The sequence below is a fragment of the Haliotis asinina genome, chromosome 14, assembly GCF_037392515.1.
Source record: "Haliotis asinina isolate JCU_RB_2024 chromosome 14, JCU_Hal_asi_v2, whole genome shotgun sequence".
NCBI lineage: Eukaryota > Metazoa > Mollusca > Gastropoda > Lepetellida > Haliotidae > Haliotis > Haliotis asinina.
Window position 1 is genome coordinate 41,641,347 of NC_090293.1, and position 116,666 is coordinate 41,758,012.

The 116,666-nt window shown below is 38.6% G+C and overlaps 2 protein-coding genes across 21 annotated transcripts; both read right to left on the reverse strand.

Moving 5' to 3' along the window:
• Positions 1-6,131: 6,131 nt before the first annotated feature.
• On the reverse strand, positions 6,132-111,180 carry LOC137260992 (uncharacterized). 20 transcript variants are annotated; one of them, XM_067798584.1, is made up of 10 exons: positions 111,076-111,180; positions 76,040-76,248; positions 56,707-57,750; positions 40,020-40,083; positions 25,305-25,365; positions 23,375-23,441; positions 21,181-22,944; positions 15,712-15,828; positions 11,058-11,227; positions 6,132-7,609 (listed from the first exon to the last, which is right to left on the reverse strand). In XM_067798584.1, the coding sequence occupies exons 2-10, from the start codon at positions 76,214-76,216 to the stop codon at positions 7,450-7,452; spliced, it is 3,624 nt and encodes a 1,207-aa protein (XP_067654685.1). In that variant the 5' UTR covers positions 76,217-76,248; positions 111,076-111,180; the 3' UTR covers positions 6,132-7,449. The 20 variants fall into 20 exon arrangements, with proteins under 20 accessions (XP_067654685.1, XP_067654686.1, XP_067654690.1 ...); XM_067798585.1 differs by lacking the exon at positions 111,076-111,180 and adding an exon at positions 95,199-95,332; XM_067798589.1 differs by lacking the exon at positions 111,076-111,180 and adding an exon at positions 95,195-95,284 and having other exon boundaries at positions 11,058-11,224; positions 15,787-15,828.
• Positions 43,347-50,376, reverse strand: LOC137260998 (uncharacterized). Its single transcript, XM_067798605.1, has 2 exons — positions 50,306-50,376; positions 43,347-47,066 (listed from the first exon to the last, which is right to left on the reverse strand). The coding sequence occupies exon 2, from the start codon at positions 46,278-46,280 to the stop codon at positions 43,425-43,427; it is 2,856 nt and encodes a 951-aa protein (XP_067654706.1). The 5' UTR covers positions 46,281-47,066; positions 50,306-50,376; the 3' UTR covers positions 43,347-43,424.
• Positions 111,181-116,666: the final 5,486 nt, after the last annotated feature.

Sequence of the window (116,666 nt, forward strand, 5' to 3'; positions counted from 1 at the left end):
GGGTATTTACAGCTTAGGATTCTTTCATTTCTCTCAGACGACGGATGGCACTTCTTATATTTTTCTGCACTTGGAGCAGAACCAGGTGCCTGCTGCTTTCCTCTTCATATCATTTCTTCAAAACTGGTATATATGGAGTGTTGTGAGATTTCCATCCTCTTGGCAGTTTTACGAAGAGAGGCACCATATCTTTGTACGCTGGGCCATCTTTTCGAGTCTGCAGTGGAAGAGCACAAATGTATTTTAAGAAATGTTTTTATTTCTTTGGAAGTCGGATAGAATAAGTATCTACGGATGACAACTTCTTTAATTCAGTTTGACCATTTTTGTATACTTGTGAACAGATCGATATTTGACAGTGTGATTAAAGAAACACTTCTTGTGTACTTCAAAGTTACCTATGCTGAACCGTACTTTTGAGGTAAAGCTGTTAACAGATAACACTCCATAAATATGTTTAGTTTGATCATTCAGCATGTTTTGGAACAACATGCTATTGACAAAGTGACTAAAGAAACATTGTACTTGTGTATTACTGAACTACCTGCACTGTACTAATGATGTAAAGTCTGTAAACATGTAATAGTTAATATACACGCTTAGTTTGACCATGTTACATACTTATGAACAGTATGATTCTTGACAATGTGATGTAGGGTACACTGTACTTGTGTATTATGAAGCTGTTTGTATTGACACTGTACTAGTGACTTAAAATCGGTAAACACAATTCTTGGAATTAAAACATGAGAAGAAAAAAAACTTCTTTAATTCAAGAGCACGACGTTTCGATACAGGTTCTTGTAACGGAGTAACGCCGTGCTCTTGAATTTGAAAAAATGTCATCTGTATAAAATGTTGCATGGATAGTTTCTTGTTTATTGCAATTAGAAATATGATTTACTGAATCATGTAATTCAGATTTTATTTATTTCAAATATGATATATATCTTGAATACACAGTGTCATATAGAAAACCGAAGCTGCTGTGGCTGATAGGGTTACATGGCTGACTTAGTGTGCTGACGAACAGGTGCCTGAATCCGCGGACGTGGGTTCGAATCCAGGAAGTGTAATTGCAACCATAACATATGTTACGATAGATGTTGTTCACATTTGTAGCTGTAGGTGAACTCACAGTTCATTGCAGTATTGTGATTATCTATGTAAATAAAACAATACAGATAACCTTTGATGTTAATACCTAAATATCTAATACTGCATCACGGTAACACTTATCTTGTTGTACAGTTCAGATGTATTTAACTAGATGTGTTTATAGACTGAATCTATTTTATATATTTCCTTTGGTTGCCTTCTTATTAGTTGTGAAATAAACGCTCGGCCTCACAATGTTTTTGCTTTCGGGTACGTAGTGCTGTTATATAATCAGTATCCTCTGATGTATATTCCAAAACATTACCTTCAACCAGATAGCACTATTTATTTACATACTTTCATCAGTGAAACTGGAAAAAAAGTATAAGCTATAGCTTGAGGATGGTTATCTACGCTACATGCCTCTGTGCAATGAGCAACACAAACACAACATGGAACACGATGAACATTGTGCTCTGTCAGATATTCAAACATATCACTTTACTTTACACACTGCTTGTTTTAACTGCCTATATATACGACTGACAGTCCTCTACGTGAATTCACAAGAAATAAACGATTAGACAACACCTCTTACTTCACGGTATCATCCTAAGACATGTTATTGTCGTGTGAACTGTGGTACAGTACAGGCAGACGGACCGGCACCTCAACAGATACAGATTGTGTACGAACAGTTTGGGTGGGCTTAAACTAAGCAACCATGTGCCCGAAACGTATACTCTGAGATAACACGCAGTACCAAACAAACCTCCGAGATGACAACATACCATCTTAACACAAGACAATGTGACCAGTGATTTGTGTTTTGTCAAGTATCTTCATTGTACGCAGATGTTAAAACGTGTAGATGCGTTGTAAGTGTGTAAACAAAATTCCTATTCTGTGAGACAATAACATATATTTTTAAAGGGGCACTGATGCGGAGCGAATTATGTTTCTCGCCAACGGTCTCATTACGAAACCAAACCGCAAATTGGTCAGCGCCCGCTCCTTCGACCGTGACGGACAAAGGAACTGGGCTCCTGTCCATATTAGCACAATTTCTTCGCCTAAACAGTCAGGAGGCCGGATGCCCATCATATGCCATTTGTTTAAAAATATCCATGGTATTCCTTGTCTGATCGTAACCAAATATCCCAGCAGTGTAGTTCTTTTCGGATGCTTGGGTGGTATAGTTACTGATCCAATTTGATCCTATTCCTGTGTTTTTAACCTCGATATTTAATCAAGTTAGATGAAAATATGATGTCTACAGGCACGTAGCAAGCCATTTGTTTCAGTATGGAAGATTGCAAAGCTTTACATATAGGTAGTTTTGAGTGTTGGTTCAGCTGTGATAGCAAATATCATACGTCAATTTTGGTAGCTATGGTAGCTACAATGGTTTATTATTTATGATAATAAAAACACACGGTTGATTTATTTGAATTCGAAAACAAAAAACGATGACTTTGCCTTTGGTAGAGAAATCTGAAAATTTTCTTACGCAAAAACCCCTTATTTCACCTATTTACCCAAGTACACAGCAAATGCCTGTGTGTATTCCTTCTGTAACGAAATTCCGTTGGTATCCTCAAAACAGTTTCGGCCCATAAGTGTTTTCAGGCTGCATGCGACACAGAGATTACATCTTCCTTGCTGTAACTCGCGTTTGAACCTACACGTGTTATTTGTCATCATTCTCTGAATGGTCAATTAATGAATTTATTACAGGTATAATTAGTAGTAACACCACTTCGGTTACTCAACAAAGGTTCCCATTTGGCATTTCTTCTGTCTGGAGTAAATACTCAACATTATAAATTAAGGTCTGTAATGGCAAATGTATTGTATGTTATGTAATATGTGCATGTAAGTGATGCAAGAGGGTTTATCAGCTGAGTTGCAAAAACAAACATCGATCAAAGGATTAACCGATAACACACTGATTGATTAATTACTTTTATCTCCTAGCGGATTTGTCAAAAGGCAGTGTGTGTAGATGACTACACCCTGTCGTAAAGAGTGAGTGCAAAAACAACATCCTCCCTTCAAAGAATTAACCACCCTTGCGCTGATTGATTGATTGTTCATTATTGCTTAACTAAATTACTTAGAATAGTGGACATCATACAGTTAGTTGCCAGGTGTGCTATCTTGGGAGACCAATGAGAGGTTTATCTGGTTTTCACTAACGAAGACGTGAAACGATGTGTTACTTTTTCGCAAACTAGACAGTTGTAAGACACGCGACACAGAGCAGGATTATTTACCAGCTGCAGATGAATGGAATACGATTTCTTTTACGTGGATATTGATGGATGCATTCCTGAACAAGGTAGTAGCCTGACATTGTTGCTATAAAATTAGTCTGTTTTACATTCATTATTTGCATTTTGTTTTAATTTATTTGTTGTAGCATTCAGCAGAATCTGTATGACAAAAAACACACACTAGATCGCGTATGTGTGTGAAATAGGATCCACATTGACAATGTATAAATGTTGCTGTTATGTTAGAAATTTACTATGAGTATAAGCAGATCGTGTGTTCTTTTATTAATTTTCAGAATCATACAAATACGACAATAAACTAATCAGGGTTATGAGACAAAATATAGAGACGTACATTGGCTTCGTTATTTTTCTGTCCTAATAGTTTTTTACCATTTCTACCACTGGCAGATGATTAACCTTCAAAGTGTTTCATTTGTTTTCCTAATACATTTGTAATGAAGTAAAAATGACTTCACCTAAGTTGATCTGTCTATAATTAAACTATCAGTTGCGCTTACGGAATGCGCTGCAGAGGTCACGAACCAGTCACGAATTGTGGGATATCATCCGGGTACTCACGGGAGAAAAACAATAACAAACGTTTACACCAGTCCACGGAAAATGCTCCGCATCAGTGCCCCTTTAACTCCCGAGTATCCGAATTATACCCTTACCGTATAGTATGCACGACGTCCTTACGCTGAATAAGTTACCTTTGATTTCTCGCAAGCAGGGAGTAAGGTTACATCACTCCCTACGCTGGACCATGTTTTTGTTTACTTGCTCATGTGTTGTTTTGTAAAGTTGCACAATAGTATGGCTGTATAGAGTGACAGCGCCATCTGGTTCGTGTAAGATGGGCCATGGGGAGTGATGTACGCCTTTCCATCGTCAGCAAGCAGATATTTTCAACACGTGCACAAACAGGGTCAGCTCGTAATAATTTGTGTCCACAGAATTAAGATTACATATGTTTGACAGGTATTTGTCGTTTTAGAAAACACAAAGTTATTTCCAGAGCGTAGAATGTCATTCTGATTTCCTGGAATGAGTGAAGTGAATCAGGTATACATTCTGAGTGAATGAAGCCCCAACCTGCCCGACTCAAGCGTTTGCTGTCGGATCATATTTTACGGGCGCTTCCTGAAATGCCCAACTTTAATGTTCTGTCATGTAAATATCGCTTTGATGGCAGTATTGTAGATTACGGAGATGACTCCTGTGCTATTTAATTCAAGCATGGTTTCTTCCAAATAAATCTGTTTTAACTACGTATGTAAATATGACAATAATTTAACGAAAAATACAGGCTGTTCATATTCACCTGTAAATATATTTGTTAATTCAAATGGTGCACAATTTTAAGTGAAACAAAGTCATCAAAGTTGGGGTAAATTCTTCTGCATTCCTCAAAATTGACAGTCCACGGTTCAGTCTTGAATAAGTTGTCAAAAGCTTGATAATACTAACAATCGACAATTCCCTGGTAAATGGAAACCAGTTACCTTGACAACACTATTTCCAGTGCTGAAAATTCGAAGCACATTTACATAATGAATGTTTCCAGGTCTTCATTGTAACCTGTGTTATCAGGAAAGCGGGATTGTTTATGTATGACTGGCCTTTAGTGCTCCATTTACAACATTCATACACATACACAAACCGGTTAAATATGGTACATCACCAGTCCTTGACAATCTGTATTGTATTCTGTCAATGAAAATGTACATGTAAATGTATTTTATATGGAATTTCAAATACAGATCTGTGCACAAACTCTTAAAAGTGGTCAAACACTAATGAAGTTGCAACAGTTTTAAAGTGACAGCCTACACAGATACCATAAAAGTTTGAACACTGACACAATACAGAACTGACCCTTTGTTTCATCCCCTGCATGTTGTGGTAGAGGGAGAGCAATAACATTACCAGCTGTGTGGTTTGTCAAGTGTTGAAGCCATGAATCTCCCTGGGTGCTCTTGCACAAACCAACTTCGTGCTAAGGTTGTCTTAAGTTTTGTGAATTACATTTACGTTAGAGCAGAGATATCTTTGAACGACAACACCCTGGTAATCAGTGCATAGGTGTTCAAACAGCTTCTCTGCCATTCTGAAACAAGCCACTAACCTTGGCCCTGAGGTTCAAGTTAGCCAATCACTTGACTTGAGTATGTACACTGTGCCTCTTGGCCACTACATGGCCTCAGCATACTGTTTTGACCCATCGGTCTTGCATAATCAGTATTACCTAGTGTGTTGTAATGTACTTTGGTTTGACCTTACTTGTGATTGACCCATTGACTGTCCACTCTTTAGGCAGACACATGCTCTACAGGTGCCACTGAGATGGTCAGCAATAAAGAAATTTAACTTGAAATCCTCACAGTGACACAAGTTTTTTACACCATTAAGTATTTCAACATAAGTGCTACTGATTATCTGGTTTTTCATAATCGATATATTTTTCCAGTCCAGTCTATTGTATACTTTTAAAGCTATTTGTCAAATTACTTATCTAAAATGTTCCCCAACTTCAATTAACTTTTGCAAGTTACATCTGCTTGTGTACCAACTGAATGTGTCACATAATCACACCACAGCACTGTCATTTAATGTTGGTCCCCACCAACTATATCAGCAAAAACTACCAATGACAGAGGCTTCCACATACAAAACTAGGTGTTTACACTACTGATCGACCAAATCTCAGCTCCCCTAGCTACTGCCAGTAGATGAAGAAACATAACAAGTGAATGCAAATTCGATTAGTTTTATTTTCAAAACTTGTTGAAGCTTACTGAAGAGAGATCTTAAATCATGCAATCGAGTATGAATAAATAGTCGTAGTTGTACGAAAAATTGAATATTACTAGCACTAAGTTTCGAAAATAAGCGTAACATGGTCTATTGTGCTCATAAGACATTGTACATAGCAGCTGAATCAAGGTCAATTATGCTCTCAGATTTGTTCAAGATGACAAGTATAAACACTGCAGGCTAAGTAGTCGACAATATACATCATACACAATGGTTTCTTTCCAATTTTTTCAAACTTCAAATTGAGCAAAATTGAAAATTGTTACATAGTTCATATAAATATCAAAGACAATACAAGTCAATTTAGAAATGTACATAGATATATCATGCGAAATGAGCAAGTACTAGGTGAAATAATACTAAAATATAATACTATTAATAAAATGAAAAATATGCTTGATTTAAAAAATCAGAACAATTACAAAATACACAGGAGCTAGTTAGCTACAGTAGGTAATTACAGCATACAGTGAAAGCCCTCTTACAAAACATCTCCTGGAAGTAATGCATGCAGATATTGCCTTGGTCATTGTTTATCAGAACACAAACCGTTAATATCAAGAACTTGTTTGCATATTTTTTTTAATATGTTTTTTTACCTAAGTATTTACACGAAGCATTTTCAATAAACATTAATCAAAAATTGTTTATGATAAAATGTCTTTGTTATGGTGAATATTATTTCTCAATGAGTACCAAATGGATGCATTTTTACACTTGAGGCTTCAGCTAGTCAAAGATAAATTGAAACCCCTCAAGTTGCTCTGGGACTGTGAGCCTATATTGCCTTTGCTTCCTTGAGCTGAATGTTTTTCGAAACATAGTATGTATTATGAACACATTTTGCTAGTCTCCACTACATTTCTGATAATCCTCATTCTGGAAGGGACAAGTCTACCCTTTCGCTTGTCAAACACTCAAACTCCTAATCACCTTATCTACGTCCTTATTAAAAGCTTTGAAGCACGATCAGCAAGAAGACAGCAGATTCTTTGAAGTGTTCACTGATCTCAAAATACAGTTCACCATTTCCATCCCATAATGCATTTTACTTCCCATGATACACTTCCCTCCCATGCATTTCCATCAATCTCACAATGCATTCTGGTCTCACAGGCGAGTCCTAATCCAATAATGCACTTGAGTTCATGCACGCTACTCTCGTTCACGATCCACAGAAAATAATAGTAGTTTGTACAAAATAAGTGTCCATTTGTATGGCTCAGAAGGTGAGAAGCTACAAAGTGTGTCTAGTCTAGCTCTGCTCTTGTTCACCATCTTTCACATCTGATTGCCACCTCTTTTTGTGTTGTTCTCGGCCAAAGCCCTCATCATAATTTCCTTTGCTCTTGAAAAGTTGCATCAAGTGGTTGGTACAGTATATGATACCATTATTGGCGGCAAACGTTTTTGGCCTGAAAATATACAAGACAAAATCAGAAAAGGTTCTCAAACATTTCCACAATTGATGAAATCAAAATTCAGCAATAACAGTTGACAGGTAATGAACTCAAAAGATTACTAAAGATATTAGTGCAGACAATATATCACAATCACTAATAGGAAATGACAAAATATTTGCTAATATTATCATAAGGTACAAAATGTACTTGTATTTTATATATATATACATTTCTTCTGCATATAAAAACTTGGAAGTATTATTGCCAATAACTGAGCATGCATTAATTGCTGGACTGATGATCTGCAAAAATCTGGCGGTCATAAATCCTTATATTGCCTGAAGTAGTAATAAAATCAAAGTTTATTAATCATTAAACCGTATAGGACCTCATGTATTTTATAGTTAAATGTCACTGAACAAGGAAGGAAGCAGCTGGATGAGTGATACAGTTAAGCCAATGTGTAGACTTCCAACATACAAGACTGCACAATACTTATGCTAGTATTATTTCCTTCCTCAAGTTTTGTTCTTAATAACAGTACCAGGACCTTCTATGAAAAGAGATACTGCATTAGCCAATGCTATAATACTTGGCTGAAAAATGCTGATGCTAAATTAATATTGAACAAAATTATTCAATACATATATAAGACAAATCAAAGATTATTACACTTTTCAGAATGAAGTTGGATTGTGCTGACACATGTTTTTATGTGATAATAATGACAAAACCATAGCACTGTTTATGTCCATGTGTTCTGCCACTGATTTGCCACCTGTGTAACTACACCGAGGCACCTATTGCATCGACAGCCATCACCTCAGAGTTGCCACACATAGCCCAGATATTTACCCTTCTCCCTGTGTTTTTCAAAATGCAGATATTTTAGAAATTTTACAGTCACTGAAACACTGCTATATGTATATTCCCTAATATGAAAGAACCCCATGTCAACTGAAACTGAAACAAAATTTCCCGAAGTTGGCAGTTGTATATTTGTATCCAAATGTGGCCCACATCTGTTATTGATGGCTGGCTGCCTGGCTTGTGTTGTAGAAATGTGATGTTCTCATTGACCAAACAACTGATTTACAGGGAGGGTTCATTAACCTAGATCTAGCCACGCAATTGCAGCACAGGATTAGACATTGGAGTCTTTATCTCTGTACACCGACACGTACAGGCAATAGATACAATTTTCATAAATTACTACCTCATGTCTATGCAAATATATTTATGCGATTAACATATCTGTATTTAGTTCAATCAATGTCCCATACTTGGCGCTATCACACTTGAACATACAAGAAGCCTGTAAATAATCAATAACTGACTTATATCAGCACAGTTAAATGTTATAACACTAACATTAACTATTTGGTGTAATTAACACCAATCATGCAAAATTAGTGAATTACTGTTGCCTGTTTCTATGGTTACAAACCTCTGAAAGCACTAATATGATGTCATGCTTTACAGTGTCATGCGGTAAAATGCACATTTATGCAAAAAAAAGCAGTAGAGTGAATTTCATAAAACATACTTTAAAATGCTATTTACAAACAATACATTCTATCGATAAATATCCTATTGAAAGGTATCAGATAATGATAAGTATGCATGATCTAATTTCTCTGAACCATTTCCCTTCCAACACTTTACCAAGTGTCTTCACTAAACAACCTTCAAATACCAATCTCATACCTGGCATGTGAAGCAGTTATTTCCATGTATAAGGAAAATGAATAAAATATAACATGACTGTTGTAAACAAAAATGTATTAATTATCAAGGTTGAGAGAACACAAAATATTGCCAAGATATGCACTAGTTCCCAGCTGACAATGATGATATGCATCAGTGATAAATAAGCTTAAGTCTGCAATCACAGAGGACACGTAATGTTTTGTTTGCCAAGGTATAAATCTCATTCTCATTAATAGTACTTTAGGCAGCTATGTTTTGGTTTCCACAGATACCTTTGTGGATGTTAGCGGCCCCAGTTCCTGCTCACTTAGTGCCTGTCCAGATATGTGCATCAGGTTGGCAGTCATCTGGTAGGGTACAGGGCACTAGGGTGTGTTACTACTGACTGACGACAACCACACAATGCACATACCATCATATAGGGACAAGTTATTACTCAAACAGGGAAATACTCTCAGAATTAAGTTTGAACCACAAAGTGTTTGTAGTACTCTGGTGTTCTTAAGTCTATCATAAACTATCCAGTAACAACAACCCTGACATTTGGGACTATCATATACTAATTGTATGTCATAATGATGTAGAAACAAATACAAAATGGCCCCTTCACAGAGTCGTAGTGTTTTGTTACTTTCTGAAAGCCCAAAGACCAACTTCACTTTCTCAAATTAGAAGGTATGAAATTCCACTACATCAAACTTTGTCACAAGTTGCCATTCTGCTTACATTAGATCTGTAGTAGTATTAAGAGGTCATGCACTTGTTATACACAAGAAGTTAAAATTGGCCACCACTACTGCAAAGATAACGTTTGTTTTGTTAATATGAACTTTCATTCCCTATTTTCTGTAAATACACTAAAAGCAAACACAATTTTTTTGTTCTGAACACAAACCATGAATAATCTTTTGTCCAATAACTTGGCAGACATGATAACTGTGAGAACCAATATTCTTACTGCATGCAGTAACTGATAATATTCAACTGGCTTAACACTACACACCAAATAACAATGGAATAGGACACCTAGATGTGAACTGTGATAGGAGAACAGATAAATGTTTATACTTGGTTTCTAAATTTGATATTACTTCTGTTGTTTTCTAAAACAATCACACCATGAGTATATGAATAGGGAAACTGCACACAGAGCAAGTTGACAGATTTGGGATATTGCTGTACCAACAGCCTGTATGATGGCATAGATGTGGATGGCAGTTCACACACACAGACAAGCAATCCATGGTAGTCAGCAGACGTACACAGCCAGACGCAAGGGACCCACATAAACACTCTGGCCATAGACACACTGACCACAGACGGATTGCTGACACAACGGCATGCTGGCCAGTCCATTACCCAACAATACAATAATCAGTTTTGAGTGCATATCTTGGCATAGTTTCTGTTCTCATGCATGAGGATATGGCATGTAGACAAACCCAAGTCTCTCACCTGCACCTGCTTGTCTCGTGTAGTGCTTGTCAGTGTCAAGCTCCTAATTTGTGTTGAATTATCATCATTTTTAAAACACCACTATTTGATTTAACACCTTATATGAAAGTTGCTTTCCAAATTAATAATAGTTGCTAAGTTCAAATTTGAATGAAATGTACTAAAGTTCTACTGCTGTGATCAAGCAGTATTGACATGATACTTGCACTTGACACTGAGAGACTAGATGAGCAGCACAGACCTGGCAGATTGGGTTTGAACTCACGCACAGTTGTAACCATTGTTGATTTCTTACGTTAACTTTGATTTGCAGTGTGTGCATCTAAAGCAGTTCTTGTGGTATATCACTTTGTTCATCTCAAATTTCTCCATTGCATATACAGTTTTCTGGCAAGCCCCGCATTTGTCCGCTGGCGTCGTTGGAATGAAAAATCCACCCTTTTTTTTCGGTGTTGCTGCCTCCTGCTAGATCAAATTAGTACAAACAACAACATGGGAATTAGTTAGAAAATTATGAATAACGCAAGCAGGCCGTCAAATCATTCCGACAACAAGAGCAACAGAACATAATTGTCAGCCATAATGCATATAACATCTACATACATGCAGTGCATGCTGGGATACTGGCATGCTTACATAGCTTCAAATATAAAAGAACAACGTTGTGACCTGTCAATCTTACTGGAAACAGTTATCTGTGTAAACAATACCTGCTTTACCTATCAACTTCTAATCAAGTGTCAATTATCTCTGACCTAGTGGGCGGAAAATGGCTCGCCCAATCATGTGACAGGATACTAGTCTATTTCGGGATGAGTGAGAAGGAAAGCTACACCTCATTACTGGCAGCCAGCTTCTCCAAGTAAATGCAGCCGTTGTACAGTGTTATGCATTATTATCAAGTTTTCTTGTTTTGTTTTTTTTCTATATTTTTTTTAAAGTGGAATGGGTTGGGTCAGATCTAATTGAAAAGACAAAATAACAGATCCTGGTGGCAATCAACTTGATATCTCCTGCCATCCCAAAGCTGACAAACTCAGCTAGTTAAACTTTAAAGAGTTACAGAATTTGGACTTTGTTTAACCTTCAGTCTGTTCCTGTGTGGTGATCAGATAGGTTCAGGCACACAGCTCTTCATGTGCAGGTAACATGGGCAGGGCTGGAATGTCAACCTGTCCCAGTGAAGACAGCTGTAAGTCTTGGGAGACACCATGTCAGGGGGTTCTGTAGGTTCTGGCAGAGTTGACAGGTAACTGCAGACCACTCCCACCTGTGAAACTCCTTCAGTCAGGCTTTCTTATTGACATGGATTACATCAAGAGGACTGTCTCAGCATGTGGGCGGGAGACACAGAATTACTCAATTATTTACACACCTAATCAGCCACAGATTACTGCTTTCATGCCTGGCATTGGCGATACAGGTGGTACAAACCAACACAAACACAACCACATTTCATTCAAGAAAATTCAAGTAGTTCCTTCCTGTACATGATTGTCAAGCCATTTCTCCATTCTAAGCAATCACAATATAGGCATGTAACTCAACATTTCACCTTTTACATAATAACCATATAAATAAAGAACATATATCATTGTCTAAGCAAGGAAAATTACAATTTAATAACAACTAAAAAATACATATTTATGAGAAAAATATATTATATATGTGTTATGAGTAATGATAAATGAGTAATGATTAGCGTAATATACATTATCAGGGACAGCAATGTTAGGCATTCTGGGCAACCAGCATATAGTCAGGTTTAGCCACTGGTCCAGTGAGAGGTAAATCTTGGCTTGGCCCTGAAATGCTACATTGTTCTCCCTGTTTGATGGCTATGTTGTAATAGTGTAATAGTGTCATGCTATTAGTACAATCACCCAGCTGCAGCTGGTCACTGTGACCACCACTACATCAGCTGGCGACATGCAACAACCTCACACACATGCAGCAACTATATGTGGAACAGTCAGTTCAGCAGTTTCCTGTTAGTGAATTTACCTCTACTATAGTTAGTTGTGATGAAGTAGTAACAAGTATCTATTAACATGACCAAGATTATCCCATCAGACTGTATTACTGGATTTTTGTGTAAACCAATAACTTATGAGATTACAATAGTATTTCGAACACAGGGTCTGAATGACCTTGGCAGATAAGGTCACATGATCCACTGACTTCAGAGAGGCAAAACTGAAACCTAATAATAATGGACATACAAAGGTCAACAAGCCAATCTGTTATCTATGCTGATAATTAAATCTTCCTTTTAACCACTGATGTAAATTTCAGCATGTTATCAAGATAAATGCAAGATGCAGTATTATTTATAGACATATGGGCTTCCTGATGTAACCAAATTTCCAAAGATGTATAGCTGGAACTCCTTTCTCCTCCTCCTCCTGAGAAGGCTGCTGGCCCTATCCCTGGTGCATGTATGACGTTAGTAATGTACCTCACAGACATGCAGGGCTTTTTGTTGTTGCTGCTTGTCTAAGCTGAGTTGTGATCCAACAGTCCACAATAGCAATGTTGACAACAAGACGAACAGACTCATGGACAAAGGACAACAACAGACAAGGTCACTGTATGACATGCATGAGTGATGACATCATTTCTTTTCTGTTTGGTCATAAGTTTTCTGTCATTGAATTCTGCCTAATTTGTAAGCATATTTAACAGTTACTTAATAACTGACATTCTTAGCCTTTAATAATCAAATTTTCTAAATAATTTACATCAGTTCTAAAGATATATAATTAAAATATCAGTAAATGAATACACTAACATTAAAAACGTTAAAGCACTAACTAGATACACATCACAATTATCACAAATTTGAAGAACTCTATTTGAATTCATAGTTACGAGATTTAAATGTCTTAAATTCTGAATACATCACACTCTCTGATGAAGTGACAATTATTCCTGAAATGTCAAGCCCATTTCATCCACAAAGGTCGCACAGGAAAGGACAATCAGAAAAAACTAAGTGGCATAGCCATCGTGTACAGTATCCGCCATGGGAGGAGTGACTCATACAGCGCTGAATGTGCAACCACCGCCAGTCCCTGACCATTGGCTGCAGTACACTTTTCCCGACCCCCAACGTAAGCCATCATTTCCCCTGCATGTTTGCAGATTACCAGTCAGGCAAATACCACATTGATTTTCCTTTCTCTATCCTCCAGATACGAGGACAACGTAGCATAGTTCCATAACACGTAATCAGCTTAATGCCACCATCATCCAGTAGAGTGGACCCTGAATAGATGTTCGAAACACACCATGATGTTTACCATGTTGTGCAGGATATAGGTTGTACTACCCAGTAACTCCGCCAGTACTCACTACAGCCCTAGTAGCAGTATTTACATACATCTATTGACCATGTGTGTGCTTCAGATTAGAATATCATTCCTACTGGTAGTTTTATTTCCTCTTGCTTATTGTGTGGCTGTGACTGGCGAATGTCACTCACAAAGGTGTCTGTTGGAGGCTTTAACTCTGTTTAGGACGACTTTTACAAGGTCACAACTGGCCATTCCTCTGGGGCAGGGTGTGTTACTTATTCCTGGTGAAAAAATCAGTCAGCCACGACAGTCATGGGATATAAATGTTTAGCTGAACAAAAGGGTTTGTAGTGTACAGGGATCGGATGATATCGACTGCCATTTCTTATGAAGCAAAAGGAATTTGATAACAATGCTGACACGCGCAAGTTGTTATGGTGATGTTATGCACTTAGTGATCTATTGTTTCACATTTCTTGCCTCTGCCACAGAGTGAGTCATGCAGAGCATTTCTGAATCAGACATATATGTTTCTCCTACCGTATTTACATACAGATTTAGATAGTCCTCATACAGGATATTGTGGCGGGACTTTAGATCGAACTGCATTTAAAAACTGTTCAGAGATCAGCATCGAAGGATAAAGGCTAACAAAACAACACCAAGTGTTTTTACATGGTACACTGAGGAAGTCACCGAAGCTCACATGGGTGGAAATTTACTGATAAACTCTTTTCCTGTGAGCTTGTACTATGCACTGCTTGGTACATCTGATAACATGTTCACACATTCACTTTCCCAGAAACACAACCTGTCACACTTGCTAGTTTGCTGAATAACAGGTTGAGGACACCCTTAACTTCCAGTTGAATTGTACTACCTGTAGTCTGACAAATGTAATTATATATATTGTTTTCATTTACTGTCTGCGAATAACTGCTGTGTCCTTATTAGTTGGTTTACACAGAACCTACTGAACAAGTGAATATTAGCTTGGATGTCAAGTATTTATTCTGGACAATGACAGAAACTATCAACAATATGTTTACACTGACTTGTGACAATGGGAATCCTGATGATACAACACACAAAGATCTGGCAATGTTTCAGGAAACAGTGTATGTAAGAATCTTAGTCATCTCTTCTTGAAGAGATGAACAACTCACTGTCGTCAGCCTCAGGTGGGTCTGCCATGAGTCAGACAGCGGTGTCAATGACAAACCATTCCAAACTACAGATCAAACAGAAAAGTGATGTCAGACTAAAACAAATTATTAGAACCCAAACCATAACAGGGCTTGAATTAGACTGAATAAACAGATGCCTTATTGCAACAGTTAATGGAGAAATAAACATGGTGAACCATATCACACGGATGTTGAAAAGAATGATGCAAACATGATTAGACTAACATCACTGAAAATGAAATAATATGGAAGACATTGTAAGACTTAATGAGTAGATCTGTGTTGATGGTAACATAGTGGCAAGTGTATTCATTTGTACAATTCAAGCCTAGTCATGCATCCTTGTTAATCTCTGGGTACAGCGGACACTGTCTGCTGTTGTTAGTAAAACTCTACCTAAAACACCTAAAGCAGACAACACAACAGAAACAGATGAAAGGGAGAGATAATATACGTCTACATGTACGTTTTCTTTTGCATCGTCAGGCACACCATTATCATACGTCATTGAGTCGGTATCGGAAGGGGAACTCAGACAAACCTGTGTCACTTCACTTTCAGGGGTTTGTCTATCGCCATCCTCCTAAAAGCAGATTGCAATTTCATTCAAGAATTTGGTCTTAATATATGGGAGAGACTTTGTCAGCTTGTCCAGAAACGACATAAAATATGTCTTCACTAATGACACAAATGGATGAGAATTTTGTGTATCTGACTCCTATCGAGTGCTGCAATTCCAAAAGGAATGTTGCCCTACATGTCATGGTGACCTGGCTGGAAACAGAGGCAGGGAGAAGTAGGGAGCAAGCACACATTCTAGGGGATTTCACTGAAGTTTAGACACCTTGACAGCTCAGACACCTTGACAGTTCATACACCTTGACAGTTCAGACACCTTGACAGTGAAACACACAGCCACTTGGGAACAACATCCACTACCTTAATGTAGTCCTTATAAAAAATCAGAAAGATAGTTTTGGTTAACTGTGTCTATAAGTCCAGTGTCACCTCTTCAACATAAATACAAAAGCATTATTTCCTTGATTTAGGATTTTCTGTATACAGGTTGATATACTCGTAAATTAATTAACAGTATTAGTGTCACCTATTTAAGAATATTTAAAAAACATATCAGAATGATATCTGGCCTTATCAAGAGAATTATCCAATGAGATGCATGTATGTCATATGAAGCAGGTTAGACTCATCTCATGACACAGTGACTGACACATGGTGAAACCAAGGATGAAAACCATGTCAGTCAGCAGTATAGGATGTTTCATAGACTACTAGGGTCGGTTTGTATATGTCGCTCAGACTGCGTCAGAAAGATAACTTTTCCATTGTCACATGGCAATCTGATGACAATCTAATCTGTGTATCAGATCAGTGTCAAAACAGGCCACATTCACAGCAAGTTCCACATACTATGCTTTAGCTCAAATAATATATAATATTACAAGATATTTAGTTCAATATTATCGTCTTCAATTCAGGTCACATGGTATATTTAATCCTGTATTCAGTCCTTCAGTTTAAATCACATGACATATTGAAAGTTGTTTCATTTAAATGACATAATGCACAGCAAATTATTTAGTCCCAGATTCTATCCTACAAATATAATCACATGACATATTGCAGTCTATTTAGTACCATGTTGTATCTGTCGATTAAAATCTCATGACATAAAGCAATATCAAATAACAGATTTATCATTTGTGACTTTGAAATTTCAAAAATATAAAAATGTAGCCGTAAGGATTTAAAAAGCCTTAAGGGCTGATTGATCTTCTTTTTCATCGATTAACATTAATCAAATTGGATTATAGCATTAACCCAAGGAAGTCATATTTTCACCTTAGGCCGTACCTTTTCCATATGCACTTGCGTCATGCAAGTAGCATGCATTTGTCACATTAACAAAATCTTTATAACTCCCAACAAGGCACCTTCAACATACCGCTAGAATCTGGGCTTCTGGGATGATATTACTGATAAGGTTTTTGCATTTAGTTTGACTTTGATTAGTTTGTAGAAAAGACCAGTGGTCACACGACTCATCAAATTACCTAGTGAACTCTCAGTAACCTCTGTTACTCAATACTGTTTCTGGCAGCTGAAAATGGTTGACATGCAGTTGAACTATTTTTTTCATATTTTACTTTAATCCAGTTAATAGTGGTCCTAATTAGGTGAGGGTTTGTTGTCTGGGGTTGGTATGAGCAAGCACCTGCTTCCAGTCAAGATTATTTCCTTCCTCTATGTCAGTGCTTGTCCTCTTATCAGTTATGCACAACAGGCATATCACCAGAAATGTACCCCAGATTGACACAATTCTGTTTGATATACTTGATAGTGTATTAAGCATCATTCTCTAGGATCTTTCAAATGTCACTTGAGAATATAAGAACACAAAACACAAAAAAATACCAATTATCATCACTTGCTATAGTCAACGTAGGGTAATGACTTTGCTTATGGAGTTTATTCTTTACTGACTGAGTGTTGGCAGGTTTTCTAATCGTCACATTGTAGTCAAGGAGCCATTTACCATCTCAAAATATTCTTTTGGAAAAAACAAGATTGTTTTCTTTAATTTTCAGCTCTGAATGAAGGCATTTGCAGCTTGACAACTGATCTGCTAAAGACATCATCTGCACAAAGAATGTTGGCCCAATTCCATGAACTGACTGTTTAAAACTTCAATAAAACTTGAGACACATCTTAGATCTTTATCTGGTACATGATAAGCTGTGGGAAATCCCCGCAAACACATACAGACTGGGATGAAAATCTGCATCTAAAATGTCAAGTTTACATTCAAGTCAAGACACTGGTACTGAACATACGCCCTCTTTTCATCACATGTGCAATCTGCCATTAGATCAAATTCCTTCACCTACAGGAGCCCATCCCATACCTTTTTTAACATGTAAGACTATAAAGACTAAGATGGTTCTTTGTCATATTTGAACAATTACCTCAGCAAGGTGATACTGGCATATCTGATGGTTTGCACCAGCTTAATTAGCAGGTATCAAGTGACTGCCTGAGTCTGTAGAATCACATGCTCAAATGTAGCCAGGTCACATGATGGGTGGTCAAGTTACACACCATTTGTACAAGAACACACTCCAATCGGTTGAGCCATAACATGACTTACTTTCAACATCTTCTACACAAATTATTGTTCCTGATTAATTGTTACTACTATTTATCATGAAAACAATTGTTTTATTCTATATTATCAATAAATCTAATACATTAAAATTTATGACTGGTGTATATTTGTTTTTATTGGGATTATAGAACTTGAACCCTATTAAAATATTGTGAACTATTTATATATTCCAATGACAAATATTTCAAACATTGAAACACATTTAGTGAGTTGACACTGGAAATACAAACAACTGTGATAAATAATACAAGCCATTCACAGCTTTTAGACTTAGAGGTAAGCTGCAACCAAGAAATGATTTGAAATGATTTCAGAGCCAGAGTGCTGTGATGTTTGAGTCACTAGGATTGTCATTGGTGCTACAACTGTATGAAATATATACCACATCCCCAAACCACTAGGCTGCCATTGCCAGCAGCAGGTGGCAGAAACGCAGCAGCTATCCTCCCTCCCTTCCCACAAAGGGAATTCCAGTCCAATACATCCTGTTCATCCATTGACTAACACACACACTATCAAGAACAACTGAGGCATGGCGAACATCAGTGAAATTCACAGATGCATTTAGCTCTGTCTGTAACAACTTGCTGTCTGCTAAGCCCTGAGAACGGAGGCCAATGGTGTTTGGAATATCATGGCTAATTCCCTAGTGCCAATCTCCAAATATGGTGAGTGGGAGAAGCACTCTAAACAAAGATGACAGCTCAACAAAAGAAAGTGGCAGCATGCAGTAGATGAATCATGGCCACCAAGATATACTAGTCCTAATGTGTCTGAACTTCAGTGATAATATCCTAGAAATCAGAACAAACTGGTTAGAAACAGTGTTTAGCAGTCTTGGTTAGGCCTACCTCCATCCTGTAGCTTGTCTCAAACTGAACTGGGCCAGTGTCAGTTTTGAAAACAGTGGCAAGCAGGCAGACTATTTATAGATCAATGGAGTCTGGAGATTTTTCCAGGGGAAGTAACTCTGATGTTGTAACCCTGATCTGGTGATTGCTTATCTGGTTATATTATGATAAATAGGCCAGACTTTTTTCTTTTAACATATAATGTCCAGAACAAATATACAGGGATTCAGGAAGGGAATATTATTCATATTATCAAATATATAAACCCACTAAAATTCTAAAAAACATTAGGCTGGGAATATTATTTGCATTATCAAGTATATAAACTTACTACAATTCAAAATAGAAATTCTAACCAAGACTGCAAACAATGTCTAAAATGAGAAAACCTGGTAAACTCACAGGACTCACAATTTTTATGCTGTTGCAATTTAAATTCAGAATGAACTTCCAAAAACAGGAAAATAAGGCTACTCTTTCATTTGATAACATGTTTATGGTATCTCAAAACTCTTCCCAACAACAACAAGAGAATTCACAAAAGGTCAGTAACCTGGATCAGTTCAGTAAAACTGAATTTGATGATTCCCCTGGTATAGAAACCACCTGTTGTTTTGGTTTGAATTAGATCCTCACCCAACCCTTCCCTAAAATATATAAATAAAATCACTATTACTAAATACTTATTCAGATTATCTGATTTGAACAGAATTTAGATATTTATGCTGTCAATACTTTCAACATCGTAATTCAATGAAACCCTATCTTAATGGAATTTAACAATGCAGTACGAAAGTGGGCAATGACAAAATATTCACCCCAAAAAACATTATAAACCGCCTCACACTTTGCAAACTGGCATTCAAATTAGGATGAATACATATTCTGTGAAATGAACTTTGAGTTGTTTGCAAGTGTCATGAGTATATAACTCCATCTGTTACCAAAGTGAGGGAACACACCCACACGCCAGCTGCAGGGTCACTATGGTAACAGATGTAGGAAGATTATCATCTAAATCTACACTGTAAAGGCAAATAATGAAATACTGAAATACACCAAATAATAGTATTCCATAGGAATAAAAATATTAAACAATTATTTCATGTTTTTCTGAGATGTAGAGAATATAGTTTGAGATGAATGTGCAGCTTGCTATAAGTGCTTGACTGGTAGCCTGGTACACACACATAATATCAACAGACGGGGACACAGATCACACACATGATCACATACCACACACAAGGCTTATAATGACAGAATGTTCAGATGATAATCAGTATCAAATCTCTACCTAAGTTCATAATATGACTGGACACACTGTATCCAACACAATAGCATTCACTCTTTCCAATCCTTGAGAGTGGTCCTTCGTGTGAAAGTGCTACACACCTTCCTTAAGATGCAACACACCAGATAGGTCATCACACCAGACAGGTCATCACACCCTTTCATCACCAGCTCATAATGAAATGAAAGACCAAAAATATTTGACAACAAAATCCACTTATTGCATTAAAGAAAACTTAGGAAAATGAGAGAGCCTCAGAAATTTCCTTGTACAGAATGGTACTTTCGGTACTTTGTAAGAAAAAGACACTGTAGACTGCTTTTGTAGATGATTTGGTTGTCAAATATGCTTAGTTTTCAAATTATTATGATAAAAAAAGTATAGTCAAAAGCTGAAACAAAATAATGTCAATCATATCCTTCCTTGTAGATCCACTGTCATGCATTGAACAACAAACTGTAAAAGTAACACATCAAAACTCCAACTAGCACAGCTCCATCAAGTCATGCAGCATTCCTGGCAGAGAAAAATAAATGCATTTAAAACACACAAAAAATGCACAAAAAATAATTCTAACTCCATAAAGACAACAATAAGGAATTTTCTTACCTTTCGAGAGATGGGCTTTGGTTGTTCTTTCACTGCTTCAGCTTGTATGTTCTTGAATTTGGCTACCATTTTCTTGGCAGCATTTTCTTTTGGCATACCCTCTGTCCAATCTGTCTGTGCTTCACTGACAACATCTGTGCGTACCACTGGCTGATTTTCAAACACGCCTGGCTCCACCTGTTGTTGGTACTGGCCTGGCAGGTCATTAGGACTGACGCTCTCAAACTGACCTGCCCCTGGGGAGAGCTGGCCTCGCAGTGCCTTCACACGCTCTTCCTCTCTGGGTGGGGTGAACTCCTTGGTCCTGATTCCAGAACCAGGGCTCTGTTTCCCACTCTGACTCTCAACTTGCTTCCAATGGGACACTAAGTTCCTTGCAGTACCACGTTCAGGAAGTTCTTCTCCATATTTTGCAGGATCGCTTTCCTTGGCAACATCACTTCGGACTTCAGGATTGTTCTCAGCAATGCCACTATCTATCTTTTGGTTGTAGTCGGGAATAAATTCTTGTGGCTGGTTCTCGAAAACACCAGTTTCAGATCGTGGTGGAGTAATGCCCCGACGGCTAGAGACTGCTACCTTGCTGTTTTCCTGTTCAATCTCCTTAAATCTTGAGACAAGATTCCTGGCGAAACCTTTTTCTGGAACTACCTCATCAACTTGGAAATTCTCACTAACGACATCAGGTGAGGTTTGGGGCTGACTCTCATACACACCACTTGAAATTCCCTCTCTGGGTGGTGTGATTTCCTTTACTCGGTTTGGGGTAGGTGGAGGGGACTTCATGGTATGTTCCATCTCACGGAACTTGGAAGCAACATTTCTCGCAAACCCTCTTTCAGGAATCGGTTCATCTAATATGTCTTCACTCCTCACAACATCAGATCGTTCAGCTGGCCTGTTCTCAAAGACCCCTGCCTCAGCCTTGCCCTCATATATCTCAACATGAGCTCTAGGCTCACTAACATATTCTCCTCTTGTGTTTCTGTCAGGAGTTATCTCCCTCTTGCCCTTTGCTGCAGAGGATGGTGAGCTCTCCATCTGCTTGAAGCGCTGAGCAATATTCTTAGCTGAACCTCTTTCTGGCAGAATATCTTCTACCTCTTGCCCAGATTTGACAACGCCCTCGTAGTCTTGTGGCTGGTTTTCGAAAATGCCTGCTTCAGCCTTTCCTTCGTACCTCTCAATGGTGGCTGTTGGCTCAGAGACAAATTCAACTTTCCCAGTGGCTCTGTCAGGAGTAATCTCCCTTTTCAAAGGTGAAGATCCAGTGTAACTGCCAGCTCCACTCTCCAACTGCTTGAACTTTGATGCAATATTTTTGGCAGTTCCTCTCTCAGGCAGTGGCTCATTTGTGCTGTCGACTGATCTGACAACGTTCAGATCAATTTGGGGCTGACTTTCAAAGATTCCTGCCTCAGCTTTACCTTCATACACTTGAATGTGACTTGCTGGCTGACTTTCGTATTCAACTTTTCCAGCTCCCTGACGTGGAGGGGTTATCTCCCTTTTGTAATTTTTTGGCTCATTTGCAATCTGTGTGAATCGGTTGAGAAGATTCTTTGCCATGCCAACCTCAGGAAGCTCTGCTCCAATATCTCGGTCACTTTCACGTGCGACATTCTCTAGACGGTCTGGTTGATTCTCATACACACCTTCTTCCTCCTCGTCCCAACTAATGTTCTGTGATGTTACCTTAGTTGTCTGCTGCGGTCCACCAGATTCAAAAGTGTTCCTCACTGAAGACATCTCAGTGAAATGGACCTGAAAGCGCACAAAAAGAATGTGAACTATTACTGTGTACATCAGGACTACAATCATACCAAGACTAGACTGCTTATGAACTTACACTCAATTTCTACAGGTCAAATGAACCAGTGTATGAAATAAGGCCCATCCGACCAACTGAGACAGGCTAGATTTCTCCTAAATTTACATTTACATTTACAACTAGCCAGTTTGATGGTCTGGTAAAAATGTTACATAACATGTTCCATACATCGGAGTAATTTTGTTTGGATTGTTCAGTCTGGTTAAATCCATTTGGGGCTGGTAACATTTTCAGTTACCAGTCCTGGGTTTTGGACTTACTTCATACACAGAGTGAACTGATGTTGACTTTCACAAAAGATCACAATAACCAAATAAACAAAGAGGTGTTTCAGCTGGTAAGACAACTAGCTGAAGTACTTACATCTTCTCGGTCTTGTGTTTCCCGAGCAACATTGGAACTGTAGCCATTCTGTTGGGCAGATCCACCGCTGAGAACACAGAAAAGACAGTTGTCAGAACAGTTGGACTGGGGGTCAGGCTTGTAAACATGGTTCATGGGTGTTACTGTTGCTCATTATGTCAGTCACTCAAGATTCAGTTATTTACAGACTGTTGTATTATAGTTCAAATACTGCTGAGTGATAAACAAACAAACAGAAGATGTCAGTAGTGCTCTGACAAGCAGCAGTTTCAGTGAAAGAATCTTGTTTTATGTTGCTTTTAGCAATATTCCAGCAATATCAAGGCTGGGGACACCAGAATTGGGCTTCACACATTGTACATATGTGGGAAATCGAACTCAACTCTTCAGTTTAACCACTGGGCTAGCCCACTGCTCTCAACACTTACAGCAGAATGGAGTCAATGACAGTCAATCAACACAGAGATGATGACAAGCAGCCACTGCACTAATATCCATGTTAGTCACCTCTTATGCAAAGTATGATGTACTGGAGTCCTATCCTGCCTTAGGAACACCATTTGGTCTTGTTCACTGATTATATTATGCTAATAGTTTCCAAGTCTATGTGCAAAATAACAGGTGCACTTGACTCACTGAGTCAAAGTTGCCACCAGGTCAGCACAGAAAGATAAACGGTTGATATCAGATATCAGGTCAGGGGTTAAAGTTATTGATCTAAATTAAAGACATAATTATTATTATTCTCATAAATATTATCTCCCTGATTTTAATTTCCTGGTAGATGTTTAATTACACATGGAAAGTTCTTTTTTACCTATCATAATTTGTCACTTTATGAGCTACTGCTTTAGGCCCCCCTAAGTAATGGAAGGAATTACGGCAAATTTGAAGGAATTGCATCTCAAATGTATATAAACGCTGTCCACTCGCGAAACAATTGCAGTGATATCGGCAGTTTAGCGGTAACAACAGAAACACAATGCCTCTATCGGAAACAGTGTTGGTAATACTCGAAACAGGATCGGCCATCTTCGGAGATTTCTTGGCTTGGTTAAGTGATTTGTCGGTCACATCCTGAAACTCACACATCAAAACAGGGCGTCACTGAAAGGAGCACCCGTCTCTGAGAGTTTTAGTTTTAGTTTCTACTGTTTTCATTTTCATAATTAGCCATCTTTGACCACCTGTGTTGAATGCATTTAGGTATGAGGTGTTATCACAGCTATAAATTAATTTTGTAGGAAAAGATTTTCACTGCAAAAGAGCGTCAAAAGTCATGCCACCAGAGGTTGTTTACGTCTGAACATTGGAAGCATCCAGCGTGCTCCTTCCAGTGACACCATGTTTTCATGTGTGAGTTTCAGGACGCAACCGACAAATGACGGAACTGAGCTGAGAAATCTCCGAAGATGGTCCATTGTATTTCAAGTATTATTGGCATTGTTTCCAGTAGGGGCGTTGTGTTTATGTTACTACCGATAAATTACTGATATCGCTGCAATTGTTTTGTGATTGGTCTGTGATTGTTTACATTTGAGATGCAATTCCTACAAATTTGCCGTAATTCCTTCAGTTACTTAGGGGGTCTGTGCTTCAGTCAATAGAAATGACAACAATATTATTAGTGATATCTGAAAGGTTATGTAAATATCTGAAGCCTTAAAATTGCCAGTGTTATTCAAAGATGCTCTTCTGGTGTGTTACGTATTCCTTGATATCCAAAAAATCATAATGACATGAACAATGTATGTGTTTAAAATCTTTATGTTCTCATAAAAATATCAAGAAGATTTTAAGTCTTTAAAAGTCCTCTGTCCTAGACTGAACCAGTGTCTACAATAGTTTTAGTTCATGAAACCTAGACAGGTGAGAGAGAGTGTGGTGGGCAGGGAGTGGGGAGGAGTGGCTCAAGACAAACAATACTCACCCCATAGACTGGACCGTCACCTCTCTGACCACCCTGGAGTCGCCTTGGTCACCAAATGAATCTGAAGCACAAACAAGACACTGACCATACGTCGTATTGACTCAGGCACGCTTCTCTAAACAAACTGACCCAAACATCTTTTGTCTTCAAATTTGTCCACAGGTGTTGCCAACAATCGGATTCACCGTTTCAGTCTGAAACAACTGGAAAATTTCGCATTCCAAAAGGAATATGAGGTGTGGAGTCAGGTGAACGTGTGATGACCAAACAACATTCAGATACAAGGTCAATAACCTTTAGAAACATCCAGTAATCCACTGACTTGGACAATCAATTTAACAACTGCAGTGTAAACAATAACATTATATCACTCTTGAAGTGAACAACTGGTTACTACATACACATTTCAAACCAAAAATGTGGCAGAAGTCAAGGAAGGATGCATACAACAATTATGACTTACAAAAACAAATTAACCAACAATTCATAACATACACAGGTGTGTATGCTGTCGCTGAAGCCACAGAACAGCTTCATGAGCTGAAAACACAGGTTGAAGCCTACTCTTTTCTCACCTCTGGCTTATCAACATATGAACTCAGCCTATAACAAGCATCTTCCTGTCAAAGAATCAAACTCACTAGCTTGTCCCACAACTTCTGCTGTTGAATGGCAGAACAGCTACATGCGCTGAAAACACAGGTTGAAGCCTACTTTTTTTCTCACCTCTGGCTTATCAACATATGAACTCTGCCTATAACAAGCATCTTCTTGTCAAAGAATCAAACTCACTAGCTTGTCCCACAACTTCAGCTGTTGAATGGCAGGAATTGTGAGTCAAGACATTCTCAGAAAGCAAACAATTTAAGGAGGTCACATTCTTGAGGGCATAAACCTGGGCAACTGGGTCACAATTTGTGAAAATCAATAATCCTTTCCTCAGCCCTTTCCCTACTGGCACTGAAAGGAAGGTCAATGCAGGAGGATTGTATGAGAGCTTCAGTGAGTATCACACATGGGCCTTTTGGGATTACATGAAGCACTGTAAAATCTTCTATAGGTGGCTGACCATAACAAAATGTTATTTCCTTAATACCACAGCAATGAAGGTGACCCACAGGTGATGTAGGACTTGAGGCCTTTTGTGAAGTCAGTGACTATGGTTTGTCTAAGCCTACAAACATGATATACCATGGAATCACAGTGGGACACACCTGTGTTTGACAGCAATGACCTTATGTCACAATGACATACAATCAGCAAATCACTGATGTCAAGCATCTGCAATCAATGACAGATGTTTTTACAACTAATTTGGGAGATACCAACAAGTTAAAACTAGTTTATATAATCTGAAACTATGACATCTCTCTTAAGAATCCACAAATAATCCCATGTAAACACTACTGCTCATTATCTTTATCTTTACAGTGATAAGTTTGGTAGAATGACAGCAGACATTGCTGTGGTTTTGATCTGGAGCTCTGACCTGTACATTCAACAGAACAGTGCTTTTGCCCTTAATTTTTGTTAGTACTTCAGAAGTGACACTGCTTCACACTTAAAAGACGCATATAACTATCTTACATTTTGAACAAGGCGTATTGTTCACACACACAAGCAATGCCTACTGAATTTGATAAAACAGCCTGAGGTACTGTTTGAATCAGTGGCTTCTATACAGCCATGGAGAACAAACACTCTAAAAATTCTATAATCAGCGAGAGGTAACCTTCACTAGGTGGACGAGGACATCATCTCCTGAAAACTTGCCACTCTAACAGAAGAAACAAATCTTATTCTATTCTTAGGGTGAGTGAGTGAATTAAGTTTTATGCTGCACCCAATTCCACACATCGTCACAATGTGTGAATCCCATTTCCAGTGTCCCCAGTGTGATATTGCTGGAATGTTGTTAAATGCAGCGTGAAACTAAAGTCACTCACTCTATTCTTAGTGTATTCTGATATGTATTATTCAGTTCTGGTGTTTATACAAAGACTTTTTGTTTTATTAGCTTAAGCAACTTGTATATCTATATACAAAACAATTTAATGGAAAAATACATATAAATATTTGGGTTTTTTTTTCACTTTTCTTTACTTTTACTTTATTGTTACATCTGCCCATGCTGGCGAGGTCCATGGTCTCTAGTGCATGGTGGGTTTCAGTACAGTATTGATCTCACAATTGTCTTTAAACTTTCATGCTTGAACACACATACACATCGATCAATATTTACTGGAAACAGTGCTGGCTAATTTCATGTCAGGTACGCTACTGAGATACAGAAATCAATTACCTGCCACCCCATTGGTGACCCCATCCCTGTGACCTCTGCCTGCTTCATGCTGGGAGTTATTGCTCACTTGTCGCATGTAACAGCTGTACCAAGATGTCAGATTCTTGGAGGCTAAACTGCCTTTATTCACTCTTGCCATAGCAGTAGGGGGCATACACGACAGTAAATATGCTCACAAATCACAGTTCGCTGCTGTCAACTGTATGTCAATAATACACGCACTACAACCAACACACCTTCCTGTCTCCAAATTCACTACTCAAACACTGACTGATCACAAGACTGCTTCCATGGTCATAGTATCCATCAAACTTTCTGTTTGTCCTTCATCAATTTCTAATGACCTTCAGTATTAAATCCCAGGCACGAAGAACTTTCAAACTCGCATTAAACTAATTCCACGAAATCTACAAGGCAGCAATCTGTCATTCTGTTGTATGTCAGTGCTGCACAGACAGAAAAGGAAATGTGCTGCACTATGAAAGGTGTACGAAATGTGACAGGTACTCCAGAGCACAATCCACAGGTACACTCTGTGACCATGGAACAGAGTCCAGCGCCTCTCTTAGTATCCAGTATTCCTGGTAAGTATTCCACGGAAGTAAGCTCTGATATGAAACAGTTTGGAGTTCACAATTTCCTGTTACTCCACTCCAACTGTCCCCAAACCTGCCGAACCTTTGACCTGGGGATGCGGACAGGTAAATCTGACATGCCCTGTCTAATTATGTGACATGAGTTAATTAGAACAATGAGGTTTCTATTTCTCCCCACAACAAATGTCAGTTGTCGGCAAACAGGGACAGGACAGTTCAACCATGACACAGCATGATTTTGTTACAACTTGGGAATACTGTGGCAGCTTCACTCTTGACAACACAGAAATCTAGTTTAGTGTGTAACAGTCTGATTGGCTTTCAGGTCCCAGGTTTGTCTTCCATTGGTCTGATATCTCTTTTAGGAAAGCATACATCAGCAGTCTTGAGTGACCATTCATGACCGTATCCTTATGGATTAGGTATGAAGATATCAGTATCAAATATTAATTGTCATACACTTACATATTATTAGGAATGTCTCAAAGGTTCTCTGGGTGAATAACTTCAGTGACAAAGAAACTAGAGGATAATGAATTATTATCCATGCTGAGTATGAACTTACAAGGATTGAGGCTTTATAATCCTGATCCCAACTCAAAAGCCCAACTAATGCCTAATAGAACTTCATATGGATAATGTCATGCAATATGCTTGTTTTAGAATGCTTAGGTACATGCAGTTACGAACAAGCTTCCACACTGGAGGGGTCTCCACACATGTTTCACAAGAAACTAAGTCTGTCATAATATCTTTCCCGAAATGTATTACTTACATAATGTTACAAAATACAAAATGTCTGACATGAATAACCCTGAGTAGCTGCATGACAAACACCTAGTTACAATTATTGTAATTTTAGACTAAATTTACTTTCAATCAATACATCATCTTGACTTAAAATATAGAAATAGTTGCTGAAATATGGACAAAATACTACTACAGTGTTTATGCTCCCAGCCACTTAATTGACATTGGTCATGTGTAAAATTTGTGGTCCCTTTGGGTTTTGTTTTGGACAATAAGTAGAGTTTACGGCCACTGATGTATCATAGCACATTTATATTGGGTCTTTGTGTGACTCAACTGATGTGCAAAGTTAACTTAAACTGAGACAAAACCAATCCCTTTGTAGGTGTTGATTATAACATGGCCGTCTCGCATGGAGACACATCATCAGCTAGCATCAACTGTTAGACAGTTGTGTTGTCAGATGCATATATATATTGATTGGTGCAATCTGAACAGGATATAGGTAGCCTTTTTATTAAACTTATGTGGGTCAGATGGTTGTGTGATTGAGGCCATTAGTCTTTTTTTCATGGTTGAATTTCAGAAATGTAAAACAATTGTTTGCATGTGTGGCTTCAGGTATTATGGATTATATGATGTGAATGTTCTTGCTAATATAACAAATAAAACATTCAGATATTACTCAAAAGAAACTGGGTAGGTTTCACACTAGGGTGTAGAGTAACTGTAGCAAATGTTTTGACGAAGTATCATCTTTGAAGGTATTTTTTTATTATTTAGAAATAGTTGCATTTAGCGACCCTGGATTATTTTGTACACTACTTTGTGATTATGACTGAAAACAGATGAGTTGGCAGAAATAGTAGGACATAAATCTGGCATGCAGCAAATTCACAAGATACTTAGACGGTAGTACAGAAAACTGTATATCGAGCATGAAAGTGAAAGTTTCCTTACAACTGATCATAAGATGTTTTGCCAAGAATGATACAAATAGTCTTAAATATTAAGGAAGAAAGAAATGTTGAGATGCATATATTAAGAACAATCCCTACCAGCTCCCTGGCAAATATCACTTGGCAAGGAGCATGACATTCTTCACCTCAGTGCTGAAGGGATGTCCCTGGAATAGCTTGTTACAGATTCCTCTGACATTATGTCACAAGTTGTGAGGGGAATATTATATGTCAGTTGGCAGTGTATAAGGAAAGTAGCATTACCCCTGAAATTTGGAGTATGTTACCACCAAAATAGGACAACTGTTCAACTTAGTGATTACATACATGAATTAGTCTGTATAATTGGTGTAATAATCTCCACAAACACATGAGATTGTAAACGCAGACTTCACAACTGACTCATTCCACGGTGATGTTTAGAGTTGCATGGTGACATTGACCTTCTCATAAACATTGCCAATATTATTCAATAAATCTAAACATAGAAAACCTGGTCAGCAAACAGTTAATCTTTCTAAACACATGTACCATGATTGATTCTGAGATTTTTCTCTTGTACACACCTCAAATTTATTGGCATACTATTTGCACTAGAACAGAAGTATTGAACGGGAGTTACTTCCCTTGGAATCATGGTAATGCTAACTAGCCATGTCAGTTTGTTTGCATGGAGCACATAGTGCTGTTCCTGACATAAATACATAGATAGCCCCTCCTGGCCCCATGCATGTGCACCTGCTGAAGACTGCATGACCTCGCTCAGTTTCTTGTACAAACAGATGGAGGTGATGCAGGAGGCCCGAGGACCTAATTACACCGAAAGTGGTTTAACATTTGTGGAAAAAGTAATCATTGAGCAAATATCCATTAAAATCTCAAGGAAGTCTTCTTTAAACAAACCGACAAATCCATGCAACTGACATTTGTATTTTGAATACTAATTCATTTCATCCTTTTCATTAATATTATAACCCATAGAAATATATAAGTATGTCATATATGCACCGTTCATAAGTGAAATTTTTATCGAATTAAGAAATGATTTAAGATTTCCGTTACATAACACTGACCCTAAACGTTGTGCTTAGGTAATATTGCTTCATGTATGAAAGCCTAAGATATAATAAGCTCTTAAAGTGCTGTTTACAGTGCTTCAATTACATAGCCTAATCTTGCCGGGACAAACATGGTAACTACCAAGAACATGGATGTAATGAAGTGTGTAATCCAACAAACCTGTCCGACTCCCTGTGTCAGCTCTGGTTGCAGTGAGCGTCTCCCTCACCTTGTTCCGCAGTCAAATGTTTGCACTTGTCAGAATCATGTGAAATGTCTACTTGTCAATAAAACACAGTGGCCAGGTATTAAAGAATCTACTTACAGGTGATGTGAGAGAAGCGTATATATAAGTGGTAACTTCTCCCAGGTTGTTGCTGTGGCAGAATCACTTATGTCTCTACTGTCTGACTCTGGCCCAGGAAGTCTCAACTCTATGTTAATATTTTGAATTCCGTGTAAATGAACACTTTCTACATCCACATAATGACACCTTGATTTTTGTACACAGCCCTGTCCAAGGATCTGGGGCATGCCTAAAATCACTTGGGAATGTTGTTTTTTTCCCAGAGAAATCCATTCACAGTTAGCCTCATGGACGTGCTGTGTTTGAAATAACACAGGACAGGTATTTGAATTCAGTTGTCTGCATTTTAAATGGGAACTGCAAAATTTTGTGAAGAGATAACATATATTTAGTCCTTCTTAAAAAGTTCATATATCACATTCATGTTGTCTTAAGTGTTTATTTTGTGTTTAAGAGAAACATTTTCAAAATCACAGGCAATATTGTATTCAATTTTTGACCTTGATGCTTGTGAGAAGAACAATTTACTAACAATGATCTCCCTAACAACAGGTAATATATTGATCTCATAAAAAATATATATTGGTATCAGAGAAGTTCTCTTCATGTTAGGGTGCTAGTGGCTAGGGTGTGAGTTTACCCTGAGTACATTTCATGTGCACCAGCTGTGAGATGTAGCACCCTCAGTGTGGACAAACCTTGGTGGTATTTGTACATCTATAGCAACAGTATTCAACTCTCACTAGGTGCAGTGTTCAAACAGCACTTTCAAGGTGCCCTGTCCAGTGTATACACTATGTACATATACGTTACACTTTTTCTCTCAAGGTTATAGATAATGCAATACATCCCATTGCTACATAATACAATATATCCCAGTGCCAGATAATACAATATATCCCAGTGCTAGATATTTTAATATATCCCAGTGCCAGATAACATATTGATATATCCTACTACCAGATAATGTAATATATTTCCGAGAGATAATGCAATATATGCCTTTGCCAGATAATGTAACTGTCACACAGCTAGATACTGGCTGTCACACTACTGATTCTGAAAATCATGTCAACATGTGACCATCTACACGACCAGCAGGTTGGACACTTACAGCCTGACATTTTCTATCAGTACTGATTTATCCACAGTCTAGCACACAAACCATACAAAGATGTCTCAGATGTTTCCCATGACTGATGTCACACTGGGGAATTCCAACTGACTTCAGTATTGGCAACACACAGATCACTAACTGTATTCAAACTGTGTTTGAAAGAAAAGGCTTGTTGTCATCCATTTGAACACATCTGATAACTAACAGTTCAATATTTCAATTTACCTTGTACCTTTGAAGCAAATAAAGAGCCAATGACGAATATGTCTTGATACATGTCAAACTATTTCTCAGTTTCAGCTATATAGCAGTATGAATTCTTATTGTGTAAACAATAGACCACAAACTGTTATTGTGTTAACTGTTGACGCCAACATGAGCTTTTGAAGTGTATTCCTGTACACACCAGGGTGGCTCACTGTTAACTATGACCCAATACTTATATCGACATTAAGTCACTTCTATGCTGATATTTACATGATATATTTTCAGATCTGCACTGAAAATGTCTAAATATAGCATTATCAATATAGTTTCAAAGCATGAACGAGAAATCAATCCACTGACCAGCTGACACAAAGCATATTACATAACCATCCATCTTCATCAGCCATTTTAATGCACATTAACTACATACATATATCCTGCATAGTTTGGAAATGTACAAAGACGCAACTATAATCAGTTTACCTGATCTCACTCTGAAATAAACATGGTGCATGATTAATCACAAGAAATATTACTGCCCTAATCTACACGCTAATGGCGCATTATACATGACGGCCTTTCAAGTTTACCAACCTTGCAATAATCGTGAAATACCAGGCTTAAACTTGAGCTAATCTCATCAGTCACTGGTAAGTGAAAAGCGCTAAATCATTAGAAGTGTCAAGTTCACAAGTCAATACAGCCTGCACGCCCTGTTGCAGTCAAGGTGTAATTGGACAGTTTATGTAATATCCAACCTGTTGGCGCTTGTTGTACTTTGAAGTTTACAAGGTGCTCACAGATAAAATTTCAAACAGATAAATTTTGATAAGATAAAAACTATGTTTGTCTCATGTTTAAGCTGACTGGGGTATTTCTGACTCAGGGTTGTGTATTCATGGGAAACTAATTTGTTCTTTCACAGAAGGTTTTGTTTCTCAGGGTCCTCCTTGTCCAAGGTGCAAATCAATTTGTTTGAGAAAAGACAACTCTTCAGTAGCGAAGATAACCAAACATTCCAATTCTTCCAGACATTTCAAAACTACTACAAGGCATTCTTCAGCACATTTGGAAAGAGAATTCCAGTAGAAAACCTCAATCCTGAGTACTGTGTTCACTTAGTCAAGAATTAAGTTAACCCAGACAAAACCTAAAAAAATGGCAGAAACTGAAAAAAGGCATTTCATCCTCACACACTTAAACATGAAACAAAAATAACAGATGTATTACTGATTTATATTCCTTAAAAATTTCATGAGAGAATGCATATGTTAACAATGAAGGACTAGGTTTTGGAATAAACGCATCTCAGAGTACATATATCAAAGTGAATATTGGGTAATTCAATTTGTCAACAGATAGAATTTCAATGGAATATAGTTCCCAACATGACATATGCAACAAAGGACTGTAATCCACACAAACAACTGTACACACCTGCTCCCAAATCCACAAAGCATTCCCAGTGCAACAATATTTGTAACCTGTTATGAATTAAATAGTTATTGCATATATAACCCTACGATCACTTTGTAGAACGAGACCTTGATATCAGCATATGGGGACCAAGTCTCTTTCTGAGACATTCTCATTAGAAAATAATAACATCCTTATCTCAGCAGTGTCTAACTCATGGTTCCTTTATACATCTATTTTAATTACCACAAACAAGATTTCACATTAGGGACAATATGCTTGAGTAATTATGTATCCATCCAAGGTATAACCTCTATTATATCGTATATCACAAGTAGTGCCACTGTACACACACAGCTACCTGTTAATTGCTGGCGACAGCAGGCCCTTATGTGTCTATAATTAGATTTGGCACATTTCATCATTGAATGCAGCATATGATTGTATCATGTGAATTAACTGGTTTTACCACTAGCAGCTCCCACCTTGACAAAATCAATATAATTGTCAACACATGTGTGTGCTTTATCATGTATGTGCCAAAATACAGTGTTTGTCAAAGTTTATGTTCTCAGCTGCATGCAGGAACTGTTGTTGATAGATGTATCACTGACTAAGAACAAAGCTCACCTCGAAAATATCGTATCTGTCTTGTGACAACATCCATGTTGATTCAATCCTAGTACACTCCGCAAGTAAGAAAGGCACAAGCTTGACACATGCATATATACAGATGATCTGTTAGTACGGCAATATACGACCTGTGCTATTTCTATACTCAGGCTGACTTTTCAATACAGTTTATGCCTGGACAATTCAACTCTTTTATACTGCAGAGTTGGGTCGGGAGGTTGGAGCTGTCAACCACCGTATGTATTGCCTCGCTATAAAACACAATCAGCAGTCCTCATACTATTGGCGTGCAGTACACTGCCCCCTTATAAGGCAGATCATAGATACAATTGTATAAGTACCTCAAAGACGCTTTCAAATCAGACCTAAACAATTAATGGTCACAGACAGATATGCAGGTTATTAATAGGTTTGGAATCAAGCTGGCAGCGACATAGTGTTCTGACATCTCAAGTGACGTGAGTACAATCCAACTTCCTTGTTGTAAAATATATAGATTGTTAGCATGGTAGGTACAGGAAGATGGGAGGTAGGGTGATGGCAGGTAGGGTGAGGGTAGGTAGGGTGAGGGGAAGGGGGGTGAGGTAGTGGGTATTAGTTTGGAGGTAGGGTGGGGTGTCTGGGTGGGTGTGGATGCCAAGACAGACACTGTAGGATAGTAGAAGGAACTGAAGGGTGGATAGATAAGACGGGATGATGGGAAGGAAACAACGTGGGTAGAAGGGGTGTGAACATAGGTTAAACAGATCAAAAGGTGAGTATATACCAGTAGGGGGTGGACGTGTGGAAGAGGGTGTTGAATGCTTGAGTTGTTCTATTGATGGAGGAAGCCAATGGTGAATGTTCCAAATGTCAAAGTAAAATTGATATGAAGTGTTATTGTTAGTCTCCGCATCTGACAACAGGGCAAAAATTCTCATCTAAACGTTTATCAAAACCAAATGATTAGAGCTAAAGCACATAAATAAATAAATTCTTTGCAACAGCCAAAATTCTGTGTGGGGTAATACACGAATGAAGATGAATCAAGTTACATTTTGGCACATGCTGTTTCTGCCTTGTGAGATTACCAAATACGCCCTAGCAAGAATGCTGCGGCTGCTACTGTTGTTGCTGCTGCTGCAGCCATGATGGTAGCCCAATTACACAAGATACCTCGACCTGCTAGCAACCATGCCTAACACTTCACAGATAGCTATCAAACAGGCAATGGACCAAACATTATATATAGCCAAGAGAGATTCATCGTTATGAAATGGATGGAATCTAACTTTGGAAAATACACTGGAGCAAACTGTGTCTGTATTGAAGGTCACATGTTGATATTTGTTAAAGGGGACACATACACTATAAAACAACCTTTTTTCTCCCATGAAACAAAACACATTTTTAGAATTAGGTAATATCAAATTAGCATGTATGTGTTGAAATATTCTGCAATGATGAGATCTTTGTTTCCCAATCAATCTAAACAAGCAGAGTTACCACCCTTAGATTCTTACGTAATTGATGTCAATTTACTTGTCTCTGCCAAAGCAAAACATAGTGAAACAATTTCTTTTCTTTTTTTAAATTCTAGATCAAATTGTTACATGATACATAAAAGATCCAGATGAACTTAGGCAGTATATTGTACTAGTGAATATCTGGTTTTTAGAGTTGAACATGCACTGGGCGCACAAACATTCACATACACACATCAGTATTCACACCTTTGTAGTATAATGACTATTATAAGGCCAAGCAGATACAAACAGGATTTAGTTTTCAGATCAGATACTGTTTAACACTATTTACAACACCTAAATACTCCAAGAATGAAGAAGAAACATCATACATTTCAATGAAGTCATCATATGACAAGAACTCCTTATTGCCATCAACAATGTCAAAGACTTGGGAGATTCCCCCATGATGCCACTGTTTTAAAAAAATAGTCTTTTTGTTAATTCTGATGTGTGGGTTCTGAAACAAAGGTTCAGTCAGGACACTACTAATAGTTTCTGGTTTGAGTTTCTATTCTAAATCTACAAAAGATTGAAAGGAAAATCTCCAGAACATATTATTGATACGTGACGACTTACTTTCAAAGTAGGATGCCCCAAATTCACCCAGCTTAGTCAGAGAAGGATAGATGGTTTCAAAGAGTAGATACCATTTAGCACAATTTGCATTTCCTGATCCAAGTGGTTTTCAGAAATTTCACATAGAAGAATATGTTGACCATACCTAAACCACCTTGCTTAGCTGGCTGACAGACATTTAACCTTTTAACCTTATCCCTTTTGCCACCCCACAGAAATCTAAAGAGCATGTCATTCAGAGTGAATAGGAACTCTTGAGATGGATCAGGAAGAGACAGCAGCAAATAGTTCAGTTTGGAAATCAGGAATGATTTTATAATTGCTATTCTGCCATTTGAAGTGACGGTTCCTTTACTCTTGTAGTGTAATTCCATTGTATCATTTAGCTTTGTGCTGAATTTAATGCCAAGAATTTGGAACTCTACAGGATTCCAACAAGTAGGCCCATCAGACATAAATCTTCGTGAACTACCCTGCCAGTCATCAATTTTATGTTCTCCTGTTAAGCAGGTATGCAATGAACTAGTCAATGAAACTCCTAGATCATGGTGAGACATTGAGTGATGGTAGTACCATGGATGGCATTAAGTGATGATGGCACCATGGATGACACCAAGTGATGGTGGTACCATGGAAGATGGTGATACCATGGATAACATCAAGTGATGATGGTACCTAAGGAAGACATTAAGTGATGGTGGTACAATGGATGACATCAAGTGATGGTGGTACAATGGATGACATCAAGTGATGGTGGTACCATGGATAACATCAAGCAAAGGTGGTACTACCATGGATGACATCAAGTGATGGTGGTACCATGGATGATATTAAGTAATGGTGACACCATGGTAGACATCAAGTGATGGTGGTACCATGTATGACATCAAGTGATGGTGGTACCCCCAAAATACATCAAAAGATGGTGGTACCACACAAGGCATCAAGTGATGGTGGTACCCATGGCTACCAGTACTAATGTTCAGCAAGGTCAGCAGCTACAGTGACTGTACTGTAGAGATCTTGGCAGTTATTACCACTCTACACCATTGCTACATAGTAGCATCTAGAACATCTGGAAATCTCTCCAATATAATTACTCCCTTGTTTTTCCTGCCAGCATGATTTCAGTTGCAGTACATGTCTATTTTCTTCCAATCTAAACTGAATAATATGCATCAGGTGAGTTGGAGAAATAAATCTGAACATTCATCACATAACCCAGCAGTTCTATTCCTGTACAAGAAATCAAAAGATGCCAATGCTAAATAGTCAACAGCCTTTCTACATGTGGGAAGATACGATGTACAGCTGTACAGACTGACCTGTAAACGACTATATACATCACGTATCATGGCAACACGTCTAGACCAACTGGCCCTGAATAAGAACTTATAACATCACCAAGTGGTTGAGCTGTAAATTCTCATATGTTTTGTAATATGGAGAAACGATGAGAAGGGTTACTCTGTCTCGACTGAGAGCAGAATGTGTTCCCTTTGTATAGTACTGTATGGATAAAGCCAAACTTGTGATACCCCATTGCCAATGATTCATTCTGAATCTATAATTGTCTGATGTCATTACTGTGTGTGAGAGAAAAGTCAGTTGAAAATTCAAATAAGGAATACACACTATACACTCATAATGGGTAAGGTAAAATAGTGACCTCAGCATTCACCACACATTTCATCGTAAGTAAACAGACCTTATAAATATCAGACTGCATTCGTGGTGAATAGTCAGTTTCAAATTCTTAACCAAGAGAAAAAAGAAATTATTTCAATACTGATTTCTTGATTCAGCAGTAGAGGGCAATCTTCACTACATCCCTATGAAAAGTCACCTTCACTTTCGTACTCGTAGCAAGCAACAGCATGAACCTTAAGACTAATACTAATTATGTGGTGTCTGTTAGTTAGAGATATCATAGCTCTTTACAAGCACTGGTAATAGACACTCACTATATGATCAGCTGAGCATAAAGCAGTGGCACAATGCCAGGTAGAGAGAGGTATGTGATCAGGAGGGGAGGGGTAATGATGCTAACATGAGTGATGGAGCTACTGTTTTCACAGCAGTGGCAGTGCTGGGAACAGATACGCTGGAAACTCCAAATGATCAACTGACTTTTTATTGTTTCTTGGCAGGCAGAGTACGTGTTATAGCCAGTAGTACAGCCTTATTTGCCAGAATATTCACTTCCCTGGCTTGTAGTGAGTGATGATTTATGCCGCTTGTAGCAATATGCAAGCAACATCACAGTAGGGGAACCTAATAACCTTCACACATATGTGAAGGTATCTATGTGTTCAACTGAACCGGGCCTTCAGTTTGGCAAGCGAATGCTTTAACCACTTGGCTACCAAACCTCTTTCCCCAAACCCAACTTTCCTTTACTCTTACAAATTAGTAGATTCACATACATTTCATCACTGTCTGAATTGTAGACATTGCTCATCTTATCTTAAAAAAATTACGAAAGTAATTGTACTTTCGATTGAAGAACTAAATCTTGTTCTCTGAAATCAAACAGAAACCCAAATCATTCTCAACCTCATTTCAATTCATGAAACCAAAAAACTAGGCTTTTGTTGTTGAATAAAGGTCTTGAAACATGTTCTCGTAATGACACATATAAATAACACCAGGTTTTGAATGTAAGCAGTCTTTATCCCGAATGCTCTATCAAGAGCCTGGGAGCACCTGTCAACTACCTGCTGATCTACCTTGTTCTCACACACCCTTTGGGAACATTGAATGTCAATCAAGCAATTCTTCTGACTTTTTACCTCTTCGTGACTCACCTCAGTGGACAAAAACATGTCAAACATGCCATTGAGAAAGATACATCATTCATAGGCACACACTCATACACAGAAAGAATGGATCTCATTCCATCTATTGCAAACTTATTTGACAGATTTAAGATGAAATGTCACAGCCAAGAGATATATGGGATGGAGGTAACACAACAAGGGAGTTAACTCCTTGTATAGGCTGACATCAATTTTGTTTAAGGTAATGCCATAGTTTTGCACAGGATACTGGGAAGCAATGCTTTTCTGAATTTCCTTTTTATGTTGGATACTGGTATCTTAAGGTGAAGGTATACAAGGTGTATCATAATAATAGGAAGTTCAGTTTCATGAGTTGATTATGATATTACAAATCGTCCCTAAACTAAACTAAAACACATATGAAACATAACTGTTTGCAATTATTGTGTTATTGCTTTTCTTCTTTGTTTTTCAGCCAAAATGAGAAATCGACAACTCAACTTACCCGAGTATCTCTTCTCATCCCTGGATCTGGATATGACACGGCCATCTTGAGTAATTTGTTCTTCCTGTGAAAATTGATAAGAAACTGTCATTTTGCTTCCTGTACTCCAACGTTTGGCCATTGTGATATGATAGCCAACCTATGTAATGATGACTGACTCTATAACTGACACTGGACAGTAAGGGTGGAAGGTAACTTGGCTGGTGAAACCAGGAACTGCCAGAATCTATGGGGTGGAGACAGACACGGAAGTCAGTCCGTGGATCTAAAACTTGGATATCTGGGGGAAATGGCAGAAGTCGTCACCGAAGAAAAAACTGGAAATCTTGTGATTGGGAAGAGTACCACTTGTTGTGAGTGGTGTCAGCTTACAGCAGCCAATATACCTATGGTGGAAATACAGAGTGGGTGTACCATTCGGCCTCTCTCTCACACAAACACACAGCCTCAATATACTGCCAAAATGGTAAACATGCATCTGTAAACAAAGTCACAAAGGCTCAACTCCCCTGAGGACTTGGAGCAGGTTTCAGATGAGGGTAGTGCGTGTACAACGTACACTGCAATGAAATGTACACAGTGTTGACCCTGTCGCTGGGGTGTTATACTGGGGCAGCATGTTGGTATCAACAAGCTCAAGGAACACATAGTTGCAGCATTGCCAAGGTGGATCCTATACATGGAGATGCTATTTGGGCTTCCTTAGTGAATTTCTACATGCCCCGTTGTTAATGTGTATAGGCGGGTACCACTCTCTCACACTGCATGTGCTAAGCCTATGTTCGAGTGCAACCCTCCCTTCAATTATCACCGTCTTCCTACTGTGTGTTTTACCTGCACAAAGTAAACATTGTCTCAGGTAAGTCTACTTTGATTCACTTTTTACAATTTCTAATTACACTACAGGTGAGTTTTAAAGTTCAAACATGACTGAAATGAGCACGAGCTAGGAACGACTGTGGTGTGTGCTTCATCAGTTGTCTAGGCAATACCCAAACCATTACATCCAGTGTCATTTACGTTGCTGTTCAAACTGACATTTGACAACTGACAAACTTCAAATAGTTAGACACTTTCTTAAACATATTGAAACTATTTTTTCCATCAAAATGTCTTCAAACTAAAATCAAGAAAATGTTAACATTTACATGCCTCATTAATAGTTTCTGATTCATAATTATTTTTTTATGGATTGTTAAATAATGTTAGCTAAGTAGCATGCTCAAACACTCTTATCATTAATCTAATTTTCAATGCATAATTTAGAAACAAAACAAACATAAAACACAAAACACATAGCAAAGCAGCATATAATAACTTCTGACAAAACCACACAGCTTATGGTGAAAATGTTACTATGGCAACAAAGCAGACAATGTTACAGACAGAGGCAGACATCCACATGCAGAAATATACATGTACACATCAGATTTCTGCAAGCATCCAAATCTTCTGTCATTTTCTTTGCAAACAACATGCCTTTATCTGATATTTTGTTTACACTACCTTACTCAGTAGAACAATACAACTAAAACCTCTACAAAATAATGTTAGCAGTGGATTTAGATTTTGCTCTTCATATGGCCACCATTACATAGCTCAAACATTGCAAACATCCATTTTGAAAATGCATATTGAGCAAAAAAATTGAACACAAATCTTTAAAAGATGTATCTACCAACATAATATGTTCAAGACATAAAAGTTAATCACTTTTCACATTAATTTTATGCAAATCTTTCTATTTCAGTGTCAGATGAATATGGAGAGAAAGTCTAAAATATTAAATATCAAATTTACACATGAGCATGGGTACATGTATGATAAAGGGAAATAATCAGGCCATATGTGCAATATGTGCCATATCTCCCTTTCAAGCCACCTCAACAAATAAGATAATTATTGATAATTTGATATGAAATATTATAATGATCTCATTCTGACATTACAACTTTCTCTATGGACTACTGCTATGTATATTTGTATTAAGAACCCAACACATTTAGTTAATATTGGTAAGATACAAGTATTATATTAATAGTAGTATACAACCATTGAACACTTGCTGAGGGATTACACAAAATACACACTAAGTACATATTGAAGGGTGGGACTAATCTGATGATTTGATAGCCATACTTACAGGAAATGTATGAGCAGATGTTGATGTTCACTACATTCTTACATGATATACAACATAATAGTTTTTGCTTTGTAAGAAAAAAATAAATTATTTTTTCACAAAAATCTTGTTTGATAATTCAGAATCTGTGAAAAAGGTTTTTAATCAATGGTGAAATCATAAATGTGAAAATCCACGTATGAACATTATTCCAAATGAAAATCACTTCTGATAATGTGCGAATAGAATTAACTCTTCTATCGAGGGATGAAAACAATGAAGTGAAATAGAATGTACCTATGACAAAAGAGTGTGACACAGAAATAAATACTGTTTATTGATGTAAATAATGACTATAAATGAATTGTGGTAGACAATACATTGTTTCATATAATATGCATCTGATCAACTATTACCCAGTTGCTTAGGAAGAGACATCCTGGCTTTGAGTCAGATGCAAAGTTTCACAGTCAAAGGGAGACAACTGAGTTTTACAGTGCCTTGGAAGAATGGAAACCAGAAGGAGATTTTGAAAACACTTGGCTGTGGTATTAAACTCAAAATCATTAGTTACACTATCTAACAATCACTATCTAAATGAATCTGTAAAACCAATCAGTTAATACAAAATACATTTTTCAGCTGATGGAAGCAAACAGAATATTTTTCAGAACTGGAACATCTGAACTGCCTTGAAATCTCCTAGAAAGCAATGGATAATAATATTCAGATGCATTACATACTATTACCCGTGTCGAGTGATAACTCTGTACAGTATCTGATTGGTTCAATCGCAGTGAAGTCGTTGAAGTATATTCTGGAGGATTTGGGCTCAAGGGAGAGAGAGAAATAAACGACCTGGATCTGTAGGTCACCTGGGAGTAACACTTAACCATTAATACAGTCCAAAGATTGCACATACAACATGCTTTGGAACTAACCTTCATCTAAGAAGCTACACCTGTCTACTACTATCGATGATGATGATGACGATGATGATGATTGGAAAGACTTTTGCCTGTATTTCCTCCTAAATTAAATTCTAGTCAAATCATATCACCTGAATATATTTATTCCTCATTTGATAACAATGAGTTTTAACACGTTTCTTCAGTTGTACTGTAACATTCAGAAAGACGTCTAAAAATGCCACTCGAAGCAATGTTTCCTCACTGTTAAAATTTAAGGGGGATACAGGTGGAATTCTTACCATTAAATCTATTTACAGATGAGATCCTAAAGTAACACAGGTTTTGAAAAATAATGCTGAAAACAAAACATATTTAAATATTTTTATCACAAGATTGTGGAAATACTAAAATTCCTTGCTTTGAACCGTGAGATAGAATTACCTTAGTCCTTGGGCTCTTTTCTTCCATTGACTGTTTCTCAAACAAGCTTTTTATTGCTTGGACCGACTTGCGGCGATTCCTGAGATCATTCAAGCTTGGGTCATGGAAATCTGATGAATTGTCCTGTACATGCGCTATAAGATTTGGCACTGACAATGAAAATTTAGAAATGTTTGTCTTCAAGTTTCTGTGGGAAACCTGTTTTGGTGTGACTGTTTGAGACCGATGCTCACTGGATCCAGCCAGTACACTATCATCACTAGCCTTCCTGCCAAAGCTGGCCACTCTCTCATGCACAGAAGTTTCCAGGTGAATATTATCCAAAGATGTCTCCTGGTTTGGATGAAAGTCTTTAGCATCACAGATTGTGTGGTCTCCCTGTTTGGCTGGAGTTGAGGAGGACAGGGCCACTGGAGTCTCTGTTCCAGAAGATAGTAGATCAAGTCTAACATCAGGGTCATATTTGAGTGCTTCCTTGTCCAAAAGTCGATCACTGATTGTGTTCTCCACTCCATTGCTTATCATGGAATCTAAATTTAGTTCTTTGTCCTCACTGTCTGTCTTTGGTTTTTCTCCATCTTCTGAGCACCTGCCATCAGAACCATCAGTTTCACATGGTTCTTCATGCAGCAAAGTCACATCCTTTCCTTCTGTCTTTGGTATTTCCCCATCATCTGGGCAACTGTCGGCATGTTGTTTATCAGTTTCCTTTCGTATTTCATGAATCACACCCTTTCCTTCTGCATCACCAGGGCAAGGTATGTGACCACCTTCAGTGTGCTGGGAGTTTCTGTCCCTGACGAACACTGGAGTCTTTCTGTCAGTTCTATCAGCATCAGCTGGAGCTTGTCCTGAGTTCATGTCATCATGGCCCGTGTGCTCCTCTCTGTCCCTAGGGAGATCTTTGTCTTCATCATCCTGTTGTTCAGTAATACTGACTGGTGTATCTGTCATGGACACAGTTTCAGCAACTGATTGTGATAATGTGTCATTTAGTGCACCAACACCTTCTTCAGTGGGTACTGTAGACACATCTGTGAAATCATACAAGTTGTCTACTACACTGACAGTGTTGCTACTATCTGGTATTGCATCTGAGTGAGGTATGACAGTTGTAGAAGGTTCTGGAATGTCGATGGATATTGATGTAGCAGTCTGTCTGATGACAAATGTAGTTGCACTGTCTACTATACGACTGGTTCTAGAAGAGACAGTTTCTTCATGATTGTCTAATACAGTCAGTCCTGATGTATTCTGGTGCATCACTTCAGCAGCTTCAGCTGGAAGCCCTTTGTCAGTATCCTTGCCCTGCTCTGTAACAACACCAGCATCCCCAACACTACATAACCGCATGTCCATGTCTGACTTATCCACATGTGTCTTAGTCTGGGTCACTATGCCACCTTCCATACTCTCATACTGACTGTGTGTGTTTTCAGAGGTATTATTGGTCTCCACTCTCTCGAAATGACTGGAATCTAGCTGTCTATGCTCCTGTACATCTGTCACAATACGATTGTCAAGTCTAGAAGCTGTTTCCTCATCTTCTATGGACTCATCAGATGCATGTATTATCCCATCATCCATGTCACTCTTGTGTGCAACCTCATCTTCTTCTACTCCACCGGGGACACAATCTGTAGCCACACTCTTCTGTGCAACACTGTCATATCCTACTCCATCAGTGGGACTCTCTACAACCGAGTCACTCTTGTGTGTAACCTCATCCTCTTCTGCTCTACCACTGGCACTCTCTATAACCAAGTCACTCTTCTGTGCAACACTTCCACAATCTATTCCACTGGTGGCACTTTCCACAATCAGGTCACTCTTGTATGCAACACTGCCGTCTTCACTGGTGACACTCTCTATAATCGAGCAATCCTTGTGGGCAACCTCATTGTCTTCTACTCCACTTGTGGAAACATCAGCAGCCACAACCAGCGAGTCATAGTGACTGGACTCACTCCTACTGGAGACACTGAGATCATCCTGAACATCATCCAAGAGACTCCAAGATACATCCTGCCCACTTGGACTGTCCATAACAATGGCAGAGTCCTTGGTCACATCAGTTTCATCGTCAGTCTTAATACTGTTGTTTGCCAAAGACACCTCAAGTGTTGATCCTAGGCCAGTGTCATCACGCTCCCCATCATCAGCTCTGCATAAACCTCCATGTGCATCAACTGTTACCACATTGCTCTCTTTCACAGAATCCTGTAACTTAGTAATTTCCCCTGAGTATATCTGACTGTCATTCCTCGAATCCTGCTCCAAATCTGTATCCACTACACCAGGATCCACACCCGGAGGGACAATTTGTTTCTCACTAACATCACTGTTTTCTGGTGATACAACCTTTATGTATTTGTATTCAGAATGTTCTTCATCATTTAAGCTTTTGTCGTGCTCTGAGACTACAATATGTTTCCTTTTTGCACTCTCACTGTTTTCTAACAGTGCTGTTTTCACGCTATTCTCTTCACTGTCACAAATCTGCCAGTCAACATCACTGACAACTTGTTTCTGTTCACCGTATCTGTCAGAGTCTTCACAAAAGCTGTCTTGTGACAGGGTCTTCTCTTCCGAGTCTCTGTCACTTGACGTCATGGGATCCTCAGCATTCCTCATGGTTTGGCCGAAGTCATCATCGTGACAACCCACCAGGACCACTGGTTTCATGTCCTCCTGCCACTGATGTTCAACCCGCCGGGCCACGCCAATCTCCACTGTCACCTTACATCTAGTATTCGCCATTTCAGATTTGCCATCAAGAGCAGGCATCTTCTGAATGTAAGCCAGGTAGACCAGGAGCTGGTGTATATCTCACTTGGTCAAATGTTGAACTATCACTGAATGTCTCATGTAGTATGTGTGTCACTATCAGCTGATGCTGGCCCTGGTTGGACTGGACTGACCAGCTAGTACATGCCTCGAAGGGAATGTCACCTTACATCACACTTATGTCATCTGCTTACAAACAGGGATATACACGCTCCACTTGTCATGGCCTCATCAGTGCAAACTTATGTCAGGTAATGAAATTGTAGACAAGTTTGGTCTATTAAATGAAAACAAAACGAAAGGTAGAACAATTTCTGGGGTATGTTGATGAACAGGATGTTCAGGACGAACACATATCAGACAAACTTCAGCTACTGGTCTCAAATGATATCCCATCACCTCTGCCAAGTCACTGTGATACAGACCCACAGAGGAATACTAATATTTTCCTGTATTCCTTGAATTTTTATTAATGCAAGTCTATTTCTGTTTGGCAGATGTCCATCACAGGATACCACAATTGGGCAGCAGGACACAGCTCTTTGCCAGCTATAGAATAGGTAGGTAGTTCTTCTCATTCGCCTCTTCTTCCTCTGCATGAAAAAGCTGACAGGAGTGGACAGGTCAATACAAACTTCATCAATAAGATCAGTGTGTACCTCCACACGGGAGAATGGTTCACAATGTATGTTGTGTCAGTAATGGTACAACTCCAATATGTATCTCACATCAATAAGTCCTCTTCATATAAACACTCCACATATTTCCCAGCTGTTCCAAGTCACCCTGCAATAGAATGGCCATTGTAGACAATTACAAGACATTAACGTACCCACCCTGAACTGTTGTTTACTGCCGCACAGTCTGTACAGCTAAGACTACATGTCGACCTAGATCCAGCTACCATCACTGTTTATTGGTGGGACATTAAGACCTTAGACCCTAAATAATACAGGTGAAAAGTTATTTACCTTCCATAATGTCCCCTAAACTGAAATTTACATTCAGTGTACAAGTAAGTTTATATACAGCAAATGTCAATCAATATAAGCAGTGAGAAATGTGACCTATATCGCATGGCAGACCTGAATTGAAAGTCACTTTCAATACAGAATTTGAATGAGAAAGAAAGCCTCCATCACCAGTTAGCAGAGGCTAAGTCTGTCCAACAAACTTCCCGGTCTATACACCAGAGGATATATAATAAATCCCAACCATACATGAAAGAAACTGGCTGTGACACCAGCTTGAAATCAACTGTCAGTTCAAACATGCACAGAGAAGATTAAGATCTCAGGGGCTAATGCTGAACTTCCTCATTAACGAAATATCTTCACTGATTGTTAGGTGTAGAATCCAAACTTGAACTTTCAACCAAGAAAGTCATTTTGTTTTATCTTCTCCATATACGGAACAACAAAATTTATGTAAAGTTATTCAGACTTGTACCTTTACATATTTTTAGTCAAATCAATATTTAAAAGCATGTCAAGAAATACTTCATTTCAGATTTACTGACAGGGAAATAGCTTCTCTAAATTCAAATCTATGCCTGAAATCTCCTTTTGTATAGGTATAACCTTGGTCGAATCACTCTATGTCTAAAATAACATTGATGAAGCATTCTATTTTGACTCACTTCCTCAACAAAACATTTTCACCAATTGTCAGCGACACATCCAAGTCACCAATAAACCTTGTACTCTGTATGTTGAAACAGCCCTGCTATCTTTATCAGTACAAAGTAGTAACAGATCTAAGCCATCCACTTCTTCATATCAACCCAGTCCCTTGTTGTCACTAGCATGTAGCTAAAGATCCATATCACCCTCATACCATCAGTGGTGTAACCAATCTACTTGTCAACAGACATGTACATATCAACTTCACTCTCACCAAAGGCGAAGGCTGTGAGCTAGCTGTGGGATGACACTATTTGTTTACTTTTTAACACTGTGCAAACGTTGTCTGTGAGGAGACAAAAATTTACAACCCATCAACAGCAGCATCAAACTAGCACTAACGTCAACAAAGTCAGAAACGTACAATGTCAATGTCAAATGACTTTTCTTGAAATGTGCTCCAAGAAATCAAACCATTATTTGAATACAACAAATTTAAGAAAATAGAAACATACTTCTGATCCCTGTTTAGATAAGACAGTGATGGCCTCAAAGAGACACACAAACAAAAACAAATGTAAATATTGTTATAAAATACTTTGACAGTAAACATACTCTTAATATTCAACAAGCCAGTCTGAACTTCAAATGTTAGAAACTTTCAAATCAAGAAAGCTGCAAAAGAAATAAGATACAACTACCTGACTACATGAAGGACAACCTTTTCAGTTCTTTGTTATGCCATCTGTTGGAATATTACACAGCAATACACAACATCCATCCTCTTCAAACTCTCCAAACCCATTACTGACGCATGTACTTTTATAAATAGCACCTGGACTCACTTAATAGGTACACAAAAAGATTAGTTCTGAATTCACACACTGATGGTTTATCCTCTTACTGAAGAAAAGCCTAAGTTCTTCACATCATATTACATCACATGATGTCCTGTCCAAGCTACAATCATATTACAAGGCAACACAATGAGTAATACCTTTCTTATCCTCTGACAGCAATGCCCCTAACAAACCACACATGATTGCAGGTATTGTCAATGCATGACCAGTGAAGCAAAACACTGCAGCTTGGCCCTTTGTTCAAACACAAATGCAGAAATATTTCTTGAGTGAGAAATGAAATTAAGCTTGGCTTTTGTAGATTCTCAAATTTCACAAGAGAATGGGGTTGGAATTTTGGAAATATCTCAGTCCATTAATAGGTCTATACTCTGCAATAGTCTTCTACATATCAGGAATGTCTGTCACCATGCTGGTTAGAGTTACCTCCCTTTGCTCCTTACTGAGTCACTGTGCTCTGGGGTAAATGTGTTTGCATTACTGTTCACCCATCCAGAACATGACCTTAAATAGCAATAACACACCAAGTAACCCTCTCAATGGGTTAGGAATGCATATATTCATTACTCATAAGGGTATTATCCTATTGGAGATAATAACTAGTTACTGAGGTTTTTAATACTACTACTACACAAAATGTAAATCTTTATCCCCAGGTAACACCTGTAAATTATGTTTTCTTAAATTATTACAGAAACAATTTTAATGCTTTATCTGAGAAATTCAAAACTAATGTTAGTCTCTTTGAAATGACAGAGTTTATTAGAAGTCACTGATATATATTTCACCTGTATACAATGGCATGATTAAATATTCACAAGTTTTGAGCACATTTAATAAAATTCACCTGATGATACAAAGGTGAACAGCTAACAGTAGCCAAGAAGATACCAAGAGTGGTGATACATGCCATACCAAGTGAGAGAAACTAATAAACATTTACTGAAATCTTTCAGGACGTCATGCTCCAAAACTCAAATTGTACTTTGAACCACAATATAACAAGTACCCTTTCATGTCACTGCTCATTGTCCAACATTGGCTAGATAGGACAGACTTCTTGTTAAACAGGCTTTCCTGAACACCATATATTGTCTCTTCTCAAATCCATTACCACACATTTGATTATATCCATGCTGGTCTTGTCACTGGTCCCTACTAGCTTTGCCATCACAAATTCTAGCTACAGACCATGGATGTGATGTAATCTCAAAACAGTGTGTTAAACTCATCACCTACTTAAATAAAAACATCATGGTTAGCTGCTCTGTCTCCAATCACACTCCAAACTGTTTGTCGCTTGTTGTTTTTATCGTCTGTTTGTTAAAGGATTTGGAAATGCTTGAAAAGCTTTCATACCATCCTGACTTTAGTTTATAACCCTGTTTTAAACTTTGTTCAAATACATTCATTTATTCAGCCTAAAATATTCCCATGTCGCAGTTCAGGTCAAAATACATTTCTAAAATTACATCTTAAAAGAATTTACACATGTAATTACCAGAAAAAAGATAGAACTGCTCTTAAGAAGTTCAATATTTACCTTTGTGCAACAGCACCACCTGAAAGGGGGTGTGGCAGTAGCTGCTATCAGTCACATGACAATTCTCTGACCACTCGACTGAAGGTGTTTAGCAAATGTTAAGCAATTGTAATCGCTTCTTATCAACATTATTATCAGTATATACATTGTACATTGTCCACAGGTCTCATTACATTCTACCATGACAGAAAGATACACCACAAAAATTGCACTCATGAACTACACAAAGTTATTTATCAGAATATATGCCACTTTGATCCTGATTAGTATCTGTTGGTTTGATTTCCAAAATGTCAATATTTCTCATATAGTTTTTGATGTGTTTATTGTATGCTATGTATTTAAAATCAATATTTCGGGAACAGATTTTATCTCAATAACCGGGTAACAATCACACTCTGAAAAGTCAAACAAAAATATATTACCAGAAAACTGTACAAAGACGAGGCATTTGACTCATGACAGACATCCAAGCTTTAGAAAGAAAAAAATATGATGATGATTAACCCTCTGATGGAGGAGACTGCAGAGTATCTCCTAGTCTAGACACTGTCTCCAACTACAGATGATTTCCTGAATAAATTGAAGCCAAAATCATCAGAATACAAATTCCAAATTAATCTGTGCAAACATGTCTGTTCTTTGCAAGGAGCCAATCAGGTAAGCCTTGGCAGTGTGTTCTTTGTTCCATTGTCTGAGTCTGCATTGTTCAGCCTAGCACAACCCTAGGACTGCCACTCTCAGGGGTAATAGAAAATGATCTAATGTATGATCTCTGTTTTCAATGCACTGTCATTAAGTTATTTTTTTTCTAGCAGGTCATCGTAACATTTTGAAGTAAAGCTTGGCTAATTATTTTGTAACAGAAAAGGAAGCAACTGAAAAAGAAATAATGATTCACATTTGCCAGTACAAGTAAAATACTGTGAATTATGAAACTATTGCAAAAACAGTGATCGGTCATTGTTTGCATCAATAAAGAGATTCATTTATAGTGGACACACCTCAGTATGTGTCAGGTAATATGAACAATGTTGCTCAGATTTAGAGTGTGTGACATTGTACTCTCATGGCTGGGAATGCTGCTCATGATATAAACCATTGGTTCAGTGACTCTCTCTATCTGCACACATGCCCTGACAACACTAAGCATTGGGAGTCATCCCTGACATGACTAAACACCTGCTGTGGTTAACAGCATGAGGACCAAGGACACTGTTGTCTCCCTTCAGGTACATGAAGACTATACATTGTTACATTAAATCAGCAATCTGTACTTCAGTTCAGCACACTGCCACTAAACAGATGTCTAGACATGAAATTTGGTCAACTTGATCTCCACAACTATCAGATTGATTCATTCTCCCCTTGGCTGCACTTCTTGCTTGGAAATTGTTCAAACTCCCGAAAAGGTCAATTGGTCTGGGTCCAACAAACAGGAAGCTCAACTGGCTGAAGGCTGAACTCACGGCAACAAACTAACAACAGTCATTCCAATAAGGTATCCATGCAGTACAACTGCACAAAAGTCTCACACATCAATGTAGACTTGTGATAGCTGTATTGCTTAGAACATTTCATATCATCACAAGTTCAGTAGCAGAAATTCACCATGCCCATTCATGAATGTTTGAAGGATTGATCATCCCATAAAGTGACTCTGGAACATTACGGTACTGTTCAGTGTCACCTTGTCCTGAGAGACTACAGCAGTTTGTGAAAGAACCCAACACACTACTGGGGACATCAATAGACATGGTGCTCCAAATTATTTATCCCCTTTCCTTCATTGGGTGTTCTGTGGTCGGCACACAACTGCAGGAGACTAACAGAGTCAGTGTGGTCAATCAATGGCCTTCAGTGATTGGAATCTCCTCATCAGCTACTTCTGTGCCGTGATCAAGGACCCTCATACTTGATCCATGGCTTGAGGAAGGAGTGAATGCTGACATGTCCAACAATCTAGGAGAATGGCAACATTCCATCCTTTCTGCAGCAATGTGGGGTTGGTGAACCAATGGTTGAGACCAAATGGATCTCATGACATAAAAACACAAACTGTCTAAGTTATCCATTGTAAATACTAGTTCCCCATCTGTCGGCAGTGGACCTACTCTTCCTATGATGCTCATGAAGTTAAAACTCTCTCATGTTATTTAAGCATATACTTTCACAATGAAGAAATTTATGGTTTATTTCAAAAATTCATAACTAACATGACAAGTGGCTGATACTCTGCCATCAAGCATCAATTCCACCCACTCAAGAGGACTACAGCATCAAGTATCAATCCACAGTTACAGAATACCAGATACCGCACTCCTACCCTAACGCAATCCCTAAATCTTACCCTAACCCTAAATCAAACCCTTACCCTAATGCAGACCCTAAACCTTACCCTAACCTTAACCAAACATAAACTTGCTTGCTTTCAAAAGTGTCTGGTATTCTTTACTCTTGCCATCAATCCACCCTGGGTAAATAACAACTGGAACACTTACTGACCTGGTCCACTGCTGATCCTACAGCTTGGCCACCATCTGCTTGTCAGAGTGAATCAATATACACCTGTCTATCAATCCAGCTTCAACTCTGGGGACTGGTCAGTGGGGGATGTACTAGGGTCACTAGAGGATACAGTGGTGAGAAGTAGCACACCGCTGGTCCTCCATCAGATTATGTGTTCAGCTTATAGTCCAAGATTCCCTGTTCAGTGTACAGTAACCACATACACTAACTTACAGCATTCACTGCTAAAGTGCTTGACAACAACATCTAGCGACAACTATGCTGTATTCTGTCATACTAAATTACCATGACAATCTAGGAATTTCTTGTCATGTCATCAAACTAAACAGTGACTCATTTCCAGCACAATGGCATCAGTAACACAGTACAGAGAGGAGGAAACAGCTCTTTAATGTTGAATCAATGCTATTATCATGCTCAAATATGATTGATATAGAAAAGCAATGCGATTGACATTCATCACTTGAGTGACAACTAAATCCACAATTGTCAACCTCAGCCTAATGTACTTTCACTGCCAGTCCCATCTTTGCCAGGCAACAACCCACACTTGGCCACGTAGTTTATCTCATGTTTACACAATGCCACATCCAAACAAAACCCTAATCCTATAAAAACTCAGGACAATAACTTCATGTGCCTACTGCTGGTGACTACTGGTGAATATAGAGATCTGGGAGTTCCCACAATGAAATGGTAATTATTGACTGTCGGGCAACACAATAAAATCTATAGCGGTACTGCCAGTTACTGCCCGATGTGCAGCTGGACATCAATAATGAAACAATGGAAAAATAACACCTTGATTCAGAAGTCACTAGCACCTGGGGAGATGAGGTAGGTCAAGGTCACAGGTCAGTACAACAAGTATATGTCACAGGTCTAACACTTATTATTCCAAGATGGCTCTATAGAACATAAATCAAACTGCCACAGTTTGTGCTAGCTTGTCACTATCAAGATGAAACTTATGTGAAATCTGCAGGAAATCCTTCTTCATTACATCTAACAACCAAACAGGGGTACATCAAATTTCAGGAGACCATCCATACCAATCACTTTCAAAGCTTCCATAAATGCACTGAGGGTCACTCGTTGGGGAATATAGGGTATTACTGAACTAATTAATTAATACCTGATGTGTCACACCAGTCTTTGTTGTAAAAGGTATTGTTATTTACTGCTGGGACTGGTTTACCATCTGAACACTGATACCAAAACATATTGGAGTGGATTTAGGAAATCTAGGTTCTCAAAGTGAACAAAAAACATGACAGAAACTGACCAAGGTTATCACATACATAGTCTGTAAAGAAGGTGATCCACATCCTGTACCATGCCTATCCACATTTATGCTATAAAATGTTGATGTACCACACATAGACAACACGTCAAGAAATTGTACAACCCTTAAATTAAACAACAAACATGATTGTAGAAACACCATACAGGGACATACGTATGGACTAGAGGACACTGGAACTGAACTCAAACCAATTTACAGGAACCAGTATCTCCAGAAGGCCTACCTGTAGAGAATCTCCACAGACACATTTTCAGTATATATATGGTAACATCTCCCCTTCATGTACCCCTCCCTGGGTTACATCAACAGATGTGACCATCTTAAGCCTTCACACTAGAATTCTCATTCTGTCTCTCACGCAATGGCCAAATGAGGTTTCAGTTGATCAGTTTAGTTCCGTGTAAGTGTTAGAGTACTTTTTCACCCAACAGGCAGTATTGGAGGAGCCAGCCAAAACCAACAAAGGCTGAATGTGTCAATATGAAGAGAATTGATCCCAAGGAATGTATTGCTGCCAGTAGCTGTTGCAACATGAAGCCATGATGCAGGTGTGCAGGGGGTGTGGGCAACAAGCTGTCCATGTCACTGACCCAAGTAACTATCTCCGAACCACTGGAGTCATTATTTCCACAATGAACATTGGCTGACTTGGTCTATGTCTGAAGAAGTGCCATAAAATCTTCATGTCAGTTTAACCAATATTTGAAACACTCCTTCATCATGTATTCAGTTGCACTCTTATCCCATAACAAATTGTTTGGAATTTAGACTTGAGGTGACTGATCTTTGTAGTAATCATTATGCTCCAAGAAACACAGTGAGAGTGAAACAATATAGTGCCCTAAGGTTTAACACTTAAATCATTGAATACTCTTAGTGGAACAACAGTGATTCCTTCTTTTTATATATTTCATATTTTGGAGAATTCTCTGGTTATTAAAGGTTTTCCTTTGTAATGAATAGCAAATAAATACCCATGATAATAACATCTTACTATCATAAGAAGTCTATCTTACTATCATCTTACTATCCATCTATCTGAAAATCCCTGTATCTGTCTAAGGCCATGAGGTGATACAAAAAATACATCACATGTACATGATACAATGTTATTAAACATGTTATTGATCTACAACTTGATGTACAACTTTATCATGCATTATTGATGCCTGCCTACTTCAATGTTCAGTGTTGTCCGAGTATTACGACCAGCGTCTACCGATACAATATTGATGAGCTACATGGCACTGGGTCATGTCACAATACTGACCAGGGCCCTCCTCTTGGTCACAGATCACATTCTTGAAAACACCAGACCAATTTAATCTGCCTGTTTATAAAAAATGCAACTGAATTTACAAATGTATTCACATTTTGGAAGCAGAGGATATAATTCTTTTCCAAAAATTCATTCTTTTTATATAAAAGATGGTAGTTTGCAAACTGCATTTATATTTCACAACAATTAATATTTTCCAGTTTTTTTCTTCCTGAATTCTGGTAACTGGGAAGATAAATATGTAGACCATGTAACGAAACTGATCTGGCATTTCCAGGACAGAACACATGTTTGAAAAGTGTTTACAGTAGAGTTGCAATACAACAATATCATTAATGATGTACACAAAGAATAGAGCAATATATACATGCTGGTTGCCATCTTTTAGCATACATGTAGCCTGTACGGCCAAACTAACTATAGCTTGTTAAAAAGTGTGTAATATTGAAAGAACCATATACATATACAACAGGTGAACTCATAAAATGTCTGAAATGGAACATTGTTAGAAGCAACATCACCATGAAAATCATCATCATCATCATCATCATCATCATCATCATCATCATCATCATCATCATTCCAATATAAAAAGAAGTACTTGTCCTTAAGTTTTAAACAGGAAACAGGTTAAACATACAGACAATTTCAATCAAGCAAAGGTATTGTATCATGGATCATGCTCCATTACACAGCATGCCTATTATAATCATAATGAGTTGCAACAGTATTACACTGATATCATTGGTAGAAACACAGACTAGTAATTTCACATTGACCATCAACACTAAGCATTCCATGCATGTGGCAGTTCAGCATTGACCGGATATTCCATGACCACTGGCCAAGGCTGACCGGTCCTGAGAATTCAACTTTAACTAAATCAGCCAAAAGCACTTTGTTCAGATCAAAACACAACCGTTACGTTTGTAGATCATTACCAAATCTTGGTACCGAGCACCAAGCTCTCCATCTATCATCAATACTGCAAGCTTCTCTATAACAGTTCTCTTGCTTAGATAGAAATCATACAAAATTTAGTTTGGTGCTCAAAATTACAACTTTCTTATTGACTGATAATCTTGGACTGAGTTTAACAAAGTATTGAACTTGTGATCCTGAGAATTTTGTAAAACTGAACTTGACTGAATTTGTTCTTTCACATCTGCTGCATTGATGATACATGGCATCTGAGAAGTGTAAACCTGTGCCTCTGCAGTTCAAAAACCATTGACAATAACTCAATAACAATAAGAAATGACATAGAAAACTTCATAGTAAACTTACCTCCTGTTTTGGTTCTGGCTCTGGGGTAGGTTCCCGAATTGGTTCTGGAGATGGTTTCCGAATTGGTTCTGGAGATGGTTCCCGAATTGGTTCTGGTGAAGGTTCCCGAATTGGTTCTGGTGAAGGTTCCCGAATTGGCTCCGGTGAAGGTTCCCGAACTGGTTCTGGGGTGGGTTCCCGGACTGGTTCTGGGGTGGGTTCCCGGACTGGTTCTGGAGAAGGTTGTCTGACAAGCTCTGGGGAAGGTTCTCTCATAATGTCTGGAGATGGTTCTCTCATGATATCAGGAGAAGAATCTCTGACTGGAGAGGGTTCCCTTGGTGCTTCTTCAGTATATGATTCCTCTGGCACAATCACATCTGAAACAATTTGTGTATTTTCATAATCATCAATTAAATTATCCACTTGGTCACTTGGACGATTCATCTCCTCATATGCTTGGTCATCTTGTACATTCTGCTCATCCGAAATGATCTCCGTTGATTCGAACTCACCAATCAGTTCCCCTGAAGGTTCATTCACAATGAACTCTTCCTGTTTTGAAGTACTGTTGGAGACATCAATGTAGTGTTGCTCGCTTGTCGTGCTGGTTTCCATGAGGAAATCCTGTCCATCAATGTTTTGAGTTGTGGCAGTTCCAGTGACCTGCTCATCAAATCCACTATTTCCATTGGACATGAGGTCATACAGGGGATTTGAACTTGCTGATTCTGATGTGGTGATGGTAGTTTCCACTTGTAGGTCACCATTATTTGAGAATTCGTACAGAGGGTTAGAGGGAGCACATTCTTCATCAGCGTTTTCAAACTGCTGACTGGAAGACTTCACCACCGTTGTTTCTGTGGTTTGATTCTCTAACTCATACAGTGGGTTTGACGCAGGTTCCTCGGTGGTTAAGTCATACAGGGGGTTTGACGAGGACATGTTTTGTGAAGAATCTGCTATTTCTGTGGAAGATTCTAGGGCTGTGTCGTTAGAGGTACTCACTTCAAAAGACAGCTCAAAAGGCTCAGATGTACCATTCTGTTTGGTTCCGTTTGAAATCTGAAATCAAAAGAACATTTTACAGATCACAAAAATGTTTAGTTTCTTTAAACATTATGACAGGTCAGAAACGTTTTCAGACTGTTCAGAATGAGCAGTACCAGTCTACTTGCCCTGCACAACGTGAGGACAATTCAGAATGTGAGAGGCCTACTTGTCTGTTTCCTGGGGAACAGTCTGGCTGGATGTATTATCAGATACTTTTACTACAATAAACTATCCAGAACACAACAAATGAATGACCTTGATGACCTGCTACAGTTTTATGTAATAATCAACAGCCTAGAGTCAATATCAATCCACTACTCAATATACAATCCAAACTAAACCACTCCCTTGTTGTTTTTACACCAAACAGCACCATCTATAGCATCAATATCACTGTTCAAGAAATGACTCTGTTATGGCACCATAGTTCATAGGACATTCTTCTAGAATGTAAAGCTCTGTGTTCGTTGCTTTTTCAAATGTTACTTGTACCTATGATATGGAATAAGGTGGTATATAGTATCATGGCAAATAAATCCTCTCCCCTACATAAAGATCAATGTACACACGATGTTATGGAAATCTTTTCTGGAATATTTTTCCTCAAAGTTAAATTAAAGACCATTAAGCATCACAGATGTCTCCAAGGTTCAAAACCATCTTCAGTAACCCATGCTTGTTATAAGAAATGACTAGCAAGATTGGGTGGTCAGGCTCGCTGACTTGGTTCACACATGTCTTCATATCCCAATTGTGTAGATCAGTGCTCATGTTGTTGACCACCGGATTGTGTGGTTATTTACAGACCATCGCTATACAGCTGGAATATTACTGGATACAGCATAAAACAAAACTCACTCACTCATAGTTATCTCCCTTGTTCCTGTCATTGATCTCGGGTGAGTGGGTGGAGTGGGGAGGGGTGGGTGGTGCTTGCATGCGCATTTGTGCACTTGTGTACAAACGTAAAATTTACATGAGGACATGAATTTGGGGGGGGTCCTTTAAATTTGAACTTGGGTCACTGTGACATGTGTTGATCTAGAACATGTTATCCCCCTACGGGGAAGTATGAAGTTTTGAATAAGGTTACACATGGCATGGACCCAGTCTGGTCATCTACAGTGAGACAATGCTCGTTCACACTGAGGTGCCGTGCGGATATGGAATTTCGTCTATTCACTGGCATGATTGGGAACATCATGCAATATCATCTCGCCTCATATTTGTGTTGATGAATCATAACCTAGATATGTATTAGACAGTTTAATGTTTCTGTGAACAGTAGAACCTGCTGTCGTGTAAAGGAGCTATGATTATTCCACTTGATACTCAACAGAAAACCTCCAACAGAAATGTATTGAATTCATGGTAAATGTTGCAAAGCTGGTTTGAATAAATTCATTTCTCATCAAAATATTTTAAGAATATTTTCTATTCCTAATATTCCAGCACAGAAGTGAATAGTTAGAAATGAAGTTGGGTATATTTCTGTCTATTTTGTAACTACATGTAACTGCTGTTTATGATGCCGTCAATACTTTGCAGAATCAATATCTGAACGTAACTGAGTGTGGGTCAGACAAACCAATGATTTATAGCATCGTCATCATTTAACCTCTGAATCTTAATTACTTACCTGTTACAAGAAACACAGGTTACATCACCTGCTGCAGCATCAGGGCACCAGGGGCACAATACAAAACCATCACTATCATGTTCAACCTCAACCTTAGTATTCCTCATACAAAAGTAAGAATTCTTGAAAAAATCTCACAAGCCACATTACCATTAATGCATGACATGATATAATCAGTAGTCCTACAAATACCCTTGAAACAGATCAGACATTCACTAAGAGTCCATCTTTGACCAACATTACTCAGATGTCATGAATGAACTCAATATGAATACCCCAATCCTCCAACCATTCAAGCTGTTCAGTGGAAACCTCACCCAGGAAATGTGTCTATTGCTAAGAAACATCCTACTTGAGAACCCTCTTTATCCCTGCTGTCTGTTGATGAAAAACATACTTCCTAATGTTGAGTGTTTTCATGTCCACTGAACTCTGAAAGTTATCTGTGAATCCACACACACTGATAAAGATCTGATGTTAGACATCAGCCAACACACACAAAGTACATTCATCTACAGCACCCCAAAGCCTTCACTGTATTCTGTATACCAGTACATACAGCCTAGGTGGACAACACGGTGGAGTGAAGCTTAACACTTACAAGCACAGTTTCAGTACGCTCTTAGTCCCTGAATATGTGCAATTTTGATAGTAACAAACAAACCAATTTACATTCAAAAGGAGCCTCTTGTGACATGGGAGATTTAGAACCTGATGAAATAGACTTGCTTCATTTAGGGCTTGAACATAGTAGAGAGGGCTAGGCAGTGGGGACAGTAATGTGGTTCAGGGACTGTGAGACAGACTAGCTCCACCTCCACTACCTATTCTATGTATTCCCTGAGACCTGCCCTCCTCACTCTTACCCAGTTAACAGTCGGCCTCTGCATCACGGTATATCAAGCTGTTCATTATTAGCCATCTACAGATCAGTAAACAGTAAACATGGAGCTCTCCCTCTGGTCTCTCCTCTTGTAGTCCCTGAGGCCCCCGCCCCACCCTTTTCTCCCATGCCACTGTCCCCCATCCACCTACCTATGCCAGTTCAGACAGGGTGCTTGCTGTTCCACCTTCTCTACCCTTGCCACTGTCCCCATCCACCTATCTATACCAGTGTCAGACAGGGAGCTTGCTGTTCCACCTTCTCTACTGTCCTCATCCACCTACCTACGCCAGTGTCAGACAGGGAGAATACTGTTCCACCTTATAAGATGGTGGCAATATTCCTCCATAAGTATACTTACATCATGGTACAAACAACCCTTTGAAACCAGGCCAAAAGGCATATTAATTAAAACCATTGTGAACACTTACCATGTCAGATTCCAGCCAAATTGGGCAAGTGTATTTTGATTAATGTTTGACCTAGCCAGCATATATTGTGCTACTTTATTACTGCCCAAACTATTTGCCTACATTACATCCACAACTGTTATTGAGATGACAGACCGGTGAGGTAGCCTAGTGGTCAAAGCAATCACTTGTCACACTAAAAACCTGGGTTCAATTCGCCACATGGGTACAATGTGTGAAGCCCAGTTCTGGTGTGCACTGACGTGATACTGCTGGATTAAGCAGCATAAAACCTAACTCACTCACTATTCAGATGTATGTAGTGAGTGTGATTTACAAAAGGCATTAACTGGCACATGAAAAACTGAGAGCTTATTGCTGTAATCAATGACTGAATTGAAAGATACATGTTAACGACTTATGTTTGCATGGAGAAACATGATTCTGCATAATTCTATTGATCACATTTTTTCTGAGCTTGTCCTCGCTATGAGACAGTTTGCAGGTGAATGTGTGAGTATGTGCCATGTGACAGTTTAGAGATGTCACGAGTGACTTTTTTGGGTGCACGTGTGTACCATGTGACAACATATCCTACAAAACATAACTACGTGCTGAATGTTGTTCATAGGCTGGATTTATAACATTTTCATTAACTAACAGTTAAATCCAGTGTTCGTCCTGGCTGTGTAAATCCAGCCCAACCTGTGCAGACTACATTGATTCACTGTTCAAGGTGAAGCTATACATCCACACACACGATAAGGTCATACCCTGCAGAAAGCTGAACCACAACATGGAACCTAAAAAAGCTTCACACGTCTATTAATACACGTTCTAATACAGTTCAAGAGCTTCTAAATCCAGACTGAAGCTGAACGCCAGCCATGTTACCGTGCCCTGTCTATTCTCTGTAATGGAGGGCTTTGGCACACTGTCAGTATTTTAAGGGAGCCTTGTTTGGCAGACCAACCCTACTGTACACACCAGTACTGCAGGATATCTGGGAATATTTAAACTGGTGAATTGACTACACGTCCTTTTGTGTCTGTCAGTCACCAAAAACATGTGTTATCTTTGCCCCTGACCCTGGCGTGGCAGTCACACTCTGTGACAGGTGGGTTTGGGGGGAGGTGTCTGTTTAAAACAAATATACCTGGGAACCAGTCACACTGCTTCACTGTTATGAAATGTACATATCCCTGCAAGGTCAAAATGTACATGTGTTGATTTCAGCTGTCACAATCTTGTGTCAACTGGTAGGCACATGTTGCAGATGGAACACCACACCATGCCCTTAGACTCAGACCTGTCATCTATCAAAAATGGTACAATCTAACTGTCATCACTCACTGGACCAAAGGTTATACTGCAAAACCAGTAGATAAAACGTGTGTATACTAACAAAGCGAAAATGGATCAGACCAAGGATTAAAGAAACGAAGTTTGAATTCCATGGATCAAAAGTTGTCTGCTTACTTCAGTCTCTACCTCTTCTTGTGACATGAACCATGTACACATCTAAATCATACATCAACCTCTAGTGTCTGGATTTTTACAGAAACAAATAAAACCCTTTTAAATAGAAAAGTAGCCCCAGTGAGATGGGAAATTCAGAACCTGGGGGGATCTAGACTTGCTTTAATTAGAGCTGCAGCATTGAAGGGAGGGCTAGGCAGTAAGGAAAATAATGTGGTTTAGAGACAGTGAGACACACTACATTGCAGGAAGGGCTAGGCAGCAGGGAAAATAATGTGGTTTAGAGAAAGTGAGACACACTACATTGCTGGGACGGCTAGGCATCAGGGAAATAATGTGGTTTAGAGACTGTGAGATAAATATAGACTGTAGAAAAGGTAAACCATCCTCCTTATCTTGGACATTGCACCTAATGTCAATCACTGGCTTGTCTGGCCTAGACCAGATTACTTAGAGACTGCCCTCGAATAGCAGGAATATGTAGCAGAAAAACATCATGCCTTTTACTAACATTCAGTCCACACTGCAACTTTTCCATCACCTGTCTCAGCTCTGACTGTCAGCATCATATGCAACCACATCTGAGGTACAATATTACTATATACAATAAGAACTAGGGTTCTGAGGGAGCAGCTACAGATAAATGTTGTTAGGAAGAAGGTCTCTGATGATGGTGCTTAGTCCTCAGTGGTTAACAACACTCTCTCATATCTTGTCATACATATTCGGATGCAGTTATGACATTCCTGATTTTAATCTCTTTGCTCCAAAACTAAACCCTCACTATCACAGAAAAACTGAGCATACTTTGTAAAATCATAAACCGGGTAATGTAAAACTTTATCATCTGTCCTATACACCAGGGGCCCGTTTCACAAAACTCTCGTAAGCCTAAGGTCTCGTAACTTTTCTCGTAGCAATGGCACCTCCTATACTGAAACATAGAAAGCAGGAATGCTACGAGGAAAGTTACGAGATCTTAGGCTTACGAGAGTTTTGTGAAACGGGCCCCTGGAGCTGGGTAACATAAATGATGGTATGTCATATAAACAACTTCAAACAAGTCCTGGGTGATAACTAACTACATGAATTTGTACAGTGCATTGTCTCTTCTCTAAGTATGCATTTTTTTAACATAGTTTAGAGAATATTGTAACTGTTTTACATAGAATGTTCTCGCAATGAAATTCTTCTATCTTGTACATTATATATTGTGTAATGTATATGATATATTGTATGCTGTATCTGTCTTTAATGCCTAGCCAAGCAGCAGTAACAAAAACACACTTGTTTATCACTTCACAGTCCTTGAGCTACAACATGTAGGAAGGGAGGACTTTGTCTAACCGACCAGGAAGAAAATTATCCTGGAACGTTCACTGACAAGGTCACTCACACAGCAACTACAATACATGACATTTTACTTATACTGACTCCCACGACAGCAGTAAAATTAGCCAGCCTGACTCCTGCAAGTGTCTAGTGCAGAGATGAATCCCTCATAAAAGCCCATGTACCCCCTAGTGTTCCCATTTAGAAGATGCTATCAGACTGAACAAATGATATCAGACTGGACCGATGATATTAGACTGGACCGATGATATCAAACTGGACCGATGACTGATGACAGTAAACTGGAAATATGAGACTGTATCGCTGACCAATGATATCAGACTGGGCTGATGACAGCAAACTGGACCAATTACAGATAGTGGGAGTGAAAACAACAACTGTATCTGGCCTTTAGAAACAACAATTCAATCACTGTTAAAATGTCAACCCAGCTTCTGTTCATTATGACATTTCCCACAAACCACAGCCTTGATAGACTTGTGGTCAAATGTTACACGAGTCCCAAGAGGTTGGTTTCACTAACATCAGCTCAGACAACAACACATCTACATTATAGTGTGCTAAAGTGGAACAAACAGAAATTTGATCTACACAAACAATTTCACAAACTTGTGTAAACTAGTTTCATGCTCAGACCTTCCAGCAAGGTCTTGTTTTGGTCTGTGAGAACACTTGTACATGCATTGACCCACTTTCTCTGATACTCCTAGAAACAGATTACCATCTCCAAGTTTTGCCACAAACCATCACTAAGATTGTCAGTATGTGTGGAACAAAAGACCAGAGTTCTATGAATTGATTTTGATTTGTCTCTAAAGTTAATTCAACCTGGCAACATGTTGGAGAGTATGTACTTTGCAAATTTCTCCTTTCACAAAAATGATGTTGAGCAAAATATACATGAGTTAACTGAAACATGAATGAAATGACACTTACAATGAGGTTGCTCCTCTGTTTACTCCTGTGTCAGCTGATTACTGCTCCACAAGTAATCCACAAGTGTTGCATGGACAGTGAGCATAGGATAAGGTCTTGTATCTCCTGGCCACACCTCCTATCTACCACCCTACACAAGAACAGGCTTCCGTTTCAACCACATCCCCCAAACTTACGACCTCCTCATTATAAGGCCTCTCACTGTTCACCGCACCCAAATTGTTGTCATTCAAGTATAGGTTATGTCATGTGTTGCACTGTCATTAACACCAGCTCACATTCATCTCAAGTGCAATTTACAGGTATTAAATGATCCTGCACAGGGGTGAAACCACCTCTTTATAACACTGACAGAAGGAATCCTGTCTCTGTTTCTGATTCAGTGCACCTAAAGTATTTCTTCCGTGAAGCGTGTAGGTCAAATTGTTAGTACTTGTTAAAGAGGGTCCCCCTCATCTCAAATCCTTTGTACCTATAAACCTCATTGGAATTTGTTATTTTGACAGCCAGCAGAAATTGTTTGGTCAGAAGTTGAACCAGACTTCTCAACTCTGACACTGGGAAATATGTGTTGCCCAAATTCCATGTTATCGCTGCCTGTATGAGATGGGAAACTGCAGATGAAGGACTGCACTTAAATTCACATTCCAGAAATGTATCAAATTTCAGAAATAATCCGAGGTGCAGACCACTAGTAAATACACAGGGACCATTATCACCAGCTGAAAATAACTAAAAGCGCACTTTCTACTTTCAAGAACAAACAACATGCTCATATGAAAACCTACAATTATTAACAGATAATTTGTCAGTCAAAGGATGTTTTTATTACATAAACATCTCTGAAAGATTTGGCATAGTTCATATTTGTAAGAAATATTTCACAACATCTGATATATTGTAATACTGTGGTGTTGCTGCATTGGCCAGCCAACCATGTGCGGCAACATGCAGCAAGTGGTCTCTGTTACGTGTAAATGTCAAGTGTTAGGAACTTGATATCACTATAGTGATCCCTAGCTGTTTTCACATAGACCCAGCCCACAAACAAAAGACTTCAGTCAGCAACATTGCTGCAGATCAAACCATACTGCTATCTTCTCTGGCGTGTAATAGATCAAATCCATTGATGTGGTGACTATAAACATGCTGCAGTTGATCTATCTTATTATGTTGTAAATGTACTGAGAAAAAAATCAACCATTTGCCTTGATGAAAACACAGAAAAAACAGCCAGAATCAGTTAACATAAAAAAATGTTTCAATATAATTTTTACATGTATGAACAAATCATTCACATTACACAGGCAAACAAGTTTGTGTTTGATAATATTCAGTCAAATGGAAATGGTTAAACTGTATCACTGTCACTGTTGTAATCAATATGTCATAGCTATTGACACGAGTCAAATTCATGCTAATTTCATATTTTTGTTAAACTGACCATAAAAATTCAATAACTTACACTTGTTCCACATTGATCTGTGTTTTTTCAGTGATGAAAAATGCTATTGACATCTAAATTGAATAACTGTTACATGGTTGTATACAGAGCAGGACATATTATCTACTATGAGTCCTGATAGGTAATTGTATACTGGTGGTATAATATCATCCTGTGTATTATGAATATACACGCATCTACACACCCCTGTGTTGTTGAAAACTGATACACTGTGAGCTGACATAATCAACTTTATAACTTAAGTATACACCCTTGCTCAATGGCTGTTCTGAATGCTAAGCACATGGATGTATAATAATTCTATCTTTCAAAGAGGCAAGTCCACATAAGCAGACTGAAAGATGCTAATCTGGTAATTATATTTTTTTTAGAAAATTCAATTAAATAATAGGACACATGTATTCTCATTACTCTTGATGCACGCTCAAAGTGCAGGTACAGAGAAAGAGTTAATGGTTGGTCTTGAGACATCTGAAAGATAATTAATTGGCACCTTAGAGACCTGTGCAAGGCTACTAAACACAATCAAGAAGGTGACAGAAGGTGAGGTGGAAGGTGTGATCAGTCTTAAAACTTGAAGTCTTGGTAGATATACAACATATGAACAGGTCCATGTTGTACCACATACTTGTGTTGTAATACATTCATGGGTTTATTGTCATCATGACAGAATGAGTCACACATCTCAGTCCCCATCTAATGCCTACAGAATTCTGCATTCAGCCACCCTGACAAGTCACAGACACAACAATACCAGTGGTTGCTGATTACAGGTTGGCTGAACTCTGTACAACAGATAAGTACTTACATACACCAGGAGACCGTGAGTGACCCAAAATATAACCCTGAGGGGACGTTTATTTCAGGGTGAAATCACATGGACATCCATTCATCTACCCGTATTTCCGGTACAGGGTATCTGCCTCAATAGCTTTCCCTGTCTGCACACACTAGGTATTGACGAGATAGTGATTATCTGTTGTTGAGTGAAATTAGCAACGGGAACGTCAGGTTGCAATGAACATACCTGTTTTAACCTGTCTACTGAATACAGATAGGCTTCTATCAGCCTAACCAGAACAGCCTCATACAAGCCTCTACCTACTCCATGTACAAAGGGGCGTCTTATTCACAGCATCAAAGCGATGATTCACGTGTTGTGTTAGAGCATGCCTGTCAACTATGGTTAAAGCATGTGGGTCAGCCACGATACAGTACCAACAGTGCTTGTCTGAAACTAATCCTACATCAGTAAATAAAACGTAAAACATACAACTACTATCAATAAAAGTAAAGTTAGCAGACAAAACACTGTTTATATATGGTGACATTTTGTAGTTACACACAATGTCACAAAAAATATTCAAGGATAAAATAACGCAATACATAATCAAGAACAAAGTGAAATAAATGAAAATATTCTAACCCCAAAATATCTATTCATTTCCGCCAACCTGGGGACGACTTACAGAGTAATTAATGAAAATACTTCACCTTGATACTTCTTCAGCTAACCTTTGACCCAAATCACATACATCAAAACACTTAAAGTAATCATCAATCAATCTCACCTGTCTCAACACGAAACACCTGAATCCTCACCTGACAAACATCAAGGTACAACCTATAGTCGGAAGCTTGCAACTTCAGTGTGAGTAGAAGGAGTCAAGCTTGATATTAAAGTGTTTCTTCGGTTATGAATTTGCATGTAACCAGTAATTTAATACCCTGATACCAGCAACCTACATCCTCTAATAATCAGAAATCAATCAAGATATTCCCAATATTGATTGATCCTACAACCCATGAGCCTGAAATAGACATGCATGCATGTCAATCAGGGTAAAGTCAAGAGCTGGCCGTTGAAGTATGTTGTAGATAAATCAAACAAGCTTTGCTGTAGACAAGTACCTCCGTAGGTGTGTATTCAGCCTTTGTGTGGGAGCTTTATCTGAATATTGTATAACATGGGTGGGGCTTCACCTTACTCTTCAATATTTAATGCTATCTGCTGATGAATCTCATGACTTGGCTCTCAAGAATGTTGTGTCCCTTTGGTCACAGGAAGGAAAGGATGCAAACAAGTATTTAGGCAGTATTTGTAATATCTGCAACATAATATATAATCATTTTACATTTTTCTTATTTCTGTTCATATTTCATAGTTGATGTATGAGGTGATGTTATTGGGTTTGAACTGAGTGGAGATAAATACACATATTAAAACCTTTGCCCTTCCATGACACTGACTGCTCCTCAAAGTGCAGATGAGACAAAGTTGCAATTATACAACAACACACAAATAACAGCTCAGGATCTAGTTTTACTCTTGGAAAATCTAAACAACAAACCTCAGAATATTCTTATAGTAACTTTGTGCATATCTTAACTTCATTCCAGTGCAAGGTCACAAGCCATTACAGATTTGAATAGTACCCTGTCACCACCATATTTAGTGTCCCCTGCTGCTAAAAGCAGCATAAAAGCATACAAACTTACACACTTTTCACTTTTTTAATTAATCCTATTCACGGATGTTGTCTTTAGTAACGTACAGCAGGCAGGGTTTCTATACTAGCTGGGACAGTAATAATGGCGTTTTACTCTCAAACTCATTACTGAAGTAAAAAGTCTTGAAAAGCTTTTAAAGAGGAAATGCTCATAGTGAGGTAAGTTTGGCAAAGTAGACAGACCGTCATACTACAACACAATTCCCATAGTCACCTGAGTGGTTTCTATATCAGGTAGACGCACGTGTTCACACTCAGACTACTTCAAACTCAAGACAGGGCCATGACAAGACTGCTCCACAGAAATCTGGCTCAACACTTCTCCACATGTTCAATGAAACTGCACTCTGCATATGCCCACTTCCTGTTCTGTGAATCTAGTCAGTACCAGCCATCAACATGTACTGCAACAAGTAATGACACTGGTTTGGTCAAGTAGTGTCTTGTGATATTCATAATTATTAATGTGATGTCAGCGGCTGCCTTCTTAACACACAGAGGGGACAATGGCTAACAATGGCTGTATCTACTTGCAATGTTAAAGACTGACTTACCCAATCCACACCTTCCAGTCATGAACACACCTGTACGTCCCCACACAGTATCCAAGCTAAAGCTCAGGTAACCAGTTCCGATATATCCTACTGAAATCTCCACAACTTTAGTTCCCGTTTTCAATGTAAGGTCTGATATCTGTGCGAAGACTGGTTGGCTCTCAACACCTTGCCTATTTCAGGCTGATTAATTGCAGGTAATACACTCACACAGCAGTGGGTTAAAGACAGGAGGTGGTGCTTGTATACCCAGGTCACAACTCAGGTAGGTATGGCTCATACATTTCAGCTCATCAAATGTCAATTTCAGGTCATCAAATGTCAATGTTATGTCTCATGAGTATGTGGTCTGTAAGACTTGTGATTTATTTCAAAATAATACAGTTCTGCTTCACTGAGCCTTGCCAAGTTGTACAACAGGAAGACATTTTTATGGTGTACAAGTGACCTTGCTATGTGACATATGGTGCATTTCTGTGACTCAACAGTTTCCTGTATCTGATGACAAACATTAAATACACCTGTTTCACCAACTACCTGAGAGATACTCGGGTCCTTGAAGCACATAAGCACTTTTACATGAGTATCACAGGCAGTGTATACAGCATCAGTACATGACTCTCACAGAAGACATAAATATGAACTTTTACGTTTATGAGATTTAAGTTTTTCAAAACTTGCATTTCTTTTGTGTTCGTTATATAATAGACTATACAAAGGTTACATTTGTGTGTCTTTAAGAGGTATTTACGTTTCAAGATGAAAGGATGACAATAACATGAAGACATAAATCTCTTATATCTGTTTCTAACAACATTTCTTGGGTACCTATTGCCCTTTCATTGGTGATGAAAATTCTTACAAATGATAAACAGTTACCTTTCAAAGTTTCAAGTCTGACTGTACTTTTAGCAAATACTAAAGTGGTGCTATGATAGTTTCCTGAGAACTAAAACTTAAGCACATCCCTGATGTCAATGGAGTCATTGTTTATGTTCACACGCAGCCCAAGTTCTCAAGCAGCAAGCAACTATGAATTTAAAAACAACAGATAAGGTTAAGAGTGAACACAAATCTTAAAATGGAGGAATAATCATTTTATAAGAATATAACACCTTCTCCAATAGCCAATTCATTATTGTCTGTTTTGAAACAGTTAACTTTTTTGTTGGCATGTCTGACTTGAAGGGTTCAACAAACATGCACTCTTTGAGTACATAGTTATCTTGTTTTTGCAATACCTTACATTCTCACAGACTCTTCCTGAAAGTCAAGCCAAACATTGACAAACCATTGTATAAATGGCCTCTAATGCAGTGTATAAATAAACCAGATTATCATATTCTACTCCATTACATCACTATTTGCAATACAACTATGTCATATTTACTACTCTGGAGAATCCAATATTTGACTGTTGAATTCTGTTGAACGTGCCTCTCAAACTGGCTCAACACAAACAAGGCAGAACGTTCACTGACTTACACAAATAAAACATATTTCACCTACATATATGTACTGTTTCCCTTCTCACAGATTACATAAAAATAAATTACTTTAAAGCATAAAGCTAAATATAAGAACACTGTTATCTGATGAAAGTATTTCCAAAACCTTGTTAAATACTGCATTACCTTTAATTCTAACAAATCTAATATTAATAACCAAATCTAATCTAATATTTACGATTCAATCCATTTTACATCTAATACTCAGATGAATTTGGTTATCAAAATCATAGATGTTTTTGGCCTGATGATATAGAATGCTGTGTCTTGTTTACTTTCACCTGTGATGATTTGCACTTCAACACTATGCAGGTTACAGTAAGTATTTCAATGTACGGACACTCGGCCATATGCAATCTTGATTACTTACATAAATGCCTATAATGTTATTCTTTATATATATATATCAACATTTCTTGCACCCTTATTCTTAAGTTCCAAGCATAGTCAGTCACCTTTAAACAAGATGGACAAAGGGAGATAACCCACTTCAGACCTCCCTCAGTCAAGAAATTTATTATCAACACATCAACAAGATAGCCTTGCCTGCAGCCATCTTTCACTGAGCCTGTCATCGGGAGGATCGGGGCTCCCCCCCCTGCTGTAGATGGGTAACTTGAAGAGCTGCACATGTCATAATGAGTCATCATGATAATGAAAATAATTCCACGAATGCTCATCCTGCTTGGAGATCGTGATGTCATTCAGACATTTTAATATGCCAGGATGAGTCTGTTGTTCAAGAATTGTCATCTAATTATTTTTCACAGTTGAATTATTAAATTTACGCTGCAAGATAATTGAATTTTCCTCAAATCATATAAATATTGGCAGCAGAACTTATGTTTTTGAGAGAAGGTCTTAAGCATTATCATTTAATGAACTTCACAAAATATGTATAGGACTTTGTGGAAAGTGTCAGAGTCTTGTAAGGTGCATGTGTTTATGAAAATGTTATTGATATTTTCAGTCAATTTTAAGTCAGTTTTGTTTATGTTATTCAACAATGTTGATTGGAAAATTGCTGTTCGCTCTCAGCTCCATGAGAAGTATACAGCCAAAGACTTGGTACCTCCTCCTTACAGGGCTGGCAGGTGAACTATTCCTTATAATGGATGAAACAGGGAATTACGCACAAAACATCATTTCTGTATTGGAATGTGTTTTGTGAAACATGCACAGCAATGAGTCATGACCAAGCTGATTTTGAAACTACATTTATAACAGGCATGTTTGTAAGAAACTGATGGATATAACAAACTTGTGTTTGTGTCCTGGCCCCTTGTAATGTATTTTAGTCAAAGCGCATATGGCAAACTATGGTCATAATAAAAAAGAATTTGTGGTCCCTTGAGTTAAAGCTGTGGTTAGTTGTAATGTTGCTTGCATTTTGTCAGCAGTGATGCCATCAGTGTGACAACATAGCATCATTACCTTACGCTAGACTGGCAACTACTCTCTGAAATAAAAATATTTTACTGGAAAAAAGTTCATTGTAAAAAACTAAAAATATAATGAAAAGGAGCCCTGAGACTTTCTTCATTTTCAAAAATCTAGATTTGCTACATTTTCTAGATTTGCGTGGACTTTCTTGAAGATATTTGCATCAGGGTTGGTACAACAGACTTCCCTCACACCTCAAGTTTCAATTATTTTCATGAGAGACATATTTTGCAAAACTTGCAATGCATACCAACATTTTGCAGTGTAGATCCACAATATCTTCGGTGTGGTGAAACAGAGCTCGTTGAACTTAAAAAGTTGTGTGACACTGGTATGACAAAAACACTCCTGTTCCAAGGCCTTCATTCCACCACTCCCACCCCGAGAACATGACCATATTCTCCCAATGACTCACTCTCTAGAAATGTGAACCACTTACGTTACACAGGACACTCAGCTGACTGCTGCCTCTGGTTACATGTAACTCAAGTGCTGTGGACAGCAGCGGCAACAACTCGGCAACAACTCTCAATGGAATTCCATAAATAATCTTGAAACCTACATTCCCCTGTCTAGCCCTGCTCTATCTAGACATGCCTTTATTGCAGCCATTCAGAAGTCCTTCAAGGTCATCTAACACTATGGTTTCTGGAACTATTGTGATGAAATCAGTAATGCAAACATCAGCCATCCTGAGAGGTTGACTTATATCAATAATGACTATACACTATTGTAATATTATCATCTAGGGCATGAATGAATGAATGAATCTTTGGTGATGCGGTTATAGAGATGCACAGTTCTATTTAATTCTTGGACGAAAACATATATATGTGAATGATTGCAATGAAACATGCACTGACAGGGTCCACCTGCACCCTCTTGTAGAGGTCCAAATGTGGGGATGAATTTGAAACATTATTCATCAGCTATCACCCTATGTTGTACAACTGGTCTGAACGTCTCTCCTACATACACTGATCTGCATCGAGTAGAACACCTGTCATATGATGCTCTTTTCACTTCATCAGTGATCTACATTCTACAAATAGTTATCACTGTCTCATAGGTGTCAACCTAAAATGTGTCCAAGAAGTGACAATCATTAAGTCCCAGGGTCCAAGGGCCACAGGTTCCAGTGGGGTCCAGGGTGAGGTTCTGGTGGTAGTGGGGTGTGTATGTGTGCATGAGCATGTGCATGGGAAGGAAAGGATGGGGGAGAAACCCCTGCTGGAAACTGTGACTAATCATTTCAGCTCCAAGCAATCAGAAACAGTTGTTCTTCATGTCGTTAACATCTTATAACATATATAGAAAGAACTTTTATGAAAAAAGGTGACATTTAGTATACTGGCTGTGGGAACTGGGAATGTGATTTTCATTAAATGATGGTGGACTCATGTCAGAAACATGAGAGTTGACAGGTTTGCTGTCTATGACATGGTGGCACCAGCCTGTGACAGTTGACAGGTTTGCCAAGTATGACATGGTGGCACCAGTCTGTGACAGTTGACAGGGTTGCTGTCTATGACATGACAGCACTAGTCTGTGACAGTTGACAGGTTTGCCATGTATGACATGGTGGCACCAGTCTGTGACAGTTGACAGGGTTGCTGTCTATGACATGACAGCACTAGTCTGTGACAGTTGACAGGTTTGCCATGTATGACATGGTGGCACCAGTCTGTGACAGTTGACAGGTTTGCTGTCTATGACATGACGGGGCTAGTCTGTGACAGTTGACAGGTTTGCTGTCTATGACATGGTGGTACCAGTCTGTGACAGTTGACAAGTTTGCCAAGTATGACATGGTGGCACCAGTCTGTGACAGTTGACAGGTTTGCTGTCTATGACATGGTGGCACCAGTCTGTGACAGTTGACAGGTTTGCTGTCTATGACATGGTGGCACCAGTCTGTGACAGTTGACAGGTCTGCCAAGTATGACATGGTGGCACCAGTCTGTGACAGTTGACAGGTTTGCCAAGTATGACATGGTGGCACCAGTCTGTGACAGTTGACAGGGTTGCTGTCTATGACATGACAGCACTAGTCTGTGACAGTTGACAGGTTTGCCATGTATGACATGGTGGCACCAGTCTGTGACAGTTGACAGGTTTGCTGTCTATGACATGGTGGTACCAGTCTGTGACAGTTGACAGGTTTGCCAAGTATGACATGGTGGCACCAGTCTGTTACAGTTGACAGGGTTGCTGTCTATGACATGACGGGGCTAGTCTGTGACAGTTGACAGGTTTGCTGTCTATGACATGGTGGCACCAGTCTGTGACAGTTGACAGGTTTGCCAAGTATGACATGGTGGCACCAGTCTGTGACAGTTGACAGGTTTGCTGTCTGACATGACAGCACTAGTCTGTGACAGTTGACAGGTTTGCCATGTATGACATGGTGGCACCAATCGGTGACAGTTGACATATTTGCTAAATATGAAATAACAGCACCAGTCTGTGACAGTTGACAGGTTTGCTAAATATGACAGTCTGTGACAATCCCTTCAAAGTGCCAGACTGGTCGGTCAGTTAACAGGGGGATCAGCATCACTGAGACGAAATATACCGCAAGAGACAGTCATATCAACACAACAAGGCTGCAGTGATGCTGTACCTGAATCTCTGTAGCTAGTGGGATCAAAATACCTCAGCCCAATATTTGCCAGGTATTTGTTTATTCAGTCAGCATGAGTAATAATATGGTCACATTATTTGGAAACTTGACAAATATTATGAATATAAATAAATGTGATAAGAGGCCCTTCTCCTCCTCCATGTTGACTGAGCATGTGCACACGAAGCACCTTCTCTGCACAGTGCCTTCAATATAGCAGTGTCTTTGTATTCGACTAGTTCCAGTGGCAGGCACCTTTCACCCACTCGTCTTTCACTAAATATAACTCAACATACTGAAAAATAGCTTGGATCAATTCTTAATTTACTATGATTAATGATGATTTCTTTTTTATATCAATAAGAACTGCAAAAGTAGCATGGTTTTCATAAACTGTCCACACAATTTGCATAATTTGTCAAATTCCTGCCTACATTCAGTGTCATTTCTCACTTTTGATTGGCCATGTATTTCAGCTTGCAAACCCTGAACAAATACATCTGGCCAACTAATAAGCTAAACGTGTCATAACACTATGGTATTACACTTGAAGAAATGCTTGTCACGAGTGCCAGATTTGTCTACTCGGTTGGGACAAAATGCAATTCTAAGAGAGGATGGTACCCCCATATAACTGGAATATAGCTGAGTGAGGCATTAAACAACAATCAAACAAAATGATCACACTTTTTCAGTGCCACAGTATAACTGATGACAGAACAGTCTGATAAATGATGTATATTTTCAAACCAAAGCAAGGACTTTTATTGTAGAATAACAACAGTCTAACCTAAAAGTCGAGTCTGCAGTAAACAAATCTGAAAGTATGAACCCCTACTCACACCATCACGCCCGGCCATCCATTTCATGATGGCACCTTAAGGGGTACTGGGGTGGCTTGTAAAAATGAAAGATGTAGGTTTGATTTTCCATGAGTACAATGTTTAAAACCTATTTCTGGTGTCATGTGCTGTGATTTTTCTGGAATCTTGCTTAAACATAACAATCTTGTAAACCAAACTCACTCAATTACAATGGCATCTTAATGTAACAGCTTCAACTGTAGTGAGCAAGTGAGTATAGTTTTTATGCCACACTGAGAGAATAATTCTACCTATATGGGGGCAGTCTGTAAATAATCAAGTCTGGACCAGACAATCCAGTGATCAATAGAATGAGCATCAATCTACGCAATTGAGGACTTATGACATGTGTCAACAGAGTCAGTGATCTTGACCACCTGATTTTATTAGTCGTCTCTTACGACAAGCATCTTACTGAAGATCACTACTCTAACATGGACCTTCACACCTACATGGGTGGCACCTATAAGGGGGACATAGTTCACTGCATGTAACCCAACAACTGTAAATACTATGGAGGTAACTGTGTGATTTTTCTTGTTCCTGAGAATCAACTGTATCCGTGGACCCATGATTAAGTTAAAAAGACAATATTGACATAACTGGATGCAGACACTAAATATTAGCTTACTAACCTCAGTGTCAGCTGTAAAATCAACCAGTAAATTTCCATCCACTGCTCCCTTGCTTTCAATAGTTGGGCTAGGCCCGAAAGGGTCAAACTCATCTGCAGCCCCAGAGCCCTGGGTTGTTCCATTTGTCTCAGAGGGGGTAGACTCCCCAAAATCTAACAGCGAGTCAAACTGAGACATTCTTTCTGCACTGATATCTTCACCTTTTGTATCTGAAATAAAGGAGAATATTTTCATTAAACACAACACACAGGAACCCTTTAATACCTGTCAGAGATGTCCACCCTCAGCGATTAACAATGTCTTGGGACAAAAACTGCATTGTGTTTTGTATTATGAAATCCCATTCAAAACATGATGAATATTCATTCGGTATGACCATGCATTCAGCTGGGTCTATCAACAAGCTTCACCAAGACAGACACACACACAATCACTGGCCATCCTCACCAGAGGACACAGTCACACACAGCGACCCTTTTATAACATGGCATTATGTGGCTATGCTACCAGTCAGAAAAAGTGTGTTAATAATTTCACCCCAGTGTCAGCAGCAAAATATGTTAAGTTTCATTTTTGTCCAATATCAATCTCGCAATTTTAAAAATACAGTGGCAAGAACATTTTTTGGGTCCAGAGTGCTGTAATATTGAAATAATCTCAATCACACCAAAAGTAATTTAACATATTTTTTCTGCCAGTTTGAAAGTTTGCCAATTCCAATTCCAATATACTGCTATATTTTGGCAATCCCTCCACAGAAACGAACAGACTGCACAATTAGCATTAGTATAAGGTCACGTTGACCATGTGGCTGGCTGGGCACTGCAACTGCAGGTTCTCCCTATGCCACTCTGACTCTCAAAAAGAGACCACATATCAAGAATGCTACTCAGCGATTGGAATTTCTTAGAATAAAACTTCGCAGATGAAACATAGAACATTGTATATGCTGCTGAACAAGTCACAAACTAGTCTGTCATACAAACCCTGAAGCAAATATATCCAAGAAAGCCCAAGCATGTTTTGAAGTCTAGATTTCTGAAAATGAAGAACGTCTCAGGGTTCCTTTTTATTAACATGTTAATTTTTCTACTATGAGTTTTTTTCTATAAAATATGTTCATTTCAGGGATTAGTGGTTAGTCTAGTCACAAACATATATTCTCTCGTTGCTTACATCATTGTAGTGATTTCATGGTACATTCAGCAGCATTGTCCTAACCACAGTGTTTACTCATAGACAGACAACAGACTTCAAACATAGTCTGTAAAATCTACACAATGACACTTTCAGACAGCAATATTTAATTCCAGGAAGCAATTTTTTCACATTTATAGATTGAATTGATTGAGTATTACACATTATAACTGACACTTAAACAGACGCCTAATCTGTCAAATATTTGTCAGCTTAAACCCACTAAGATGACAACCAGTGAAGATCAGTGAAGGGTTAGAATTGATTTTCAGTAACGCATGTTTGTCATAAGAGGTGACTAACAGGATCGAGTGGTCAGGCTCACTGAGACCTCATGTCCCATTTGAGTAGATTGATGCTTATGCTATTGATCATTGAACTGTCTCGTCTAGATTTGATTATTTACAGATCGCCACCATATAGCTGGAATATTGCTGAGTGTGGCATAAAACTAACTCACTCACTCTAAGATGACAACATGGGAAATTGAGACAGTTGCAGGAATGAATTTCATACTACAGACAATAGCTATAGTGATTCATATTTTGTGATGTGCACCAGAACACACAGCATTATATTGTTGTTTTTTTTATTGAATTAGATTATGAAATTGAACATAAAAACATACCCTCTGGGTTTTCAAAAACTTGATATTTTGGAGGATGTTGCTTTGAACACAACAGCTGAAGCAAGCGACAAATTATGTTAAGGAAATGGGTCGCAATAGAACTTCTCTTTGATCACAGAAAGCAGTTAGAATTTCATTACTTCAGTTGGACTTGTTAATGGTTCTCACACTTGAAAACCTTTCAAACAAGATCAAAATATTTTCAAAAAAGCAGTATGCTGGTATTTTTCCAAAAGGGTTATGATACTTATTCATCAATCTTTCATGTTGAGGAATTCCAGTATATTGGTAATATCACTAAACTGATGACGAGCTACATGACACAGAACTGTGGCTACAAGAAATACCTTCATAACTGTGCACACCTCTGATCACTTTGGGACAAATTGCATGTTTATATACTACAGATAGACAAATAAAAAAACCCAAATTATATCTAACCTGGAACACATGCACATATACATATATACATATACAGCATGAAATATAAATAGACTTTCTAGTACAGTCATTATATAATTGCATTGCAATAAAGTTTTCATCAGAATCAAACCCCAGTTCCAAAACCACACTTATGTTGACATTTCTGTTAGATTTTCTGTTTGACATAGTGCAATATTTGTAAAGTTACAATTCTAATGTACCACTACAACACTACACTACATATCAAATAATAACACATACTTCTCATTCACTGTTTATCCACTGTTTGTATTGTTAATGAAACGAGCAAGAACAGACAACTACAGAGAGTTTTACTTTCACTATGTAAAATGTTTCACTCAAAATATTTGACAAAATACCAATTGAATAGGTGTATGAGAATACCTTTAGAGGATGATGACTTTCAAGTGAAATGCACAGACTTTCCAGCTGATCCACCCCTCTCATTAGGCTAGTGTAATGTACACCTGCATCTGTGTTCTGTGTCACGGGCAGTGTGTCATGTACATATAGAGACAGTTACTTACAGAGACAGTTAAAGAGGTCATCACGTATGTATGTACTCACGCATGTACATATCACAGCTAATGAAATCAACAACAGAGGCGTTATTGGCAAAAATTGCATTATGTGAACACAAAGACAAATCTCAGTCATCACACATGTAATTTGTTGGATATCATTGAGATATTTACCTGAAAAAGAAATCTATATCATGTTAGGAACATGTCTCAGTTTGATATATGACAGAATGAGGGCAGTACCTACCAAAAGATACATGAGAAAGTTGACCAGTAGCCATGTCTGCTGTAGTGAAGTGGTCAGTGAGATATCAACACCCCTCGTTAACCTGTCGTCATTCACATATAGGTCAGTGACATGTCACTGGTACAACACTGTTCCTGTCCTGTCTCAGTCACACACCAGGTAAAGGGCTAGGTCTCTCTGTCTCAGTAATAACTCGTGACAATAGAGCAGCACGGAATAAACATTCACTCCCCCTTAATGTACAGTAATTCTCATAAAATATAGTCCATAGTTAAAAATGATTGATTTTCAGCATCTAAAGAAACAAAGACTATTTCATTCATAGTTCTTGGAAATAAAATTCTTTGGAGTACATTTTAGAACTTTAACCCAGACAGGATGAATTTGTCACAGCAAATGAAAATTATTCCAATGGTGACACTATATTCTTGGTGAAGCCAAGTACACTCTCACAAGTCTATAGATGGATTTCTTCCCCTGTCCCCACACTGCAACAATACAGGGTTGTATAAGTATATTATATACATTTTGACTTATACACGGACCAGCACACATAACCCTGCTGGACCTTGCCACAATCACATCAAGTTTACTTATGCAACAATACTAACCTCGGTGAAAACCATCCAATGTCCTTGCACACGCTATACATCCACCCTAACCAATTGACAGAGCAACATTTTGGAGACTCTTTGCTCCAAGGAATAAAGTGAAATCAATATATAGACGAGAAAGCCTAATACAGTCTCAAGTTTACACAAGTGTCACTGAATGCAACAGACATGTGCGTGCTCAATTTGACATCAACATGCCTGTGACCTACATTACTTTGACCAAGGCAATCCATATAAGAGACATCCATAAAGACTCCTGCTATGCCTAGTTACAATACCTGCTTTAATAAATATTTATTGATTTGTTTGTTTACAAGAATGATTTTTACCATTTTGTTTCTTTTAATGTCCATAAAAATACACAAAACAGAATTTTGCTGATTCAAGTTATTTGTATATTGTAATATTGTTGGGGAAAGGACTGGTATGGAAAATATTACTGAAACATTAATATTTTTATAGCTATTTCCGAAGACCTTCCTGAGATTAAAAAGCAACTAATTTTTGGTTATTAAACATGTATGTGTTTCAGGAGACATCCTTACCAGGCCAAAGCTATACAGATGTGGATGTATGTGGCTAAGCAATGTCCACATCCAACTCATTATACTTACAAATCTACATTTACACAAACATTTATGGCTGGAGTTGTTTTCCAGACATCCTTGTATGTCAGTTGAATATGGCCACATCTTGTCTTGTCTCAGAGCCAGGAAATAGGGTAAGGAATTATCAAAAATAGATTCTAGTTAGTGTACATGCCATAGTTATTGATCTGCTTGTGTAAGCAGTTCTGCAGTATTTGGACAGTATTAAGAATGATACATCTCACGTTAATACCAAGCTCAACTCGCCTTTTGAACCATCCTCTACTGACTACCAAGTGGCACTACCTGGTTCTGCTAGCAACACAGGACATTACCCAGCTCTGCTCTCCCCATAGAACACCACCAGTCCTTGCTAACCCCCATAGAACACCACCTGACCTTGCTAACCCCCATAGAACACCACCTGACCTTGCTGACCCCCATAGAACACCACATGGCCTTGCTTACCTCCACAGAACACCACCTGTCCTTGCTTACCCCCATAGAACACCGCCTGGCCTTGCTTACCCCCATAGATTACCACCTGACCTTGCTTACCCCCATAGAACACCACCTGAACTTGCTAACCCCCATAGAACACCACCTGACCTTGCTTACCCCCATAGAACACCACCTCTCCTTGCTTACCCCCAATAGGACACCGCCTGACCTTGCTAACCCCCATAGAACACCACCTGACCTTGCTAACCCCCATAGAACACCACCTGACCTTGCTAACCCCCATAGAACACCACTAGTTTTATGCCATCCCTCATCTCAGAAGTAATTTTTTAGAAAGCATTTGAAAACAGACGAATCAACACCTCTAACATTCTCATTGATTGGAAAAAATGAGCATGCTTCATACATAGAGCTTGCTAGAGCTACACCCAAAACAGTAACAGATGACTATTTGGTTAAAGTAACCCACACCACTAGGGTTACTGACAACACGCCTGCTTTGATAACCAGAGTCTTGAAGTCACTTCTGTTATCACAGTTATCCCTTCAGAAATCACATACAAGTCTAAAATATGTGGCAAGTCTCCAAATGAAGAAAGTATGAGGACTACTTTTCAATACAATTTATGATAATATTCATGAATAGTTTTCAGAAACTGATGTTAGTCTAACAGCCATACTAAGATTCCATATAATGGTCTTGTACCTTCCCAGATTTAGTAAAGTAAAATACTTTGTGGTGACTACTGATCTTGTAAGAATGATCAGTGCTAACACTACAGTGTTAGTAAATGTGGTATGTAATTTGCATCTGATATGCTGACGTCACAGATTGTTCATACTTCATGTTCATCATCTTGACCTTCACCTTTCTGCTGGTGTAGTTAGCTTACTCATTAGGGATACTACGTTGTGGGGATAACAGTCATGAAAATGGCCGGTAATAAATTGTATGAGCTCATAAGAACATAAGAACCTGTTCAATGGCTTAAAATATCAATTTCCTTTCCTTCCCATTTTCTGCACCATTTCATGATACACTCAGCTGTCAAGTACCTTTTTGGCTAAAGTGTTCCCCATTTGGAGGAGAGGCAAATACCTAAGTGTGTGACGAATCCTCATGGACGGTGGAAGATTCCAGGTATTGCTCTGACTTATCAAGGCAGGATGGACTAGTGTTTGGGAGAGTCTTGGCTCCTGAATATGTCCATGCCATTCGGCCCACCTCAGGACCTCCTTCTCATTATTGAAACATGTTCCATGAAACAGTGACATTTTCAGTTACAGTTCCCTATTGATGAAACGTTCATAGAACTATGGCATGCATAACTATAGAGTTACGACAAGGAGTCATGTTACAAACACTTCCTGGATCAAAGCCCTGGTTCTTAAAACTGAGGTATCTTGTCATTATTATTTGATATATATTTAAAGTCTTAATAAAGTCACTGAAAGCTGTCATCTGCAATGTTGAAAGTATAACAGAGAGGACATAAAATTGCAGCAAAATGGATTTTTTTGTACATAATTTATACATTCACCAAAGTGTTAGAAAATGCAATATCATTTTTGTATGTCTTTTCACAAGTGCGAGTCAATTCAGTCGCAATAACGATAGTGGATAATGGACAGTTATAGACTGACCTACACTTAGAGTGCAAGCTTCTTTGTGTCGCCTTAAAGAAGATCCAGGAAGTGGGTGAAGCTCTGGAAAAAGGATATGGTAGTCATGATCTCGGGTGAAACAGGTTCGGCTAAACATGAGTAGGTAGGCTACTGTAAACCAATTAATCTGAGATGAAGCACAAACTAACAGATGGAATGGACAAGTCAACCCTGCCCCAGAGATAACATCCATCCCCTACAGACAATTACTTCTCACAATCTCCCTGCTAATACACTGTCCAACATGATACAGTGGTTGTATTTGTGAAACCAAAATACCCCACAAAATGTCATTTGATTTAGTCTGCTGGCAACTGACTCCAAATTTGAGGATGATAGACTTGCAGTTGCCATGGTTACATAAGCAAATTGGATTACTGCTGCAGCATGCAGGGCTGACACCAGGTGGCCAGCACTTGATGGACTCCTCACAGGGAATGGAGTGTGGAGTTTACATCAAGCTCCCTCCTCAGCAGGATCACCTTCGATCAATATGTCCAATAAAACAGTGAAAGTCTTCCACGCTAAAGCAGCTTCAAGAACTTGACACGACAGTCCTGACGATAAGTATGTACATGACATGCAACAGGAAGATATGCATCATTTACATCATACAGATTGTTGGAAGAAATATCCCCATGACATAAACGTTTCAATCACAAATCAATCTATCTTCATCTTGTTAGATGCATAAATCATACTTAATCGCATCTTCTCAAATCTTTCAAATTTCTTATGCAATACTCCAGTCATTATTGTAAATTGAATGATCTAGGACTTACCATATGTTATTGCCCTAATTTGTCTTAATCCTGTAACTGAAATACATTTTGTAAAAACAAAACTTGACTCTAACTATGAAATATATGAAGTAGTTTCAATGGTGAATAGACAGATACAATTTCTGTAGACAGGAGACAATCCATCAGATCCACATCTGTTCAGACTACTAGAACCAATCAGAATCACTGATACAAATGTCTAGTTTACAACCATAGTCTGCAATAAAATAGCCATTCTCCATCATGCTGACATCAATGTGTTCTAAACAAACACCATCTCACTTGCCAGCATCCCCAACAAAGTGAATATGACTCACACAGATACTACCATTCATCATTATTCAGGACGGATCTAATGCCACTGTCATGCTCAAATAGTAAACTGGTATTTTGATTCTCTTTCTGGCAAACAAACCACCACAGCAATTTGATTGCCCTGTATGTCCTGTAAGACAAAGAGTTTAATCATTTGTTTTGGGGGGTTTCCCCAATAATAAGTAATGTGCCCTATTGATATCACTGTTTATTACCCCTGGGGTTAGTTTTAACTAAGTTATTGCTTATCACATGAGAAAATATCCTTTCAAATGACCAGCAAATTGTTTACATCTGCATATCATTGCTGATATCATTCAGTTCTTATTGTAAATATTAAAGTTGGAATCCTGACACACCATATGAGTTGATGGTTGTTTACATTATTCAACAACTGATGGTGATCTGATCAGCTAATTTTCCAGTGGGTGGTTCATAAGGATTAAGGTAAATTTGGTAGTAGAGATGTGTTCCATGCTGATTTTCCAAAAACTTGTAGATGACTTTATGTACTAACTTTGTTCTTGTTCAGGAAGCATAATAATGTAAACATTCATTTAGTAAAGTCAGTATGCCGCACACGCTTGTACAACGATGTTTATATATCTGCTCCTGTCAATAATTACCTATGTGCCAATACACTATGGTTATCAGAGATGTGGAAGCAACTGTTTCATGATGTTGCCACCTTAAACTTATCTATTTTATACATGGTAACACTTCCCACTTACATTTGTTTGTGTAAATTAAGAAAACAGAATACGTTTTCAAACATTTTACAATCAACAAGAGATTCAAAAAAAGAGATTTCTTGTGCTGCCTACCCTAATATATGAAGAACCAGTTTAATCAATTTTTTTTAAATGAGGCAAAATGTTAGTTTTTGGAAAGTGATTGTTACAGACAACAAGAACAAGTAACAGAATAGTTACAGACAACAACAGAAATACATATTACCAAGTATTGGTCCTATCCTTAATCCTGGCCCAAAGAATGTCGTATTGTACAAGGAGTTGAACAGAGGTACATAATCTGGAGTGGCGTTGTCTATGTCCGTGTGTTGTTGAGTTGTGTGTTGTCTTGTTATAGATGAGAAACCAGGGTGTGAGAGGAGCTTCCATTCATCATGGTTTTACACCACGTGAGTCAGACACGGAAGCAGCAGTAACCTCTCTACCATGTGGGTAATGGTGGGTAACAGGGAAATTGATACTCAGTAATATGAAATTGACATAATGATATACTTGATTGGCTGGTGTGTGCTAGTCCAGGACTGTTTGCACAGATATAGTACACAGAGATTGTTGTTGAGCTGTCAGTCATGGTTAACCTGAGGGTTGTACTGACTGAAACTGACATTTGTCAGTTGCATAACATAATTACCGCACATCATGCCACTAACTAGAGGTAATCACAGCAGGAGCATGATGAGTGTAAAGATAAAAGATGTCTTATTCCACGAATGTTCCATGTAGAAACAATGACAATATTCTAAAAACTGCGCAAGGCCTGACCAATCTTATTTCTTGTTTTATGGATCAGTCAGTTGTATTTTTTCAAGAATAAGGAAAAGATAAAATGTCCACCCTCCAAAAAGAAGATTCTTTGTTTTTATTGGCAAAAAATGTAAACTTGGTCTGATGTGACCTACACAAGACAAATACTCTGAAATAAGCAAGAGTCACAATACAGATACTAATCCAAATGTGTATAAAGACATAGAACAATCAAAAGATCTTCCACATTTATTTGAAGATGTACATATGATAGCAAATTATTTCTATTCTATCTGGTACATTACTTGTAAACAAGCGGCTAAATGTTTCTGTGGTGGTAAGGCTTTGAAAGCAACTACTTTGAGAGGAAAAGGAATTATATAAATCAGCCAGATACTGGTACTCAGAAGACATAGTAGGGTGGCAAATGATATCAAAACTGGACCTGCATATTTATATTGTATCGAAATTATCACTTAAACTATTAATGTTATCTTAGAGACTTGTGCTAGTCTGCAACAGATATTACTGCCCATGTTATGTTAACCAAGAAATTTGTTCATATGGATTAGTACTGGGATGTTCTAGTCCCTCACTCTCCTCTAGTATCCTACAGAGAGTATTTCTTTAACTGTGAAAAAGAACAGTTAGAAATTTCAAGTCCAATTTAGCCGGAATTGTTCTCTGTTAACTCTGGCTTGAGTCAGTGTAGACAACAAACACTCCAGTATTCTGAATCAGCTTGCAGGAATGTGAAATAGCCAAACTTTTAATTATCCTGACAACCAATACTTCTGCAGGTCTGGATTTAGACCTTCTTATCCAAACTGTCAATGCTTTCTGCCATCAAGAATCCCTATCAAGACTACAGGAATGCTGGTACATTTATACATGTTCAAGCTGTGGTGCTGAAGACCTGCATCTGGTTGGTGGTGAAGAGATGCAGTTCTCCTACCAGGTACTTAATAACACTCAGTATTGGAGATAAGCTCCTGTTAAACATTTATATCATCTTTAAGTTTATGAACATATGTTGTTTGCAGCATTTCAGTTGAAATGGTTTACGAGAGTCTTCAAACAATGATGTCAAGTGTTATCTAACAGCCATTACAGGCAACTGAAGCTGTGCATAAATTATACCAATTTCTTGTGTATAGACTCAATTAGGACATGGAAATGTACTTAAGCCCCATGCACATTTAATCTTTGCACAGTGTAACACATCTCCAATTGTGGTGCACCAAAGTTCGTGGATTCAGATGAAAGTGTTGTTTTCTGTGCACTAGGAAATGAGGGAGTTGAGGTTGAAGGGAGGACACTGAGCAATCAATGTCAATGTGCTCTGATTGCACCAGCAGCAGCAGCGACTTGGGCAGTGATGGGGTCGGCTGGTGGAAGGTCAAAATTACATCACCAGTTGGAAGTAGCAGCAGCAAAATGGAGTAGCTATGCCAATGGCTGGTTGACGGACTGCTGGACAACCAGAATTGATTTATAGTACAGCTTTTTGGACAAAGTGGGATGCACATTCTTGAGAATGTGGGGATGCACACTTAATTTTTACAAGAGATTCAATGGTCATTTAAGGTACTTTCAGGACAAATGCAGGGGTTGTGGGCGGGGGGTTTGTGGGTGTGTACCCCTCCATCCCCTTCTGCCTATGTAATATATTGAAGAACAGCTAATATCAAGCTCAGTGATGCTCAGTGGCCGCACCGAAGACAATCATGCTCAAAATGAAGACATCTTTACCCAGTTTACCCAGCTGTGAGGCATCTGAAGGATAACAGTCATATGACCATATTATCCCACCAGGTACCCATTCACTGCTGGGTGAACAAAGGCAATTATGAACAAACTGTTAAAAGGTTCTAAAGTCGTAAAAACTCTCAGGAGTCAGAATGCCAAACACAGTGAGACCTGACTTACATCACATGTGGCAGTAGCTGCAGCAAGGTGGGACAGTGATAGGATCAGCTGGCTGACAGGAGCTGATAGATATGATAGAATTTTTTTTCTATGAGATCTCAGATAGGAAAACTGACTGTGTGACATGTTAAATAGAAAAAAGATCATTAGCTGAGATATGAAACAGTAACATTTTCAGAGTGAAGGAAAAAACCTTGTGATCAAGTTTTGGAGATTAGGTTAGTAAGTGAAATTTCATGAAATGACTGAAGTATATTGATATTTGTTACACACATGATGCAAAATGGCTAACCCTATTAGTCATTTTACCAAATGTTTAGTCATCTGACTGTAATGGGCTCTACCGGGCGCGATTACCTGCGTGCTTGTGTGTGTGCGTGCCTGCGTGCATGTTAGGAGATGGTGATAGATAATGCGTGGGAGAGCAGAGTGATACCAATAAGGATGGTCTCACATTCCAAAGCGTGGAAGTTAATAAGACAAGGAATGTGGGCTTGTTAAGAGATGAAATAACATTTTGGCCTAATTATAAATCTGAAAATGACTATGCTGGTGAATAATTTCACTAGGAAATGATTTGGTGTCGTAAGATGAAGGAGTCAGTCTAAAATGTTCATATATTCCCATATGACTGTTCCAATGAGACACTTGTGGTCATATTTATATAATATCACTATCTTGAAAAAAGAGAGCTGCAGCTTTCTTCCAATTCTGTCAACAGTCCGCTCAAGTTTACAACCAGCTCCTGTCCTTCAATCTCCCCTGTCCACCACCCGTACATATCCACAATCTGCTCATGTCGCAAATCAACCTTGTCCACAACCCACTCCTATCCACAATCTGCTTGTCAACAATCTCCCCTGTCCACAATCTTCCCTGCACACAAACAGCTCCTGTCCACAACCAGCTCCTGTCACCTATCAGTTCCTGTCCCCAGTCATCCCTGTCCACAATCTGCTTCTGTCACAAATCAGCTCCAGTCCACAAGCCAGCTCCTGTCACCAATCATACCTGTCCACACAACCAGCTCAATCAGCCTCCTGTCCTAGCCTATGGTCACACAGCCAGGTGCATCACTGCCTAGCACTACTCAGCCACATATTATAAACAGTTTCCAGATGCTCACAATAAATCCAAGCCTTCTCAACTGATTAAATTAAGAGTTGTCCACAGATAAAAGCACTGCAGCTGTGTCAGCATTCCATTTCTGAGTAATAACTTGTATTTATCTGGTCATCTTCTGTTTGCTCATCTGTACAATGCCTTTCCACATAACTGTATGCTAGCAGAAAGAAGTTCTGTGAAACAGCTCTTAAACAATTCATATATATTGTTTATCAGCAGCTTAGACATATAGACTTTCTTTAGACATGTTACAAAACATTCTTACTTCAGTTTTGGAACTTAATCTCCCCAGATATCCAGTCTCATCAAGACACAGCAAAAGGAAATATATTCTGTTGAGGACTGGTTCAATTTGGTACCAAATCATTTGGAATCATGTGTTTCTGGCACAAATATGTAAATTAGTAAAGATACCAATTGATATGGTTGCTCCTGTGACTATTTCCATCAAACACATATCTTCAAATCATTCATTGTAGACCGAAGAATATTATCCATCTGTCTCAGTATGTTTGCAAAAAAATAATTGAGAGCTGGATTGTTTCAAATGTGCTTAATGTTGATGATTTAAGGAGACGTAATTGCTGCCTGACTCAGAGAGGTGCAGTCATCTTGGCTGACATCCTGCATTCTTTATATGTGATATAGAATGAAAGTCTGTATCCTCTAACCAGTGCATTGCTGCTGCATGGAACTGACTACTGCAACAAAACTGCTCATCTTGAAATATATACATCACCTATTTAGACACAGATCTCAGATGATCACAAAAGAATATGAATGTTGTTCATTAGAAGGAATATTTCAAGAGTACTGTAGTTTTAGAATGGACAAAGATGTCTATTAAATGTACACTCATCACTTAGCATGTGAGTCTGTGTGTTGTATGGTTGGGGGTGGGGGGTGGGTTGGGGTTGTAGGGTAGATTTTCCATTAAAATTAATCCACGATGATGCATGATTTTGTGCATGCATCAAATATCACATATGATGTATATTTACAAATCCTAGTAAATCCTCTCTTGGTTTACCCCAGATTAGCCTGGATACAGGTCTCAAAGACTAGGCCAGATGTTGTTATCATCAGAATCAGTTTGTTCTGTCACAGTCTAAGAACTGTTCCCAGGCTCAGAAGTGCTGGCTCCACTTCCCAGATGGAGATCCATCCCCCGTAACATGACACCAGCATGATTTAGTTGTGGATGACTAGCATGAAAACATTCAATATGAACATACGGCAAGTCATTCAAGAGTTGAGGCTGTTGCTTGACTAACTCGCCGTGTCATAACAATAAAATTCATGAACATGCTGACAATACTTCCCTATTTCGAAACTGCAGCAAAATGTATTGAGACTGAATATCATCTAATATAGAACCTCAGAAAATTGGATTCACAGGGTAGAAAATAATTAATTTGGTTTAAAAAAGATTGTTTTTGTTTGAAACCTAAACTAACCTATTTGACACGGTTACAACCAGAGATATATTAATGCATGGTCTCTGTTACATCTGACTATTTTCACATACCCCATGCCTTTGAATTAGGTCAGCTCAGATGTGAGATTGTGTTTCAGGATGTGCATGACAACAGTTTCATATGACCTGAAACACATGGTCACCATGACCATGACAGGACGATACAGCTCTTATATCATATTTGCATTTATGAATCTATATGCATGTGATTTCTTATCTTATTTCCCCTTCAGATAACCGTAACTGGATACACTTCCTGCTTAAAACATCACAAGGGTCAACTGCAACACATCACATCTTTCAGCAAATTAACAGATAAAATTCATTCAAAGTAGGACTGGGACGGGTCCAAATTTTATGCCCAGGTAACCCACCCCTAGTAACCAGATATCCGTTATGTTAATTCCAGACATCAAATTTACAAGAAATGGCAATATACTCTTCAGCTCAGAGGCCACAAATCAAGTGTCCAAAATAATAAATTTACAAGGAGACAATTCAGTTACAGACAAACACATTCCATCTGTCTAAACACTTTTCAGGCATCACTCATTTACATGTTTAGTACTTAAATACTAAACACATTAAGAACATTTGGCAACTGAAACACCAATGGGTAACGTGAATATGTCAACCATCTTGCAGGGCAACACTGACTGCTGCTGGTACAGCATGACAGAAACAGTTCCCACAATGTCTGTCATTGATTTGTGTGTTTCTATTGTATCAGCTCTCTTTATTAAGAACTCAGTCAAATGGTTTATGCTCTCTAATGTGTGGCGATACAGGTTGTTTATCAGGTGTGAGTGGCCCCACAATTGTATCAGAAAGCATGAAAAGGTGTTGTATGCTAATACAAAATACTTGACAATACCATGGATTTCTCTCAGTGATTTGATGTACAAATGTGTCTACATTATTCACTGGGCTGTGTTCACACTTGAAAAATGTTTCAAGTTCCTGTTGTGTTTTGAGCCATTAGCTGTAACATTTTGTTACAGGCATGTCGCTGGTAAATGGATGAACTGTTCACTGCAGTCAGTTGGGTATTTTTTTAAATATGAACTGTACACCAGGAAGATATCATCCCCAACAGTCACTGGGCCAGAAACATGGCTGCAAGAATGTTGTCACGGGGAGAGACCCTGCTATTGTTTATCTTTGTGGATGTTTTCATGCTATCTGTCAGTTGGATGGTCCTGGTGGAGTGCTAAACAACACCATTAGCATACTGGAGTCATTTATTCATGTCAAAACATATCTCCACATAACTACATCATGGTTAAACAGAGATAGCATTCATACTACTAGTGGTGTGGGATTGCCTGAGACAATAACCTCTTCAACACCCTGCTCCCAGGTGGGTGTGGTCACATGTCATAGGTGGGTGGATGGGAAATTCTGTTATGAGAGATATACAATATTTTTGTACAGAGACAGCACTGCCATGCAGTGTGTACAGTATTTCTTTAAAAGGATGGTATTGCCATGTGTGTTGTATGCAGTATTTCTGTACAGGTAGAGTGTTGTCGTGTGATGTCTACAGTATTTCTGTACAGGGACATTGTTGTCATGTGACGTCTACTGTATTTCTGTACAGGGACATTGCTGTCATGTGATGTCTACTGGATTTCTGTACAGGGACAGTGTTGTCATGTGACGCCTGGATTTCTGTACAGGGACAGTGTTGTCATGTGACGCCTGGATTTCTGTACAGGGACAGTGTTGTCATGTGACGCCTGGATTTCTGTACAGGGACAGTATGACCATGTGTAGACTAACACTTAGTCTCTAAATATATACATTGTATAAGTTTGATAGTAACTAACAAACCCATATAAATTGAAAAGGAACCCCATGAAACCAGAGAATCAGAACCTGATGATGTCTAGACTTGCTTCATTTAAAGCTTTAGCACTCCATAGAGGGCCTGGCAGGAGAGAAAATGTGGTTCAGGGACTGTAAGACAGACTAGGCCATGTGGTGTGGAGTATATCTGTACAAGGACAGTGCTGTCAGGATGTGAAACAATGAAAAACCATTGCGGAATGGCTCCAAACAAAAAGAGGCATTAATATTTTTTTCTTTGAAAGAGAACATAATGTTCATGATGAAGTTGATTACAAACTCAAATTTTGGTGAGGTTGTTATGAACTTAGCTTTATGGGACATATGGATCGGTTATTAAATGTTTTACCATTTGTGTTTAGAAGCAGACCATGCGTGTCTCTTATGTGTGATGTACGACCCAGGGGACAGCCCAAGCCAGGCTCAGGGTGATGTCATAATGACAAAACATGGCAGACACACTCAGCACACCAGACAACACCAATGTCAAGGTCACATTCAAAATGAGACAGCATTCCCTGTGGAGTTAATTACTGGCTATACTGTTTTGGGGACAATCAACATGAGTGAGGGAAGGAGGTTGGAGAGGTGTGTGTGTGTGTGTGGGGGGGGGGGGGGGGGGGGGGGGGCTGGTTCTGACGGTAGGGGGGTGGAGCCTTGGAGGAAACAGAAACACTGTGACAATGCCTGCATAGACTAACAACTCATTTTAACTCACTGAACATATTTCACAGGAAAAATAGTTCATACTAATAAAAAAAAGATCAAGCCAGTGGTACATAACATGATCTTGAAGAGAAACAACTGTCACTTGTTCTCACTTTGGCATGACTGATAATACAAAACTAAAATCTGATTCATGCTGTTGAACTCTAGACAGTCAACTTTGGATCATATTCCACAGACAATGTGAGTGTAACTGTAACACCACAGTTCTAGCTTTGCTGTAGACAAATACTTAGTATCAGAAGAATGTATATATTTCATTAGACTAACAACTAGTCTGAAATATTTTACTGACAAAAAAGTTCCTTGTAAAAATAAAATAATGTAATGAAATGGAGACCCGAGACTTTCTTCATTTCCTGAAGCAAGGAAATCTAGACTTGCCACATTTTCTAGACTTGTGTGGGTTTTCTTGGATATATATTTACTTCAGGGTCGGTACGACAGACTAATATTTCATAGAAACCAAAAACTCCTCTCAAACTGAAAAAGAGACCCAACAAAGTGGGGGATTCAGAATATAACACTGAGGAAAAGTCTAGATTTGCTTGATTTAGGGCCTTCGCATTAAGGCACCATTCATTAAAAGTCCTGCTTGCAGGACACAAATAACTGATTTTTCTCAATTCCAGTTGTAAAAGATCTTTTTTTCAAAATACTGAACCATGTTTATCTTATTCAAAGATGTTGGAAATCCCAGTGCGATTTGAATGATGAGGAGACATAGCAACCAGAGACAGGTGTAACTAGGCAACAGAGTTGACAGAGAGCTCCCATTGACCAAGCACATCTGACAGATATGATAACACGATCAACTACAAATAATTTCAATATTCTCAAGGACGTTGACGAAACCAGTAGTCAGGACACAACATGGCCTCATAGTAGACTAACACTTTGTTTGTGAATATATGTATAATTTTGATTGTAAAAAATGAATACATTTCAGTTGAAAAGGGGACCCAGGAAGACCAGAGATTCAGAACATGGAGAAACGTAGACCTGCTTTATTTAGGGCTTGAGCACTGTAGGAGGGCTAGACAGTAGGGGAAATAATACGGTTCAGGATCTGTGAGACAAATAAGGCTTTAAAGATACACCACCCGTTTCTAACCAATATTATTTTGGCCTTTCATGCCAGTAAACATAATAAACAGACATGATGATAATCGGGCACTGGAACATGACAACTGGACAACAACCCTTACACTAGTTCACCTCTTATTAATCTAACTGAGTTGGACTACAGAGATATGTATTCTACAAAAAAATGAACTGACATTAGTTAAAGTTGACTTGAGTTTTAGTGATGACATACAGCCAGCCATGACAGCATATATCAGTGACACGCACGTTTACCATGTAACTCTTCCATCCAGCCTTTCCCTGATGCCATCTTATCTGTGAATCTAATACCAACTTCCTGGCAATTGTCACCTACTTAGCCTGTTACTGCACATACGCTGCACATCACTGATGAGTCTTCCTCCCTGGGGGCACAGACATCATGCTGGTGCGCTGTAATCTCACATATACCCTTACAGATGAACAAATTAACTTCTTCAGTGATTATGTAATGATATCAAGTTTGTTTGAGATATCTTCTGTGATATCAGTCAGTGGGCCATACTGACACAGACACACTTTCCCCAGTCACCATGGTGGTAGTTGTGAACAGAATTGATTCTTATTCACATTAATATCCTTACATTTTCATATCGTATAATCAGGGATTTGAATTGTCACATCTTGTCCAATATGTTACTGGCCAGTGATATGGTCATAATTCTGGGTGAACATATATCTTACACTGTTTGAGCTAGAGACTGTTTGTTTCAGGTCTTGGGTTCACTATTATCTAAACATGCTCAAGAATACTTGCAGTATTACTCCAACTTCTAACTTGATGATTTTCAGTTTCATTCTAAGGAGAAGCAGTGCAAGAGTCATCCATGAGCCATGTCTGTCTGAACACAACATTACATCTTGATAACTATTCATGAAGTCTAATGCTGACAATTTGCAGGATTCCCAGTTTTATCACTTAACACAATTTTACATTCACAGGAACGCTGTGCATGTCTAAGGTTGATCTTTCAACAAACAAAACAACGAGAAAAATCAATCTTCACTATGACTGTTGCTCCAAGCTTCAGCATTTATTGCCACCATTGTGTGATTGCTGTTTGCTGCCCTCATCTGCTGTATATGATACAAAAAGATATGTCACCTGAATAGGTCTGTCTCATGCGCCTTGCATCCTGCTGGGAGTGAGGGGTAATATAATATTTAGCGTCAGTGCCTCTGGGCCCAGGACCTGGCTGCACAATTATTGATTGTGAACTACGAAACAAACTGAACAAAGATAAGCGAAACTCATGATTACAAGAAATACAGGAACAGTCAGTGTTCTCTCATAGTTGTCTATCTTACATTTATAAGACAGACATTCTTAATTCCCATCTTATTCAAGACTTCAACTGTTACAAAATCCTATAAAACAATTACCATTCCATTTTTCAAAATTTTGGATAGTAAGTTTGTGGTAAGTGGAGAAATGTTTTCTAGAAACAGCAGAATAGTGCCTCTGTGGTGCAGAGAAATAGTCATAATATTTATGACTAAAATGGCTGTACTGGAACCCTAGTTTATGTTAAACAACACTGATGACATTTAAACCATTCACTGAATAAACAGAGACCATATTCGGTATATGGTCTCTGGAATAAACAACACTATCACTAACCAACAAAGAGAATATAGCGTACAAATAATATTCTATAAAAAAATTGACAACATACAAAAAAATAATAAAATACCAAATCGCATGTCCCATCACACAAATAGTGCAACAGATCACAAAGTCAAAGCCCAAACAAAAAACAGGAGCAGCATCGTGCCCACACAATAATACTCCAACTTCCTGATACAGCAACATGGTCGTAGCACATCTCCCACACCCGGCTATTTTCACAAACGTTGGTGAATCAGTACACTTCCATGTGCTGATGCCAGAACCTAAATGAACACAACTAAATCAACAACATGATTCTGGCTGGTATCCAGAAGCTGGTCCAGCAAAGAGTACCTACCTACCAGTGTTCTGCCTAGGTCCAACACACAGCTACTCCACAGACAGGCACAGGGAATTTGGAGAAGCAAGACTGGTCTGGGTCAAATGCAAGGCTCTAAGCGATTTGCTTTGGGGGGGATTTCATTTCAATAAGTGTGTGGAGTATCAGAGGGCTTACTTCATTTCACAACTGATAAGACAAGTTAACCCCACAAGCCACAATGAAATATGGGATTTGAGAAATCTAAACAATGCAAGGAATTTGTTTTAGTCCAAACAAAGAATACTGAGGTTATTAATGGAAGATAATAATGCAAATTGCTGGTTTTGGATAGGTGATTAAGTCTGTCTATCACTGATAGTTAGTTATTAATAACACAAAATGGATTGCTCATGTTTGAGGAAAGACTAGCCTTTCCTCCCTACCATGTTAATGAGCATGCTCCAAGCAGCTACTGAAAGGCAGGCCAATCCCATGACATAAAAGCAGCTATGTTTCGGTCTAGCCCACCCCTTTGGACGGAAGGTGATGCAGCATGCCAAAAATGGTAAGGCATCTTGAAAATACAGCATTGGTGGCAGTGACTCATAGGTTACCGTGGTGATGGGGGGAACTTCCAGTCTGGATGTCCAAGACAAAGGGGATTTCCTTTGGGAGTGGTTCAACAGATTCATTCATATGAGGACAGGGAGATGTTGCATTGTCTGTGATGCCTAATTTGCATACAACCCATCTGCCTGCCTGTTGGTATCATGTAGGGAGACTCTCCACTGCAGTGGGGGTCGTTATGAGGGATGGGTCTCAGCTGAATGGGGTGGGAGAAGCAGGAAGGGACAGGTCTAACAATTATTTTCTTCTTAGCTATTCATGTTTCTACAACTGAGGGACTAATCTGTGTCCTCCTTACTTACAAATGATTTTATAGTCTCTAAAGGTAGTCTAGGTATTAACGGGAAAGAACATTTGTTGGTATGTGTGTTTTCTTTCTGAAATCAGAGACAATGAAATAATAATCTCTGCTAAAACTGATCAAGTATAATCAGATTCATAACATTCCTTGAATTTCTAAAAATACAGACTTAATCATACTGTGAAATATATAAAAGGCTTCTCCAATGATAAACAAACAATTCTTAATTACACACTTTGTTACAAAATGAAAAGATTCCCATGACCCTGTAACTTCCCCATCATGTTGATGTAAGAGTCAGTTTTTAAATCTGGTTGTCACAGAAACAAAAATATTACTTTTCAATTTCTCTCTTCGACCAATGCAGAATTTTTAACCCCCCAAAATAGATACATACATTTTGAAATACTGTTTTCGGTTTAGATTTTCATACAATGTACTGCAAATTAAAAAATATTTTTACCATAAAATTAGAATGATATGTTTGTGTTAAAATAATGATGCTGTCAGAATTAATAACAAGCAGGTATCATGTCAGACTACTTTTTTTCATCTCTGAAGAGTACTGATGAGAACAGACAGCTACATTTCAACCGAAAAAGGAGACAAAAGTGAACCTGTGGAAAATCTAGACTTGCTTCATTTACTACTCAAACCGGTGCGGGGTGAGCTTATAGAGAAGTGATATGGTCCAGGGACTGTGAGACAGACTAGTTTCATCTGTCAATGAAGTTGTTTTTTTTCATTTTGGGCTCTATTAGTCATCAATTGCTTTGTTTGGTTCTAAGGATATTTTTAAAATTATTCACAGCAAAGACTGCTCAAACAGTATTTGAAAAACCATAATGAATGGTTGTTATGAAAATCTAATTAATGAAGAAACAGCTAAAACTACCTTTGGGTAATAAAATTCATCACATAATACTGAGTGATCAGAAAAAGGTTGGTTTACAGTTCATGAATAGTAACTGAATAACAAAATCAATATCTTTTGAAATCTTTTTAACATGTTCATATAATTATAAATCAAGATTGAGAATATATTCTTTCTTACCAACTTCCACCTGAAGTGTACATATCATATCTGCTTCAGTAGGTTGTTCAGCTGTCATTTAGTGACTAAAAACGTTAAATAAATGTACCCCAACAGAAATTCCATGCTGTCAACATAATCCAACTTCCCAAATTAGACAGATACTTTAGACATAACCTACTGTGTACCAAAGTTTCAACCACAAATCTGATGCCTAAATATATATTAATAAATGATACCACCAAGATGAAAAGAGGCCATGGAATGCTTACCAAATTCTCCCCTAGGCAAGAGACATGTATATTTGGCCAAATGTAAAACTTTCTCAACATTACTGAAACTTGAGATGCTAAAGTTCAGCTGCTAAAATAAACGTGGAACTACAATGTATATTCATAAGCTCAGCTAGCAATAGAATGTTTACTGAATTATCAGTTATATTTGAAAAAGAAGTGTTCTCATTTCAAATATATTCTGCAATGTTGTGATCATCAGCCAAATCATGGAGTTCATTGGCACACCAAGCAGACGACTCAAACTGCTCACTCTGAAGGATGAAGAAGCTATGGGATAACTATTTATACCACCCTAAAGTTGTCTCCTTACAGCATTGTGCTACAGTAGACTGCACTATATGCTCAGCCCATGGACAGATAGTAATTCTATCCTTCAAAGAGGCAAGTCTAGATAAATGGACACAACCAAAGATGCCAGACTGTTGGCAGGATATAAATACTTTTTTTTTAGAAATTACCATTTAAACTACAGTCAGGTCTCCTTAGACCAACCTCCGTTTGTCCAACAAGCTTTATGTGATGCTTATGCTGGCAACAAATTGAATAAACACAACTTTGTCTCAATTATTTAGTCCAACATCCTCGTTAATCCTACAATTTGATGTGCAACGGATGATGTCGGATTAACAAGACTTCACTGTACTTATTATTAGCTCAGGGACTTGTGCAAGTCTAGGCTAGGAAGAACGGGAGAGTTTACCCATAAGAACATTCATCCCTCTCTCCAGGTGCAAAAGTACCTGCATAACCCCACTTCTCAGACTACATCATATATCATCACTGACTTACCACTATGTTACCTCTTGAGATATGGATGTCAAAATGTTTTATTGACCTAAAGCTTATCTGCAAGAGCAAGTCTGTTTGCGCAATGGTTTATGTTGTTTTATGGTATTGTCATAGCAATAAAAACATGTTGATAGAAAGGAGAAATACAGAATACTTTCTGAGTGATGAAATACCATATCATAAATGCAAATCTGGTAATATATATTCCGAAAACAAAAAAATCTAATTCTAAGATTTCTATTCTTCATATTATTTAAATAAAGTGAATTGCAAAATGATTGTATAAGGGAGAAATGATTGGAAAATAAGAAAGAATACACGTTATGGCTTTCCACTTATCTTCTCATTTGGTGTGATACTAGATTACTGGTGGTCTGTTAACTTGCACTTGATACTATCACTGGCGCCTTAATTGTGTAGGAGATAATTGTCTTCACCGCCAGTCTTGCACCTCGGTCTGGAGGTCGCAGTGACATACTAAGGTTGGACCTGCAGGATTTATTTAAGGTCTGGATCCCACAATGTGACACTGAATAATGACATGGATGGGACAATCTTGGCAACTAGCCAAAACATGTAGGAAGTCGGTGTTTTGAAAACTTTGGAGTATTTCATTGTCATGCTATCTTTGAAATTATGAATAATCAAGAATTACTGAGAGTTGCAAGAACAGAATTGATAAAAGTTGTGCAGTTGAAAGAGAGAAACCAGATATCCTTTGTTTGTGTTATGGGAAGAAGAGACAAGACATCAGACAAACAGTCAGGGGTGCAGGACTCCAGTGTTTCTCAGTCACAGACAGATGCATTTGCATGTTTGAAAATGTACAAGATACAATTATGTAGACCGAGAATGAAAATGAATCTGAACTCATCACTGATATTTTTGCACCAACACTGGTTTGATATTCTCACTTGTACAATGAAACCAACCTTTCTTGTACAGCCATTCCATCTGCTGCACAACTAAGGTGAGTGAGCTTGAAACCAGAAATGGGCTTCACACAGTGTACCCATGTGGTGACTCAATCCCAGGTCTTTGGCGTGACAAACGCTGTAACCACTAGGCTACCCCACCATTCTGCTGTAAAACTAGAATAAGTCCATACCCATGAAGGTCAACATTCAGTCAAGGGGATACTTTCAAATATGTTAATTCAGATTCTTGCATTAAATCAGTGATACTGTCCAGATTGTCAGCGGTTCTCTATGTACAACAGGACATTAAGATGCATATTAGAGCTGTTTAATAACTCTACATATAACATATATAGGCCAAATATTACCAGCAATGTGATTAATTCACTCTGGATAAAACCTATCTCTTGTGTCCTTACATGAGCATTTAATATGATTTTAGAAGAAATGAAAACAGTTACAAATGTGAAGCAAATATGCTAGCCATACTGTCTGCCAACACAAAAACTGAAACAGCAGTGCCAGACATAAGGGAGATAACTCTGTTAAGCCCTATCTCAATACACATGGGGCTATGTTATCCAGCTAATCAATACTTGTGATCACAAACTGAGAGAGTTGCAAACAGTCTATATCTTCCAACCTTTGTCTCAACTGCTGGCCACAGATTGTTACCCTGTGCTATCTGGCCACATATTGTTACCCTGTCCTCACTGGCCACAGATTGTTAACCTGTCCTAACTGGTCACAGATTGTTACCCTTTCCTTACTGCTGTCCACATATAACAATGTTACCCTGTCCTAACTAGGCACTGATTGTTAACCTATCCTAATAGGTCACAAACTGGTCACAGTATGTTACCCTGTCCTAAATGGTCACAGACTGTTACCCTGTCTTCACTGGTCACAGATTGTTACCCTGTCTTCACTGGTCACAGATTGTTACCCTGTCTTCACTGGTCACAGACTGTTACCCTGTCTTCACTGGTCACAGATTGTTACCTTGTCTTCACTGGTCACAGATTGTTACCTTGTCTTCACTGGCCACAGATTGTTACCTTATGATTGTAAGTCATAACTGAAAATTCGCTCTGTCCTGTTTATGCCCAAGTCAGCAATATTTCAGCAGTATGATGGAAGCTGGGAAATAATCCAGTCCAGACAATCCAGTGACTATCATCACCAAACATTGATCTACATAGGCATGTCCTGATAACATACATTAACCAAGACAGAAAGTCTGACACCCTGATCCTCTTGTATCACTAATGACAAGCATGGCTGATGACCTGTGCTAACCCCAATTTTCACCAGGTATTTTCAGTTCTCTTGTCTCTCTCTCATGTTTTCTTTTTCATCATTAGTGTCAGTTTGTTGGCATTGTAATATTTATCAGCAATTTATCAAGGATACAATGCATAGTGCTCATGTCGGGTTTCAGATAAGGGCAGTATCGGAATATGTACGGATAAAAAATATGCATGATACGTTAGGAAAAAAAGCAGAAAACATAGCAGATATGCACCACAGCAATGGTCTTAGAATCATTTACAGATGTATTTATGTGAAAAAGTATTGCTTTTTTGTTTATTGACCTGTTTACACAAGAGTAGCAATGTTGTGATGCGTATATGAAATGAAACACAAGATTACTTACAAGCCAGTATATTCCATTCAGTACTCTAACTTTTCCTGGTACTTTTATATTGAAAAAAATAGGCTTACATACTCCTCATGCTGAATAATTATCTGGGGCCCTGTCATGGCGGGCAAATGGGAGAATATCAGGATATGTTCAGAACTGAATCAGGGTCTTTTACTGTTCTCTTATTTGGAAATTTTGAGATTTGGAAAACTGTCTATAATTCAAAATTAGAATGCTTTATGTCACTACTGACTTGCCGCCAAGTATGAGGTTCTTAACAGGTCTAAAGTAGGTACTGTGTATAGAAAATCTTGTCTGGAGGTTTAACCTGCCTCAGAAAAATCTACTTCAGATGAGAACTATCTCAGTTCTCACCGGTGGTGTGATCTGTCACTGAAATGACCACTGGCATGAGTGAGTACTGTTTGATGCTCCATGGAGCAACATTGTATCTGTACCACAGTAACTACCTAATTCTATTGGTTAAATATACTGCCATTACATATATACTGTGGAGCCTTGCTAAACCAAATATACTGTGGAGCCTTGTTAAACCAGAAATACTGTGTAACCTTGTTAAGCCAGAAATGCTGTGTAACCTTGTTAAACCAAAAATCCCATAAATCCTTGTTAAAACAGAACTACTGTCAAACCTTGATAAACCAGAAATACTGTCAAAGTTTGTTAAACCAAACATCCTGTGGAACCTCATTAAACCCAAAATACTGTGGAACCTCATTAAACCCAAAATACTGTGGAACCTTCTTAAACCAAAATACTTTGGAACCTTGTTAAACCAAAAATACTGTGTAACCTTGTTAAACCCAAAATCCCATAAAACCCTGTTAAACCAAACATCCTGTGGAACCTCATTAAACCCAAAATACTGTGGAACTTTGTTAAACCAGAAACATTGTGGAACCTTGTTAAACCAAAATACTGTAGAAGCTTGTTAAACCAAAAATACTGTGGAGCCTTGTTATTACTGTTAAACCAGAAATACTGTAGAACCTTGTTTAACCAGAAATATTTGGGAACCTTGGTAAGCAAGAAATACTGTAGAACCTTGTTAAAGTAGAAATACTGTAGTACCTTGTTAAAGTAGAAATACTGTAGAACCTTGTTAAAGTAGAAATACTGTAGAACCTTGCTAAAGCAGACATGTCTTGCAAATGGGAGTTTGCTGACACGTTACAATCTCACAGGTCAAAGGCTGACCATTGGTACCCACCTTTGACCACTGTAGAACCTTGTTAATTCAGAAATATTGTAAAACCTTGTTAAGCAGAAATACTGTAGAGCCTTGTTAAAGCAGAAATACTGTAGAACCTTGTTTAACCAGAAATATTTTGGAACCTTGGTAAGCCAGAAATACTGTAGAACCTTGTTAAAGTAGAAATACTGTAGAACCTTGTTAAAGTAGAAATACTGCAGAACCTTGTTAAAGTAGAAATACTGTAGAACCTTGTTAAAGTAGAAATACTGTAGAACCTTGCTAAAGCAGACATGTCTTGCAAATGGGAGTTTGCTGACACGTTACTATCTCACAGGTCAAAGGCTGACCATTGCTAGCCACCTTTGACCAGTCACAGCTGTACATTACACCATTTGATACATGAGCTTCCCCCTCCAAGAAAAACAAAAACTATGTAGTTTCAGTGTGTAAAGATTACAAAAATTTGCAGAAAGTTTAAGGTATGAGGTTTACATATATTACTACACAATTAGTTGAGTAAACACATGTCTGTAGACACATTCCTTACGTCTCTGGCAACACTTTAGTTGCAACAATGGATAGCTGTTTCCTTCTCTTTCCTTAGAACTTTCTTTCATGACTAAGACGTGTGTGTAACTTCCTATATGTTACCTACCTATTCCCTAAAGCAGCTATGTTAAAGGTTCATGTGTAATGGGCTTAAGTTGGACCAGACCTGGAACAAGGGAAGTACATAGTTCTGGCTCTGGCTGTATGTGAGCTGAGAATTAAAAGTTTCCCCTTTCTCATTAACACCTCACCTCATTTAAAGCAGGAAAATACACTGACAGAGCCTACAAAGTCTGCCTCACAGACCCTGAACCACATTATTAGTCATGAAAATACACTGACAGAGCCTACAAAGTCTGCCTCACAGACCCTGAACCACATTATTAGTCATGAAAATACACTGACAGAGCCTACAAAGTCTGCCTCACAGACCCTGAACCACATTATTAGTCATGAAAATACACTGACAGAGCCTACAAAGTCTGCCTCACAGACCCTGAACCCTTTTCCCTTCTCCCTACCCCTGCCAGGCCCAAAATGAATCAAGTTAAGATTTCCTAATCTCCCAACTTAATGGGGCTCCTTTTCAATTTAAATGGGTTTATTTGTTACTATCAATATCATATGTAATCCGGGGTGAGACATTAGTCTGGAGCCAGCGCTGAAGGTCTTTGGTTAAATCAAACCATGGGACAGCTTGAAAACCTCTTAATTCACTCAGATTATTTCAGCACGGACCACTCACACAGGTTAAATATGATAATTGGTTTCCTACAGATTTTGATTCTGGGTATTGAATTAAACTTGTACATGCTGAAAGCAGATGCTGTAAAGTCTACCTGATAAATGCATCCTTGTATGGTATTACAGGGAATAAGCCATCTGAAGATGGAGTTGACATCTTTCCAAACATTCATCTTTCAAACCATAACATAACAAATTAAAAACTAAAATTCTTTCTTAATATTGTTGTGCTAATAAGAGGCTTCAGGTGACAGATTTTTATTTATTACCCTTTTTGCAGGAGGCTGATGTGTTTCTTTTCTCTGTCCAAGATTCAACAAAAGAACACCTGATGTCTTTATAATACCCTGTGAAGATCTGGTTTAGAATAAATCTTAGAAACCCATGCTTGTCGTATGAGGCAACAAACAGGTCAGACTCACTGACTTGACTGACACGTCATCATATCCCAATTGTGAAGATTGATGCTCATGTTGTTGATAACTGGATTGTCTGGTCCTGACTCAATCATTTACAGACTGACCAATAGAGCTGAAATACTGCTGAGTACAGCACAAACTAAACTCACTCAGTTACTCCTTCCGGTCCTCTTCCTGTGTACTTTGTAAAACTGTAAGTCATAACAACTATCAGTAATTGTATTTGTTCATAAATTACAGGTGACTTTTACCTTTAAGTTTATTCAGCTCAAGAACTACTCTTACTTTTCACACACCATCTTTGTGACATTTTATTATTATTTTATTTATTTGGACTTTCCTTGGTGGATGCAGTCTGTTGACAGCAGCTGAATGGTCCTGGCTGTTTACCAACTTGTCCTCACCATGAACACATCAACAAGTCTTCCTCAAAACTGCTGGAAAAGCATCAGTAATTATCTACGAATTCTATTCATAGACAACATGTAATTATAGACCAATTAGTTAAACTTCCTGTAAAACTATAATTATTTCCGCCATTGGCTAACAATAGTGAAATATACACCTCCTGTCAATTACATAGTCATTAGCACATACTTGGATTGTGCTGCTGACGATTCCTCTCACAACTTGAATTCCATGTCACACAACAATACATCTGTTTCATGTGAAGTATGGATAGACCTGATAATTAGACAGTCGACATTATCTCCTAGCTTGCCAGGATCCAGTGACTTTTGATTCAGATCCTCCTCATTTAGACATGACACTGAGTGACTTTTGGTTCAGATCCTCCTCATTGAGACATGATATCGAGTGACTGGTTCAAATCATCCTCCTCGAGACATGACATCAAGTGACTTTTGTTCAAATCCCCCTCCTTAAGACATGGGTTTGAGTGACTTTTGGTTCAAAACCTCCTCATGGCCATATTTGGTTTGTCAGAACCATGTCAACCGTAAGTGGAAAATGTCAAGGGAAGTTCCATGAACACTCTACAGAGGGATGGGCCAACCTGACAGATTTACCTAAATGCCAAGCGTGTATCAGTACGAAATGATTACATCGCTGATCTACATTTGATATTGTAGCATGTTTTCCAGCTGATAAGATATAATACTCATTAATTCTAAGTGATGAAGAGCCATGTTGCGTTTCCTCTGCAGTCTCACATCGGAATGTTCCCAGACTGAGGTGCACCAAGCTACCACCTCCCGTTCACAGCACACATGATGTCATTTACTTAATCAGTTAAATCACGTCTCCCAGGGTGGTCGCAGGATTGGAAGAGGCACCACAGAGGGAGAAGGGTTGTTGACTGGGAGTGGATGTCTATCTCATGTCACAGAGGGGGAAGGGTTGTTGACTGGGGGTGGATGTCTATCTCATGTTGACTGGGGCTGGATGTCCATCTCACGTCACAGAGGGAAGGATTGTTGACTTGGGGTGGATGTCATCTCTTGTCACAGAGAGGGGATGGTTGTTGACAGGGGTGGTGGTGTGGATGTCTATATCATGTCGACAGCGAAAGGTTGTTGACTGTGAAGGGGGTGGGGGGAAGGGGCAGTTGGCACCGGTCCCCTTTTGTGGACACATAGTTGACTTTGGGGTCAGAGAATCCCAAGCTTTGTGAAATATAAAATAGTAACAACAATACTGAACTCAACTCCAGGCAGTTCTTTTAAGTTTATGATAAAAAGGGCAAATTTCAAACTTTGCTGCCAGGCATCTCAACAAACACCATTATGGGATCTGCACAATTCATACCCTTAAAGTCTCAAAGCAAACATTTGATGTTCCAGGCACAGAAACACCAGATGCACAGTGGACAAGAGGACATGACTGATCTGACTCTGGATGAGAACATGCCACCACCATGGACTACAATTACATACAGACCTCACGTATTTGAGGCAAGATCCCATTTTCACATGCAAAAAGGTACATGTAAGAACTTGTGAGTATCCAACATGTCTGACATTCTAACAAGAACAAAAATAAGCAACTCTAAATTTGCTGGAGTGATCATGTACATGAAGTAAATTATGATGTGAGCAAATCTTTTACAAGCTCCGTTTTCTACATTAACCATTGCTTGTGTCAACATTGTGAAGTAACAGGCATTATTGCATGACGTTCAAATATTAAACCTAAACAGACTTCCTTAAAGTTCAAGTATATTAAGTTAGTCAAACCACAATTAACTCTTCTCAACTGAAAATATCATAAGGATTTTTTTGTCTGCTTACACATAAAAAGGAGTCCAAAAGCTTTTTTTTTTTTCAGAAAATGAAAAACTCTTTATATGCTAAAATATTATACAACTGCTTGAATCTTTTTCAGATATTTTTGTCAGTAACAGAGACCTATCATCTTGAACTCTTCTAAACTTAGGGGTCATCCTATATTTGTCTTGTATCCTGCTTCATACATGGATGCTAATACTGTTGATCACTGGTTTGTCTGATCCAGACTTGAATATTTACAGGCCATCACCGTATGGCTGGAATACAGCTGAGCGCAGAGTTTAATACAAACAAATGTATTTGGACATTTAAATGAACTACTAAGTGTTAGAATGAGGTCTTGCAACTATGTTAAGCCAAAACAAGTGTGTCAATTTCACAAGCACTTTGGTTATAAGGTAGAGGGAATGAGTGAGTGAGTTTAGTTTTAGGCCGCACTCAGCAGTATTCCAGCTATATGGCAGTTATCTGTAAATAATCGAGTCTGCACCAGACAATCCAGTGACCAACAACATGAGCATCAATCTGCACAACTGGGAACCAATGACATGTGTCAACCAAGTCAGCGAGCCTGACCACCCGATCCCGTTAGTCTTATAGGGTAGGTACTATACAGTACAAGAATTAGTTACTCAGTACATACGGGTAGTTACATGGACGCAATCCTGCTTCCCCAACGCAATTATTGCACACATCTCCATGCCGAGATATATTGGTTGTAATATCAATACATGGATGGGCAAAAAGACTTAAATACTAAATACAGTCAATAATATTTAGTACATTATGGTAACATCACCCTACTGAATTTGGCCATTTCATCTAAACAAGGTAAGCTTTAGGTTTTGTTTCATTTGAAAGTGAATAAAGTTCTCAAGGTAAGAAATGTGTTTGTTTTGCTTCTCAAATTATCAATGTAGATGGACATCAGGTTCTTGATGAAACTAACACTAAGGAATGGCTACAGTTCATTTTGGATATTACAAATTCTTTTACCACTATGATCAAACTATCAGTAAAAAATATAAAATGTCTTATCGCTAGCAAATTAAATACACCTGGTTTCACTACATCCTGAATTGACTGTATGTTTTCACATATGTAAGACCTACTTTGTAGGACTGTATTGTAGGTGGATTTCCTCTGTGATGGCAGATTTAGAAATCTATTATTAGAGGATGACATCATTCCCATTGTGACATCATCAGGCCAAAGTTGAAACATGGGAAATATTCCATGAAATTGACTTGAGTACAGGAAAATTGACAAATGTAACTGCCATGTATAATGCATATGTATACAGTAAGCACACATGTCATTGACTGCCACAGCTAGTCAATTCTGACAGTGGTGACAGAATTACACACATTAGAACCTTACCTGATAGAATATCTATGAGTTTTTGTGCAGCCCTTGATTTCCACTGCCTGTATTTGAGGTTCTAATCACCAATCAATGCCCCTTTCATGTTAATGGTCAGAGTTTGAATTAACAGAAAAAATAACACAAACAGTTTCTGCTTTTTGGGGTGTCCCTCGTTCAAAAAAACTGTTTGGCACGACTGAACTAAGAGCAGTGAGGGACATCCAAGTTGATGATGTGTTGTGCTTTTTTTGGCACAGCGATGAGACCAGTGTCTGTCTAAACAGGCAAATATTTATCTATACAGACAGACAGGGGTTAACAAAAAGCTGACAGTTGAATTTAAAGTCTGAAAGACTTAACTGACAAATTTACAGACCTTCAACCCACATCACTGAGAGAATTTTACAACCTTATTGATTAAATGAAAAAGAAAAATGTCTGGTATTTAGACTAAAGTAATGATGAGCTTTGGACAAGTTTAAAATTCAAATGAGTATTTCATCATAAAATCTATCAATATACTTTTTGGTCACAGAATCCTTGAAAATTAAAAAATTGAATTAGTTAATTATGATGACGTAAACAATACTGAGCACCGGGCCATATCATGTACGTGGTGTAGGATTCTCTCACCTTGTTCCAAGACTGTACTGCATGCTGAGAATTATATCCCTTGAAGAGGCAAGTTTAAATTGGCAGACAGTACAGTCTATTGTACATCAGTTTTTAGAAAGTATCATTTAAACTATTAATAATTGTTACCTTCAAGATCTGTGTAAGTGTAGATTTTACCAGCTCCTGTGTGTATAAGCCACATTGTTGCACCAGCAATGTTTCGACAGGTGTCATTAAGCATGACAGATGGTATGTATTTAACGGATTGATCTGTGTCAGAACCCCTGTGTTGTACATTGATGTAGGTACTGCAATCTGGCCTTTATCTACTGCTTCTATATATGACACATATGTGATGATTCAAAATTGAAGATGTGTAAGCATTATGTAACAATATTAAATATTTTACATTCAAAAGTTATCAACTAGAAACATGGTCCATGTTTTCGTTTGGGATTCCTAGAATACACTTGTCAATATTAGTCCAGAATTTAAGTTACATAAAATAATCCTATTTCCATTTAACAAATGATAAGCAGTAGAACAAAAGCATGTAGGATACTACATATTTCCTGAGCACAAATGGTAATCCTGAGCTACAAACATCACACTAAAAATATGATAAAATAATGCCTGTAATAATTTTAGAGTAAATATAATATTTAAATCAGTCTGAAATTGATTAAACAATTACATTAGATACATGATGACTCATTCAGATTGTTAACAAAGTGTCAGTAAACAGAACAGAAATTGCCATCATGAAGCCATTCAAGGAGCCATTATTCCCATCTACACACATGTATTTTATGCCAACACCACATGTGAAAATATTGGTCATAATTGGTCATAACATATTATCCATATCTGTATCCCAATATTGATCAGGCCTTGCAACACCATAACACAATACAAGCTAACACCAGCTTCCCCTAACGAGAAGCTGCTTGACTTGTAACTGTTCATCTGAGAAGCAGGGCCCACACAGGATATTGTGCATTAAACCTAGGTGTGTGTTTTTTCGTTTCCTCTGCTTGCTGGAAATGAGTTGTGTTGGCCTGTGACCTATTCATGTTGCAGAGTGTCTGATTAAAGATGCATTGGATATGGGTGCAATATTGTCCTGACAAAATATCATATAGGGCTATATGGCTTGTCACATGGAATGGAAGAACACCACATCAGTTAACATCATGCATTTTCAGTTGTGTGAATGTGAGAGTCATTTTCATCACAAGATTCTAGATCAGAATTTGAACCAATCAGCCAATGTTTGTCACACAGTGAGTGAGTGAGTGAGTTTACTTACAATACAACGTATGGTTTTACACCACTTTCAGCAATATTCATGACAGTTGACACCAGATACAGCCTTCACACATTGTAACTATGTGGGGAATAAAACCTAGACTTGCGCATGCAGCATGACAAGTGAACCCTTTAACTAGTAGGCTATCCTACAACCCACTTTATGTCAGGTTCTATTACCTGACTGTCAGTGTGTATGTTGTCAGACACTGCAATAATATCAATCACTGGATCATGTGGTACATTGTTACAGGTCACGCTGAATATGGTGAGTGCAGCATTAAGCAACAAACAGTCTTATGAATGATTATGTCTGACTGGGTGTGTGACACACTGACATGATTAGTCAATCCGGTTGGCACGCACATCCTTGATGCGGGAACGAGAGACAGTGCTGTCATCCCACTGTCTCCTACATCTGATCATCAATCGTGGCAATGTAGGCTACAAGGCTGACGACCATCATACACATCACTGTGTCCAGATACCACAGGAAATCAATTACAGATTGACAGCTAACGATATCGTTCACGTAACTTGCAGTCACACCCAAATTCCTTCACTGCAGTGTCTAGACCTGTCTGTCACATGGACTGATGGTTAGGGAGAGTGTCAGGACCTAGCCTCACATCACATGGGATATACCACAGTCATGACTGTCACCATAATTAATGCTTCCATTATGATTTGTACAAACCCTTCCCAGCATGAACCATGTACATAGTTGGGTCAAGTACTCTTAAGTAGGAGATGTTGTTAGAATGTGCAAATGAATGTCTACGCAATTGTTACAAATCTCATGCCTTCCCTTGAGTGGTAGAAGGCTGGAGGCAGAAGCCTAGTGTCATTGTAATGCTTGTGAAGCATAACCTGTCAACATAATGCAGGCTGCCATTGTCCACTGGGGAAATAAAAGAAGTCAAATCATGGTATGAGCTATAAGCATAACTGATTGTCCTCTCTCCTTGTGCATGAGCATACGATTGCTTTGCGGTTTTGATAATTGGACAAAAATACTAAAGAAGGCTTATTTACACTCATATTTTATCTTAATGATGAAATAATTCAAACAAACTCTTTAAAGTAAACATTCTCTATGTAATGCCAGTGTCATCCAAAGCTGTTCCTTATATACCATTACATCATCCAGAATGCCAGAAATTAGACATGGAAATAACTGCATTTTGTTGGTATGTAACCATACAATCCTATACGACTGTTGTCTGAATTTCAAGGAGTCTTTTGACAACTGGTTGAAGCACCTGTACAATGTGCCAGTTTAAATACCACAAGCAGGCGCTGCAAGATCGATGTAGTAAAAAAATATTGCTCTCTGATGTAGCGATGTCACATTTAGAGTGAAAAGCAGACCTGCTTGCAATCACCTTGTACTGACTACTGCAAATTGCACACGGCATGTGAAGGTACACATCAAAGCCGGTAGCCCGTTTCTGTGTGGATTAGGCTTCAGACGCCCACTTGAAACAACAGTCTTTGTTCAGTGTTCGCTGCAGTTTACTCGTTTGACATCAGGCGATATTTCGTTTTGACATCTGAAGTTGGCATGCATGGATCTTAACAACCTAATTCAACACAGAGGGCAATTCTAAATGTAACTGTGTTCACATGAAAGTGAGCATTTATTGCAGATACGAAATCACGAAACTGAAGATTTGATGATTTGAGGCTTGTGGATGTATATTGCGGCGATCATAATTATCCACAGTGGCGCAGACCGTCTCCTGAAAAGGGCGTCTGGCATAATGATTCCTTCATAAATGTCGACACGGCTTCATAAGATGAACATTCAACATTAACTGGACCTAATACACAATAATTAGACCTACCTGATTAAATCGCGCCGCCAACAAGCGAGTTTATTTCCGGGTTCAATGAAGATTGCCGCTACTCTTGAAAATACATGTGAGCAAAGCTCCGCCCCTATGGAAATTACGTTCGCCTCCCCATATATGGCAGTAAACCAATTCACATCGTATACATGAATAAAACGTGAATGATACGCCCTTTCGAAGACTGTAGCACAAGTGTTTGATAATATGATTATTCTGCACACTACAATTAACAAATACGTGTGTTACAGCAATGCTACTGAATGGAAAACCGTCATTATCTTTCTTCGGGAGGTGAACGTAATAGCCATGGGCATGCCTTTTGGGCACAAGTTAGCATAATTCAAAAAGTATATTGATTGATTGCTGGTCGTCTCTTACTGCAGTGCGTATCGGCATACATAAGATTGTTACAAATTATGGAAAAGTTATGTGAGCGTAGTAAAGAAACGCTTAAATAATTTCGTAATGCATCTCCAGTACAGCCGCACCGCAAAGTCCAAATTGCGAGTTGTGCTCTCGTCACTGGAACTTGTTAAGACGAATTACATTGAACCACATAATATAAAACGTCTATTTTAACCCTAGGATTGACGGATTTCGTGGAGTGTTATTTTCATATCATTGGTTTGAAATATCATAACTTGTTAAAATTTTAATGATTTTTTAGATTGTTTTGGATTTCTTCTTTTTCAGTAACCAAAGCTAATGTTCCTAGCTAACATCACGTAACTGGGCCAGTACTGGCGTCATTGTTGCCTATGCCGCTGATACTGGAATGATGCACGACACTGTAGAGCCAGAATTGGACCTATAATAATTGTTTTCCTTCAGTGACCCGTTACAGACAAAATCGTAAATACTGCACCGTAATACAGCACCTCCCCAGGACTGGCCCAGTAAGACAGGACACTTTGAAGTGTGGGAGTTTATCTCAGACCATGTCGTCAGTTGAAGAGAGGTAACCAGAAGGTAGACTGTGACATTTTCCATGAATTTTGCTGAGACTAGGGCATTTGAAACTTTCAGTATGCATCATTTTGTTAGGTCATTGAAAACCTGTTGATTCAAGAACGTAAATTCAATTATGATGTATGGTGTTGTTTGATAACCATCGTATGCTGGACCAAACGTCAAAAGATTGAATTCTAGGTGAAACCTTGAAAATTCTTTTTTAAACAGTCTGTATCGGGTGAATGGAATTTTGGAACTTGTGTTGAACACGTTCATCCAGAAGGAGGATGAAAGAATGAAAGAACAGCACATCATGTTTTCATCTTAATTTATGAATTAAACTCATATGGATAAACTTGTGGGTTTTTGGTTTGTTTTAAGCTTAACCAGTACCGGCCAAAAACTGTAAAGGGCGAATTTGGAACCATTACGGCTGTGTACTCTTTGCTTGTACTGGACCAGTTCAACGCCATGTGCAAAATAGTACAGGCCCAGTTCCGGAATTCATTAAATGGTCCTGATTTTCTGACGTTGCTGGGCCAGTACTGGATTACGTGATGTCAACTGGATTACTGACATAGTTAACAACATCTTATGATTAGTAAGAGTGCTTGTTTTGGTCAATGTTATTATCCCTTGAGTAGGCCAATATTCAACGCAGGCACATATCTTGAGATAAGGACGGCGCTCTGTCACACTCATCACACATTTTCAGGTGGCATTTCATTGACTGCCGGGAAGAAAACCCACAAATTACGTGTCCGTCTTACAGACCCTGAAAAAATGTACATCCAACAGTCCATGCAAGTCTAGATTATGGTGCAAGTATATATACAGTGCATCAGCTTCAGTGTCTGTACAAATCTGTAAGATCCACTGGCTAATTATTAGTTATTCTGCAGCTGTCATCACTGCTTACTCCCTAAACTAAATCAAGACGTCCTGCTCCTTTGTTTTCCCCAACCCAAGCAATCAGACAACATGTAAATACATGTACATTGAAGATGTATACACCATCTCACTTCTCCAAGCCTCTGTTTTCCCAAATACTACCTGCGTGAAAATACTCTAGGAACCATTTCTCTAAGTGCGATGAATTCAGAGACTGGAGGTGGTCTGTGCACGTGAAGCGATGAAAAGTGAGTGTGGTTTGACGCCGCTTTCTGGCACCGTTCCAGCAATATCACGGCGGGGGACACCAGAAATGGGCTTCACAAATGGTACCCATGCGGGGAATCGAACCCGGGTCTTGGCGACAACCGAACGTCATAGCAATGAAGAACCCTACTGGAAACTAAGGAATCTAAGACCAACGACCTCGATGTGGACACAGCAAATAGCTTGAGATTTTATTGTCATTTATCAGAACGTTGTTGAAAACCATGGATACTGGAGGATGTTCACGCACGCATTCTGAAACAAAGATGTAACTGGAAGACCACGGCGCTTTTGTATTATTCGAAATACAGACTCTATCAAGTCTGTGAAACGTCTCTGTCCCCATGATCAGTCTGTTGTTGAAATGAACAGGATCTATGAATACATGGTGCGTGTATAAGGATATAAACTTATTTTTATTCTTTATAGAGACAATTGCTCTTTCATTAGGTGAATGCCTAGTCAGGGCACAGAGTGAATATAGGTAAAACATAACTCAAGGTTGGAGAACGTACAGAGAGAATCAAGAAGTGACACAATCAACATGTCCTCGCAGTATGCCAGTAACATTCTACAGCTATCTACAATCTGCGTCAATATCAGTTCAATACATCTTTGTGGCACATTTTTCGTACATATCTGAATGGATGACCAATGGAATAAAGTTGATCATCAACCTAACACTTAAGTCGCCACAGGTTCATCGTCAGTCCCTGAGATATCACCATCGTGTTGATCATGTTTGTCATTTCGTCCTTACTTACATTGTGCGACGCACTGCCACTGACATATTGAAGTTTGTTTGTTTGCGTGTTGTTTAGCGGGGCACTCAGCAATATTCCAACTATTTGTCTTCGGATTATAAATAATCGAATCTGAACCAGTCGACCTAGTGATCAACAGCATGAGCATTGATCTATGCAAACTTACCGAAGTAGTTATTAACATAAATTTGTAATCTAACGCTGGATATATTTAATATTACCAGTGGGCAGTGCAGTGGGGTAGAGGCCTGAGCGTTCGCTTATCACGCCGAAGGGCCGGGATCGATTCACCGCATGGGAACAATGCGTGAAGTCCCAGTCTGGTGTCCTCCGCCGCGATATTGCTGTAACATTGCTAAAAGCGGCGTAGAACCATACTCAATCACTCGATATGTTATACTGTAAGTAAACAACAAAATATGTTATTGGGTATCGGCGTGGCATGCATGCCACCTTGGAGATGCTTCATTGGAGAACTACCTTGTTCCGTGATACAATTGGTCGTTTGGCTGCATGTCAGTGGAAACGCAAAGTCACGTGTCACGCCGAACTTATCAATATTACAGCTGTGATATTTAAACAGTAAAGTTGTTAGGTAGGAAGAAGTTTCCCTGGCTGATCACCCTTGGAAGAACGGGCGGGGGAAGTCTGAGAAGGGGTGGGGACAAGATGAGTTTTGGGGACAGAAAGGCAGTCTGTCACAAACTATCTAAAAAACTGCTATTTATTTTATTTTGAAATGCAAGGTATACAGCTCATTATCCTTCGGCAGTATAATGAAATAATGTTGGAATGAGTAAGTGCTGTGACCTTAAGCATTCCTTTTCCCCCGTGAAGCTGTCTACTGTACAGGTCTGGAGCATTAGACGCAAACAACAGGTAACATTGGAAAAAATAGTAGAAAGCTGAATTTTTCAGGAAAACTTGAGAACACCATTGCCATGTTCAAGATACAAAGTTGTGCAAATTCTACCTTGTGGTGTTTTCAAAATGGTCGCTAAATTCGTGATGGCCGTTAAAATTATTTAAATGATTATGCGAACAGATATTTTGTCAATAATTATGTCATGTGATATGTCAAATGGAAGCTCATCTCACAGGGATTCCAAACACATTGATATCATGCCTTGCGGTATTTCCAACATGGCCGCCGGGTTCAAAATGGCCACCATTGTCCTTAAAATAATCCAAAATAATGTCACAAAAAGATTTCTTTTTACTAAACCATACCTTGTGAAACATTAAAAGAAAGCCCTTCTCACAGGTGGTCTAATATCTTAGTTTTAACATCCAACATACATAACACAGTTAATTAAGGGCATGATAACCATACATTTGATGCTTGTACTTTTGGTACCATGCGTCAAATATGTATACAATGTCCACTATGGTTGACTTAATATATTTTTAGCTGCCATTGATTAACAGATGTAATATCCTCACAAGAAAGACGATTTTATCTTTTTTATTGAAAAAAACCACCGAAACCACTGAATCCATGTGAAGGTGATAAACATATATGATATGTTGTCTGGTAACTTGTACAGGAAGTCCAATTTCAGAAAAATGGTCATCAGTGTTATGTACGAGAAATTATGAATTTCATCAAGATTTTTCACAAACCAACAGCTTTCTGGATGGAACCGATGGATGTGAGCAAAAAACACTTCATCTGAGGTTGATGAACGTTTTTGGTAAGAATGTAATAAGTTCTTGTGAGCATGGAAAGCCCAAATTTTACACTTTCTTGGATGAGAGAAGATGCAGTTTGTCCAAGGATTCAATCAAAGACATTGCAGCTGCCCTTACATGTGATGATATACGATCCACAGTGTATGACAGTGATAACTATCCCGAAAAGACAAAACTTGACGAAAGCAACAGACTTGTACTGCACTTTAAATCGTTTCATGTGTGGCATAATAATGATCGAGCAGACCAAATCAAAGTTTGTCAACGTGGTCAAACACAGATGCTCATTACAGAATATCTGCTTCTCGTCCAAGATCTTTTGTCTAACAACATTGTTGGCCATATCCACTTACATTAACCGCAGAGAGTTGGTTGAGATAGTTCAGATATTTATACCTCGCTGCACTCGATAAAATCATGACATCAACTGACGCAGCTGCTAAGGGCAGAAACGTCCCTGTCAAGTTATACCTACAACCTTCTGGCAAGATTGGACCAGTTGACCGACCTACCCAACCAATTGCGCCAATTCTTAGCTTGACAAAAGCTTTAGTATATTTCAAGGTTTTCACGTGATATTCCACCCCCACAACGTACATTATGGAGCGGATTTATGCAGTCATCGGTAACTGGAGACAACAACGAAACAGGCAAAATTCAAATTTTGACATTTGTCCACGAGGACCCATCAAGACCTAGAACCACCAAATCTGATCAAGCGTTTGTACGGTTGTTGGATGAAAATCTACATCTTTTGTCCAACACCATTTCACCAGACCTCAACATTAAAGTGGCATAAATTATGAACTCGACACATCCACAACTCAACAGGATTCTCCTTAAATTAGAAGGGTCTCGTTTACTCCATTCTCTTCCCACAGTGGTTTCTTGTCATATCTTCCTACGTAACCTCTGTTCTCATACGGCCCTTTCATGGTGCGAGTGTTCAAGACTCGCGATTGGAGGCGTTCAGATTTAGTTGTGCAATCAGAGACGTTGTCTCAAGAGTGTTCATTCGCA

What these genes read in the sequence shown, in the direction of transcription:
- LOC137260998 (XM_067798605.1), bottom strand. Translation starts at nt 46,280, where the DNA reads ATGCCTGCTCTTGATGGCAAATCTGAAATGGCGAATACTAGATGTAAG.
- LOC137260992 (XM_067798582.1), bottom strand. Translation starts at nt 79,110, where the DNA reads ATGGCTACTGGTCAACTTTCTCATGTATCTTTTG. An exon ending in ACTTTCTCATGTATCTTTTG is followed by an intron (nt 76,249 to 79,076) that starts GTAGGTACTGCC and finishes CCTTTATTTCAG; the next exon opens with ATACAAAAGGTGAAGATATC. An exon ending in AAACACAAGACCGAGAAGAT is followed by an intron (nt 22,945 to 23,374) that starts GTAAGTACTTCA and finishes GTGCGCTTTCAG; the next exon opens with GTCCATTTCACTGAGATGTC.